We start from the raw sequence: 144,179 nt of genomic DNA, 5'->3' as shown, positions 1-144,179 counted from the left end.
GCAGCACCTCGCTCTCCAGCCGTCTTATCGTCGGTAGTAGAGTAAGGCCTACCTTGATTTTGGGACATTCTCTCTCTCTGTATTGAATTTATCAGCTTAAATTGTAATTATATTGTATTATAGTGTGTTGTTTTGCATTCCGATATTTTATTTAGTAAATTAGTTTGTTTCTCCTCAGATTGTTGCCGCTGTTCTTTGCTCTCAGGGCCATCTCCCTACCCTTTTCCCCTTTCCCCTTTTCCCGGGACGTGGGCCCTTGGGTCCCCTGTCCCCTTTGTCACGGAATCGGGCCTAACGCCCGTAAACCGTCGACATAGTCTTAAAAAACATATATCCTTTGTTTGCAAAATCTTCTGTTATGTCTTCTCTGAGGTCTGAATTTTAATGCGTGTCCTTGGAACAAGGAATTTATTCTTGTGCAGATAGATCATTGTCAGTGTGTACAAATGAACAAGATAAGACTTTTGAAGCTGTTTTGCTTATCTCATGATTGCAGCTAAAGTGAGGGATATCTGTGGTGCCTAATGACTTCATCAACCAGCTTTAAATGAAAGTCCTCAGTGTACTAACAATGAGATAACAGTACGAGCTGTTCAAGAGACTGCAACTTGCACCCAAGAGAGAAAAGCTGTGAGTCCTTAAGCCCTGTAACCCCCTCTAAAGGTTGTCCTTTAGAGAAGTTATCTTACAAAAGAAATCTCTTAACATCTCATTTTTTGCAAAATCATTTGCAAAATCATTGCAATTTTTTTTTTTTTTGTAAAATCACTGAAATCCTTTTGCCTGTTTATATGGGAGTTGTTTGTCTGCAGCATACTTGAGCTGGCTCATACCACAAGAGGTAGTCCTGCAATGTCCATGCTCAGACAGTGGAGTTTAGTGCCTAAACCCTACATGCTAGTTGTACCCTAAACATTACTAGTGTGTGCAGCTGGCCAGTGTAAGTGTTTAACAATAAAATGGCTCTGTGCCTGATTAAAAATCCACCTCTATGAACTCCAGCTGCTTAAAGCTAGGCTGCTGGTCCAACTGGTCACCTGTAGCCATTCTGAAGATGGGAGAAACTGGATGAAGCTGGCCCTCTGATTCCAGAAAGTGTCTGGGGAATATACCATAAGCCGTGGTACCTCATACTGTGGTACCTCATGCTGCGAGGCAACTGCAAATCTATCACACCTCTGAGGTGCTGTTAGTAGGAGTGTGCGGGCTGCGAGCTCTGCTGCTGGATTGCACATCTCAGCTGCAGTTTCTCACCTCCTTGCATTTGCGATTTGCTGTGTTCTTTCCTAGAGACGTGCCAGCAGCAAGCACAGCCTGGGCTGACAGCGCTGGCTGTGCACAGAAGATGATTATTGATGGGCTGATGCAAAATGGCAGCCGCAGGCAGCAGCCGTGGCATGCCCTCACCCATTTTATGTAATACCTCATGCATAGAGCATTGCATAAGAAGACTCTGCCTGCTTAAGTGCTTTGTGTCAAATAATTGTGGCTTTGCTGGGAGCAAGGGCTGTGGCCTTACCAGGGGGTGCCCGCATCAGCCCTGAGCCCTGGTCCTGCTTCCTGCACTGGGCATCATCACCCACCTGGGCACTGGCAGAGCCCTATTCAGCTGCAGAGTACACAAAGGCCAGATTTCCAGCTTTATAGAATAAATGTTTTCAAGGATATATTCTACCCATTCTGCATTCAACCAGCAAGGCAGGTGGAAGTAAGTTTCAAAATGAAATGATATAATCTCATATCCAGGAGTATGGTGATACTATCTCTGGCTTGAGACAAACTCCCATGGCAGTAGTCTTCAGATTCAGTAGAGGAGAGGTCACTGGTCACTGAGCGCTGGCTCTAGTTGGTCTGCTGCAAAATTGTGAAATAGGCAGACAGCTCTACATTTAATTTAAAGCCTTGAAGAGATAACAGGAACTACCTTTGTCTCAGAGAATCCGACTCTAATCTGAAGAAATTCCTCTGAGAGAAGCAATTACTATGGAAAGTGTTCAGCCATCCGTGGGATCTTGTTTCATCGTGGAGACAAAATTATCAGGCCCTTTAAGTTCCTTGTGGGAGACTTTGGAGATCAGCTTCATAATTTTAGATCTGTTTTGAAGTAAGGACATCTACTGTTTCATTGTCAGCTCTGAAGATACAGCAAGACAGTCATACAGAAAGATGTTAACTCAGTTACCCATAAGATTTGTTTTATATAGAACCTTCCATGTCTGAAGCATCAAACGGCTTTGAAAAATATATAATTACCTTTTACATGTAATAAAGTAATGCATTCACGACTCTGGGTCTTGTGACTAGATCTGGCTCAGATTTCACTATTCTCCATATGTATTAGAAAAGCATAAATGAGATTAGGAGAAATGTTTTGCTCTTTGCAGTTGTTTCACCTGTGGTGGAAACCTTTATGAACAAGTTTAGTGGTGAGTACTCAAAAGATCCGTTATCCCAGAGGACAATAACATATTTTAAAACAAAATATTTCTCTAGCAGTTGCATCATTAACCTCTCCCTTTTTCATGCATCCACTCCCCACTTATTTTCATTCCAGAAAGCAGAGATCTTATACTTTTCTTATTCAGGCCATAACAGCGATAAAGAAGTGTATTTTGCCTGAGTGATAATTGTTCTTGGGTGGAGTAAGTTTCTCTAAATGATAACCTCACTTATTACATGTGGCCAATGTTAGGATGTTCCTAGAGTTTGCCACAGCAGAAAATGCAGCATTTCCCTATTCTGGAGCTAGTTTCCCTGTCAGGTTACCTGCTATTTTTTTCATCTCTTCCTTAGATGAGAGGTTATGTTGTAGCCGTGGTGCCCAGCATTGCTGCTATTAGATGAATTAAGTTACAAGTAATGTATCATAGCAATGCAGAATCATAGAATGGCCTGGGTTGAAAAGGACCTCAAAGATCATCTAGTTTCAACCCCCCTGCTGAGTGCAGGGTCACCAACCACTAGACCACGCTTCCCAGAGCCACATCCAGCCTGGCCTTGAATGCCCCCAGGGTGTAAGTATTTTTAAGCCTGCTGATAAAAAGGGTAATTCTCCTCAGGATCAATTTCTTTAACAAATTGGTCTAGTAGACCAGTACTATCTTTGTATCCACTCAGAAAGCTAAGTCTGCTCTGTGAAAAGATGGGCTTGCACACACAAGGACAATGTCAGTGTCATTGCACTGGCTTCTCGTAGTGAACTAAAAAAGAATTCTGACAATATCGGTTCCTAATCTTCATCAGCGTTAATATTCATTTGGGAAATGTTATGTAATAATCTGTATTATGTCTATCCAAAACCAGCAAGGTGGAGGCAGAGGCCTGCATCACAGAACAGCTGGGATGAGAGAGAGCTCTGCTTTCATTTCCCCAACTGATTCCACAACTGAAAGGGCAAAATAACCGAGTTCATTTTGTTGGGAGATAAACTGTGCCTCTATAAATCCACTATTAGGATTGTCATTAATTTTGTCCCGCTGTTCTGTGCACTGGAGTGATTTACCATCCTACATAAGAACACAGACTGGAGCCCTGTAGTGAAGGGAGGTTGACGAACACAGACCACACTGCAGGCGGGGTTGCTCCTGCGCTCATTTTTCCATTTGTTTTGCAACCATCGTGATGACAAAGGATATAATGCCTCCGAATAGCAAATAATCTTTGTCTGGTGATTTTTACTTATAACTCTCTTTAGGGCAATAAATATGTGTTCAGCAAGTAGTATTTGATTAGCCACAAGATCTAGCTGAAAAATACAAGTATACAAAGTAAATTATTTTGAAAATATCTAGAAAATTCATTTAGCAAGTTGTGTGAATTCAGTCCTTTTTTCTTTCTTCCCTGTGCCAATATCCATCTTCCCTCCTACCACCTTCAGCGAATTACATCTTCGCCCCCTCTCCTCCTCCACAAACAGCTTCCCCCTCACTGCTTTCCTAAAGAGTAGAGAGGTGTTTTAGTGTCCTCCTCTCCACTCCTGACTATTGGCCACGATGTCTTAAGGAGCAAGAGAGGACAGTGATAAAACTGCTTCATTTTCACTTTTTTTGCCCCAGAACAGAGCTCAGCGGTGCTGCAGAGGCAGTGGGCTGGGCAGCCCTGTGTGCAGCACGTGCCGTGCGTATCCCCATATGAACTCTGGGCTGGTAGGTACGGATAACAACACACAGGCTTGACTCTGCAAGCGGGGGTGTTTTCTTGGGGATGAAATCAGTAGCGAAGAGAGTGGCATCATGTTCTTACTGCTTTTGTTACCCGTAGTATCTAGGCTAAAGCTAGCATTGGTATGTCCAACTGCACTGCAATTATGTCTTCATTTTTTGCATGGATATAAGAATGCAACTATTCACCATTTTATGCTTCGTTTGTGTTTGCAGGATAATTTTCTTTTCCCTATTTCAAATGTTCCTTCCCCTCTTACATTTTGAAGTACTTTTTGCATTTAATGGGGAAGAATTTCTACTCAAGAATAATTTATCTCCTAAGGAACACCTTCATGTGCAGTGTACATTCACTTTTAACTTTTCATTGAGACTTTTATTAGTGATCCTTTGTAAATGTAAAATAGATTGTGTAGTTCTTGTGATACAAAAGGGGAGCAAATAAAGAGGGCATTAGGGTAAACATATTAAGTTAGCCAGCACAAATATTTCAATACATCAACTGAAAATCAACAATATGATTTTGAAAGACTGGACAGAGCTTTAAATAGATTTCTAAAGCTGTGTCTCATTGATTGCAACACAATAAATAAATAAATGGTACTTCAGTAAAAAAAAAAAAATAGGAGAGGAGAACCTTTGAAGTTTATGCATTCTGAACATTTCATATATATTCATGGCAGGACTTTTCAACAAATGCTATAATTTAGTATAAAAAAAAAAGTGATTAACTGGCTGGAAACAATTTTGACTCATTTTCTCCACATATCAGTCCACATCTTAAATATATTAAATAATGTGTGAGGACACAAATACAGCCAAGCATTTTGCACATCAGGTCTGCTGCTGTCTGAATTACTGTGCCATGTGCATGGTAGTTTGAGAAGAGTAACCTCTTTTTCTGCCTGTCCAAATCATTATAAAATCACATTTACCATGATTTATGCTGCTTCAGCGGCACATGGAAAAGTCTTTGGCATTTGACCAACCAATTTTCTATTTGAGACTCAGTAAGAAAAATCATTCTGCATTAGTCTCTGCAGCTCGGTATCCATCAATTGTCTAACATTCCAGATATTATAATAGTAATAAAACCCAGCCACTGACCACTGAAACTTTTCTTAATGAGGAATTAAATGAATCTTGTTCCACTGGAACACTTATTCTTAAAACTATTTTGATCAATCTTTAATTATTTAAAACATAATGATAAACTTGTACCATAGCAAAGAAAAAAAAGATGCTCTTAGATTGGATCAAATAGTCTGATTCTCAAAAAGGAGGTAGGAGATAAAACCAACAATAATAGCGTTCAAACATCTGAAAGAAAAATACCATTTACTCTTTGAATTAATGTTTTTTTTTTTCTTAAGGAACACTAATAAAGTCAATAATATTGAGCAGAGAACAATATACAAATACAATGTTCTTCAGAATTCAAGAGCTTTATCTCATTTCTGAATGCATCTTACTTGATTTCATTTTCTTCTTTGTCTGAACTGCTTAGAGCTGAGATTTCTGTGAAGGATGTCTGACCCAAAAGAGCTCTAAGTGAATGCTATGTGTTATTAACAAAAACTCTGATAAATCTCTAAAACAAGATACCCTTAAAGCATTTAATACGTAGATTCATGTTAACATTTTATCAGCAAAATCTTACGTAATGTTGTGCTTTTTGAAAAGCATTAATGAAAAGTAAAAATAGAATAGCTGCAGGAAGGAAGGATATGTATGAACACCTGACCTTTCATTACTACAAGCACAATCCCCTAATCCAAAGGGGAAAATACCAGTGCAGTACAGATTATGAATAGCAGCTGTAATGATTTCTGTTGCTTTCATAACACGTGGAAATACAGCCCTGAAAGTTAAAGATTATGGTTAATCTGTCATGTAATAAAAATATATTTGAGATCTTGTCATTTTTTGTGATCTATCCTCCTCTTTAATATCCAAGTCATATAGACCTCTTTTGGATTTGTATTGATACAGGTGTCGTTTCTCTACAGTTTCTGACATCTTCAACTATCTTTTATTTCATTTCCTTATTTCTAAATTATTTATGCAACCTGTTTTAGAGTTCATGATTTCCTTGTTTCTCAGCAAGGATCAACAAGTTTATACCATTGTTTATTTTAATTCATTGCCATAATTTTCATTTGAAGGGTTTGGCATTAGCAAATGCATCTTATTGAATTACTTGATCACATTATCTAGACTGACCAGAACTTCACTATTCAAAAATGCTACATCAGCATATATCGTAAATCTACTTGCTGTCCAATGTCCAATAAAGACAAAGTGAGAGTAGAGGGAGTCTGCTGGAAGAGTAGAAGCAATAGTGAGACAGTATTTGTATGACATTAATATTAGAATATGAGCTGTTTAACAAGATTTTGTTGATGAAAGCACCAGCACTTTGCCTGATGCCAGAAGATGCTGTGACAATTGCAGCAAGTACACCAGTCTGCAAATCCTTCCATGTCGTTGTTGCCATAAGCAGTTACTTGTCAGACTAGCTTCAGTTTTGTGGTTAGTGGTAGCAGAGCTGCATCTCTCTCGTTCGATCACCAGTGCAATTTTAAAATGAGCGTGACCTGTATGTGTAGTAACATTTCTGTGAAATTAGCAATTAGACATGCCATGAAGTTTTTGTTGGCTTCTTTGCTAATTTTATGGTATTTGCTAAGGGGAAGACCATGCATAAAATTTGCTTTATTTAAAGCCTGAACTGTCAGAATTTCTGAGTCTGCTGTAACTGATAGACAGTACTCACGCTGGTCCAGAGCTGTGGAGTAAGTAGCCAGCTTTTTCTGTTTGGCACAAAAAGACTGATCTAGTGTAGTGGCAAACCATGACCATAGCTGTTGGTCTTTTGCTGCTAATTTTTTCCTGATTGTGTGAAACTATTCAGACAATTTTTTTTCATTATTCTTTTTTCCCTATTGTCAAGATGTCCTCATCTTAAGCATGCCACTCTGACATATGTAATGAAGAGAAGTAGCCCAGCATCAATGAAATCAAAACTTTGCCTTCCCATGAGGCGTGAGGGGTCTGCTGCAGTGAAACTAGAGAAAAAAAAATAAATAAAGAGATGATGATTATTACTCTATAGTATATTGTCAAATAAAACAAATTAAAAATAAAACTATTGGAAAAGAGAATTTATTTCCTAACCATAAGTCTATATTGTGTCTCTTTGAAAGAAAAAAGTCTGGAACAAACAAGGCTTCATTATGTGAATTGTTTGAGTTAGGTTTTTTCTCTGAAGCATCACTTTCAATTGCTAGATCAAATTGTTAACCTCTTTTTTTTGCAGTGTGATAAAGGGATGGAATAACACCAATTTTCACGGCATGAAAAGTTACCTCATCATTTCATTTCCTTAAGTTCTTCCATTATTTTGTCTGTTTCCACTATTGTTATAGAAATTCAAACACCTATGTGACTGCATCAGGTCTTATATGCAACTGCTGAAAATTCAGTAAATCACCAGAAAACCCCTCTTAATCTAATTCAGATCATAGAATCACAGAATGGTTTGGGCTGGAAGGGGCCTTTAAGATCATGTAGTTCCAAACCCCATGCTGTAGGCAAGGACACCTCCCTCTAGACCAGGTTGCTCAAAGCCCCATCCAGCCTGGCCTTGAATGCTTCCACAGATGGGGCATCTACTGCCTCTCTGGGCAACCTGTTCCAGTGTCTCATCACCCTCACAGTAAAGAATTTCTTCCTGATATCTAGTCTGTATCTACTCTCTTCCAGTTTAAAGCCACTTCCCCTTCCCCTGTTGCTACATGCCCTTCTAAAAAGCCCCTCCCCATCTTTCCTGTAGGCCCCCTTCAGGTACTGGAAGGCCTCTATAAGCTTCCTCTTCTCCAATCTGGAGAGCCCCAGCTCTCTCAGTTGTCCTCACAGGGGAGGTGTTCCAGCTCTCTGACATCTTCGTGGCCTTCCTTTGGGCCTGCTCCAACAGCTCCATGTCCTTCTTGTGTTGGGAGCTCCGGAACTGGACACAGTACTCCAGGTGGGGTCTCAAGAGAACAAAGTAGAGGGGCAGAATCACCTCCCTCGACCTGCTGGTCACGCTTCTCTTGATGCAACCCAGGATACGGTTGGCCTTCTGGGCTGCAAGCGCACACTGCTGGCTCATGTTGAGTCTTTCATCAACCAGCACTCCTAAATCCTTCTCCCATCTCTGCCCAGCCTGTATTTGTGGTAGAGAAACATCTGGGACACATAAAGAAAAGCACTCTAGGTGTTCCAGCATTTTTATTTCCATCACAGATAAAGGAATTCTGAATCTCATTGGGGCATCCATATGTATTTACAAAAATGTAGAAAATTAGAAGACTATTTTGATTACATTTCACATTTTTTTTTAAATTAGATTTTGCTGTGATCATGTGTGCAAGTGTTACAGATTCATGACGGCTCCAGTTTTGGAAGTTGAATTTAGGAAACGACAGAGTAATTGGGCTGGATTTCATAATCATTGTTAGGTCTCTTGTGGCTGCACTGAAGGATCAGTATGTGAGCTCATGGCCCATGCCACTGCTTCAAGACATCTTTTGCATCAGCATTGGGCTGGATCTTGTAAAATGGTTATAATTCATCATTCTGTGCATTTTGCTCTGCAACCTCACTATTTCAGTAAACTCCAAGTTCCTGGAAGTCCTCAGTAAGTATATTAGTGCAAAGGGTAAGTGTCACCAAGTTATTTGCATTGATTTAACGCACCTAAATGTCAACGCTGTCTGATAGAAACAACATAGTCTGGTGAATAGAGGTGAAGTATTTTCAGGAGAGTGGAGCTACTCTATCTATAGACACCTCCCTGTTCTGTAAATATCCGACTTTGAGAGTATTGTTTAGTAGATCCATAACACCATTCCTAAAGATGTCTCATAAATAGCCATCCTGGGGCTGGTGTATATTGCACTGTGTTTATTGCACTTCGAGCATTAACTTTTCTTCAGAGTTACTGAGGCTTTGGCAGTTAATAGTAGGAAAACCAGCACTGAATTGTTGGTCACTGAAATGTGACCTGAGAGACCAATATTATCTCACTTTATTTGCCTTTGATCCTTTAGAACTAATGTGCAGAAAGTCTAATTAGAAGAGGACAGCTAAGCAATTAATTAATAGGGGAGTAAACTCTATGTTTTTCTCCTTGGGAGTATAACATCTCCATGCAGCGTGAAATGATTTATGCTATGGTAGTGTGGCAGTAACATGCTAACAGCATGACTTGGTGAAAAACTCATTCCATCAAATACACACATATACCCATCTGTCTCTCTCTTTTTACAGTGGCCAAAATAAGCAAATAATGATTCTGTTGCAGTAGAGAACACCAAAGCTATTAACTCCTAATAAGTTTTCTTCTCCCAGTCAAGGCTGGAGCTGAGTGAGGAACATCTTAAATATGTCCAAATAGGAAAATGGTTGCCTAAGGAATGCCCAATCACTGCAGGGTTTTCTGTATATTGCTGATACTCAGAGTTGCACTCCAGAATTAATTGAAAACTGGTGTAATAAGAAGAAGCTAGCAAGGCACTGCCTGTTGAAGGATTGCATGTGGCATTCCTCAGTAGTTAGATAGCACTGTAACACTGCTGTTGATATTCCAAGCAGTCTTACCAAGGCAGTCTTGTACAGTGCACACAGGTATTTACAGTTTGACTAACAATTTGGTAACTCAGTTTTCAAAAATTATAAACTTACAGTTGAGAATATTAGCAGCTGGGCAACTGAGCAACTCTGGGTATTTGTGGACAGAAGGATGTTTTGGCTGGAGGTGAATATATGTCTTTGTGAACCACTGAAATTCAAGAACTTCTGCTTCATAGGCTTTTCCTTGCCACAGTGCTAATAAAGGAGGAAACAGGGTGAATTTGGTGTATGTGAAAGCTTGACACATAGACAGGCTAAGAGAAAAGGAGGGTTTTTTTTATTCTCAAAGCCATTACTGCAGAGGCATCTGAAATGGCATCTCCTGTATGAAAGCCCACCAGTATGCCGCAGCCCTGATCTGAAGGGACCACTTTTATCAGAGGCAGAGCGTAACTCAGCCTGCAGACACACTAACTTCTTTGCCCCTTCTGGAGACTGCCAACCAGGGTTCCAATTAGTGCCAGTTGCAGACTGTGACAATTTTAGAGATTGACTTTCACACCATGCCAGACCTTTAAAAGAAAGTACATTTATATAAAACACAATTTGCTTTGACAGTAATTTTCTGTATGCTATTATTGAAGTTATTTATGTTAGAATCAGGATATCTTTTCTCTCAGCTGAGTTTCTGCTGCTGTTTGATCCTGCAGTGCAATAATAATCCCATGCTTATATCTTTTCTACTTTATAGGACAGTATTCATCTCAGGCATCCATTGCTTGCAGCTTTTAGAGCTCAGACATTTGAACCAGAATCCTGTAAAATTCCCACATTCCTGTGAGGATTGTTTCTGCCACTGAATGTCCTCACATGTTTAATGGCAGACTTAAATTTATAGGATGTTGCAAAGCAGAAGAGCTATTCTAATTAAATTGAGGGCCTCAAGAGTTCACAAGTTGATGTTGCTTGGATATCAAAATGATTTTACTGCATTGACAGTGAGGCTAAGGGCAGTTACATTATCAGTAACAGTGGAAGAAGTAACTGCAAGCTTACCAAATGTGTGATCCTTCTGCCTTCTGAAACCAGGGACTTCAACACACCTTTCCTATCTCCTCTCTCTCTCTATATATATATATATCTATATACCACACAGCATTACCCATTCTCCCCTCACTTGGACTCTACATCTCATCCTTTATGGTAACATGCATTATTTCACAAGCCTCGTGCTACTTTTTTTGCCTGCTGCACTCCTGCACCTCTCCTCTGAGATGGAATTGAGTTCCAATGCCATGTGTGGCATACCCTGCCTTGCCTGCATGATGGCAGCAGTGCCCATTCTAGCTGTGCGCAGGATCTCCAAAGAGACTCCACAGAGGTCAGTGCAGCCAGCTGGACAGGTACACACTGAAATCCCACTGTGAACAGTTATTGCATCATGTACAGGCAGCCTTTTGAGAAAGTATGTTTTCCTTTGTTCTCCTAGAATTTGTCTGGAAAACATCATCTGCCTAGGGTTTGAGACATCAGATTCTTCACCTGCTGCCAAACTGTTCATCTATGGGTGCACGTAATCCAGAGTCCAGAAGCAGTCTGCCCACACTAGCTTGGCTTTTTGTTTCCTTTTAATGTTAATTCTTAATTAGAAGCTACTGCATCATGGAAAAATTGTCTACTGTTTGTGTGCTTTAGTGTTGCCTTCAGAAATTGAGAGAGAAGAGCCCCCATTTTAGCTTGTATGTTTGTGTTTGTGCTGTGCTGCCTCTCCTGTGACAAAAATAGCCTTGGGAAAGTCATAATCTTCTTAAAACCCCTCTTCCTCATCCCCCTACATTGTTTCCTAGGCTTCAATGAGTACAGAATTTGTTCCTGAGCTTGTCACGGTTCCGCTATCCACCCAGGCAGGCTGATAACATTGCATGACCTGGAGGTACACACTGTGGGATTTTGTGTGATAAAAGGCTGCGATAAGTTCACTCTGTCCCACCACGCTCCCTCCCTCCAGTAGTTGTCTCCAGCCTTGGAGATAAACCCAGGTAGATCTCGGACAAACCATTCTTCCCCGCAGGAGCCATCACACATGACAGAAGTTGGAGAAGGAAAATTTGAAGCTCCCTCAGGTGCAGATAACTGCTGTAAAGGGAACGGATTTTATATAAAAATGTATATACAGCTCAAATCAAAATGATCTTTTTGAAATCATTCTTAATGTACGACAATAGAGTGACTTTATCTTTCTCATGCAAACTCTGTTCATTATTACTGCCTTAATCTTCATAATAATGAAAGATATTCAAATGCTGAATGATTTTTCTTTAGCCTAGATGCTAGTTAAAGATGAGTTCTACTTTTCTTACCTTTGAACAATGTATTTGAGGTAACTAGATATATTTTGTAGTTAGTTTTTGACTCACTGAGATCCATTTTCTTACTTGAAAAAGTGTGAAACATACACCAAATCATGGCATCTCACTCTGTAATTGTGAAATCTGGACCTATCTCATAAGACCTAGTGCACAATAGAAAGTCCAGAAATAGAATGAACAAATTATATTAAATTATATACCTCATAAATGTAAATTATATTGTTTATTATATGTCAGTTTCTAATTTCTTCATCTTCAGTGGGAAAGAAACTTAGTACACCTCTAGTATATAAAACTGTTAAAAGCCTATAAATTAGTATAGTTTTCCATTCTGAATTCTTAAGAGTGAATACCTGTAATATATGTCCTTTGTCTTTACTCATGTAACGTATCTGCTACAGGACACATGAAAAGAACAGACACACTTGTTCCATATAATTCAGGTACTGGGAAGCTCCCCACTCCCCCCATCTGTCCCCACATGCCTTTCTCTCTTCCAGCTTGAAGGGAAGCAGAAGAGTAATTTCCAGATGCAAGTTTACAGACAAAGTCAATGGCTGGTATTGTAGCAGAATATTAACATCTTGTGTAGTCTGAGACGCCTTATACTTAGTAATACAACTTTAACCTTTATAATGTGCTGTAATTTGATTCTCACACCATCTATATTCTCTCATTGTTGCAGCCTAAGTAGCTGTAAAGAGTGCCAGAACAGACAAATGCAATCACCATTCAGGGCACTGCAAAGGACAAATAGATGAATCACCAAAATTCCCATTGCAATTTTGAGATTTTCACCCCGTGCTTGCCATTTGATTCTAATGTAAAGAAATGAAAGAAACATTATGAAACTTTTGTTTTTTTTTTTTCTGTAGTCAGCTGGTCAGATGGTAGAGCACCCAAAAACTCCCAAAGTGTCATCAAAGCTTGGAAATGCATATGATTGATCATGAGTTTAGATTCAAAAAGTATATGTAGACAAGTCTAAATTTAAAAGAAAAGAGGCTGTGGTTAAATGAGTATGAAAGTTAATTAAATATCTGCAATATATACATACCTATTTTCTTTTACATTAGTCAGATTATTAAAAGAGGAAAAGACAATTCAGAGGGAAAGTAAGACTATAGTTGTTTCTTTAGCCTTTGCCATTATCTTTCTGAAGTTGTTTAGAAGAAGTAACTTAAGTGTGGTGATGTACCTAATTTATGTAATTTTGTCTAAACTGTTGATACGTTCTACTCTCAAAAGTATATATACACATACATTTAAGCTATAGAATTTGCAGATCACAGTGCACGGTCAGTAGTTTCAATATTTTTCCACTGTTTTGATATATATAATATATGGCACAATTGACAGCCTCCAGCCTATCCTGTAAGAAAGTCTTGTCTCCCAAATAAATCTTAATATGATGACCTTTTGGTTTAAAAATGCTCTTATTAGTCTTGCCTACACTGGCACTTGGACAGATTTGATCCAAGAGTAACGAAGAATTGGAAAACATATTCATGAGAAGCTGATTTTCTTCCATAATGGCAACCCTCTAAGGACAGCATGAGGCAGAGCTGGTTGTAATCTTAGATTTCAGGAGAAACATAAATTAGTGGATTGAAAGTAACTGAAGAGGTCAGTTGGGCATGGAGTACTTACAGGGATGTGGTTTATCCTTTAACTAACAACTCTGGACTTTTCCATCTACGCATATGCCTAGATTAATATAGCAGTGACCAATTGGATAGAAGTAGATAGAACGGATGGGACTGTGAGATTCTTGAAATAAATTATATTTCTTATCATGTATTTTCAGAATATCTAATGTATTGTAGGTAGAATAGAAGAAAGTAGATGGAAACCTATTGTTAACCAAAACAGAATGGCAATTTCTTCTTTTTAGACTATAAGCTATAAAATTTTCAAGAATAACAATGGAGAATGATAAAGAATAATTGCAGAGATTTCCAAAACGGCAATCAGTAGTTTACGGTTCTTAAAAACAGACTGTAAGTTTTCACAAGTATGAACATTGTAAATAAAGACTTTCAGGATTGAATAAATCATTTCTGGAGCTTTGAAAGGTTTTATTAAAATGAAAAATAATTCTGGGAAATTCCTTAAAATATTTATTATTATATCTAAAGGAGAAAAAAAAATCTGCTTTGTGGCAGATTAATAATTTTCACCACATGTAGTATTTTTTTAACTTTCTAGCCTAATTTTATTCCTTTTCTTCTGAGCACAGACAAGCAATGCAAACCTTCAGTTCCTCCTTTTGAAAAGTCTACTTATACACTTTTCATGCAATGATACAAATATTTAATAAGAGGAACAAAAATTGAAGGTTGACAGATTTTACTTCAGTTTGGGGATATTTGGTCAGACCTTGGCCCTTGTGTGACTGCTGGCTTAGACAGAAGTACAATTTACCATCTCAGTTGGCTTTCAGAGATCTGCCAGTTTCGAGTATACCTTGACTTTCAAGACTGGTTTTCTGACTGGGTTTTGGGACTCTCCTCTATTTTCATTGCTTTTTGTCCATGTTGTGAATATGCAGTATAAGGTGACACTAAATAAGACTAATACAGTGTGATTTATTTTAGTTTGTACTGCCAAACAGTTCAGGCATGTTGTACTTCAGTTAGCCAACCAATAAATCACATAAATAAGCAATTAATTGTGTTCAAAAGGTAAAGCAACAGAAAATCAACTCCACCTCAACAAAACAGCAACTGAATTTTTCATAGTTAATATTGTCCTCAGAAGGCCTCTGGCCAACAGGGTAATAAAATATATTGACTCTGATTGACATCTTTTCCTCACTCTTCCACTTCACACTTCTTTTACCGTAGCTATCCATGAGTTCCAGCTACCCACCGGTTTATGATAAAATATGCATTTATTTGTCATTTGTCTACACCACTGGTCTTACCAAGTTTCTTCTCTTTATGTTGTTAATCAGTTTTTGTTTGAGAGCTGCTCATCTATTCTCCATTCACTAGTTTCATCCTAAAGAAGAGCTATTCCATTCCAAAAAAACCCTTTTGTTCAGTGATCTTGTAAAAACTGAACATTCTAACTGGGATATTCACCAAATATTACTCTTCATCTACCAATTTTAAAGGCCAGCTAGAGAAGAATCTGGGGCTAAATTTTGCCTTCATTTTTGTTTTGAAAACACTGCTGTCTTCATATAAATTTTGCATTAAGTGTACAAACGCTGCATGACTTAAAAAGTGACTTTCATTTGTAAAGTAGCCAAAATAAATGCATTATCTATAGATGATGAATTGATAGAGTTAATCGAATATTTTTCCATTCTTACTGGAGAAAGCCATCATTAGAGGATTCAGGTCTCTGCTGAAGCTAAAATTTTGCAGTATGAGCTGCAAAATTAAGTCAATTCAATTTGTTATATTGGAGAAAAAAAATTAACATTCATTGCAATTTTGTCATATTATTAATCGCTGTAATTCTCTGATACGTGATTGTAATAAACATTTGCCATATTAATGCAGTTTTCTGTATGAGAAAGAAAAGCTGGTTATGTGTAGTGTGTAAAACTGTGAATCTTTACTTGATTGTACTTATTTGTCTTTTTACAGAAGCTGCAAAGAATCAATCCTCCTTACTGTTGTTCAACCTTACCCTGTAAGTATCTGCAGTGTTTTCTTCATGTTTCCTAGCAACATAGCAGCTTTTTCTCTGCCTATATTCTATTTCTTCACCTTATCTAGGCAATAAAAAGAACTAAGGAGATAAGGGCTGTGTCTCCTAAAGGTGATGTTTCAGACTGTGTTACTGCATTCTGCACTCAAAGAATGTAATGCAAGTTGAATAGTAACAGCATCTTTAAACTCATGCCAGGAAAATACATAGAGTGGGATGCTGAGTTCTGCTTCCATCATCCTCTGAGGTCTGGGACATGGCCTAGGTCAAGTCCCCACTGCTGCAGTGCCTCTGACTCCGTGAAGCAGGAATAACTCACCCCTCAGAGCCTGAATGGGAAGCGGGGCGTGGGTATGGTGGTGCAGTAAGACTACTAACAGTACGGTCCTGCTAAATAAAGAACCTAAATTCTTTTCAGCTAGCCAAATTGTATATAATACGGGGGACAGGCCCTCACACATTTCCCTTTTTGTACAGATTGTCTTATTTCATCAGCTGACAGGTTTCATCCTTTTCTTTAACTGTCAGATGACAGAAGAGCTCGTGATTTGGTGCTGCTGGTTATGCCTAGTCCTCAGAAGTGGATTGTAAAGTGCAGTACTGTATGCCTTTGAGGTGCTGTGGCTTGTCATTGCTGTGCTGCTGGTATAAGGGCAAGCCATTGTGTAGTGAATGTAAGGGAAACTGAAACCTAAATGAACTGTGCACTCTACATTCAGTGGGAGACCTTTACAGCACAGACACAGTCTTTTTTCAGACTTCGACCTGGAGAAGAAGATACGTCATGACCTTGTATCTTCCCAGGTCTTTGGGTCCAAGCCCTGTTTGCAACAAAGCAGAATCTGTTCCACTCATTGCATAGCACCTAAAGCTAATGAATAACTGAACTACCTTCAGATATTACTGGGCCAGAAATGGCACCAAAGCATTGCATGTGTTTTTTGTCAGCCATGTGGGCTGATGTGTTCAGGTTATTCATGTAGTTATGTTGCCCCTCTCTGGTAGGTCTATTAGAGTCCCCCCAGCTCTACCTCTGCAGATGAGGCACTCATGCTTTTGGGAATTTTGGAAGTTTTATCTCACGTAGGCATGGAGGTTGTCTCCCTAAAAATGTCCACAGAGCAGCCAGTAGATATGATAAATGTACACATATCAGTGCTAGCTTTAATTGGTCCTTTTTTATCCTAAATTTGGGATGTTTCAGTGGCGTGGGCTTAGTGAGTGAGCCTCAGCTTCAGGATAGTTGCGCCTAGCAGATCTCCAGTTGTCCCCCTCCTATTGTATTTCCCTATCTACCCAGTTCAGGGCCAAGCTGGTTCACAGAGTCCTTTCCTCACCACTTTCAAGCCCAAGTGTTCTTGCAGTGGAAACAAGGTATGCATAGGGATGGGAATCAGCTGGGATGTTGCCAGTGTGTGGAGCCAGATTTGTTCCCTGCAGCAGCACAGAGTCCCTCAGTTTATGCAAACCCTGGGCTCTGAAGTCTCCTAGGGGCTCCTGAGTCACTTTGAGCACCTGGCCCATGCTGGACCTCATATTGCCTGTGTTAATAGTGCCTGAGCCTGTTAGGTGACATCCATCTCGGCTTTCCTTCCTGGGTATTGCCATGCTCCATCTGTGTTTTTCCATGCAGGAAGCAGTTTTAATGAACGCAGTGGGTCCTCTGGCAAATACATTTTGTCTCACAGTTTGGAAACAATACGTCTTTAAAAATTATGATACACGTGTTTTCCCCTTTAGTTTTTCTCCCTCCCTTTTTCCTTTTACAATTTTGCCCATAAAACTGGATAGATGAAGCAGAAACCAAAGGAAAAGTAAGAACTTTTAAATAAAGACTGAATCTCTTCCCCATTCTTGTCAGAAAAACATCTCTAGAAATATTTCAACTAGCTGTCTTTGTGATGGTGAACCTTTTTGTTTCTATAATTGCATGAAAAATATCTGCCAAGATGGATTACAGGAGTGCTACTTCTTAATAGTTTTTATTTGTGCTACTTAGAGTGTGTTTTCATCCTTTTAAGTTAACCATTCTTTATGATTGCAGGTGAAGGTAGAAGTAATTTAGATTTATAGTACTCTGTAGCTCACCTAGTAATTTTTAAAGCTTTTGCAAATCATTTTCCTTAAGTACATTCTGTTTTGTTTAATGCTTAAAATCATTAAAATTTAATTTAGTTGTTACCAGCCAAAGCGTAAGGTTTTCTTGTTCTTTCCATCAATCTAAAAGTCTCTCCTGTGTTAGTATCACCACTGCTCATAAGAAGATGACTGAAGCGCTTGAAGCAGTTTAAAGTTTTTATTTTTGCAAGTAACATTTGATTATCATTTCTGAGCATTTTATTCCGTGAGTGGACTATCATTCTTACTGATGCCTTATTAAGTTTTAAGCATTGCTCAAAACAAATAACTTGCCTGTTTTGTTATCTCATCAGATTTTATGCCTAGAGATAATTTGATAAGTTGCTCTCATGATTAATCTCTTAAGTTCCTTGGATACAGTCCAGGCCCAGCTGAGGTCTATAGCATTTTTTCTGTGCATAAGGTTTGTTATGGGAAAAAGCTAACATGTTTTGTGGGTTTTACGTTTGTTTGAAAGAGATGCTTCTTGTTATAATGTAGTTACATGTCTAAGATAAAATGTTTACAGAAAATTATTGATAGATAACACTTATTTCTGACTTGTAATGATGTAGCAACAAATGATCCTGTTGAGACTCACAGTATTTTTCATGCTGCTTTGCCTTATGGAGTCATTTAATAGGAACAACTACAATATCTAGAACCGTGGTTACAAAGATGGGTATAAAAAATAAACAGGTCCATCCCAAAGACTTCAAAAGAAAGAACACCAAGATCATTGTACTCATAATGGCCTTTTTCGCAGCCATCCTTAGTACCTTTGCCTCTGCATATCTTCGTATGAACTTTTTAAGTATGGTCAGTTCCATACAAAACTTTAACTCTGCACTCTTAGAGATCATGGTGTGGTTACTTACAGATGTACCATTACTGTGTTCCTTCTTAGAAATGTAGGCTGGTACAAGGCCTCTTCCCAGCAACTCTTTCTTGTTTGAACCAGACTCCACTCACATCAGACCTGTGTTGCACAGCCTTCATCTTTCACCTTTGTGCAAATGCCAGTGGGTGCTGCTGCTCCTGTCCTTTCTTCCAGAAGGCCTCTTCTTTGGCTGTATGGATTTTTATGGAATATAGATTTATAAAATATGCAGTCTGTTCACCAGTGAACACTGAGAAAATTCTTTGTGAACTTCCATGTTATCAGCGAAATGAAAGCCCTTTCAGCCTGTCCACCCATTCCTTGGTCTAGTTCGTTCTTCAGTCTCTTTCCCCAGCAGTTGCCATTTGGTCTCTTCTCTCTTCATTAGGCCTTTCTCCCATCTCTGATGCATTATCACTCCCATTATCCTTCATTTTTAATGCTTAGTTTTGTATGGATCAAAGGTTTCTTTCATTCCCAAAAGTCCTCATGACAAAGTCAAGTCACGTGTGCGTGAGAAGTAATCATTAATTTAAAGTAGTAATCTGACAATGTAATGAGCTGAACTTCAGAGAAGCAGGAACCCAAAAGGCCAGTGGAGTACATTTTGTAAAGTCCTCCACATTTGATGTCTGCACTTTCCGCCAAGTCCAAAGTAGGTCCGTGGTTTCACCTATAGTATTTGGGACAATAGAAAAAAAAAACAGGCTGTCATTTAATGTAGAGGGAAATGCTTGAGTCTTTGCAATGCCTAGGTTAAAGTAAGGCTTGGCTATTCCCCACCTGGCAGATAGATTAGATATTGATTGCCGTCTAAGAATAGTAAAATATATCTGATGCAAATATGACTGTCCCTGATATATCACATTGTTTAGGAAGACCAAAATAAGAACTTAAGAGAGAACCCAAATCTGGCTGTTATTTCATCAATTCAATTTGTGCCAAGTTTAACAAAGAAATATTCCTGATGATGATCTGTCAGTGCCCTGCGGTGATAAGAAAATACTGCGTGGTGAAATTTCTCGGCATTATTACTTACATGTCCCTACCTGCTCTTCTACAATGCTCTTGTGAGCTGGTGTCGTTTCAGCCTTGCTCACAGCTATGAATAGTGGGTTTTAGTTTGCCTTTGGGCATTATGTACTGTTCCACTTAATAAATTTAATACTTCCTCTTATTCACATTTTATTTGCTTGCTAAATTTTGTTTCACATAATTGCCTTTAGGGATAGACCAAAAAGTCAACACATTTTTGCAGTCATGCAATTATTCTCTATTTCCTAACAAATATAGTATTTCATATTAAACTAATAACTAATTATGGGTAACAAGCTTAAAATTAATTGTATATATACAGTCTGGCTATTTAAAACTAACTTATTTCATCTTATTGGACACTCATTGTCATGAAGAAGGTTTTCCTTTTACCTTTGGGACTGTCCCGTACTGCTGCCTTGTCAGTTTCTTTATGGTAGCTCAGTATTACACTATCCTCTTCTTAATGCTAAGTCCTTTTTCTTGAGCGTGAGTAAAGGTTTTGTTTTTGCAGCATTCTACCAGAAAGAGGTGGCTCGGAGGGGCTTTTGCTGCAAATAAAGACCATTTCACCTGGAATCAACTCCAAATTAGTTTACTTGCATAAGTGGACATAATGCTAGACAGTCTTATTTTCATTGAAAAATGGTTTTCCTCAAAATGAAGGGTACTGTTTCAAACAGCTGTCCAAAAATAACCTACTATAACGCTGCAGTCAAAAATAGGATCTAATTCTGAGAAGTCCATAACATTAGAAAATAATGCTTTCCAGAAAGCGTCTTCTTGTTATGGTAGTCTCTCATGTTTTGACTCAGCTAATGAGATGCCCATGTGTTGCTCTCCCCACTGAGTTGGGTTTAAAAGGGGAGACTCAGTCTTCACTGTCATTTTCTCTAAGCAGATCTCTATGCATTGACTCATCTTACTTGTTAGCAGTTTCTCTAAGTAGTGTTGAAATGATCAGCTGATTTTTTGCTGAGTTCTGTGCAAACAAGTAAAGATTATTTAAATTTCTGTTAAATTTGAGCTCTTAGCAGAAAACGCTGCTTAGGTCACAGTGTGAAATTTGCCTTTGTTGAAGTATTTTGACTCACTGTTAAAATGCCCCCTCATTTTGCAAAAGTCACTCTAATTAAGCTGTTTTTATCTGTGACAATGCAAATACTTTACTTGCACTGATAAATGTTTTGCAGTATTGTAAACACCTCCTGCTTAAGGTCATTAACTGAGGATAATGGCTTCCATTTGGCTAAAAGACAGTATCAGAAACAAATGAAAATGGCACTGAGGGAATCATTAATTAATAGCATTCTTCACCAGCGCATCCAAACACATTAAAATATAGTAGAACGACACATCATTTTGCTAATGTTTTGTTAGACGAGCAAGTTTTTATAATCAAAATCAAATTTTTCATAGATATTTGCCTCATTTTTTAGGTATAGTTCCTTTCTCAAAGGGAAAATGTCAAGTTGATACAGAGATAGAAACAATGAGACTGTGCAATTAAATGCAAAAGCTGGGATACTACACAAACCTCTAAACAACCATTATCCCTCCAAGTAGTTGGTGCAGCTGCTTGAGTTTTCCTTACGCCCATGTTTCACAATCTGAAGCAACCAATGTTCACACTTACTCAGAGTGTCTGTCAAGGGGCCTGAGTTGCAGGCCCTTCACCACATGCAGGGGGAAGTGCCAGCAGAAGTGAAAAGGGAGGGAAGCTGCATATTTCATACCTGAGCACAATATGCTTCTCTGGCTGTGCAGTAATGCACACGTGGGAATAACCCATGACTCAGAGGAGTCCCAGGGAATGTAGATACAATCAAACCTTTCAGTCTTGTTAGGCTCCCCTATCAATAGTCAATTTTCAATCCCTATTTTTTCAATAAGTGTTTGTGCCCTCTGCAAGCAAGTTTTGAGATTGTAGAAGGAAAGAGTGACAACATCACATACCAGATTGCCATATTTTCTCTGAGAATAACTTTGCCAGCATCAAGAAGAAAATTTGGCAGTGTGCCCAAAAGGAGAAGCCAGGCTGGTGACTCACCTGTGATAAGAGCAAACAGCTGTTAAAAAGCCCCTTCTCGCAAGAAGAGCTAGTGAAAGCCACTTGTTTTCCCTTGCCCTTGCAAAGGAGAGCCAGTCAGCCAACTCTGATAGCTGTGCTGACCCATGACAGCAGGAGTGGACAGGGTGCAGTCCATTATTGGATGTTGTATAGGATATCTCCCATATGCACTGCACTAAGGGATTACGTGAGGAGGAGGGAAATTAGACAAGGCATGGGTATGATTATATTTGTCATGGTACTGCTGTAACCTGAGTCTTTCTAGGAATTCATCTCTAGACTCTACTCCAGCATTTTTATGTTGTCTCTTCTTGTTGAGGAAGTGTACTGTTTTTTTTTATTGTCCCCCATCCTGAGACATTGACTCTTCTTAACATTTTTTCCCTCCTTCTCATATTGTTGTTTCTAATCTTCTGCGATCCTTCTACACTTTAGCACTGGTTTTAGAAACTGAGCTCGGTTTGATATTGGGGTTAAACTTTCTGTCATATGTTGGTTAAAAGAGTGTATGGACATTTATTAGAGAAAAGGTAAGAATGAGCTGTAAAAGTGAAGAAGTATTCATTTTTATTTCCTGGTTCTATTTTGCACTCCAGCAATTGTCTGGTAGCTGTGATATTTCTGGGAGATATTAGATGACTGTGGTATTTCCTCGGAGAATGTGGCATCTTTCATTCCTTGTTCACTGCTTGATGCTGAGCCTACAGTAAAAGCTACCATATATTCAATGTGATGATAAATAGGTGGCATTCAGAAATAAGCTAAAGTCTTATTTCTGACGGTATTTGGAAACAAGGCTTCTCCATCACAAAAACAAACAAACCAAAAACTTTTTCACTTATTCAGCTGTCTCTCAACAGAGATCAGTGACGACGAGGACAAGGGGCCTTGAACTACTCCATCACTCCTGCAGATTGTTAGTCAAGTCAAAATTTGAGTGATGATGACAAGACCTTCAGTGTTTATGAGAGCTGCTGTCATGTTGCATTGATAATAGGAAGTTATTCCAGGATCGTCACCACTGATGCCTGCTCTCATTTCTCATATGCAGACCAACATGAGATAGTATTTTCAGTATCCAAAACTAATAAGGCCACTTCTCAGAAGTTCAGATAAGATTTTGAAAGTCCTAACTCACATCTTAATAAAACAAATACACCAAAACCTGGCCTCAAGGAGCACAATGATTTTCAACAAGGCTGGAATTGCTTCCATCAGCCGTTACAATGGTTATAGAGTTGAGCAATGCCAGAAGGTCTGTATCTGTAATTGAGCTGAGAATAAAAAGGAAATCTTTTTTACTGTGAATACCAAAAATTGGTCAGATATCCCAGTTGTTAGTCAAATTCCTCTTATCTGGAGAGGTTTTTTTTTTCTAAGGGCTGAACACTTGGATCTCAGGTGATTTCAATGTAACAGGTCAAAGTCAATTAGTTCTCAGGAGAAAATTTGAAAAGTATCTGATCTTTTAATCGATAAAGTCCCACAGAATGTCTGACCTCTGGTAACAAAGCTGTTTACAAGGTTTGTGTAGGGAAAACTTCCAGGAGAAACCTGCATGTGCCTCTGGGTGGTTCTAATCTGTGCTTTGAAGTGAGTTTATATAATGAGGTGCCACTGTTCTTGCAGAGCTCTCAGACAGTTTTTCTTTTTTTTGTGGAAGTTGTGTTTATATCAGTGTGTAGTGGATGATAGACTTAACAAAAAATTCTCATTCAGTGTTTGAAGCAAAGATTGCTCACTGCTCACTGAACAGCATTCATTCATGTAGACGAGTTTGCTTTACAGTGATCTACAAGGAATTTGTATGCACACCAAGAGCCCCTCTCCTTGTTCCAGTCTGACTGTGGGATAACTTTCAGTACGTGAAGTACTCAGTGACTCCTTGTATGTATGTGCATACATATTATTTCTGGAAGCATTATGCTTTGACTACATTTCTGTTCTTCAGTGAATGATGTGCAAAGTGTTGCTGTATATATGGATTTCCCAGTGTATGAGAAACAGGAAAAAATTTAAAAATTAATGATAGGTGTTAACTTGAATTTATGTGATATGTTTTGTCATCATTTTTCCTTCCAGTCTCCTAAATCAGCTTTTATTAGTGCTGCAAAAAAGGCAAGATTGAAGTCCAATCCTGTCAAAGTGCGATTCTCAGAAGAAGTAATAATCAATGGCCAGGTGTCGGTGAGTATTCAGCTCTTTCAGCTTAGGAAGGACTGAGCATTTCATCCAAAGGTATGCCTCCAGGCTAGAAAATGAGGGCATTATATGGCAGGAACAGGAGTGATAGGCTTACAAAGGGGAGGGGTTTTCTTTTTTTTTTCTTTTTTTTTTTTTTTTGAAGTTTCAAGAAGATCTGTTTTAAAGTCCACTGGGCCTATAATATTGTGAAAAAATTGTCCCTTAAAATAAAATTAAAATGCTAGAGAAAGCATTTTGTGATGATAGCATGTATATGCCTTTCTTTATACTCTTTAATACATAAAGGAAATCATAAACTCAAGGCAAGTAGCATGTAAGCAAAACAGATTAACACTACCTTAGGGACCTCTTTGAAATTTGTTTTACCAACCTGAAGTTGTTTCCAGCAAAGCGAGCACTGTTTTGAGAGGCACTGAGATCCTCCTCAGACATGAACTCCTGACTCATGTTGATAATGGCATAGAACATTTTTCCACACCGATATCTTTATCCAGCTCTCTTCCAAACATAAATTGATACTATGTTTTTTCAAAGCCAATTTTTGCTTTTTTTTTAAAAAAAGGCCTTTTTTCCCTTCCTTTTTCCTGTTTATTTTAATATCCCTTTTACGAATTGTCACTATTAAGTAGCAATATTATATGTTACTCTTCCTATATAAGGACAGAGATTGGCATTTAATACCTTGCTATACAGAGAATGTAAAACATCTTTTTTGTAGTTCTTACTAATAAATCTGCAGCTCCTGTTTTGTAAAGACACTAAAGAGCTCTCTGTATTCAGAAAAACAGGTATATATTTTTCTATTCTATTGAAAATTTTTCATCATCAGAGGTAGCATTTTTGCTGAGATACAGTATCTAGGGAAAGAAAGTATTCCAAGTCAGACATAAAATGTAAGTGAAAGTTTATATTTTTCCAGGAAAGAGACCAATGAAATACTGCTGTAACAAACGTGGTTAGACACTTGCAGGGCTTTGTGAATTCTGCTGTAAGTTTAACCCAACAAACTCGTCTTCAGATGTTACCTTTACATCTGATTGATGTTCTTTGTAGAACAATACTTTGATTTCCCTTGTTACGTGTTATAATATGATTCACTAATTTCCTTGGCAGGAAACAGTTAAGGACAATTCACTTCTTTTCATGCCAAATGTTCTTAAGGTGTATCTTGAAAATGGACAAACCAAATCTTTCCGTTTTGACTGCAGTACTTCAATAAAGGTAAGCTTGGCATGCAATGCTAAGAATGACGGCTAATTGTTTTGCAAGACCTTCAGTAATTATTTTTCACTTTGTATGCTTAAAGAACAAAATCAATAAGGTCTTCAACTGGGGCTGGATTCACAGTTAAGAAATAATGAGATTTTGGTCCATTTTTCTACTGTTTAAAATGTGTTGTATTGTCAATGAAGAAAAAGTAGAGAGATCGTTTTAATGTGACTGGAGTCCAATTAAAATTGCATGGATGTGCCGCTTTGATACACTGCCAAATACTAGTATGATTTGTCACCAAAAGTCAAGATCTTAAAAGATTAAGATGTTAGCTGCTAATTGAATATCATCTAGCTTACTGTCCTGTGAACTTGAGATGGGATACTGTAGGATTATGCTGGTGATAAATTGCTTATCTCAGTGTAATGTCATCTAAGCTTTTCATAACACATTTCAAATACAGAAATAAATTGGTGAAGCCCTGGCATGCAATCCAGGCTACTGGGGAGTGTATGTGACACTCCTTCATGTAGGTTCTTAAACCAGAGTCATCATTGGTGTTTGTGAGTGCTGTGGAGTAGCGCAGTAAACAGCAAGACTAGCACTGTTGTGCATGCTTCTGTTCTCTCAAGGATTTTGTTTGGGTGAGCTAGTTTTAACCCAGATCAGTTACCAAATCTAGGTCACTGCTTAGTAGCATGCATCTTGTGACACTGAGATGAGAGATGTATGGGTGGGAATAAGCAGCAGAGGCTGAGGATGCAATTTTCAGCTGCGGTCCCAGATTTTGGGATTGTAATGTTATGCATGTTTGAAGAAGGTCTGGTTTTCTGCTCACTGTGGTTATGTGGCTTGCTCAATCAATTGGAACAGCAAGGAGAGTGATTTACTGAGGTAAACACAGGGCATTTTACTCCAGTCTTCAGGTGAAAGGGCAAAAAGGTATTGAAGTTCCACATAACTATGCAAGTTCTAATTATAGTTCACACATATACCTAAGGCATATGTTGAATCAAAGGAATGTATAAAAAACCTCCATTTTACAGCTGTGAGACAATGAAGTTCTTCAGTCATACTGAGAATTTGGTTGGGCGAAAAATTAGAAGGCATGCTTCATGTAGATAGTGAGGTCTCCATACACTTCTAAGGCCTGTGAGCGCACTTTCCTGTGAGCCTAAGATGACACATCTAGCTGGCAGATACCCATGTGGGCTCAGTGACTTGGCTGTACTGATGTTGTAGGCTGCTTTGACCTTAGTCATTCTGACTATCTGTAGGAATAATTATTTTTTAATCTAATTACAGTTAGCAGCAAACAATGCACTGTAAGTGCCTTATTACCAGCTCTTAATAGCTTACTTTTAATATTACGTCTCTTTACTGTTACTGTTACACCTCTTGTGTTTAAGCAGTGATCAGGAGCATAAGTAAAAGTAGATTTAATGTATAGGCAGTAAATTCCACTTTAGTAAAAACAGCACAGTATTAACCTCCGTTATTTAGAGTGGTTGCTTGTTATCCATTAAGACTGTCTTTTATTCTTTACAGCATACAGAGTTGGCCCCGTCCTCCTACACACATTTTTCATCCTTCCACCAATGTGGCGTTGATTTTCAATAAACGCACTGTAATTGATCAATTAATCTTCCTAAATTATTTTAAAACACTTGGATTGTGATTCAGCATGATCTCCGTAGTAAATCCTATTCATCTGGATACTTATGCATATCTAAAAATCCCTTAGATAGAAATGCTTTAATCTTTTTATGAGTATAATGTGAAACTATTTTAAAAGATAGGTTATTATATATTTCTTTATGATACTACATTCATTAAAGCAAAAGATACCTTGCCAGATGATGTAATGCTCTAGGTATATTTACAAAACATTATATGAAAGTAAAGTACAGATTGGTTAAATGTTTTTTGAGATTTGTTTAGCTGTTCTTTCAGAAACAGTTGTTTTCAAACTGATTCCCCTTCGATGTAAGCCAGTGTGAAAAAAAAATAATAAAAACTGTTTAGAAATAGGTTTTATACTATGACTTGAGTGATCCCTGAATTTGGAGCTGCTGCTTGGCATGGGTATCACCACAGAGTTTTCCATCAGTGTTTTAAACTCAAGTATGTTCATTAAATACAAGTATTAATAAGTGGGCTTCAAAAGAAAAACAACTTGCTGTAAGAACAACGGAAGGCCATTCATTTAATTTTTTTCTTGGTCTTACAAATTCAATTTGTACTATTTGGTGGTCCTAGCTCAAAAATAAGGGAGGAAACTGGACTTGTTCAGGGTGGAGAAGAAAAGGCTCCTGGGAGACTTCATTGAGGCCCTTAGTATTTAAAGGGAGCTTACAAACAGGAGGGAGACGGACGTTTTGTATGGTCTGATAGTGATAGTACAAGGGGGAACAGTTTTAAAATAAGAGGGGAGATTTAGATTAGATGTTAGGAGGAAATTCTTCACTTAGGGAGTGGTGAGGCCCTGGCACAGGCTGCCCAGAGAAGCTGTGGTGCCCCATCCCTGGAGGCGCTCAAGGCCAGGTTGGATGTGGCCCTGGGCAGCCTGAGCTGGTGGGGGGCAGCCCTGCCCACAGCACGGGCTGGGGCTGGGTGGGCTTTGAGGTGCTTTCCAACACAAACCGTCCTGTGATTCTGTGATAAGTAAAGAGAAGAGTGACAAGACCCTCTCTCATTTTCTGGTGGAGAGGTTCTATCTGCAGAGAGACCAAGAGATACGATTTAAGGGCCACACAAGTATAACGTGCATGTTAAGCTGCACAGAAAGCTGTAATTTCACAGTATGTATGTATTTTTCGCATGCACGTCTGATACTATCTCAGAGATGTTCAAATAAAAAGGCATCAATTTTTCCCATAGTGAATGTGTGTGTTGTCTTATGTGCTCATGGGGAACAAGCATGAAATACAACCATCCTCTCCTGTAATCACTGGGCTTCCACCCTAAACTATGTATATGCAGAGTGTGTGAAGAACTTGGAGCCAAGCTTTTCATGAATTAAAGCATATTTAATAAATCTTTTGTGAATTAGGATGTCATCTTAACGCTGCAAGAAAAGCTTTCCATCAAGTGTATTGAGCACTTTTCACTGATGCTGGAGCAAAGGGTTGAAGGATCTGGAACAAAACTTCTTTTGCTACATGAACAGGAGACTCTAACTCAGGTTTGTGGGATTACATGCAAAATATATTAATGAGACTTGTTAATCAGTAAGTTTTCCATCCTTCTAACTATTCAGGTGAGTTAACTGCAAGATGTTTAGTTTGATACAGTCTGCCAAATAATGGCAGTATTTAGATTAGTGGTTGGTTGATTTACAGATTATTTAGATGTGGTTGTAAGAATCAAGTTGTCACGGCATAATTATTTTTCTGTTACATAGGCATCACATGTCATTGCTTCACTAGGCCATTAAAAAGTACTGAAAAGTTCATCAAAGATCAGACTTAGACCTAGAAGGTATTTATCAAGGCCATTCTTCATATCGTATGTGACTAGGCTAATGAACATTCTCAGTAGCTGGAAAATGCATTGTAATAGTTCTGAGAACCCCAGCCTGCCACAATTCCTTTAAATAAACATTTTGATCTTTGATTCCTGTCTGATTATGCAGATCTGTATCTGGATAACAGGAAACGATACTCTTTCTGATGAAACAAGTTTGGCTTGGTTATGCAATGATACATTATGTCACTTCTGTGATGTTGAACTGTGACTCAAAAAATGCTGCTGTGACTTTCTTTCTTAGATCAGGAAGGCAAATCAGGCTGCTGAAAGGCCAGTTCTGAGTAGAGCTTTTGCCAAGCTGTTTAGTCTGAAATTCTCCATGCCGTTTCTGTGTGTCAGGAGAATGCTTGTATTTTTAACTTTTCACCTAAATTTTCCAAAAAATATAAATGGATTTTTAAAAGAGGAGAACAGTATTTGAATTTAAATGTCAGAATTCCCTTGATCATAAAACTAGAGTCTGTGCAGTGGTATGAAGGAAGTCAGCTCATCCACTCATGGTCTTTCCAGTGTTTTCTAACATAAAAGCATTTAGCTTTGCCATGTTATCATTCTTTTTCTGTGGAACGAGCTACTCAATGAATGCACAATATCCAGGAGTACTGAGTGCTGGCTCTCATGGCCTAGCTGTCTCTCTTTGAAGTAACTGGTAAAATTCCCATTGAAATCAGAAGGATCAGAATAAACCAACACAGAGAGCTTTTGAAAATCCCATCCTGAGCTTTTATTTATACATACAGACTATGTCTGGATACTTGGGAATGAGATCAAAGACAATGTGCAAAAAACTTACATTCTGAAAATTGTTAGTGCAATACTGACTCTCCATTGGCGAATTTTAAAAGTATAGTCTTAACAATTAAAGATGCTGATAGTAAAGTACAGTAACTTTCAAACTACATTAGCCTAACTAAATAAACTACATAAACAACATTAATTTCTTCTTTGAAGTTCCTGTAAAGTCAGCAATACTCTAATTTGCTATTATAGTGTTGCTGCTGACCATGGCTCACAATAGTGTTATTGAACTGTTACTCTTTCATCCAGTTACTTACTAACTCTTTGATGGTGCCCAGTGAATATATCCAGATTACAGTATTATATTCTTAGCAAAGAGTTGTTCCGACCAACAAAAAAAAAGTATTTTTAACTTCTGGGAGAGAGCTGTTTTGGTCAGAATTCTAGGGTAGGTATCTTAATCCAGAACTACTCAGGAAAACTGAAATGACACAATTTCTTGCAAATTTTCTAATGAATTAAAGCAGTTGTGCTCACGGGCTCACATCCTGATGGGGAATTTCAACCACCCACGTATCCACTGGGAAAACAACACAGAAGAGATCATTAAAGAAGTTAAGATCGGTGGCAGCCTGGGCTGCAGTGACCATGTTCTGGTTGAGTTCGTGATCTTGTGGAACACAGGCCTGGCAAAGAGTGAAGTCAGAATCCTGAACTTCAGGAGAGCAAACTTCAGGCTGTTTAAGAAATTGCTGGATGAGATCCCCTGGGGAACTCTCCTTAGGAACAAAGGAACAGAACAGAGCTGGCAGCACTTTAAGGATGCCTTTCTGGGAGCACAAGAGCTCTCCATTCCCCAGAATAAGAAATCAGGCAAATGAGGCATGAAACCAGCATGGCTGAGCAAGGGCTTGCAGGTCAGGCTGAAGGGAAAAAAGGAGAAGTATAAGCAGTGGAAGGGGGTAGGGTGGCCTGGGAAGAATATAGGTATGACCAGATGTGCAGGGATGGGATCAGGAAGCCAAGGTGAAGATCAAATAGAACTTGTCGACGATGTGAAAGACAACCAGAAGGGTTTCTTTAGATACATTGGGCAGAAGAAACGGGCAAAGGAGACTGTACCCCCACTGATAAATGAAAAGGGAGAGCCTCCTCAGACATAGAGAAGGCCGACGTTCTTAACAATCTGCTTCTAAGCAGGATTCAGGGGAGCAAAATCCCTACCAGTATAAGAACAGAGCAAGTCCAAAACCATCTCAAGAGGCTGAATGCGTACACATCTATGGAGTCGGATGACATGTGTCCCAGGGTTCAGAAGGAGCAGGCTTATATGGTTGCCAAGACTCTCTCCGTCATATTTGAAAAATCGTGGCTGTCAGGCAAAGTCCCCAGTGACTAGAAGGGAAACATCACTCTCATTTTCAAGAAAGGAAGAAAGGAAGACCCAGAAAACTACAGGCTGGTGAGTCTCATGTCTGTGCCTGGGAAGATCATAGAGCGGATCCTCCTGGAAGACATGTTAAGCACATACGAGATGAGGAGGTGATCAGAAGCAGCCAGCGCAGCTTCACCAAGGACAGATCGTGTCTGACCAATCTGGTGGACATCTATGATGGGATGACAGCATCAGTGGACAAGGGAAGGGCAGCTGATGTCATCTACTTGGACTTGTGCAAGGCTTTTGACATGGTCCCACACCTTATCTCTAAATTGGAGAGAGATGGATTTGAAGGGTGGATTATTAAGTGGATAAAGAATTAGTTGGATGGTTGTAGCCAGAGGGTTGTTGTTGCTGGCTCTGGGGCCAGGTGGTTGCTGATAACAAGTGGTGTTCCACGGGAGTCTGTCTTGGGACTGGTGCTCTTCAACATCTTTGTCAGTGGCATAGATGGGGGGACTGAGTGTACCCTCAGCAAGCTGAGTGCTGCAGTTGATAAAATAGAAGGGAGAGATACTATCCAGAGGGATCTGAACACACTTGAAAAGCGATTACGTGAGAATATAATGAGATTCAAGAAGGCAAAGTGCAAGGTGTTGCACTTGCTTTGAGGTAATCCCAGGCATAAATGTAGACTGGGAGGAGAACTCATTGAGAGCAGCCCTGTGGAGAAGGACCTGAGGGTCCTGATAGATGGAAAACTGGACATGAGCCAGCAGTGTGCTCCTGCAGTGCAGAAGCCCAACAGTGTCCTGGGCTGCACCAAAAGAGGGGTGGCCAGAAAAGAGAGGGAGTTGATTGTCCCCCTCTACTGTCCCTTGTTAAACCCCATCTGGATTACTGCATCCAGCCCTGGGGCTCCCAGCACAAGAAAGATGTGGATCTGTTGGAGCAGATTCAGAGGAGAGGCACAAAGATGATCAGAGAGCTGGAGCACCTCTCCTATGAAGAAAGGTTGAGAGAGTTGGGCTTGTTTAGCATGGAGAAGAGAAGGAAGGCCTCATTGCAGGAGACCTCATTGCAGTCTTCCAGTAGTTGAAGGGAGTTTATAAGCAGGAGGGGACTGAATTTTAACATGATCTAATAGTGATAGGACAAGGGGAAATGGCTTTAAATCAAAAGAGGGAAGATTTAGATTAGATGATAGGAAGCAATTTTTTACTCTGTGGATGATGAGGTGCTAGAACAAGTTGCCTAGAGCAGTTGTGGATGTTCCATCTCTGGAGGCATTCAAGGCCAGGCTGGGATCCTGGGGAACCTAATCTAGAGGCTGGCAACCCTGCCTATGGCAGGGAGGTTGGAACTAGATGATCTTTATGGTCCTTTCTAACCCAAGCCATTCTATGATTCAATCAAGAGAATGTGGGAATAATAGCTACCGGGCTGTACTTTGCCTACCTATATTGCCAACTGGTCTGAGAAATAACATGTGACCTCTCCCCAAAAGCCATATCACCCTTCTTGTTCACAAGTGTTTTGATCCTGCTGAAGTTCACCTCACTTTGTATTTTACATGGATGGTTATCATTAAGGTCTGTTTTTTTCTCTCTTTTCATTCTGACTTTGAATAAGTAAATTCCACTGCTTTGAGAATTAGTTACATTGGGCAGTAATGCCTATGTAAGTCTAAAATTCTTTCCATGAGATTATATATATATTATATTCTGATATGCAGTACTTAATAAGGAGCCCATGATAAAGCTTCTTGTTGGGCAGAATTATTTTTCATGTTACCACATTTCTTTTGAAGGAGGGTCAGTGCCCATGACTACAGACTCTATCACACAACAAGAATTGACACACTCTGATATGATTATTTTACTATCCTAGGTGACCCAGAGGCCAAGCTCGCATAAGATGAGATGTCTTTTCAGGATTAGCTTTGTCCCAAAGGATCCCATTGATCTTTTAAGAAGAGATCCAGTTGCTTTTGAATATCTTTATGTACAGGTAAGTGAAAGCATGGCCATTGTTAGCAAAAAGAATTAAAAAGATGACTGCACTCAGTATATACATATATATATCTTCATATAGAAAAGTCTGGCTGCAGTAAGCCCTGGATTTTATTTTTGCTGCATAAAGCCAATGCACTTGGGGAATGTGCAAATCTTTATCATCTGCAAAGTTCCCTTCCTTCCTAAGTCCTGCCAAATAGTGATGCTTTGATGCCTTTCCAAAATATATTTGGCTTTTGAAAAGCGTGAAGCCAAAATAATTGCTTATACTTACTTCTGGTATTATAATATCAGACAGAAATAGTGTCTGAAAGGGGACTTCCAGTAAAATAGATGAGAAAATTGATGTATGAGCAATGTGGTTCTTCTCCCGGGCATCTCACCACATAGAGTTCTACTATCCTGAGCCCAGATAGTCTAGCACCCTCCCAACACTCATGAAAGATTACTCAATTCCTCAGGAAGGATGAATTTGTATTCCCCAGAAGTACCTTTATACAGGTGAGCATCTGACATCTCTGAGAGCAGCAGTCCTACTTTCAGCCTGGTCCAGTTTCTGAGTTCAGGGTTTCTCTTCACACAATGCTTATTTTAAGAAAATGGATTATAATTTTATCGCAACATTTTTGAACTTGATGCTCCCTCTACTGGTTCCTTGGCAGAGCTGTAATGATGTGGTTCAGGAAAGATTTGGACCAGAACTGAAATACGACATTGCCCTGCGGTTGGCTGCACTACAAATGTATATTGCAACTGTGACCACCAAGCAAACTCAGAAAATCTCCCTCAAATATATAGAGTAAGTTGAGGATACACTGAGATCTGTAAAAGTGAAACATTTGGAGAAGCTCATAGATTCTTTGTTTGGTTCTTTGATATTGCTATATGTGTGCACCAATTTTAAGTTCATTCTTCGTTACTGAAATTTATTAAGAGCTTTAAGTATGGACAATACCTTTACCATTTGGTTATCTGTTTAGGCATGTGTGATGGGCAGTAAGATTAATAAGATTAATTCGCACGCTTTCAGCGGTCAGATCTAAGTTTACATAGCCTCAGTCCTATAGTAGTTTCAGTTGATTTCCTGGGTCAAAAGACTGTAGGGCCTTAGATTCCTTTTGAAAGATCTCTTAGGTACAGAAGAATCTCGTAAGCATTTGTTTTATGTTATCCTTATGACTTTCTAGAGGAGGTTAGGCATTATGTATATTGAACTACAAGGAAAGAAGAAATCCAAAATGCATATTTGTGTATATCTGCTAGGATAAAAACAAACAACAACTTTTGTTATCTTGTTATATTGTATCCTATTAATGAACTGGCAAAAACTACTGAAGGGTCTGTCAAAAGGGGTACATGAAGTAGAAAAGCAGTCTGAGCAAAAGGAGGGGAACTAGCTGTCAAGTTGGCAGAGTGATAAAAACAATGACTGGCTGGTTTGCATGTTCTAAATAAATCTTAGAAAATAAAATTAAATATGACACTGTTGTTAAGTCTTCTACAACTTTTCTACAGCTTTTTCAACTTTTCATACAACAGTTCCATAATGGCGCTTGCCTGTACAATTACTTGGTATTTAACAAAGTCTAGATGTTAAACATACAAATTTTAAACTTCTTTTCTGCATGGTATGTTGGAAGAGAGAGAAGTGATAGAAAAGAGACTAAATTTCATTTTATAGCATCTTCCTAAGTAACATATAGTTTGAATATAGAAAATAATGTGTTATTGCAAAACTCTGGACTTAACTCTCCTTCTGTTTACAGGAGTTCATTCACTTGTTATCATAGTCACCATTCTTTAGATAAATAATTATCACAGGAATGTGAAATTAAATATATGCCTTTTATTGCAGAAAAGAATGGGGATTAGAGACTTTTCTTCCATCTGCTGTGCTGCAAAGCATGAAAGAAAAGAACATAAAGAAAGCACTTTCACACCTTGTCAAAGCAAATCAAAACCTAGTTCCTCCGGGTAAAAAGGTATTGCATTTGCATCTTAATGGAAAATGTGTTTTTAAAGAACAAAAAGGGTGGCACACATGGGAAACATTTAAAATTAATTCTTTAGAGAAACACCTAGCTATTATATTTTCAGAGAATATAGACAATTTAACTTATGGTGCTCAGTAGAACATAGCCAAGAACAATTAAAAATAATTAATTATACCCCAACTAAACTATCTTTTTAACTGGAGAATGCCAGAAAACTGGTTATTAACACTTCAGATATGATAAAGATATATATTTTTTAATTCATGTAGGGCTTCTTATTAATGGCAGACTTGTTAGAATGTTATTGTTCTCTCTCTGATGCTCTGATCTGAAACACATTAACTTATTGGCCTGGTGTAAATGCTGTTTTTAGGGTCGTTTTCCATTATGCTGTAGAAATGTTTGATGTTCAAGGACTAACGGGATAGATGATGTTCCTTATGGAACTGACCATCCTTGCTATTGTAAAATACGTTTCTTAGCACTAAGCTTTTGTTTCACCTGGAAAGAAGTGTGGAAGCAAATGTCTCTTGAGAAATGCACTCATCGTTGTTGCATGCATAGAGCTGTGTCTGCTTTTAGACACCATAATGAGGTTTCATTATGTAAGTCAACTAGTCTCTCTTTGTAGTCAACAGAGAGAAATAGGCACTTGAGCGAGCAACTCATCCCATCCCACATTAGGCACTAGAAATAGGTCAGGTTACTTGTTCTAGAAATGCCTATTTCTCTCCGTTGACAATAAACAGAACCTAAGAGGGATGAGCTGAGACATAAAATGAGCTGAGTCCCACTCTGTGACACTTTGTTTCTGAACAGGAAAAGCCCCAAACTTAAGGTGCTTGAGCTAAGGTTCACTGTGATCAGCAGAAATCCTGCTTGGAGATCTGTGTGTTTGACATGTAATGCTCAGGGAGAAAAGCCATCTTTTTGAATGAAGCACTGTATGCCTCTAGTACTGCTGAAGCTGAATAATGCCAATTACTTATTGTACTTTTAGTGTACGTTTGGTTTTATTTTGAGAGCCATCACTGCTGCTGGAATCACAGATGATGGCAGTAGCATTCAGTGCTGATTCCTGGTTAGAAAGGAAGTTGCAATAGTGCTTTCCTGCAACAGAGTTTGTTATTTTTGCATTATTCTTTTTGATAATGCTCTTTGGAAATACAATGTGTGCTTACCCACTTCTTTTTTAGCAGGCAGGCTCAGAAACAAAGATCTGAGCTCGTCATCACCTTCTGTCTCACCTGTAGGTACTACAGAGGCTAGGACAAGCCTCAGGTCTTGTTTCCTTTTGCATGAGAGGAAGCCCGTAACTCTTAGGATTCTCCCTATTTTACAAGCCCTGTGTTATTTCTCCATCCAACTGAACACTTACTGAAGGGAAGGGGAACACATTACCCCTTGGCTCTCTGCTTCAGATTCATTTCCTCCTTGGAGTCTATGAAAACCTTACTTTAGGGACTCTTAAAAAGCTGTTTGAGATCAAATAAGCTTTTGAACTAGAAATCTAGTGGCTGATGAGAGAATAGAAAATGAGATGAGCTCAATAAAGTCCACATGTAAAGATTTACACGAGGGATGTGTAAGTTCTGGCTCCAGATTGTTTGAGTGAAATGAACTATTTCTTGGTTCCATTCAGTCTCATAAAATATGTTCCAGCTTGTTCTTTTTAAGTAGGTAGTTCAAACTAAAAGGAGAAAAAGGAGGTAAATTATGGCATGTACTGCATGGTAGGATTGGATGTATTGATGTTCTGTATTTGGCTTGCAGATTTATTGCCTACTAAATATAGTGGAATAATTTTATTTTAAAAAATGGAGATTGCAGTAATGAGGTGGAATAATATGCCATATGCTGCAAGTACCTAACTAGATGTAATACACATAGCTGACAAAATAAAATTCTTTCATCTCTTTCTCTGTATCAGTACATAAATGTTTAAGAACTGGTGGTGATTATGAATTGAAAGCTGTTGACTGGCCTTGAAATCCCTCAATGAGCAGATGTTTAATCTGAGTAGTTTAACACTGTCTCTTCATTGGAGCAGTGACAATGTTCTTGCAGTGCCCTGATGCAGCCTGTACCGAAGTCATCAATGCATTTGAGCTAAACAAGCACAATGTTAATTTCAAGAACGAAACTACTTCCTCATCTTCATTAATACATTTTGATTTTTGTAAACATGGTAATGTGTTGGTTTCCACCATTACGTCTTACTTCTGTTTCTCTTTCCTCAGCTGTCCGCTCTGCAAGCCAAGGTGCATTATCTAAAGTTTCTCAGTGATCTCCGATTATATGGAGGGCGTGTTTTCAAGGCAACGCTAGTGGTAATATTTCTCTTGAAATAGCCTGTCTCTTCTTCTGATTTTTTTTTCCTCTCTTTGCAAAACCTAGAACATAAAATTATCTTTAGAAGTTCCATTCATGCATTTTAAAAAGTAGTTGCTAAATTGAACCGATCGCTTTCATTTTCTCATGTTGAAAATAACATTCCTGGTATAATTTGAGCTTCCACTGAAGCTTTGGAGATAGGTAGCATCCATTTGGCCAATGGTGCCATCCAGTTATCTGAAGAATACTTAAACTGTTACTCTGGAAAACCCTTAATGACAGAAACTTTTGATTAATGGAAGCAAATTCCATCCATCTATCCATCAAACAACCTATCCATCTAAAAACTACAGTACAGTCAATATCTAGGAACAGAGCTTTTTGTAATTAATTATCAACATTGCATGCTCTTTTATGTTTTATCTTCTTGAAAAAAACATGACAATTGTTAATCATGCAAAGGAAGCTTCATGAAAATGAAAGAAGGCAGTGGCTATGCAGTCCCGATCATGTTTTTATTTTATTTTTTCCTTTTTATGCTAAAGCAGGGAGAAAAGCGTTCAGAAGTGACTTTGTTAGTCGGGCCACGGTATGGCATCAGTCATGTGATAAACACCAAAACAAACCTGGTGGCTCTTCTGGCAGACTTCAGTCACGTGAACAGGATTGAGATGTTTACAGAAGACGAAAGCAGTGTTAGAGTTGAGCTGCATGTCTTAGATGTAAAAGTAAGTTTTTTTGTTGATTTCTAATGATACAATGTCTTTAAATAATGTTTTTGCCATTTTTTTTGAATATTTTGATCAAATTATATTAACTGTTCCAAATATTTTCCTGAGAGATATTCTGGAATTATGTTTTTAGCTTTTTTTTTTTTTTGGTCAGAGTGCATGGAGAGCATTCCTTAGGAATTTGAGAGGTCCATGATGTACAAGAGTGGTTTGCAGCACTTACATTCTGTTTCTGATTTTTCTCTTGGCTGGCCCTGGGCAATTTGCTTTGTTGTTGTATTCCTTGATTTCCACAGTGAAAAGAGGTGGTGATGAGATTGGCCTTCTTTTGAAGTTCCTTGATCTCTTAGAAGCTCTTTTTGTCATAATAATGTAATTACTGTTAGAGTATTGCCAGCTGTATCAGACCAGTGTCCCATGTAACCCAGTGTTTTATCTACTAAGGGCACTGCATGTTACCACATAGTGGTTACCAGTGAAATAACCTGTAAAAAGGCAGTTTATTTTTTGCTAGTCCATATAATTCTAATTAAGTTCTTTGCCATTAATAATGCATTATTTGATGCTGTTCTTCTACCTACAGTCTTTGAATTTCTCTTCAGTCCCGCCTAACACTTCACATTTGTGGCATGTAGTGGCAATGATTAGTTTTATATGCTGTATTGTCCTGGACCTTCTTTGTATGTCTCCTATTAGATTGGGAAGTGAAAGTCTTCACAGACTGTGTAGAGCATTAATCACAACGTTAAGAGATTAAAGGAAGAATTCTCATTATACTTGAAACTTAAATATACTATTAAAATAAATAGAGCCTATTAAAGTAAATAGGCCTAAATAGGCCTGTGTAAGCCTTCTTACTTACAGAGATTTACATTAAAAAAAAAAAAAAAACATACACAAGGGATATTTTACTAAGCTTTTGCTTTGAATGCTCTAGGCTTAATGACCTGAAAGTTTTTCCCTGTATTTAAGTCAATGAAAAAACACTACTGTAAATTAATAGATGCCCTTTGACACCAACTTCTCAGAAGTTTATAGGTTGGGGAACACAACATCTCTTTCACTGTATTTAGCAATTTGAGCATCTCGGGCTTCTTTGCTTGTAATACTGTGCTAAATCCATAGCCCATAGCCCTCTTGAGTGGAAGCTGATATCTCCTCTTTCTGATGGAGAAAGTAATGCAGAAATTAAATTCTTCTCATCTACTTGCATGTAAAATGCAGCACTGTATGCCATGGTATTTTATATTAATATTATATATGTATATTTTTTTATATAATACTGTTACCGTCTTATTGCAAACCGTGTATATCCCCCTCTAAATCCCCACCTCCTTGCCTTTCAACACATTCAGTCTTAAATCCAGAGAGATTAATTTAACATTAAAATTACAAAGTTAGGAGGCTCTGGATTGAATTTGACCCCCCCAGAAATGTGTAGGGAACAAGCATGGAACGTAAAAATTTCTTGTGGAGTAGATGTGGACACACACAGGTAGTTACTCTCAACTGATGTTTTCATATCTTGGCATAAGCTAAAGTATCAGGTTCGTATACCCAGATTCCAGTATGCCAATAAATGTCATTTTCGTAATGAATAAGCAGTTGTGTTATTTTACTTTTGATTCTTTGTAGTATCTTCTCAACCATAAATCACTTGGGAGAAGCAGCCAATAAAAATTCAGCTGTCACAAGACTGTTCATCAGATTAACAGCAATGCACAGCTCTGTTTTCAGCAATCTGAGGCTTCTTTGGAGATTGTTTCTGTCAATCATTGCAGAAAAATTTGAGACCGATACTCATAGTGTTTCAAGTAGTCCTTCAAAAGAAAAAGTATTAAGTAGCCTGTTGTAGGTTTGATAATTTCTGATTAATTTTATAGCTGTATTTGAATCCTTTTGAAAGAAACATGTTTTGAATAGAACCCCATACTGTAGGGTTCTGAATACTTTAAAGAAAGCAAAATGTGTTGGTTTTTCCATGTTGCCGAAAACTGTTCACACAGCAGTTTTGAGTTTGGTGGTAAATTGTGAACTTAAATTATGTTTTGGCCATTACCTCCATCGCAGTCAGTTGACTTTGGGTTGCAAATGCCCATACAGCTGTAAGTTACTACAAACTGTGTGATTGTTATAATGGTTTGTCTGCAGTGTAACTTCTATCCATGTGTCTTTGCAATTTTTATTTCCTCTGTGAGTTCAGGAGGATAGCCACCTCAAAATGAATTTGAGAACAGCAGCTTTTGGTGTTAAAGTCTGCTGAGATACGAAGAAAAGTTTTAGGTAAAGAAATATATGCTGTGGCAAAAGGAAAACAAAAGACAGTATGCTTCACTCGGATTTCTTATGCTTAATGCTCTCTAGTCTGTCAAATGCAGTTTTTCAGAACTATGGCATTTTTCTGTGAAATCTGACTGTTTTCTTTAAATGCTTGGAGTTTATTTTCTGTGCTGATCTCCCTTCTAAGGATCTCTCTCTTCTCTGTCTCTGTTTGCTTATTTTTTCATCACTTGTCTTTTTAGTAATGCCACAGGGCCATAAACACTGAAAGTTTTTAAGATCTTATTTCAATGTTCACTGCTGAAGCTGTGTATCAGTAGCTTTAGCCTCACTGCTGTATTTTTTTCAACTTGAATTTTTCTATCTATCTGTTTGCTTCCCATTTTTCTTCTTTGCATGAGCTTAGGGCAGCTGATTTTCTGGCAAGCTGGAATGATTCCCATACTACTGCAAGAACCCAGCCCCTAACATGCCAAGCTTTTAGTCCTTGCATTTTCAAAGTAATAGTAAACAGTGCTTAGGTGAGAAAAATATATCTGTACAAGAGAAAGACGGAACCAGAGTCTTAAAGTAATCAGCTTCATTCAGAAATACAACTGTTAAAATGTCCAGTTGTGCTTCTATCTTATTTCAGTTCCTGTCTTTTCTAAATCACTGAGTTCTTGAGGTAGAACGAGCCCTTTGAGGCCATCAGGGCCAGCCCCTGCCTCAGCAGCACACCCAGAGCAGGGTGCCAGGCCCACATCCAGGCGGCTCTTGGAGATCTCCAAGGAGGAGACTGCACAGCCTCTGGGCAGCCTGGGCCGGTGCTGTGTCACCCACACAAAGTGCTGCCTACTTTTCAAAGGAAACCTCCTCTGTTCCAGTTTGTGCCTGTTGCCGCTTGTCCAGGCACCGAGCACCACTGAAAAGAGCCTGGCTCCATCCTCTTTTCACCCTCCTTTAGAGCATCTATCTATTTTTATATGATCTTCCCTTAAAATATTTGGTATTTCTTGGTGTTAGTAGTGAGGAAAATAAATTATCATGTATTTTTCAATGTGGCATTTGCAGTGCAATTTCCTTTGATTCCACGTAGTAGTATTGTCAGCAGGTAAACAGATGGAAAAGGAACAGCCTTAACCAAGACTTGGTTGCATTCTTCTCAGCCTATTACTCTACTGATGGAGTCATCAGATGCAATGAACCTTGCTTGCCTAACAGCTGGATACTATAGACTGCTGGTTGACTCAAGGCGTTCCATATTCAACATGGCCAACAAGAAAAATGCAGGGAACCGAGAAACAGGTATTTGTTGCACAATATAATGATGATCACAGATGTAAAGCAGAAGTCAGCTTAAGCCAGTGCACTCCAGATAAATACAAATGCCAAATGAGAGGATTGCTGGCTTAGACCTGGCACTGCAGCGTACTGGTTCAGCTTTATGATGTTCTGATACTCAGCCTTTGATAGCATGAATTTCTTTCATAACTGTAGTGGAACAGATGCATACTCCCTATGAGCGTTATTGCGTTACATTTATATATCTTTATAAGAATACACATGGTGTTGGGGAAACCAGCTGGGAATTTGGTTTTGTGTTACTGCTTCTGGAATAGCATTTGTACCTACCTATGGTTTAGTTTTGCACTAAAGTACAAAAGTAATAGTTAAAGTTTAGGTCATTAAATCAACAGCTATTTATCTCAGAGGAAAAGGGAGCTTCAGAATGCTTTTCTGAAGTGTTTGATGGCCCAGCTGTCCTTTTCAGAATGTTCATTGCTCAGTATTAACAAGTTATTGTTTAAAAAACTGCATGAACTTGCTTTGTGATTTCATAGTGTTTCTTTTTTTCCTCCCATGTTGCAGGAATTGAAAATAGAGGGAAGCATAATCTCCTTGCATCTGAGTGGAATTGTGTACCAAAAACTACCACTTTCCTGGCTGAAGGAGATCAAGAGACTCAAATGTCTTTTGGTGATCCAAAACAGAAGACTATAGATGTTTCTGAAAGCCTGTTATGTCAAAAAGAACACAGACATCTGTACATAGAAAATACCTATAATTCAGTTGGATTTGATCAGCATCTGACCAAGCAAAGTGACCCCACTGACGCAGAAGAAAGTAGGAATTATAATCAGCCTTCACTACTGTCACTCTCAGGTTTGGAATCTAGCAAGAAAGCACAGGATTCCCCCAGGGGAGCAAAAGTTTCCTTCATATTTGGAGATCACAACTTTGATGGTATCAATCCCCAGACTCTTGGCTATGAAAGGCTTTTGGATGAAAGTCCAGAAGTACTAGAAAAACAAAGAGCCATTTATATTAGTAATGCCAATGACATTAAAGGTCTGGAGTTGTCACCAGATGCTGAAAGCATTCAGTTTGCTACAAATGCTGTTTATGCAACCATAAATGATGGTAAAATATTTGGAGCTGCGGAAGGGATAGAAGAGCCTTTGCTGCATGATATTTGTTACGCAGAAAACACAGATGATGCCGAAGATGAAGATGAAGTAAGCTGTGAAGAAGACATTATGGTAGGAGAAATCAATAGGCCTGCTCTTCTCAGCCTTTCTGGTTCTAGTGATGACATTATTGATTTGACTTCACTTCCACCTCCAGAAGGTGACGATAATGAAGATGATTTCCTGTTGCATACCTTAAACATGGCCATTGCTGCTCCTCCACCTGGCTTCAGGGACAGTTCAGATGAGGAAGACTCTCAGAATCAAGCAACGCAGCCTAGAGACGACAAGGAGCAAGCCAGTAATCTAGGCAGTGATGACATTCCAGTGTCGCTTATCGATGCTGTCCCTACTAATACAGAGGGCAAGTGTGAAAAGGGGCTAGATGATGCTGTAGTCTCTACACTTCAAGCACTAGAAGCTTTGGCTGCTTCAGAGGAACAGCAGACGAATGACAATTCAGGTTCTTTCACCATAGTTACATTTATTCATTGAAAATCATTCCATCTCATCCAATACTCCATTTTGTGAGGGTTTTTGGTTTTCCTTTTTTTTTTCTTTGGCCATCATTTTCCATACTTCATATTCCATATTATGTAATGGAACTACTGTTATGTTATTAAGCTACCTGTCCTGGGAACTGTGCAATAAAGTCAGAGTATTCTTACAAAGAATATTTTTTGTCTCTAACACACGCCTTTGCTTGTCGCTTGTCCAGGTGCTTCAGCTGCTGTCATTAATTGACTCTTATTTTTTGTGGCTTGCAGGTGTAGCTATCTTGCGAGCATATAGCCCTGAGTCATCTTCAGATTCTGGCAATGAAACAAATTCCTCTGAAATGACTGAAAGTTCTGAATTAGCCGCAGCGCAGAAACACTCAGAAAACACTGCACGTATGTTTTTGACCACAAGTGAAGGCTACCAACCTCTTGTGGAAGAGCAGACTGAATTCCCCATTGCTAAGAGTCAGGCTGGAGGGCCAGGCATGAAATCCTCGCAGCCTTTGGCTGGTCGTCAGGCTGCAGACCTGCAATCAAAAGTTGTGCCTTCAAAGCAGATTCTTCATTCAGATAACATGGAAATGGAGCCAGAGACCATGGAAACAAAATCTGTCACTGATTATTTTAGCAAATTGCACATGGGATCCTTGGTATATTCTTGCACTAGTAAAAGGAAAAATAAGATGACAGAGAGCGAAGTAAAAGCACCCTCTGATGGGAATGCTACTGTGAAAAAGCAACAGGGAACTAAAAAAGCAGAGACTGATGAAGAGCTAAAAGCTAAATTTGGAACTATTTCAGCAAGAGACAGTCAACGCCTAAGCACTTTCAGTGTGGAGAGAACTGCCTTTCGCCAAAGATGGTATGGTGCCGATGATGGGGCAGCAGATAAGCCAAGCCCAGAAACAGCAAACGGAAAGACTTTTCCAAGAGTTCCTGTCCGTGGTAAAGCAGAAACTGACTGTAAGGATGAAGTGGATCCTGAGGTGGATCAGGATGACACCTCAGGGCTTAGCCAAGGTGAAAACTTTTTGTCAGATATGACTCCCGTGTCTTCAGCCAAAGACCTAAATGATGCAGAAGATACTGATTTATCCGCAGATGACCATCCTTCAAAGCTTCCAGAAGCTGAGCAGAGTGTGGCTAGACTTTGTGAATATCACTTGGCTAAGCGCATGTCATCTCTGCAAAGTGAAGGCCATTTCTCGCTCCAAAGCTCTCAGTGCTCTTCGGTGGATGCAGGATGCAGCACAGGCAGTAGCACATGTGCTACCCCCGTTGAATCTCCCCTTTGTACCTCTGACGTTAAGCACATTATCTCTGACCCATCAATGAAGGGCATCGCCTATATTCCAGCAGATGAAAGAGCTGCCATTCTTCCAAACCATGGAACAACATACAAGGACCTGCATCAGCAGCCTGAAGCTGTGTGTCACAGGATGACAGTGCCTGTCGTGCATTCAGCAATTAATGCTGAGCCACTGTTCGGCACTTTGAGGGAAGGATGTCATCGGATCCCCAAGATAAAAGAAACTACAGGTACAGCAGTAATAAAGCGTTTCTTGTGTTTGTTCTTAAGAAGCTACATGTTAAGGTTGAAGACTAGGTGTTATGTTTTATCCTCTTTACCTGAAACTACATCAACAGTCTTTTAGCAGGTGGTGGGATTAGAACTTACTGTATGTATTCACTTTATTTATACACGTAGAGATGTTTTTAAGACCTACTTACAAATACTAATCTTTAAAAAAAATCTCTCATTACTGTTAAGAATAAGTCTCCTACATTTTATATCTAATATTTGGGAGATAGTGATGTAGAGGCCTAGGGGAGAAAGTATTCTGTGGAAGCCTCTCCAAAATCCATATTCATTTGAGCTCTAGGATACTTTTTAGATTGTAAGATGACTTCACAAGGTATATTAATGTAGGAGAGAAAAAACTGCTTCATTTATTATGTTTTTTTTGCTATTTTAGCAGATTGTCAAAAGCATGCCAGTATGAGTAAAAAGCTCTAAATGTAAAGGCGAGAAAATGTCAATATCAAGCATGTATTTACTTCACCATCTGATAGTAGGTGTTAGCTTTAAGAATAATGTACATATTCAATCATTACCACATTTTGAAGTTCCAATTTCAAGCAATTTAATGAACTTATTGTTTAAAAAAATGTACAGCTTTTCAGTGATGGCATTGGAAATGCTTTCTGTTGCGTTTTAAACATTTTCCTCTTCTTGAGTTGCAGCCCACATGTAGCAGTAGTGTGGGAATGCATGAAAATCTGAAAGTGGAGCAGACTAGGAGCAAGAATGAGAAAAGCGAATTCTCTGCCAAAAAACCGCTAACACAACAAACCAAAATTACCATGAATGCATTTTTCTATGTTCTCTTGGGCATAGTTAAAGAACGTTTTTAATCTGAAAATATTCATTTAATTATTTAATAGAAAGCAACAAATTCATGCGTTGGGGAGTATTTAAGAAGTTTTATAGATGATTTTCTATTCCCTTTTTTCAATGTGTGCTATAGTAGAATGAACATTTAACTATTCATAAGTTAAAATTTGTTGATAGATTTTAAAAGGCATTGTAGTGAAATACAAAAGACATAAGGAACTAGCGATGGCTGTTTTTGTGAAATGTTTTGAGAAATTGAGTCTACTGGAAAACACCAGCAATCAATTTGCCCTACTATTAAAGATATTTAAAATCTTCATCTCTGAATATTATCAGGGTGATGCTTAATTATTCTGTCTGCTCTTCTACTACCCCTAGTGTAGCTTTCACAGAGCCTGAAAAGGGAAGACAAGGAGGCATGCCTGCAGCTTTTCCTAGACAGCCTCTAGCTGACTCCATCATGCTATCATCCATGCTATCAGAATCAAAGGTGCCAAGTCAAAATCAAGACTCTTGTGACATTCCCAAAGTAAATCAGGCTTGTGGGGCAACAGTAAGTTTACGGCCATATGACATGATAGGAGGAAGCCTCAGGATGCCACACAACAGGAAAGTGCTGAGACGCAGCAGCAGCATCATTGGAGGATCTGCAGGCATTGAGATGCTGTTTGAAAGTAAGGCAGCCGCAGCCAGCTTGAAAAGCCTGGATACTACCCAAAGGGAAGAATCCAGATCCGAGAGAAAGGTGGAACTCTCTCCAGGTAAAAAGCTGTCAAAAAGTTTCTCGCAGAGCTGTGTATACGTCAGTACTGATAGGAAGGACAGTAAGAGGGGTTCTGGCACAGGCGCCAGTCAGAAGGACTCCAAGCAGTGTCGAGCATTGCCGTTGCGGAAGCTGGACACCAGCACCTGGCGGTGTCGTGGTCCCTTTAGCTACTGCTTCCTGAGCAGAGGAAATGATGACAATGATGATGAAGATGATGGAGACAGCCATCAGCTCTCATGTCTCTTCAAACCAGAGATCCAGTGTGAGCTCGCAGAACCAGCCAGTCAGTCTTTTTCCAGTGAAAAGGAACAGGAAGACTCGGAGTCCTCGAAAGCTGCTGGGTTCCCGCAAGATGAGGCAGTTACTGAACACGAGAAGAGCAGTGCTGACACCCAAGGTGGCCAAATTGATGTGAATCTCAATGATGTGGCCTTCGATGCACGAATCACGCGAATAAATGTGATGAAAGAGAAGGCATATGCAATGCCTGATGGATTTACTGCAGCACAAAAGGATGCCAATGAGCTACTCTCACTGGTCCGAGCAAGCATGGGCAAGAGAGAAGATTTACATCCCGAAACATATGACCTTAAACTTTCTAAATACAAACAACTGTTATCTATGGAATCGAGACAGTTGGGAAGTGCCTGCAGGAAAATGGCCATGGCTGATAAAAGCCCTGAGGAAATGCTTTTAGCTATGACTTCCAGCTTTCAAGTACTCTGTTGCTTAACAGAAGCCTGCATGCGTTTAGTTAAAGTCATGAACTCTGAAACTCAGCAGCAGGAAATTATAGCTAAGATAGATGAGGTTGTACTAAACTACATTTGTCTTCTGAAGGCTGCAGAAGCTGTGTCAGGCAAGACCTCCAGTGATCCTAGCATTAAACTCTTGGCTCGACATTCAACTACCATGGCCGCTATTGTAAGCACACTAACACGTTCTCTTAAAATGCTTTTAAACAAATAAAATACAAAAGTCACTTCATAATCTATCTTTGCAAAGCCATACATAAAAAACTTTTATTTACTCTGTGTGTATGAACTAATGTAACAAACCCAGCTCTCTCTGTATATTTTGTTATTTTATATAAAATAGATAAGAGATTAAAAACAAGACAAAATAGTGAACACTGACAACAGTGCTGAGCAGATCTGTCCTTCCGTTTATACAAAAACAAAAGCCAAAAAATCCCCTCTCCCCAAGACCAGAAAAACAAACAGAAAAAATCCCGTAGAGGAGCAAATTGACTTTTGGCTATTTTTCATATAGTCAAATCTATGGTTGTATGAAGTGAACTTTTAAAGCCTGTTATGTCAATGAAGTTGTTTTCCGTTTCATCCAAGTTTTCACTTGGAGAATGCTCCATGTTTAGAAATGAAAAATGAAATCATAATGTATATAACACAGTATTTAATGTTTTAAAATTATAATTTTTAAGCATTGAATATAGCAAAAAGACATTTAAAATCCAAGAGACTATTATAAGTTACTAGAGAATATATATATAATAAATGACTCTTTTGTTCATATTGCCTGAATTACCTGATTCTTCTTTTCTAGAAAGTTCTATATTAAAAATAAAAGAAAAAAAAGTATTGAATATACCAACTTCAGAGGGTATCTGATGTATTGAACATTAGTGTTGCATTTCAGGCAGTGAATGTAACTGTGGAAGACAGACTGAGGACATAGGAACCAGAATGGTGATGATCTCTGAAATGAGAATTTGATGCCATACTGATCAGATCAGAATGTTTAGGGCAGGTCTGCCCTGGTAAATGAAAGAGACGACTGTCAGGAAATTCCTGTGCTGTTTACTGTTTCATCATAAATCTATGGTGCATCTGAACAACATGAACTGCATTTATTTTGTTAAATATTTTATACTTCATATTTTATGATTCTGAATGTTTAACTGTAAATAAGTTAGAAATAAAATGAAGTTTTCAGAATACAATAAATATCTATGAAATATTTCAAGCCAGAAACAGTCCTTCTCTGAGTGATGACAAAGGCAATTTGTGAATAATCTGTCCCAATCTGGAAAACATTTTATAGTCTTGCATTAGAGAGACAGCCATAAGCTCTCTGTTTCACATAGCAAGTAGGCTTTATCAAGAACACCTGTTTTAATCTTTCCAGCCACTTAGGAGCAGCAGCCCTTGGCAAGAGTGCAAAATACCATTCTCCAAACTGGTATAGGTAGTTTTCATCCATTTTTCATAATGTCATGGGTAAAGAATATGACCAGAATATGTTTTGAAAACCTATCCACTCAACTGAAGCCAGCGTGAAGCTTTCTATGCTAGATGAGAAGGACTAAATGAACAAAATTAAATTTTTGCTAAGGAAGTTTTTTCTTGTATGGAGTGATACATTTCACTATGAAACCCAGACAAGCCTTTTTCCTTTGACTTCAGAGATACATCCCCAGAAACTCAGTATCAGAAACTTAATCTGTTGTCTGTAGAAGAAAAATCTGGTTTCCTAGACCAACTCATTTTAGTATACTACTGTTTGTGCTCTCATTCTGACAGCCACTTTCAAAGTGAGGCTGAGTGTGCTGCTCTTTTGCTGTGGTTGCCAGATAATTTTTTTTTTATGTTTTTTGAGTATTTCATACTAATGAAAAAATGCTGATTTTTTAAGTATACATATTCCTTTACTGCTTTGTGAGTTCATCTAAAAATTTCATCAGTGATTTGGAAATACTGAACTTCAAAATGAGATACAAAGTCATCAGAACTGGGCATCAAGATAGAGCATAGGCATGTGGCTCTTTCAGGGTTGCTAATCCAGCCATTTTCATTCCACTCCTTTTCATAATTTGATCTAATTTTATTTTAAAGGTAACTAGATTTTTGTTGTCCTTACTGTTTAAGAAATGTTCTGATTGGGAGCCTGCTCATTTTTGCTCCCTATAATTATCTATGGTCTTCTTCTTTTTTTTTTTTTTTTCCTTTTTAATGCTTTTTCATAGAATCATAGAATAATTTGGGTTTTATATGCACCTCTGGAGTTAATCTAGTCCAACCCCTGCTCAAAGCAAGTTTAATCAAATCTAGTTGCTGAGGGCCTTGTAAAGTTGAATGTTGGACACTCTCCAAGGATGGAGGTTCCACACCCTCTCTAGGCACATGTTTGAGAATCCTTCTAGTTAAAAAAAATAAAGATCATTTATTTTTAGTTAGTATTTTCTATATTCCAACAAGATCTTTCATTACATCTATCCACACTTTAATGGAGTCAGGCTCTGTTCTCTCTGCTTCTGTCAGGCTGCAAGCAAGTCTACCTTGAGCCTTCTCTGAATAAACCCAGTTCCTCAGGCTTTCTTCATGTATCAGCTGCTCCAGCCCCTGACCAACACAATAACCCCCCACTGGACTCACTGGTGTGAGTTCATAAACCACTGCTGTATTTCTGTCCTAATTTTGATAAATAAGATCATCTATCCAAGCTCTCCAAGACACCTCGTAGAAGGCAGATTAAGCTTCTCTTTTCCCCAGCATTTGTGATAACCCCACCTGGTATAGTGTGAATTTCTCTTTCCTAATCTTTCTGTGCAGAATTGCGTGCAGGCTTTTACATGCTGCCTCATGAGGACTTTGTACAATGGCATAGATACTATCCAATCCCTGCTGGAAATATTTTGTGTGTGGTCTCCTAGAATCACATGTGCTCACAGGCATACTAGATTTGTGGATCACAATCACATTTTATAAGTATTTTCATTTTTCTTCTGCATGTGGTGTTCAGCTAAGGAGACCATCAGATGATGACAGTGATAACTGTTAGTAATTCTGAACTGCCTTGCACATCAGTTGCTGCTAAATTATAACCTGTTTTAGTTAATCTTCAGCATTAAGGTAGCTCTGTCTTCCTGTATGGTTTCCACATTGATTCCTGCAACAAATGTAAGTCTCAACTTCCAAGTTATCAAAAAGTGCCACCAGTTTGGCCTACTTCTTGCATTTAGTTAGTAACGAAATACTAAATAAGGTACTTCAGTCTGGAGTATACTATACTTTTATAAATTTTTAGATACACGCTTCATGTTTAGTGATGTTTAACTTGACAACATTACAAACATCTTTATTTTTACATCCCTGAGTTCAGACTATTTTCTAAAACAGTACTAGAAATTGAGAAACAAAGTTGCATACCTACATTTCTCCTCCTTCTATTTAAGTGAAACTGGATCAATTCGTGATCAGTGGGAGAGCCAAAATGCTGCACGATGTCCTCGCTGCTCACCCAAGACATGAGATACTAATCTCTCTTCCACTAGAATGTTGTCTGAAGCTAAGAAATTGGCCTCTCAGTAGCTTTGTCACTTTGTATCTGAGACACCCTATGATTGCACTGAAATCCAGATAAGTTAGCAGTATTTTATCAGGGATTAATTTTGTGTGGTGGGGTGTTATGCAGAAATGTTGCAGCATATGTTAGAAGCCAGAACCTCGTTGTATGAAGGGCTAAAGTGGTGCAAGCTGAAAATTTGCTTTGTGTGACAACTTGATGGAGAGCATAAGACATTAAGCAGTCTTCATAAGCTGCCATTCAGCAGTTCAGGAGTGGCTGCTTTGCACAGAAAGTAAATGGAACAAAGTGATCCCAGTCTTCACTGCACTACTTACAAAACATCCCTATCCTGTTCTCATAATTAGATTTTGCCAAAGCAGTGGAGACCATGAGGCACTCACCATTAAAAATAATACTAATACATTAAAATTTTTCTTTTTTGTTTGTTTTTTTTTTTTGCTATTTAAATGGCAATTCCATTTTCTTGTTGGTCTTCACCGAGGAAGATGCAAAGTTTTCTGTCAGTGATAGAGGAATTTGGGAGAAGCTGATGTGTGAAACTTTGTGTAACTCAAAACAGTCTTTGAAGTAATGAGTTGTGGGGAGAGCAAATTCAGTCCTGCAAGATCTGAGAGCTGGTCTCTGATTATCTAAGGAAAAAAAAAACTAAAAGCAAATTCGCCTAGCTGCCTGTTTTACTATTGTAAATGTAAACATTTCAGTGTTGATTTTACAGTGGACTTGTATTTTGTGCCATTAATGGCAGGTGTTATAGACTTTATTTAATTTTGAAATCACTTTGCACATATTTGGATAGTAGCTTCATATCATTCTGGAAAAAATAAGAAAAAAATATTGATTCATTCTCAGCCCATAGAGTTATAGAATAGTAAAAAAAGAGTGCATGGCTGTCTCTCCTGCTCCACAAAAAAAAAAAAAAAAAAAAAAAAACAAAAAAAACCTTCTAAATTCTTTTTTATTTTTTTCTAAACCTTTTTTTTGCAATCGCAGCTAGGTTTATGTACACCTTATTGCTCAGCTTTGGGGGATGTTTGCTGTTATGGTACCTGCACTTGCGCCCATCTTCTCTCATTCTTAGCACATTATATATGACAGAAGATACCTACAACTCATTCAATTTTCCTCCGCTGCCAATCAAGCTCTTTCTTGTTCATCAGGGATTTATTATTTCAGGATTACCTTTTTGCCTTGTCCAGTCTGAAAGGTTTGATACTCCATTTGAGAAGCAGGCTCAAACTGGGGCTGGTCCAAAGGACTGGAAGCTTCACATTAGTGTCATGGAGTTCCAGTTCATCTGCATCCCATGGGAGTCAATTTAACATCCATTACAGCCTTGAGCTCTAAGATTATCAAGATGTTTCCCTCTGCCAGGTCAGAGAGCTATTGGAATTTGAATTTGATGTTCCTTGCTATCATGGATTCTCCTTCTGAATAAAGGCAGCTTTCTTTGTTGTCATCTTCTCTGTTAGTAAAATGAAATAAATTCATCCCCCTCTGGTTGCTCCTTCTTTGACCTTATTCTTCAAAGACAGATCATCCCTTAGATGCAGACATCGTTGCTACTGGAGATAGTGTCACTTTGATTTATTTATGTTTCCTTTCACGTTCCTTTCTGCTTCTTAGAAACGTGCATTACTTTGTATTTTTAATAGCAAAAGAACTCTTTATATTTGTAGATCCTGACATTCTCAGAAATCTTATAGACTGTGTGCATCTCTGACAGATCCAGCAGTTACCTAAATGGATGGTTGGGTGCTACACTTTGGAATTGATACTTCCAACTGAGCTTATACAACTTCTGTGAGGCTGTTGACTTTCTAAACTGTAGTATATCTATCATTGTTTCCCCAGGCACTATGCCATCTCTGGTGAACTGCCTCAAGAGCTGCCACAGCACTTTGTAGAGTCAATCTAGAAGTGCTGTTTGAGGGACATCAAGGTCATTTGCTAAATAATTTATGGCAAATAATTGTATAACGTTTCATCATGGGAACAAATATATAGATATTAATTTGAGAATGGAAAAAAAAATAGAAGACAACTTGAATTCTATTAGCAGGATTTCCTTCACTGTTTTAGGCTTTGTCTCTGTGGCTGAGAAGGGATTAAAATTGTTTATGGCACACTTTGTTTTTTATACTGTTGTGCCAAAGGTGGTGACAACAGTGTGACTGCATCCTCCATGGTTACTGCAAAAGGAAAAAGCTCTGCCTGCTGGAGTGATAAGGTGTAGGTGTACCCCTCAGAATGTACTTGTTTATAGACTATGAATCTTAGAGAAGGCTATTTAATAGTAAGTTTTATTTCTTTCTGGAAGTCAGATTCTATTCTGCCTGTGAGCTACGGTTGAAGGATAATAGGACAGCAGTCTTTCAAAAAAGAAGGAATTAAAATAAAAAATAATATTGTTGTTTCTTACTATAAGAGAGAGCAACAAGGAGTTAGCTACCTTTAATATAGAATTTGTGGAGAACAGATAACAACAAATATAAAAGCATGTTTTTGCATTGTGATTTGATACAGGAGACACTGAGATGTTACACAGTGATTTTTAGAGTGATGTTTTTCAATTTGCTCTTCAGAAAGAAAGATGTTTTGTAAATCCTTTTTGGCAGTGCATTCTAAGATTCCACTGCATTGCATATGCCATTAAAACAATGGCATGGGGTGACAGTAAATGTCATCAATGGCTTTATCCTTGAAAGCATGCTTCTCTTTTGTGTGCTAAACTTAAAGTTCGAATGTAGAATAGGTTTGAGGGTGGTGTATTTAAATGCTAATGCTGACAACCTGAAGGCTTCAACTGGTGCTTCAGACTTTGGTTTCAGCAGAAGCACTAAGTTCCTTAATATAAAACAGGGAATTTTCCAGTGTCCGTGGAAGGATGCAGTGTTAGCAAAGCCTCACGGAAATCCTATTTTCCAGTTTTGCTGAAAGAGTTGCCAAAGGATCTAGTTTTCCTCTGAGTCTCTCTCTCATGACCAGACTCCATTGAGGGTCTTGTCTGCCCGAGTCAGCACTGGATGATCATGGATGCCTGAAGATTTTTCCGTAGTTGTGTCAAGGCTGATCATCCTGTTGCTGTGTCTGCCATCTCTGATACCTCTCAAATCTTCGTGGTTGGCACCAAGAACTGACAGCCTTCAGAAGGAACAGCCTCAACGTCAACCTTTTTCTAGTTGTAAGACCAGGCTTATTTCTCCATATTATTTTCAACTGCTTTCTGCATTAAAAGCAGAAAACTGCTTGTATGCTTTCTCTTCATTCTAGTCCAGAGTCAGCATGTTTTGTTGGAAAGCTTTAAAGCTTCCCAGCCCCACTGAATAGTTATTTTGGGGCTTCTGCTACAGGTCACTTCTGCAAGCAAATACATTTATAGCTACAAATAGAGCCAATTGCACTGCTGACATTTTCCTTAATAATGCTGAACCATCACTACCTGAAGCAGGCAGATGTGCCTTATAACTTATTCCAATTCAAAAGATTTAATGTCTCTGAAACATACGCAGGACACTGCTTGGCTTAGACACTTAAATGCAAGCTATTTATCATGCTAACTTTCAGCTTTCTATAACTGTGATTTTCAATTCTTTCACACGTTGTTGATAGTTGTTTTTAATTCTTCTTGCTTTACACCTTTTTTTTTTTTTGCCAGACTTTATTATTTCCTATTTTATCCCTCTCTCATTTCATTTTTGACTTTTTCACATTTAAATGCCATGTCTTAAAAAGAGACATAGTGGATAAGCCTCTCATCAACTATGCTTCACAGCTTTTTGCTTTTAAAGTAGTTCCTGCCTTCTTAAAAAAAAAAAAAAAAGAAAATTTTACTACAGCATCTTCTCTTCAAATTACTGAAACAGAATAGTAAAAAGAAAATCTATTTTAAATACATGGAAGAACAATGAGAGCAAGACATTCTCTGAGAACTGGGAAAGGGTATTTGGCAGTATAAATGAGAGCATGCCTCTCAGTTGCTTCATTTGTATAATGATTGGACTTCAGGTAAAATATGGTACCTAAAGGAAAAATGCAAAAATTCACCTTGGAGATGCTTCTGTGGAGATTCCTACCAGCATGCCCTCCAGAAGGATGAAGTTATGCCTGGTGGAAAGGTTCAAGGACCTCCAGCAAAACTCAGAGAGCATCTTGAGGATTCTTGGGAAGCAGAAACATCCCTGGAGGCAGTCAGCTCAGTCCTCACACCACCACTTGTGACATGAAGGTAAGAATGCAAATGAAACCATTTTTCATGTTTTATAATGTCATTTCCAGTGATATCAGTGATATCTGATTTTTTTCCTTCCCGTCTTACTGATTAAAAAAAAAAAAAAAAGGTATTTCGGATGTCTTTTCTTTCCTCTCTTTCTATATGAAATACCTGTGGATGATAAGAAGAAAACTGATTCAAAGTCTTGTCTTACATTTAAAACAATACATCAGTATGGGTTCAGAGGATTCTATACCAATTATAGTATTATGAGTAAAAGATGTTAAAATAAATTTAATTTTTGTAATTGAGTTACACACTGAGATATTATTTAAACAACGTCTGAAGGTACTGTAGTCTATATTGTTTGGGTTTGCTATTTTTTTTCAGCTACATTTTTCACTTCCTACTTATTCTGAAATTCAGGAAAATGCAGCTTGCTTTGCAAAGTTTGTGAAAGAAGAATCTAATTTAAAATTCTGTTATTCTTTCTGAATGTGCTTATTTGTACTTAACTGGCAAGTTAAACAGGAATATGTTGGGAGTTCTTTTCCTTGAGTAATTTACACAGTTTATATCAGTTATGTCCATAAAATCTTTGGATTGAAAGATGCCATCTTCTCGCTGTATCAAGTTGTGTGTTCTCAGTGCAGGCAGGCAGCACCAAGACCCATCTTGGTATTTTTGATTCTATTTTTGTAGAAAGCTGTACCAGTACATCACTGATGTAAGCTTGAGCGACCTTGGCTTTGAATTGCTAATCAAAGTCTATGATAAAAGGCTAGTTCTAACACTATCTTTCTAATTTAAGTAGGTCTCTCACTGATACTTGTACATCAAATTCCAAATGGGATCTTACTCATTTTTCTATAGGGGTATTATTAATTCTCTGTCCATGGAACATTTGTCTGGCACATCACAGGACCCCATTTGCCTTTCACGCCTGAAGTGTATTAGTGGCTTAGAGTCATTTTGTGAATTATTGGTATGCTCAGTTCTCTCTCCTCAGTCAATTAAAACTGAAGTTAGGTGGACCTTTTTGCTGTTACTCCCCAGGGTAGAATCCATCTTGCTTGACTTTAGTTGTCTAGATGTTGAGAATCAGGTATAAATCTCCTAAACACTCTCTATAATCATTGCAGGAAGAGAAAGAGGCACCTCCAGAGGTGCATTCAAGGATTGCTGGGATAAATCACATTCTGTATGTGCACTTTTCCTGTTGACAATACAGGAAGCCTAGACAACCAGCTTGGTCTCAGTGATTTATATAGGGAGATGAATATTCCCCCATTTGTCTTCGCACTATACTCTTTTGAATTTTAATTCACATCAATTAGTATTCATCAAGGTCTTCACTTTTCTAGTGACAACTGATCATCTCTGAATTGATGAGGTTTCTCATCTTCAAGTCAACAAAGTGCCTTGGAAGGCAGTAGGCACATTGCTTCTCCAGAAGAAATGCATTCAAATCAAGGAATGTATGTTTTTTTCCAGTATCTGTTTGAGGCCAGGTAGGCCACATATCCCATTTTTTCAGTCTTTTTCCTTGGCTAATTTTTTGCCTTATTCATGCTTGGACTTCTTAATGTTTTACTTACAAAGTTTTGATACACTGAACATTCATAGGAAAGCTTTGTCAAAGTTACTGTGACTAGGGAAATTTTTGTGGTCACTTTTCACATTTTTCACTCTGAGTAATTCTGTGATTGGTTTCCTCTGTTTGATCTTTCTACTGATGTAAGACTGAACAGAATACGAATTCCTCTAAAGGTGCTTAAAAATGAAGTTTCAATTCAGTTTAGCTGTGAAGAATAAGCAACAGTTCCAGCCCTCCTAGTAACATGAGAGACTTTATTTGAGCTGCTAGGGCTGAATATCACTTGCTCGAATGCATTGGAGGTTCTTGAATCTCATATATTTCTTTCTCAGGATAGTTAGTTAGTTAGATAGTTAGGATTCACTTAAAAAAAGATAGATATTTCCGTTAGAGATGTTCAGATGTGAGCTAGTCATGCTGGTCTCCCTTCAAACTGGAGAGAATTCGGCACTAGTAGATGCTACTCACCTCATTTGAAATTAGACATCATAAAGAGGTAGACGGTTTCACATCTTGGAAGCACCCATTTCTCTCTGATGAATTATTAAGGGAGCCAGAGGTAAGCAGCTCAGATGTTCATCTTTGCCTTGTAGATATGTAAAGGTCTATGTTCTTAATGGCCGCAAATGAAAGAACTTGGCTGGAAAATTGTAAGGGTATTGCAATGTATGGGTTCTGAAGAAGGTTTTTGCTTTTTAACATCAAGCATTATTTTCATGGTGTTTTCCCTCCCTGCTTTTACATCACAGGATTGCATTAGCCCTTCTGAAAAGAATAATCAAGCCAGTAGGGGTCAGCACAGCTGAGTAACTTCGATAGCACTCCACAACTTGGTAGGCACAATCATGCCTATGCTCATTCAAGATGGAACATCCCAGCCTCTCAGTCTTCCTCAGATGAGGCCAGCACTGTCTCCCGGAGCACCTCGTACATGTGCAATACACTGCCTCCCCACACACCGCATGCCATCAGCTCTGAAAATAAAGCAAAGAACTTTGTAAGCCTCACAGGGAATGTTTGAATCTCAGCCATTTATTTAGCACCAAACCTAAAAAGAAGTATTTAACAGGACTTCATCATTGCTCACAGTTTAACAACAGTTATCACTGAATCCTTATTAGTATAGAAATCACATAAATTGTATTTTGCAAAATTTCAAATGGACACGATACCCAACTACATCTTTCCTCATATTTCTAAAGCCTAGATCAAGTAAATTCAGATCACTATTAGTAAATAATATCAGTAATAAGTGAACCAGTAGAAAAAAGGCAGATGGAAAATGTGAAACATTACTTCAGGAATAATGTCACAGTTCAAAATGAGAAGTCAAAAGACTATTTCTCTTTTCTCAATCAAATGCCATCTTTTTTTTGTAGAACATATGTTGATAGTTTGGCAGAGGTTCCCAGTACCTTCATGTAGTTCTAACATTCTGATTCAAATGCTCAGGTTTTGTACAAATGATTCTCAGTCTCACATGAGCCATTTTATGGGTTTTGTAGCAGCTGTTTGTTTACACATACTGTTTAGGATGCACATCAATTTCCATGAAATTACTCACTCTGCATACTCACAGCTTTTGTTAAATCTCTTTTTCAGCTTAAAATGGGCAACCGTGGTATCTACCCAAAGTTTAATTTTTCAAAAGCCTTCAGTTTGTTGACAGAGAGCAAAGTACATTTTGATGGTTTTAAAATATTCTGCCAGCACTTCAGAAAAGAGCTACATCAGAAGTCATCCAATCACATTCACTCTTTACTGTGAATGTACATCATCAATGATGTCAGTGGGACTCTAGTAAAGCAGTTGTTCATTAACTTATGTTCCTTCTTTGGTACTGCAGAATGAAAGCACAAAATGTTGTAGGAGAAGCCAGAAGAACAAACATTACTTTGTTTGTTTCCTAATTAATAATTTATCTAGTCACGTTAAAAGATATTTTAAAGTTATCAAATTCTCCCAACCTGGGACCAGACCCTAGGAAGCTTGCTCCATCCGGATCATTACAATAAATGAGTTACTATAGGGCTTGCTCCTGCAAACGCTTCTTGACTTAGCACAAGTTCAGTTCTGGCTGGCAGCTGAGAATGATGGGGTCCTTTTGAACACAAACCTGAAATGATATGAACTAGAAGTCTTTAAAGTTGTTTTAGGTGCTCTCCTGCAAGTACAGTATCAGAACATAATGGTGGTTTATATATGAAGATCAGAAAATTACAGACGAGAAAAAAATCACTTATTCTTTTCAAATATGAAAGAAATTTGTACATAAGTAGCACTGAAAAATGGGTATCATTTTAACATCCTTCATTTATTAAGGTCCATTCCTTTCCTTGTGGATAATTGTTCCTTTAATTTAAAACAATTACCACCATTTGCCTGTTAGATGTCCCTATTTGCTCATCTCACTTAGTGGAGAGTCAAAGTTGACTCTGGAAAATCAGGAAAACATAGAGGCTTTTTGGACCTCTGATGTACTTTAAGGGGAAAGCTATAGAGAATGCTGTAAGCCATTCTGAAATAGCAACGTCAAATTTGTGTAGCAGGAGTAGAATCCTATTCTGTAGAGCTGTGTCTGGTTACTGTCTCCTTTGTGTCTCTTTTCTTTCTGCACATCCTGTTTCATACATGGCTGAACATCCCAGTGCCTGTGCACCGAACAAGTGTTCAGTGGAAATGACACAAATGGAAAGGGTAAGATAAATTTTGTGGAGGCAGACTTGTTTACTCTTTAAATTTGCTAACTTTTGAGTTAGGAAAAATTTTAAGTGCTTGATTAGAGACCTGTTCAGATGTCTTTAATTCTTCTTTTTAGTTATTTTCTAGAGTTAAACAAACAAAACAAAACCAGAACAAAAAAAAATTCCATTACATGCAGTGTTGATATTCACTTACGTTTTGTACTACCTCCTCCTGGATAGTTGATCTGCAACCTTACTGCTTCCACCCCTAGAAATTTCATTTTCATTTTCAGATTAAAATACTTGTATTTGTTGTAGCAGTAGCCTTTAAACAGCTCTTGGCCAACCTCTGAAGGCATATCTTTCCACTTTGCATGCAGATAGGTTCCCTCCGTTTTTCTTCAGCTAAATTCAACACCTCTTTTACTGTTTTGATGTAGGAGATCATCAGAATCTACTTAATCAGGCCGTTGGTAGTCATCTGTCTCTACTGACATGTGTGCATAATATGATCTCATTTTCATTTTTAAGTATCAGCATATCAGTAGCTCCTTATCATTCTGGCATTGATTAGTACCAGCAGTTAAGGTTGTTAGCATTCTCTGTTGATGCTGCACATTTATCCCACTTCTATTACTTCTAGTCCTTAAGGACATCTAATTCTCCCTAAGTTTATCCTGGTCTTCCTCTCTAACAATCTAAAAACAAATAGTTATTTTGCTTTGTTTTTGAAAAAGGAACCTTGTTTTAAAAAAAAAAAAAAAGTTGTGGAATCCATATTAAGTACCTCTAGATTGATTTCACTTCATTTTAAGAATTGAGGAGTTAAAATTTCACCTACTGAAAACTTTTGTAAAGTCACTATTGAGATCTATATTATCAGCATGTCTATAACACTGGATTGACAATGTTGTTTAACATACACCAAAACATTTTTACAATTTTCTGGAATTGTTTTGGAAACACCGGGGACTTGCAGTAGTATAAAAGATAGATAGGAAAAAGTAATAGTCAATATAATTTTCTATTGTGAAAATGAGACACAGAATTCCTGCGGTGAAAACAATACTCATAAAAAAGCAATGGATGTCACAGCAGGCTGTCACTTGAAATACGTATGCTACAGACTGACAGCTATTATGCCTCCTATATCCCACGAAGGAAAGAACAGAGCTTAGCTATAGGGCCTTACTCCTGCAATATCTTACATGCAGAGCCATAGAATTACACAGGATGGAAGATCAAGTTGCTCTGGGACCAGTTGAGTTTGGAGTGTTTCAAGGGTGAAGCCTTTTGGGACAGCCTGCACTAGTGTCTGAGAACCCTGTGGTGAAAGGTATTCTGTCTCTATTCAGAATTCCACATGCTCCAGCTTGTATCTTTTACTTCTCATCCTGTCATTATGCAGCTCTGAAAACAATTTGGCTCTGTCATCTCTGTTAACCTCCTTACAGGTAGTTGGAGGCAGCAGCGATATCCCTCTCTGTCTTCCCTTCTTGAGTCTGAACTGCCTCAGCTCCCAGCCTCTCCCTTTCCATCACTTCCTCTAATGATCTTGGTCAGTGTCTTTTCTTTACTGGGGTGCCCCAAAGTGGGCACAGCATCCTTGATGGGGTCCTTTGACCTGCTGACCACCCTCTTGCTAATGCAAGAGTGCTGTTCAAGTCATTGCCTACCAGCACCTCCTTATCTACAAAGCTGCCTGCCAGCCAGTTGTCCCTGCCTGTATTAGTGCCTCCTTTCAGGTACACCTCTCCTTTCAGGTATCCTTGCAGAACAGTTCACAGACTACATGAGCAGCTTTAGTTAACAACCTAGTTAACAACGTGGTTAACATTTGTACTCGATGTTTACAGTTGTCCTGTGAAGCTTTTATTTAAGACTGGGTCTTTAAGGGCTGAACATCCCACCAGACAGTAGTTCTTACTATAAGGCATAAGCATTTGGAGAAAGGCCAGACATCTTGCAATTATCTTAAATTCAGTGTGTCTTTAGCAATTGGCCTGCCAAACAGCTGTGTGAAGTCAAATAAGAAAGTCATATAACTGTAGATTAAAATTCCCATAAGAATGGAATTGGTGGTACTTTTAAGCTGGAGATTTTTTTCTGTTTCACAATGACAAAGAAACAGTACAATGAAGCCTACAAACCAAATATCCATCAGATGCATGAATATTCTCAAGAATCAGCCATCAGGCATCTGGAAATATTTCAAAGGGAAACTAGTGTGCTGGTTTAGGTAGTCCTCAAAGAATTGAACTTTGTGCCACAAGTGTCAGTGCTCACCTGAGCAAGCAGTGTTAGGGGTGAAACAGGGAGGTGGATTAGAATCATAGAATCACCAAGGTTGGAAAAGACCTCCAAGATCGCCCAGTCCAACCGTCCACCTATCACCAACATTTCCCACTAAACCGTGTCCCTCAGTACAACGTCTAAACATTCCTCGAACACATCCTGGGTCGCTGACTCCACTACTTTCCTGGGCAGCCCATTCCAGTGCCTGAGCACTCTTTCAGAAAAGTAGTATTTCCTAACGTCTAGCCTGAATCTCCCCTGGTGCAGCCATTCCCCCTCGTCCTGTCACTAGTTACAAGAGAGAAGAGGCCGACCCCCAGCTCACTACAACCTCCCTTCAGCTGGTTATAGAGAGTGATAAGGTCTCCCCTGAGCCTCCTTTTCTCCAGACTGAACAATCCCAGCTCCCTCAGCTGCTCCCCGTAAGACTTGTGCTCCAGACCCCTCACAGCTTCGTTGCCCTTCTCTGGACACGCTCCAGGGCCTCGATGTCCTTGCAGTGAGGGGATGCCTGAAATCAAGGAATGCATTTCCCAGAGGGGGTGGAAAAATAATCAAGGAAAGCTGTTGTCACTTCTCATTCTTACAAATAGAACAGACTGGGAGCCTCAGTGAATGTGCCAGTTCTTGCAAAGTATGTAGGTTGCTCCAAAAGTAATGCTTCCTATTTATTTCCTTGGAAACTACAGTAGAGAAAGAGAAAAATATTGTAGAGAAAAATAACATTATTTGATAGAGAAAATTTTCAGCTACAAAACATAGTCACCACCATTAGCTATGTATTTTCACCAGCGATGAAAAAGAGCCTGCATGCTGCACTTGTAAACATCTGCATGGCTGTCCAGAATATGGCTTGTCTTCCACATCGCTGTAACAACTGCTGAAATGCACCACCCACCGCCTCACTGTGCTCACATCCATTGTTTGGTCTCTATAACTGTTCAGCAAGCATCAGTGAATGTCAGTGGGTGGCATTTTTTTCCTCATGGACGAATTCAGTGATACATCTTTGCTTCATCCCCACTGCCATGTGGATCAGACCTACCAGTTTCCTAAAAAGGGAAACCATTAAAGATCTGTTGTTGTTATTTTCTCTGTATGCAGCTTATCCTATTGGATTGCTGCAACATCACTCTTGGAGCTCAAAGGAAGATTTCTGAAGGTAAAATCAGTAGAATAATTGTCTAGATCACTAAACACAGCAAAGAAATAGAGATACAGATTAAAAATTCACTAATATAGTTTTGGCAGTAGTTACAGAAGGAAAATTCACTCAAACTCGGAAATAGGTGTCGTCTCTGTCATTTTCAGTTTTTGATAATTAAGTCATTATACAGCTTTTAACATAAAGCATATAGAAACTAAGAAAATTGATTTTTTAAATTATATTGGGTATAATTATGTTAAAAAAAAATTAGAATATTATAGAAGAATACGTTCTTAAAAGAGTCAAAAACCTAAGTTAAGTTGTGACCAACAATCAATTGTCTTTTCTTATTCCACATTGTGTAAATTCACCCAGGAAAAGTAGATGTTGCCCCAATTTGAACAGGTTGTCATGTTAGTAAGTTATCTGGCTGGGTAGATGAGAGGAGAGAAGCGGATGTGTACCTTGACTTCAGCAAGGCTTTTGATGCTGTCTCCTGTAACATCTTCATAGGTAAGTTCAGGAAGCATGGGACAGATGAATGGACAATGAGGTGGATTGAGAACTGGCTGACTGGCAGAGCTCAGGGGGTTGTGATCAGCTGCACAGTCTAGTTGGAGACCTGCTGGAAAGGAGCTCTGCAGAGAAGGACCTGAGTATCCCAATGGACAACAGGGTGACCGTGAGCCAGCAGTGTGGACCAATGTGGTCCAAGAAGGCCAGTGGTATCCTGGGGTGCTTTAGAAAGAGCATGGCTAGCAGGGTGAGGGAGGTGATCTTCCCCCTCTACTCTGCTCTGGTGAGGCCACATCTGCAGTGCTGTGTCCAGTTCTGGGCTTCTCAGTTCAAGAAAGAAAGGGAACTGCTGGAGAGAGCCCAGTGGAGGGGCACAGAGATGATGAGGATCCTGGAGCATCTCCTTATGCGGAAAGGCTGAGAGACCTGGGACTGTTTAGCCTGGACAAGAGAAGGCTGAGGGGGGATCTGATCAATGTTTATCTAAAGGGTGAATGTCAAAAGGATGGGGCCAGGCTCTTTTAGGTGGTGCCTAGCAACAGGACGAAGGGCAAAGAGCACAACCTGAAACACAGGAAGTTCTATCTGAACATGAGGAAAATATTCTTTATTGTGAGGGTGACAGAATGCTGAAACAGTGGGGTTGTGAAGTTTCCTTCTCTGAAGATACTCAAAACCCACCTGGACACTTTCCTGTGCAACCTACAGTAGGGAACATGCTTTAGCAGGGAGTGGACTAGGTAACCTCCAGAGGTCCCTTCCAACCCCTGTGATTGTGTGATTCTGTGAAACAGCTATGTCTGCACTTGTTTTTCTGTTTTTTGTGACTTTACTGAGATTCTCAAGTATTTACTAAGCAAGGGAAAACAATGAATCATTCTGGAATAAATTGTAATTAATTTTGAAATAAATATTCACTTCTGTTTCTTCTGTGCAAACACTAGATCAGTATTTGATAGCCTAATTAGCATCCTGGTGCATTTGGTGGCTTGATTACATTAAAGTAGTCTTGTCTCAGTCTGTCACCTTAAACATTTCAATTATTTTCGTAGTCTCAGATAAGCCTGGTTAAAAGACTTAATCTTTTTGTTCATGTATTCATTAAAGATGGAATTAAAATCAATCCTTAATTAAGATCTGTTGAGCAAGGGCAATGCTGCCAGAGAAATGTAATGCTATATCTCTATATGGTGTGAATCAGAGGCTTAATGGGAATATCTTCCAATTGCTAATGTCTCCTTATTGGCAAAGGTATGAAAAGAAAATTAATCTTTGTAGATCCTTATCAGGTTAAACAAGCAAAGCAGAAGTCCATTATGGGGCATATTTATCTTTCTTCCAAGAACTAGAGCAGCCAAGAGAAAAAGCATAGAGACCAATTAGGGAAAATCCTAGAAATAATATTATGCAAGCAAACTATGAAAGTGATGGGCAATCTGAATTTTCTCAAGGCTCATAGCTGTTCAGATACAGATTTTAGCATTTGTTTTCTATCAGTCTAAATGCATATGGAGTGGAAAGAAAATATTTAATATGTAGCTTTGAATATCACAACAAAAAACAAAATGTTGATAGAGATTATTTTAACTGAATTTACCTTTGAAAATGTGGGATGAACTACACACTACTTATTCATTTTATGGCTTATTCTACTGCCCCTTTGGTAAAAGCTGCATTCTAAATTCCTGGGTACATCTTTTGGCACCGTTAAAAGAAAGCACTGTTGGTTGTTGCATCTGTTTATTTGTGCACAAAACTCTAACTTTTGCATTAAGATTCCGTATGATATTTATCAGACAAATACTAGCAATGCCACCTTGACTTTAGAGTCGAAGGAAAGACAAGGGTCATTTCTGCAGCATTATTCCTAATAAAGATGTCTAAAAGATCAACCTCTGACACTGTGGGCCAACATAATAAAAGGAGGCCTTACTTTAGGAGCAGCACTAGTATATGAAAGAAAGCAATGCTCAATAAAAAGTTCTGCAGACTCTCCATATTCAGCTGTGCTGTATTATTCCCCCATTGTAGAAAGCCAACTTTTTATTACAGAAGTATAACACATAAATGATGTCTCTTTATTTCCTGAAAATTGCCTTCAAAATGCAAGAAAGAAGCACTGTTTTTGTAGTGAAAATGAATGTGGGAAAAATTCTTTATTCTGGAGAGTCATTTTTAGTACTGGGAAGGAAAAAGGGAAGAATGTCATTCAAGAATGATTTTCTTCAACTTGCACTTAATTTCCCACGGAATGCTTTCTAGACAGATGACTGGGGCCATAACCGTAATTGTTCAAAACTATTACGCAAATTAGTCTGTGAACTTATTTAGAAGTACATCAGATTCTCTCTTACAGTACTGGGCTTTGAAACTTCACAGTAGGTTTCACATGAAAACCATGAGGCTGGTGCTGGCAGTCAGTTTATTTGCTTAGGTCGGGGCAGGAGAAAGACGAGAGACAATGCAAATGTTTACAAGAAATAATTTAATTGCATGCATTAAGTCTGTGAGACGGGATCAAATCACAGAAACTCGTAGTGTCAGTGAATTGCTAGCTATTGTCTGCTCAATTATGGGGAAACATTAATGACCGTAACATTTTATTAATGCTTTTAATTTATCAATTTTTTTAAATTAAAGGTCAACAAGAATTACTGCCCAAAACACCTAGAGGGAAATTAGATTCAAACAGCATTGTGTGATTCGTGCTCTTTTCATTGGACTTCTCAAGCTACTGTAAAATCTGTACAGGTATAAAACCTGCAGGTGATCATTTAATTCATCAGCAAAGCATGACAGATAGGATTTTATAGGGTAAAGCCACCTTAGCATGCGTGTCCTGAGATATAGCATTGTCCTCTGAGCCTGGGATGTGCAGTTGGATCAGTAGCAGGCCCCACACCTGTCCAAGAAAGGGGCTTTAGGGCCAAATTCTTGTCCTTGACTGGTTTGTGTTTTAGAACTGTTAGTTACATCATGCCAAATTTTTCTGCCATTGCAATGTCACTCTTAAAAATACTGTTTTGTGAAAACCGTTTGTATCTCATTATCTCATCTTTGAAGTTGTGTATCCTCTCCCTCCTCTGCCTTTTGAGACTGGGCTCTTTTTTTTTTTTTTAAGTGTGGTGTGATTATGAAGCAGAATTACATTTTAAAATCAGAAAGAACGTGACAGATAACATCTTTTCTCCCACTCCCTCATTTTTTTGACTTGGAGGAATAGGAAGAATCAGAAGGACTACATTTCTCTACTGAGATGGGAGGGGTTGAAGGTTTGTTTTGTGATCTCTGAAATTCAAAGGATTTCACATGTTTTCTTTGCTCTAGCAGTAAAAACAAGCAGAGGCATGCATCTGTATGTATAAGGCTCAGATAAAAGTCACACCAAGTACTAAATTCATTGTCTGCTCTATCTCAAAACATTTTCTGAGTAAGGGTCAAATTCTCCAAATAATTCTGCTAAGAAAGCATTCAAGTTTGGAGACACAAAGCACTACTGACTGGGAGGAAAACAGACTTATCCTCATATTTTATAGCTCAGTGGTCAGAGCCATCAGGGGGTGAGATTCAGATTCATCATTTCTCTCGACTTGGATTATTTTGGACCTGCATTCCACACTTGTGCTATAAGCATGACATGTCTCCTGAAGTTGCTCCTGTGACAGCAGTTTTATTTCACACAGCATGCTGGATTAGGAGGCTCTAGCACAGCAGACAAGCCATTACATCAGCTCCATCTGTACGCAACAATTCCATTAACAAAATGAATTTGTAAGTAATTTTTTCCCCTCCTACCCTATAGGATACATCAGTTGGGCAAAACACTCCAGATAAATAACAGTCTGGAATCCAGGTGTTCTCCTCTCACTTACTTAATCAGGGTTGTGAGAGATATCAAAGGAGAGCATCTCCTTTGCAGGTTGGGCCATTTGAAAATGTTATAGGTGTTGATAAAGGCACATAAGAGGGCTTCAGAAACAGTATTACAGAGTTGGAAATAAGACTTTTATCAGCATGCTGTTTTCAGGGAGAGATACAGATGATCCAGAGTTTTATCATCTGAATCCTAAGTATTGCTTCTTTTACAGTAGCACAAACTGCAGTGCCATAACATCAAAGAATGACAATGAGATAAAAAGTAACGGAGCCATTCTAACCTGACTGCGGTACAATTATATATACAAAAATCAAATTTAAATATTTTCATAAAATAATAATAAAAAAAAACAATTAATAACAAAGTCAATTCAGTGCCTGAAACTGCCTTTGGAAAACCACTGAAGAGCTTCTCTGTGCTCCCAATAAACAAAACCAAAGCTACTCCCAGTGGTAAAATTGGTTTGACATTTTTATATCTTAATCTGAGGCTGCATCCAGGTACAAGCCTTAGGCCTGCATGCAAACTAACAAAAAACATTAGTATTTTATTCCTATGTATTCCAGAGGCTCTTGAAGGCCTCATGAATGTTTGTTTGATAGCACTAGAATGTTTATCCATAAGGTAAAAATAGAAATAAAAGTTGCATTCCCCTCTTGGTAGGCCCTCTGCACATCTCTTAGTTCATAGCTAGCCTCTGTATAGTTCACCTCTGTAGAAATGGGACAAGAGGCAACATTTCTAAATACTTTTTGCCCGATGTCCATTTGCCAAGTGGTGACTGGAGGCAGAGTTAGCAGATTGTGCAGGAGAAGGAAGGGAAGGGATGCACCACCTTCCCCTGCTTTTAAGGCTAACAGGGGAAATTGAGCAATGTTTGGAGCAACAACTCTTCTTCAGTGCCTTTAGGACTATTCCACTTTACAGGGACAATACCTTGAAGAAAAGCACGCATATTTATAAAGCTGTGCGGTGGCACTGACCTCCTCCTCGTTCAGTAGCTACAAAAAGCAGGGACCAATTCCTTCTATCGAAAGGCAAGGCAAGTACCAGCCTCAGCTGAAATACTGAAAGAAAGCAGTTGTTTGCTTCTCATGAGAACACAGCACACTCTCCTTAATGAAATAATTGTTCTTGCTATGCTCATTTGTGGCACTGTTGCATTTGATTTTCTTTCTAGGGAGAGGAGTAGTTTAAAGAGCTTAGCTAGACCACAAAAAATTCTGCACAAAATTCCAGTTACTCCAGAAGAAAATAATGGAATCCAGGTGAAAATATCGTCGTCTTATTCTGTGGTTGCTAAAAATGCCTATAGCCTAAGTAAATCTTTTTGACATATTAATGGGTCTCAGAAGTTTGACCATGACACCACATAATTTTTAAATTTATGTTCATAGTTGAACACAGGCACGCTAATATGATTTTATAATTGAATGTCTCTGTATTTAACTGAAAGGTACAAAGACAGACATTAGCAGATAATGTTCATAATGTGCAAACTACATACCATAAATAAGGGAGGAACAGTAGCCCTGTCCCGTAGATCTCACAGTCAAGAATTCAGCTCTGAAATCTACATACTACCAAAGCATTACATCAAGTTGTAACTAATTTATTTAATGAAAAAAGATTGTGCAATGCCTTAGCGAATTCACATGTATACTCACCTTCATCTTCTCTGTTTCTCTTCTGGAGTGCTACTGAAATGGAATTCTATTACTTCAAGTGTTTTCTTTTTCTCCATAGAATAGCATTCACTGTGTTTTCTCTTCAATTACAAGTAGAGGTTAGGTTCTCCCTTTTACAAGGATACTTAATCCTACCAGTGAGAATATTAAGACAGAAAAGTATAGAGTCATCTCACATTGAAGAAAATGAGGTAAAGTTCATTTTTCTTCCAGTTGTTAAAAACAAGACAAAAGATTAAAACTAGCTTTTGGAACAGTGTGAGACCTGGGAGCAGGAAGCAAAGCCTTGTGATACCCAAGCGATGATACCCAAGTCTAGGGGAAAGAAAATCAGTCCTTTTCTCTGTAGTTATTACTGCATGTTTTTAGCACTGGCTGGAATTCAATGCTTTTATACCTACAGAAAACAGATCAGGCTTAGCAGCAGGTTTGTTTTGCCTTTACTGATGGCTGGAGATAAGCATCTGCATTTTTCTTTTTTCACCCTGGGCAAACCTGTTGGGAACAGATAGATAAATATTAAGGAATTATCCCCCCAGTCCCTAGTGTAGCCTTGTGAGTACTCTACTGTTAAAAGGTACTCATTATTCAAGTAATTCTGAAGCACCCATTTCTTACAGTGCTTATATGCAGAACATTAATTCTATAACTGATGGAAAATATAAGTTAATGGACCAATTTTAAGTCCTTAGCAGAGACCGTTTAGATTATCAGGACTATGGGAAATAGGTAAAGAATTTCTAATGAACTGTAAAACAGTGGCAAAAGGTTTCTCTCTGCATTAGCATGGAAACTTCTCAGAATGCTTTTAGACCAGAATAATTTCAAATGGTGGCAATGAGGATCTCTAAATTTCAGGCTGCCGGAAAAACTGATCTTGCTTCTTGTGTGTGTTAGGCTCGCCATGGCTTAAACCTTGTTGCCATTATGTTTTGTCAGGTAGGAGCAGTCAGGTTGTAAGAAGACCACTTGGAAGGAGTATTTTTACATCGTGATTTAGTGTGAAATCTACATTGGGGTTAAAAACAAAAAAAAGACTTTCTAGCACAAACAGGTTAAGTGATAACTATTTCTGAGAAAGAACAGGGATGGCTCCTCTGAGGTATCTAAAAAGCCCAACTCTTGATTGCCTTCAAAAGCAATTAACACTTAATCATAATTATAGATTCAAATAGGTTTTAAGGGTTGTCTGGAGTTCATTTAGTCTAGCCTCCTTTCCAAAGTAGATCCAATTGTATTTGGATGCTCAGGGTCTTGGTGAGTTTAAGGTACCTTCAAGGTTGGAGATTTTACAGCCTTTCTGGGACAGGCAGCCTGCACTAGTGTCTGACCATCCCCAGGTGGAGTAGGTTTTCCTGTCTTTAATCAGAATTCTTCCTGCTCCAACTTGTATCCTTTGCCTCTTGTCCTGAAGTTGCGTATCTTTGGGAAAAGGTCTGTCTCCACCATCTCTGTCTATAACCTCCTGACCTTTAGTAGGTAGCTGGAGGCAGCAACACTATCCCTCTGGCTTTGGGGTGAACATGGATGTCCCTCTGACAATCCTGCTGGCCCACTGCTGGATGCACTCCTGTGCATTCCTGGCTCACATTCAACTTGTCCAACAGGAGCCCCACCTCCTCTTCTGGGCAACTGTTGAGGATGGCCAGCTCCCAGGATGTACTGCTGCCTGGACTGACTGTTCTCTGGGTGCAGGACTTAACATTTTTCTTGTGGAATTATGTGAGGTTCCTGCTGGCCCATTTCCACAGACTATTAAGGTCCCTTTGAACAGCTGGCCTGCCCTGCAGCAGATTGACCACTCTCCCCAGTTCGGTACTGTTCGTAAACTTCCTGAGTGCACACCTTCATGCCATTATTTTTGTTGTTAATTAAGAAATTAAACAGTATTAGCCTTTGTATCAATGCCTTGGGCCTGCAGTTGATAACTAGCTGCCAGATGAATTTTGTACAATCAGCCACCATCCTCTGAACCTGATGAACAAGCCAGTTTTCCACCCACCCTATCATTGACTTCTGCAGCCCACATCTCAGTATTATGATTCTAAGGATACTGTAGAATATTGTGTCAAAAGCATTTTACTTTTTAGGGATGTTTGCAGCAGACTGTTTGAATTTGCTGTTTTAGCCCTCTCCACCTTCTCCATTCATTCTGTGGAGCAGTCCCTGTTAACCACTGAAAATAAACGGTCTCTTAGAGTCCTGACAGTGAAGAAATGCCTGATTTTTTCCCTAGCTTTTAAGAGTCAGCATAGGCTCTTCTGAAAGTAATTTGCCAAAATCTGAATTAACTCCAGAAGAGTACATTTTTCCTGATAAATCATTATTCTGTTTTATTTTGAGCCCCTATTGTGTTCCTTAACCTTACTGAGTTTATCTTTGTGTGATTTGCATGATTTCTCTTTCATTCTTAAAGAAATGATTTGTTATCTTTGCTTTCTGCCTTGCATCAGAGATTTTCTGTTCTCCATCTATTGCCCCTTTCAGTTACTGTTACTTTTTTGGCAGTCTTCTGTCACTTATTTAAGTTTCCATTTCCAGAACATTCCATCTGCCAGATCACTGAGTTTGTTACAGTTTGCTTTACTTTTATTCTAATCCTTTGACTCCTTATTCTCTTTACAATAATGAAGTGTTCTCATTCACTTTCAATAACCTTGACTCTCACCTTCATATTTTCAGTCATTTTCTGGCAAAAACCAAATTGAAAATATCCATTACATCAGTAGCGTCTTCTAGTGTATTTTGGGGGGTTTTGTTAGTTTTATTCGGTTTCTTTTGCTAGTTGGTTGAGTTGGCTTTGGGTGTTGTATATTTTTAGGGGATAAGAGGAGGAGGAAGGACAGGGCAAAAATAATTGCCCTAGGATCTTATTGGACTTCCTGGGCCTGTACTAGGAGATTTCAGCTTGCCTGAGAGTACTGCTGACCTTTATTGCATAATCCTTTATGCTAACAAACTGTTAGAATGTGCCTTGGTGCCCTTCCAGCTAGTGCTCCAGATACTTCTAGGGTGCAGTTCTACAGATCAGCATTCTGGGGCTCATTACCACTAAGCAGCTGCCATGCAGATACTGACTTGGAAGCTAGGAGATTTTATTTAATTTGCACAGTACTTCACCTTAGTGCACAGAAAAAATCTTGTGCATGTTTAACACTCTAGTAAAGAAGATCACTCTGCATCCTGTTTATTTGCTTCTCCCAGAGATTTGAAGACTCTGTATCATTAGATACAGATTTTCGTGGTTAAATAGGCCTGCATCTCATCTCTTCTTGAGCTTCACAGCCTGTATACATTCTTGACATGAGCCTTAGCAGTGTTCCCACTGTCTTGCATTTCTGTTTCTTAGTCAAGAGGACACATCTATGCCTTTCCCAGCCAAAAGGGCCTTTTAACCACAACAGCCTTGGTGTGCCTGTCTGTATTCTTCTCAATGTTAACAGTGGCCATGACTTGACCACCAGTCAAGTCATGATCAGACTTAATGAAGGTTGCCTCTCCCTACTCATAGCTAGGAAGACTTAGCTAACTGATAACCAAAACAGGTTCCAAGACACAGCACTGTAAGCAACCTAAGATATTCTGATGATCATGATACTGGTATCTCAAGAGAGGACTGAGAGTCCAACATGTCTCAAAAGTTAGTTGGACAACACTATTAAAATGATTGATGCTCAAAGTAATTGAAATTATGCATTCTATGCAGTTTTAATATAGATCTTGTTGACTTTTCACTGGGAGAAGAAGGTAAAACATTAAAAATAGTATTTAATACATGTGAAATACTGTAACATTTGTGAACAGAGTTCTACAAAGATACATGCAAGGTTAAGCAGAAGAAAATAAAGATATCTTGCAAACTTTGTCACAGGCATATTTTATAGCACAGTACCAAGTATGGACTGTATTTCACCATGTAGTGAATCAGATCAAGAGCTGACTGACAAAGCTTTGACAGAAAGTAGGTGACATGCAGTTTTGAGAGAGGGGTTAGAGTGCTAAAAGGAATCATAAGGGGAAGGCTGACAAAAGCCAGCAGATGCTGTGAAGCCTAGTAAAATTGGTCACACTAGGGATTTAGGAAGTTTTCAGGAGTTAATGCATTAGGAATTAGAAAGAAGACATGATGCAAGTGAGAATCTATGGGATGTCAGAACATTGTAGAGATGCTTCAGAACGGCTAGCAATAGCAAGGGGGAGAATGTTTCTTCCCCCTCATTTTTAGCTGCTCTCTCACACTTGTCACCCCTTCTTTCTTTCTCAGTCCCCTGCTATAAAAGGTTCATCAGTACCACCGTAACAGCAGGGAAAACAGATGCCTGTGCAAGCAGGAGGTGAGAATTTAGGCTATACATGCTTCTGTAACAGCTTTATCTTTTAGTATAGTTGAAGATTGAAGTCTTCTTCCCTGAAGTCCAAGGACTGTACTGCACTAGGCAGCTGCCTAATTTGTCTATTCCAAGCTCTTCTCAGATACACTGTGAATAGCAGGAAGAGAGTTATGATTCAGGAAGGAACAAAAATGTGTTTTTCAAAAACTTTTTTCCTCCAGTCCAGAACCCACTTCACCACTTTCAGGAACCTTTATACAATTACACATTTTCAGCAACAAATGTCCTTTTGGCTTTTGTAACAAAGCTAAATGCTTAGTCGTTGCCAACAGATTGCCAAGAATACTGATACAGTATATTTGCTCATAGAAATCATTTAATTTTACCTTTAACGATATATTTGCTTGAATATTTGCTTGTGGAAATAACATAGATTCAACTTTCCCTCTGAGAGAGAAAACGTGCCCCTTTGTGAGCACTGAGTACCCACGGACAAAAGCTGTGCTGCAATATGGACATAGGCATTACTGCAGAATTTATGGAGATCTATGGATGTTCCAACATAGCTTCTCAAGAGAAATATAGGTATAAGATAGATAAAAGGGTAGAGCATGGATATATTACTCTTACTTCTTGAAGAACACAGGAAATCTCTGTTACCGGCAAGAGATGGCTTGAGGATTTTCTTTTCAAGCACATACAAACTCTGTAATTTTTTGTTCCTGAGGGAAAATGTCTCCTAAAGATGAACAAGAGAAAACAAGCTGATAGGACTTGCAGAAGGAAAAAGCAGAGATTTGAAAGATTTTTAAAAGATTTAAAGATTTTAAAGAAGATTTGAAAATATAGTTATCTTTCAATATAAATAATACACAAACCCTGAAGAATGATCTGATGAAAATGGACCTTGACCACAAGGCAACAAGTCTATACACAAGCATAGTTTTAACCTTCATCAAAATCATGAAGTTCCTCAATATATTCCTCATATATTTTCTTTATGAGTAATTTTATTCACTTATATGCTTCACAGAATATTAGAGCATAACTTCATAAGTAATTTCATGTCAGCATACAAGACAAGATCAGGAAGCAAACCTACATAGTACTTTTATGATCTGTTGCTACGATACCGTGAGTCTGAACCTAAATTTGAGACACTTATGTCTTAAAATAATTTCAGAAAGAGCTATGCAGACATATTACATGGCTTCAATATTTATTTTTCTCTATGTAGTTTCATAACAGACAATATTAATGCATGGATGATTTGAAGCAGGTTTGGATGTGTATATACATGTATTTTTTTACTTTAGTAAGGGCTTCCATTTTTTTTTTGTTTGTTTGTTTTTACTATAGGAAAGTATCAAAAATCTCATTGTATGTAGAAATGTTTACTGGGCCTGCATGACCAATGCTTCCAGCTTTTGCAAGGTCAATTTTTCATATATTTGCTTGAAAGACTCCAGTTCCTCCTAATGTTGGATGAAATCTTTAGTGTGAAGCAACTGTACTCAGTTGTACAGTTAGTTGCCAAGCTGTGTGGGAATGACTGCTGTATTTTTATGTCTGTTTTAAAAATTCTTTTTTTGTCATTTATTAATTTTTAAACAAACCATAAGTGTCTCAGTGCAATTATAACATTCAAGACTTAAGTAGGTCTACTTAAAATAGAAATGTTCTCTACATATGTTTCATCTTCAGAAGTCAATGACCCTTCTACTAAGGAGAGTAGCAGCCCAACTGGCAGTCTCAGCAAGCCCATGGCAGTTTCTTCTAAATTTACATAACCTGGGAATACATGCACCACAGCAGTCAGTGCTGTGAACAGGTATTGATCCTTTTCACTCTCCTGCCTTCCACCTTGTAATAAGTCTGCACCTGATCATGGGGAATGAAATAATTTATTTTTAATGAGAACAAAGCTTATGAACATAAAGTATTGTAGTTTCTCCTTCGAGTAAGAATAGGATAAAACACGGGGTTCCAGTCCTTGCCAATTCCTTACTTAGAATTTAAATACTAATTCTAAGTACTTATAATTTCGAAAGAGAGTTAAATAAAAACCTACTTTGTTTCATTTGTAAAATATTGCAAAAAGGTTTATAGAAACTTTAACAGAAGTTCGAGTTTAGGGTTTTTTGTTTTTGAAAATCGAAGGAAATCAAGTTAATTTGCTCTATCTCTACTATTTTGTCTGTGTTTACATCAGATATTCTATGGATATTTGGTAATTTCAGATTCAGGAAAAGAATATTTATATTTTCTGCCCTTCTATGTTAATCTTTGTTTATGTTTTTGTCTGCTTTTATATGAAGATTCTATGCCCATTTCTTAAATACCTAACAGCATTTATAGCAACTGCACTGTGGGATCAGGGAAGGGGAAGAGAACGAAAGGAGGTTTGACTTAGGAATATATGGGCTTTTTTGTAGTTCTGATTTCACTTGGGATATTATTCAGATCTCTTTCTTTCTGTGTGCTTTTTTGTTGTTGTTGTTGTTAAACCAGGTAGCTGTTAGTTAATGGCTTACCTGCAGGTATTATTGTCCTGACATGGAACATTCATTCATATGCAGAAGCAAGGAAGTGTTTTTGGGTCTCACTGCATAGCCAACACAGCCAGAGAAACAACAGGACAGCTCCTAGGAGCTTCTCTTAGTGAGTTTTGAATAATACTGATGGAGAGTCTATATAATCCGAATATGTGATTTTCACTTCAACATAGAACCACAATTAAGTTCATAGAAAGAGCACCACAGACATTGCAGCAACCTACCCTGAGATTTTCAATATAGACTTCAGGCTGCCTCACTTCATGGAAACTTTTCTTTAGTTCAACATGACCCCCTGCATTTCCATGCTGTCAGAACATAGGAACATAACAAAACAACGTGAGAAAGCTATACTGGGTCATACAAAATCTGACACAGATATCTGACATTCTGCCTCTGACTAGAGCCAGAAGCAAATGCCTGTGGTTGTGAAAGTATGATGTGGAACCGAGATGATCTTGTTTCTTCTCTTTCCTTATCTTCTTATAGTAAAAAATGTCCGTACAGAATTACTTTCTTTTGGAAAATGTGATTTGACAGAATTGAGACACAGCATGCTGATGTGTTGATTTAGTAGAAGATTAGAGTGGAGAATAAGCAGAAAGGCTTGCAGCCTATGCTGCAGTCCTATGGCTGCCCAGACAGAACCAAGATGCATAAAAGATGAGCTAAAACTTTCTAAATTAGCCTGAAGCAGAATGCACAAGCTTTTGTCTTGCAAAAGAAACTGAACGCTTTGATCTTTTATCTTGAAGGAGGCTATTTTTCTGCAAAAGTTTTAAAGGGGTATAAAATGGTTTTCTGTACAGCTTTGGTCTTTTGCCTCTGTTATCTTGAATAGATGATACATATTGATCTCTCCTTCCACCTTTGTTTGGTGCCAATACTCTTCTTTCTCCCTAAAGCTTGTGTTCTGTGAAGTAACAGCAATCTTCTTTATATACAGACTTACAAAGAAATATTTAATTTCAAGGTTAGTCTGCTGTTTTTTCTGTATATACTCTGGCAAGTGATAACAGAAGATGCTGAACACTGGCTGTTGACTAACTGGGGATTTACAGCTAAAAGTCCTAGTACTTAAGGTAAAATGCAATTTTCAAGGACAAGGATTATGAACTAATGTTCCTTTAGAGCTCAAGTGTGCAAAATCATGGCTGAAACAGTGAAAAGAAATTAAAAAGTAAAAGGTATTATAAAAACTGTAACTTTGGTAAACACTATAGAAATGACTGAAACAAGAAAACAACGTATGTTTGTTTTCCTAGAAGAAGCTGAGAAATGACCACCTAGTAGGAACTAAATCTTTGTGCATAAAATTACAATCTTTCATCATTCACTGGGCAAACCAAAACTGAATGACTTCAGCCTAGACTGTAGGACAGAACAAGGGGAATCAGCTTGCTTCCTACTAAGTAGATGACATCTTTCAACTAGGATTCTCCTAACAGGGAAAGCTACAACAAAAACTTGAAGGACTGAGACTTCATCTTGAGAAGGAAGAAAATGTGTAACAAAAATGGCTGGACAATATGAATTTATTAAATGACAATTCTTCAGGTTTTCAAATTTTCTCTTCTCTCTGAGAACCCACTGCCAGTGCCCCATGAGAAGTCACTTGAAGAGTTAGTTGGGACAAAAAATTACTGTTTACCATTGCGGTAAATAAATGCAAAACAAAACAAAACAAACAAAAAAAAGCAACAACAACAAAAAAAAGCCACCTGTGCTTTAACTTATTTCATCTTCAAAACACTTCCACAATGGACACAAATGCTCATAATTATCATCCAAGAGAAGCATTAAAATAGGAACAAAATGTCATGACTCTACGATATCTTAGTACGGAAAAAGTCTAAATGATCAGGAATTGTATTACTGTGAAACCCATAAGAAACTCCTAACAAAATCTAGAATAATAGTAGCATTACAGGAAACGAGACTCTAAAAGGATTTTAAGAAACCAGCTAGTCTGACTCTTTCCTCCATAACAATATCTACAGTACCTACAAAACTACATTCAGTAGAGATTTTCCCTATCGTTGCATGGTAGACAATTGATGCTCAAGACAATGTGCATATCCCAGACTGTAGCTTTTCAGACATGACAGTCCAGGAAGGCACTTTGAGGAAACTGCAGCATTATAACATGAAATATATGCAAAAGTTTGAGAGCCTGTCATAACTGCAAGAATAATGAAATGATTGCATACTGTAGTTGAAACATAACCATTAGAGCTCAGACTGGAAAAAAACAGTAATAAGTTTTCAAATTTTATCGGCACCAAAGGACATTTCCTATTGCTCAGTTAAAGGCAGTTTAAGAGAAGATCTGTTAGAGAAGAAGAACATCAGAGGTAAGTAGGGGGTCTAAAAACATTCTAGGTTATTAACATGGAAATGTCATAACATACGCAGCAAATAGTGTATAGTTAAGACTATATGTATAGCTTGCAGTTTGAAAATTATTTCCAGTCTCTCCACTGATCGTGCATTGTATAGGTGCCATTTGTTAGAAGATAGATGACCAAAGGTAAGAAACAAGTGTTGTGATCTGCATTAGGAGAACTTTATGAGAGTGTTTTCCCTTAGTGTCTTCCTTCAGACTGCATGTAAGCACAATAAGCTTTTTTTTAAAAAACAGAATAAAGTAGGTGAGAGAGCAGGAGCTGTATCTACTGATAAAGAGAAGCAGAGCTGAATGATCAAAGAGATTCCTCTAGAAGATGAATCACAGAGCGTGGATTGGAAAGAGTAGCAGCAGCTGAAATATTCAGTATTCAGAAAATATCTAGAGGTAACATTAGAAATAATCGGAGAATCACATAGTCATGTAGCTAAACAAGGAAGCAATAGGGAATTGGAGTAAAACAGGGGAGGTGGCTGGAGATAGGTGGAAGCTGGGAACATCTGGGTCATTCTGGGAGCAGTAGGTGGCCAAGATTATGAAGAACAGGTTGAGTTACTGGGGAATATGAATAGGGGTCTTTTGACAAAATGTTATACTTGGTGGCATTATGCATTTAGGAACGTATGTTTTTGCAAGCTCTGGAAGTGTCAGATCGGCATCTGAAGAAAAAAGAACAACAGGTCACACAACACAGTGATAATACATTTAGACATGTGTAATGGCAGCTCCTGCTGCTATTTCAGATCAAAGCCTCTGATATTTGCTGTTTATTAGAATACCTTTAAATTGTGACCCAAATATACACTGTTAAAAATGCACATGACAAATAAAATAACCTGCAACTGTTCATTTTAAATCATAGATTTTCACGATCAGCTCTTTTGAGGCTGGAGCCATGGTTAGTTAACATTTGACATTTAAGTGCTGTAACTAAGGGCAAAAAATGGCCAATGGAATTTCTGTGAATTTCCATCCCGTGAAAGGATGGAAAGGAATAGCTTGATATTCAGATTACAATATTGGAAAACCAATATGGGTTTTGTCTGTTCTTTTAAAACACTGTTATTTTTTCACCAACAGGTTATTTCCCAAGTAAAGATATTTTGTAATTTAGAAGAAGTATGTGGTCAGAAGTCATTGTGATACAAAAAGTACAAAAACCCCAAGTTGCTTCGATAGCCTTTTTTTTTCCAGTTCTAGTGTTTTGATTCTACAGTTAAGGTATTTTGAAGCTAAATCACCCTTTCCTGTCTGGCAGTGCTTTCAGTTCTGATGATTCTGAGGTCATACCAGCCAGTTTTCTTTAGCACGCCATAGAAACCTGCAGCATTCATGAAAGCTGAGATCTCCTGCCACAGAAAATGAATATTTTAGAATAACCAATATTAAAAATCACAATGAAATCAGTCAGGATAGCTGGCAAAAGTCAGAGCAAGTAACTCAGAACAAAATGTAGCTACAGAAGTAGTTGTTGAAGATAAGGGATGAACTGGAAGAAACAAGTTTTCAGATTTTATTATGGATCTATGATGTTAACAATTAAATCCATTTCTTTTTTACTGCATAAAGACGAAACATAGAAGAGGGCAAAAAGGTGATCATTTCAACAGAGGTTTTTGGCAATGTATCAAATACTGAAATGGATTCTGAAGTTACGTTGTGGGAAGTCGATACTTATCCTTCCCATAGCTGTGCCCCCTGTTCATATATGCTGCCTCTGCAATTAAGCAGTACTTAGCAAGAAACATTTGTGATATGTAGAAATACCTGGCCCTGGCTGGATGGCTTAGACCATAGAGAATGGCACTCAAACTATTAACTCCTAGCTCCTTACATCAAACTATTTATTACTCAGCCACTGGTTAAAACATTCACTTTGGGACATATATTCACATTTCTTTTTTTGGGAATTAATTTTTTTTTTTTTTGATGGAGATAGTTCCTTACTAGAAGAAAAAGAAAAGATAAAAAAGAAAGAAAACCTTTTCAGAAATTCAGTTTTGTTGAAAATCCACTAAACAGTTGAAAAATTACTTTGATAGGACCTCTTGACCAGCTCTAAAACTGTCTGTGAAGATGAACTATGCAGTGCTGGGGATTATCTGATGAGTGATCCCAACCACAGAGCATTACTAAGCATTATGTTCATGACTCTGCTCCTCCAAGGAAAGGTTTGCTTAAGTCGGGAAAAATGATGTGGTTAAATCACTTACCCTGTGCGATCCATTTATTTTTCTACATACAAGCAAAATTTCTTCATCTGTAACCTAACACCTTCTTGTCTTTGTTCACTATTCTGACAGCAGTTTGTAGGTAGAGCCTATTTCTAAGCAACAACTGAGAAACACAAACACGCTAGTGGAAAATAAATGGCATATTTATAGCACCAAATTCGGGTTATTCAGGGACATCTCTGGTAGCAAATACTACGTAGGTCGCTCCAAAAATAATGCCTCCTATTTATTTCCATGGAAATGACAAGTCATAAAGAGCACAGTAACATCATTTGATAGAGCAAATTCTCACCTACAGAATGCTATTTTTCGATGTCATCACTACCATTAGCTCTGCATTTTTGACAGCATTGAAGAAGAGACTGCATACCATGCTCATAAAAATCTGCACCAAAGGAGGTGACCTACTGTTGGAGAGTGTTTCACCACCCACCCCTCACTGTGCTCACATCCAGTGGTTGGCCTCTGCCAACATTCAGCAAACGTCAATGAATGTCAGTGGGTGCTATTGTTTCCACACGGAGGAATTAGATTCCACCTCTTTTGCTTCATCTGCCCTTCCATGTCAGATGCCATTGTGTCATTTTGCCCCTCTGCTGCCGTCTGTCACACGGCAACAACATGTAACGGAATATTGGTGGGAAAGTTCAGCTTCTACTGCCATATCACCTACATCGGCCTCAGCATCTGCCCCCGTCTCGCCCCTCCCCGCCCCGCCCCGGCTCTCCCGCTCCCGGCAGGACAGGGGCGGTCCCGCGTCGCCGCTTATTTGACCCCGCTCCGGGGGAGCCTCGCTCTCTTTCTGCCCTGGCCGCAGCTCTGCTCGCTCGCCGTAGTCCTCTGCCATGCCGAACATCGTGCTGTTCAGCGGCAGCTCCCACCACGACCTGTCCCAGCGGGTGGCCGACCGCCTGGGGCTGGAGCTGGGCAAGGTGGTCACCAAGAAGTTCAGCAACCAAGAGACCAGGTGCGTGGCGCGGCGGCGGCCGCTGGGGGCGCGCCGAGCCGCCTCTCCCCGCCCACGGCCCCTGAGCGCCGTCACCTGCCGTTGGCCGCCGGAGCGCTGTGTGGGTGCGGGCAGGGGTTGCGAGCAGGCTTGTTTCCCGTCGGTAGTGCTTGAGGGTCGTTTCTAGCTCCTGTGCGTGACCTGTTCTTGAGTCCCGCATGTGCGTGGTGCAGTCGTTGTGTTGCCTGTTACTGCTGAAGGTGCAAGCGGGTTGGCTTCCTGGCCAGCAGTGTGCCCTTGCTGCTAAGAAGGCTAACGGCATCCCGGGCTGTCTTAGGCAAAGTATTGCCAGCAGGTCAAAAGATGTGATGCTTCCATCCTACTCAGCATTGCTAAGTGCTGGTTGCAGTTTTGGGTTCCCCAGTACAAGAGAGATGGATGTACTGGTGGGAGCCCAACGGAGAGCCACCAACGTGCTGAGGTGCTGGAGTGCCTCTCCTGGGAGGAGAGCTGGAGCTGTTCAGCCTGGAGGAGACTCAGAGCAATCTGTCTTATCAGTGTCTGTAAACACCTGAAGCATTATTTGTAGGTGCATAGAGAGGACACATGCTGCCCAGAGGCTGTGCATTCTCCTCCTTGGAGATCTCCAAGAGCCCCATGGCCATGGGCCTGGCACTCTGCTCTGGTGTCCTGCACGGACAGGGTCTGGAGCTGGAGCAGATGAACCTCAGAGTTCCATTCCAACCTCAAACATTGTCTGATTCTATATACGAGACTAGGCTTTTACCTGCTTCTGAAACACCAGTTTCCAACTCTTAAGTAGCTGGCTAGCCTCTGAGATTTTTGTATATTTATTTTCATCTGTTCTTGTTATGAATTTCCCAAACAAATGTGTTTTTGTTGTTTTCTGTGGAAGATTAATGTGTTGCGTTCTGAAATTGCTCTCACAAAGCTCTTTGTTCTGTTCTGTCTGTGGTGTTTTTTTTTTTTATTACTAGTAACTTGCTCTTGTACTACTTATGCTTACTGGCAGTACTTTAAACCCTCTTCCACCACTGTTTACACCACCTGATGTTTGCACGCTCGTACTCTCTTCATTCCTGATTAAGTGAAGCTTTAAATCTCAACTCTTTCCAACCCCATGATCACTTTATTGCTCTTTCATCTCTTTTCTGCATGATAAAACTTCACTTGTTTATATTTGATTGCGTGATTTTCATGCTAACTTCTTATTTTTTTTGTTTGTTTGTTTCCTCTCCAGAGACTCTTCAGTTCTGCTGCTTGCTATATTTTAGACAGAGATTCTCTGATTTAGATTTCATGCATGGTAGAACTTATCCCCGATGTTTGCCTATCTAGTTTGATGCAAGTGAATTAAATGCCAGGCATCAGGATGGAATAAACTCTTGTCTGCCATTCTGGTTATTTTTCCTGGTGAGCAATATTGGCCTCTGCCATCAAGTGGGTAGGTAGTGGTGGCTGCAAAATGTCAAATGGTTTGGCTAATCTAGCAATGCCAGTTTATTTTTCATGGGCAAGTAGGGACGTATTGTGGTATAGATATGAAGAAAGAATCTAATCTAACAATTATTTCTGGTTGCTTCTGTTGCAACTTTGCTAGGCAGGCATGCTTTTTTGTTGTTTCTTTTTCCCCTCCCTCAAGAACTTAAAACTCTTTAGAGTTTATTTTCTTGTACAGCTTCATGCTTCTCAGATTCTGAAATGAAGGTGATGTCTCCCCTTCAGCAGATACAGTTGTACCTACACTATATGCTATATTGTAAATTTTGAGTGGGTAATCTTTTCAATTTTCTGTAGCAGCTTATTTCAGGATGTTGGCCTTTCAGTTTTGTAGACTTTTCAGAATTCCTGTACAATGTATCTGCAATTAAACTACAGCTAAAATTTATAAAATATTTGCGCTGCAGTGTTCATTTTCTAGTTTATCATACTGTCTCCTTAGCAAAGGTTCTTAGTGTGCATATAAACAGTAATTTTTCTTCCTATATTAAAAACGATTGTTTAAAAAGTTGTATTTGGAGGTTTATGAATAAGTTAATTTCCACTGTTGTGGAATAATATAACCTAATAGTTAAAGAACTTGAAGAACCTTAAACCTTCCGGTGGCTGTAGGGGCAGAACCCTGGGCAAATAGATAAGCCGGGGCCTGAGGGTTAACTAACTCTTGCTTTGTCAGATCTGCTAGCAAGTTTCAGAGAAGATTCACCTTTTGTTAAAAACCTCGGTTTTGCTGTTTGTTGCATTATCTTAAAAGTAACTCTGAATTATGTGTATATTGATAAATGTGTGCAGGCATAGGCTTAAATATGTGCTAAGGGGTCCAAGCTGGAAGCCTTTTGCTTGAAAACTTCATTTAGTCTGGCTTGCAGAATGAAGTGCAGGGAAAGAGTCGTTAAGGATTTTACATTATATTTCAGCTCAGAGATGTTTTATGTCCCAACTCTTGGCAGATGCAAGTGATCTTGAAGAACTAAACCCTGAGGTTAGCCAAGGATAGGGCTGCTATTGACAAATGAGCAGGTGCCTTATCAACTTCAGGAAAACTTAAAATTGGAAATGCTCATCATAATTTATACTGAGACTAGGGTATCTGTCAATATCCCTGTTCTCATGTTCTTCAGTCATTCAATATTCCAGCAGATTTGGAACTAAGAAATGTCATCTCTGTGCTAGAGGAAGTCAAGGAAATCACAGGTGGCATTGATGGATGTCTGTCATCCTCCACTTCTTTTCCTTTTTCTATCTAAACAATATGGAAATACTTTTCTTCAGCTACCAGAGCAGCCAACCTTAAATAAAGCTGGAAGAGAGCTCCTAAGTAATGTCTGGTTGTGGAAGATAATTCTTTTAAATAAAGCTTTTATGTAAACTGTGTGTGCTGGCTACTGTGTTGTCTCCAAAACTTGGTTGGCACCACCTTCTCACTTCCAGTAAAATGCTGGGGCTGCAGTGGGAGCTTAGTTTGTCTTCAGATCCCCACTAGCAACTGCCATCAGTGCAGTTATGGAAGGTTGGAGCAAGAGGGCAGGAATGAAACTGTTAAACGGGCACAACATGAAACTGTGTTTGACAGATATATAACAGAAACATGTAAACACACATGTTGTTTTCACAAAATTGTCTCCAGAGACACTGAGGAGGCACCTGATTGCAATCGATACATAATTAAATGACACTGTACATCACTTAAATACATTGTATGGTGAGGTTCTGGAATCTCCTTCTTTGAGGTATTTAAAACCTACTTGGATGCTTTCCTGTGCAACCCTACTGTGGGGAACCAGTTTTAGTTTGAGGTGGCACTAGATGATTTCCAGAGATTCCTCCCAACCCAGACGGTTCTGTGATTCTGATTCATGTATAACTCTGTATGTTTAGTTTTCTAAAGGCTATTTAATTTAACTCTCTATTTGAAATACTTGTTCTCAAAATGGAGAAATTGGAGTCATAGGTAACATCCTCTCACACACATTTTTCCCAGAGAAGGAGTTACCTGCCACTCGTTCCTATGAGTTTCCTCACTTCCAAACTGAAGTCAGTCCTTCAGGTCTTAGCTGGCTCAGGGGGAAGGGAACTGAAGTGAATTTGGAGGCTATCCGTCTGCAGCTTTTTTGGCTGCTGGAGCTGGGTTATTTTGGAATCATCTACTTAAAGTGTATGTGGTCCAACTTTTACAGAGGAGCATGTATTATCTACAGAGAAACATTGCATGTTGTATGAAAACAGCTCTGCTGTTGATATGAGGGCCATTTGTTTGTGAGTACATTTTAGTCCAAGTTACCAGTTTTAATCATGGAATTGAGGAGAAAATAGCTAATGCTTTCTCAGTCATTTTTTACAAGGATGAATGACCCTGTTTCAGACAAAATAGGATCATGACATCAGTTTGTTACATAAAGTAAATAAATTAAGAACAAACCTCAAAACTTTATTAGTGCTACATTCCATGGATACCCAATTCAAATGGCTGAGATCTTTTTTTTGAGCACAGGCTGTAGCATTTTCTTCCCTTTTCCCCCTTGGTGTACTCCAACTCTTCTCTTGCAGTTACTATATATATCTGGAACACGACTTTGGTATTCTTCCCGTTCCTTTGGGCTCTGCTGTAGATCTCTAGTCATGATGTGAGTTCAAGTGGTAAACAGCCATTCAGTCAGCTGAAGTTGGTAGGATTTGGGGTATTGTGGAACATGTATCTCTCTTTATACAGCCCAAGTACTTAGGAAATGATTCACACCTTGGGTTGTCACACTCTGCTTGGGGTGGCTGAGTCGGATGGGTCTCTCACTCCCACCTCACATTATAGAGAGCACAGTGAGACTGGAGAAATGCTTTTTACTAATGTGGATGGTTAGGGTAAGAATTTTTTCCAGATTACATGTTTTGCTTAGGGAACTCAAGATACAATGAATGTGCTAGCATACTGTATTGCTAGTAGCTCAGAATTACAAAGAGGCCTAAAACTCCTTGAAAGCTCCTGGTTTGAAACTTCTGCATTATTGACCTTGTTGTATATTGTGTGCTTATGGAGGCCAAACGCGTGAAACTGGGGGGGGGGAGAAGAAGAAGAGATTGCTTGTTTGGTTCGTATCCACCATTAGGACAGGGACAGCTGGAAATGAAAATCTATTTGGAGATTGGTCTTGGAACTGTTAATCACAGTGAGAGAGCCAAGAGCTGAAGAGGGAACGTGGGTGCCAGGAGATGTGGGATAATTACAGTAAAAGCACCATAGTTCTTGTTTGTTTGCTGCTCTGATGTTCTGCTTCTTAAATAATTATGCACAGTGCAGAGGATGGGAGTGAGCAGCAAAATAGCTGGAAAGGAGAGACTGGGATTCCCCATCCACTCTCCCAAACGGAATTTAAAAGCATCTACAACTTAAATGACCTGATTTTTTTCATGTGCTATTTTCAAAGGAAGTTCTAGCATCTAGGAATTCAGGATTTTTCCTGAAATCTCAGCTCGTGTACTGTGAGGGAGAAAAATCTCACTGTAGCCTGTCCCCAAACCAGCCAGACTGATGTAACCCCTGTGGAGCTCCACTGTCCTGCAGTTGCTTTCAGCACCCTCTCAGCTGTGTTCTGCAGCACACCGCTGCACTCAGCTGATCAAGCAGCTCTGCATCTCTTCAGGACCTGATAATTGGTGGAGGCAGATCTCATGAATCTGACATTTTTATTTTATACTGGTATCCGTTTCATTATATAACATCATGGCAGTTAAAATATTTGCTCAGTAAATTGGAGGTCTTGCGTTAAAGACTTTGCTCTGCAAATTTGTTCACAAAGGTAAGAGTTCACGCACACCCCTCTGCTTAGCGCTTCCTATTGGATGCTTTCTGATGACTTGCGGATTCAGTATGTGGATTTTTTTGGATTGCTTTTGAGGTATCGATTCTTCTTGCACACTGTGTGAGAACTCTAGACCCTAAATTTTGTTGGTATCCGTGGTTCCTAAAAATGTCTGAAGTACAGAGCTATCTTGTTGCCACCTACATTGGTTGACAAAACTTATTTATTACAAGTATTGCTAGAAAACTCACCTGTTGTTATAGTATTTTTTTCTTTAGGAACTACATGGAGCCCCTTAACTGCACAATATCGATTTTTTGACTGAATCCTAGTCACTGACTCGTATTATTTACCCATTTAGTGTGGCTTTGCATACTTGTTTCCCTGCAACGTCTTTCTGAGTTACAATGCACAAATTTAAAATTCCCATTGCTATTAGTTCAGTTGAGAGCGTGCTGTAGCTCAGCCTGCTGTTACCCCAGTTTTGATTTTTGCTTCGTGAATGTTTCAGCCATTTAAATATTTTTGTATACAAGTCATTCTTGAAGCTTTTCCTTAGCATATGGTTTAAAATATGCCTCAGTTCCTACTTTTTAAATTGAGCTCTGGAATCAGTCTTTGAAAATGGGCATCAGCACTCAAACTTGCTTTTCATTATGTCATGTCTTGCACTCATCTTTCCTGGTTAGCAGCATGTGCTTGTGGATTCCATGCAACTGAGTCAAATCAAGTTAGTCAACTTTGTGGGCTATTAATCTGTGTAGTTTATCCTTTAAAACACAATTAGGTGATATCAGGGCTTTTAATGTACAGGTTCTGTTTACTCTTTTTGAATGAAAAGTTTATGTAAACTGTTGCCAAATAGCTGAATTTGATTTAATTGCATAAAACAAACAAAGCTTGTAATCTTGAGGCAATAGCTTGTTCTTGTGTCCTTCCTCTGTGCCCTCACTATGGGAAATTGTTCAAACAACGGCCCCGAGTGTATTGACAGTTAATTAGGTCATGATACAGATAGCTGAAATGGAATCTAGTAGCGATGCTAATATGATAACAAGCATGAAGATGCCTGCTGCATCTTCTCATTATGGTCTTTAACAGAAATTTAAGATACTTGATAACAATATTTGATACTGTAGTCGATAGTGTCTTACTGTTTGCCTGTTCAGACCTGAGTGTTTAAAAATAAATAATAAAAATTTTAAAATAGTAGAGGTAAGCAGCAGTTGGTTGAGTCTAGGCAATAGCTCTCAATACCTGACTTTAATAAGGTAGGCAGTGAGAGAAACTAATCTGTTGTCATCTCTAGTTGATTGGGAGGAGATTTGTGCAATAATTATATTGTTATTCTCTGGCAGCTATAGTTAGGTTGCTCCTGAGTGCTATATACAAGTATTAATTTAAACTTGGTTTATTTTAATCTGCATATACCTTCTGTGTCCGTGAGGAAAAATATACAGATAGATAGGTAAGTTCACATTTCTGTGCGCTGAGTATGTATGTCATTCCAACCTGAAAAACATAAGCAAAAAATTCAGAAATGCACCAAGAGATGAAGTAACAACACTTTTCTAAGTTGTTTACAAGATGAAAAAGTTATCCCAAGCCCAAGGACATTGAAAAGATAGTGGTTAATGACAGCGGAAGAAGCATCGCTTCAGGGCCGTTCTATCAACCAGATCTATATTTATCTTGAAATATATTCCCTGCCCTTTTGAAACCTGTTATTTCTTAGTGGGGTGCTTAGAAATGACTGTTTTAAAGGAGTAAACATTTCAGTGTGTTATAAATCCAGTGTTCTTTGTGTATATAATGAACATTAAAATCATATATTTTTGCTTTTCAGCAAAGCTTGTTCCTATTACATAGCACATCAATGAAATTAGTGGCTACATTTTTTTCTGCATGTTCTGAAATTGTTTACTGCCATTCTTTGTCATTACAATAATATTCTCCCATAGAACTGGCAGTATTTTCTTTGTTGCTTTCTAGTTACTTCTCCTTTGTAGTGGTTCCTAGGTTAACATCAAGAACAGAAGAGTAACTTCACAGTCTTGAGTTGAAACATCTGTCGTAGAGCTTTTTCTGTATGCTGGTGGTCTTCTTCAAACCTATTCCAAAGATTTGATATGTGACAGCACTTGCTTCTAGCGATTTTGTGCAAGTGCCAAGTCAAGTGATGATTTTGTTTTTTCTTAAGCCTCCTCACAATAATAGCCATAATCACCAATGGTGACTGAAGTTGCATACGCAAGATAATGGGTCGATGCTTTACTCAGAGTTGAATTTCTGAGATCAGAAGAAATGACGGGTGTCTTAATTTTGTTTAATCTGGGAATTGAACGTCTGGTACTCCAACAGATCAATACTGCACAGGGCTTCTAATTAAGGCCAGCAGTTTCTTCTAGTCATGGAACTACATGCTCTAGCATCCGTCTGAACTTAAATAGTGTTGAATAAAAATCAAGCTAGAAAAATATTTAGAATTTCAAAAATATTTTAGACACTTTTCTCTGAATAGCACTATTGTTCAGCAAAAAAAAAAAAAAAAGTGTAACAGTTGTATAACCACAAAGTTTCATCTCTCCACCTTGATGGAAGCCTCAAAAGGTTGGAAAGGTTACCACTGAGCTATCTGAAGATGGCACTGTTACTGACCATCTCTGTCCTCCCGGAGATCCTAATCTTTACTTGATGTTCTGTTTTCATTTGGTCATAAGAAACTGTGTTGGTAACATCCTTAGGTGAAAACTTATTAAATTAAGGAGATGAAGAGAGGATCCTTTTTATAGTTTGTTCTGGGAGTAGGAGAGCTGATGGCATGGAGCCACTCATTCTCTCTTTAGTGATCTTGGTGGCCTTCTTGATGGTACATAGGTAAATAGAAAATGGAAATACATTGATTTGAATAAAAACTGAGAGCAGAAGAAGGTGAGAATTAATGTAATGATGTAAAAACAGGGAGGTGAAAGAGATGCATTAGTGCAATGAGACAGAGACTGAACATTGGGATGAGAGTATGTAATTGGAGTGATAAATAGTTTTATAAAAAGTTTTTATAAATAGTTTAAATTAGGAGAGGGCCACTATTAATACAAGGAGTCAGAGGCTACAGCTGAATGGGTGTAGATAATAGAACAGGCGCAAGTATGGGCATGGATAGTAGAGCAGGCTCAAGTAGCCAGGAGGAAGATGGACAGAAAATTAGATTTAGAGTTATTAAGATTGCAAAATAAAGCACCCAGGTCACATGAGTATGAAGGAAGGTTGCTTGTATATTGCCTTCTGCATCTGATTTACGATACTGTCTTTAATTGCACGATCACATGTATTTTCCACAAGACTCAATCTTTCAGTGCTCAGCATGAAGCTGCACATTGCTCAATGAGGGGGAAACAAAATAATGGCTGCTACTTAAATCAGCACGGTCTGTTCACTGCAGTTTAATTTGATTCTGTTTTGCACACCTTCAAAGGGACAAGCATTCTCTCTCTGACAGGTACTTTGTGGCAGCTTTCAGAATGTGACTAGTCATACTGCTCTCAACTATCATGATGGTAATAAATCAAATGTTTGCATGTCATTAAGATGTTCTTAAGCAGTTAATTCCTTTGTGTTCTGCAGTTACAAAAAGCTAATGGTCTTGCACAGCACCCTGGAAGCTGATAAACTAAAGCTGTTTGGACTATGCTTGACTAGAACAAGCCTCAGTGTTGAAGAATGTGTCAGAGAAACCATTTTCTGCATATCTGGGCCATTTGGATGATTTCCAGCTAGAGCTTTTTGCTTATATCTGTCTTGGTTCAATACTTAACCTTTCAAATAAGGGCCCAAGATATTTCAGCTTTCAATGATTTAGACTAATTTGTGGTAGGATGGGTTTGAAAGACCTGATCACCTCATTTCTGTGTATTTTGATTGGATTCAGAGGAAAACACAGGTTAGTCTGCTACTTTTGTAAGTAATTTTTTTGAGTAACAGGTGTGAAAATTGAGTATGATTCAACAGTAGATTTGTGTTTATTTGATCTAGAATGGAAAAAGAATTCATATTCAGCTGCTCTGTTTGAATTTTCCTCTTAATTTATAAGCTGTATTTTGAGTTTTGTGGCATGAACAATGATCAGTGCCAGAACTTGCCTTGAAATCTATGGAAGAGTAAAGTAACTCCTAGATGCCAGCATAAGTACATGAGCTCAAATAGAACAAACCGAGCAGCTGACAAAATGTGGTAAGTTTGGGGCTGTACTGAGCTGCTGATGAACAGGCATCTTAGCTTTTGGCTAAGGTTTTCTTTTTTTTTCTTCTTTTTTTTTTTTTTAATACCTTGCTTAGATACCATAGTGTGCCTTTTAACTTCTAAATTCTGATATTTTTTTCAAGGAGAATTTGATACTTTTGTCTCCTAAAAAGCAATGATATCTTGAATTTACTTGAGTCTTTATAGTAGAAAATAACGCTCTATTTTTAGGCTGAAGTAAATTTTAGACTGGCTTCTATTGACATAGACTGTATCAAGGGGAAAAATTGTCCAAACCTATGTTTTAAAAAACCAAAATCTTACTCTAAATGGGTATAAACCTACAAATGTTTGTTAAAATAAAGCTATTTGTCTGTTATTTAATAATGCTCTTCCTGTAATTGTAGTGATTAAATGGTCATCTTCTACTCTTTCAGTGTAGAGATTGGTGAAAGTGTGAGAGGAGAAGATGTGTATATTATCCAGAGTGGCTGCGGAGAAATAAATGACAACTTAATGGAACTGCTCATCATGATCAATGCTTGCAAGATTGCATCATCCTCCAGAGTCACTGCAGTAATTCCATGTTTTCCATATGCCAGGCAAGATAAGAAAGACAAGGTAGGTAAGAAATGTGTAATTTCTGAAGTGCTTTCTGAGCTTCTTCCTTCAAAACTATGAGATTAAGCATATTTTCATAAACATTTTAGGGTTTTGTAAGATGTTTTTCCTTTGCTCTTCCTTTATTTTTATCTGTGATATGAAATTATATAGTCTGCAAGTGATTGAAGTGAGACAATACACTTTTTTTTGCCTATGTTTTGCTAACTGATTAGGCCTTCAGTTTGAAAAAGTATATACATCCTATGTGTGTGGTATTGCAGAGTATTCTGCTAGCAAACCTCACCTTGTGGGACTGCTATTCCTGCTTTATTCTAGCTTTCCTTTTTCTCTTTTCTCTCTATATAGGAAGAGAGTACACATATGGTTAATGCAATTGCATGGAATTTAATCTTAAATTTGGAGTGCTGTAAGCATTTTGTAGGTGGGTTTTACTGTATATGGAGCCGAATGGAAGGAACTGATTAAATCTGCAGTACTTAAGAATAATGAATGAAAACAGCTATTTATACTGTACAGCAGATCTGAAAAGAAAAATGTTTCTCTGTATGTAATGATTTGGAATAATTACTTTTAATTGATGAAGGCCAAAAATTGAGTAGAAACCCTTGAAACACTTTCCTCATTTTTAGTGTCCTTTCCCGGAATTTGGTCTACTGTAACTGATGAATAATGTACCAGTTAAACCAAATTAATAAGACACTAACAAGTTTGATTTTAAAAATTTTCTAAAAATCCACAAAATATTTAAAAAAAAATTAACTTTTCTGTCTTCACTACATATACAAAAAACCTGATGTTTCGTGAAAAAAGTTGATGTTACGTGAATGTTACTTTCATCAAAATTCACTTGAAAAGAACTAACAAGTGTAAATTCAGCTTTTAGAGTTGAATTGCAGTACTTGTCTTTTGAAAAAGTTTTCCTCAGCTCATACTTCCTATAAATGGCCTGCCCCTTCCTTTTCACTTTGTACACTGGGCAAAATCTGAAAGTTCTGGTTTTTTCATCTATATAAAATGTAACAAGACTGACAATGAAGAAGATAAAAATACTTGCAGGTATTACAAAATGCAGAATTCTCAGCCTCTAATGGAAAAGGTAAATAAAACAAAAAATTACTTTCTAGTATATTTAGTCTGAAGTGTAGGCTCTCTAACACAGTACTAATATTGTGCTTCTGAAAACTGAATTCAGGAGTTAGGTAGTAGCTCCCTGTTCTTCACATAGATCTTTTGGAACTTCATTTTGCTGTGTTTCTGTGTTGGTTAATACTCTCCTTGACTAGGAGTGCTGAAAGATGCGTGTATTTTTAATCAAATGAGCTTGGAAGGGAAACAAACTCTTCTTTGAAAGGGAAGGAAGTTGGTATGGTTTTGTTTCCAAATTAATACTCAAAGGTTCTGCTCGACCATCATAAAAGCTTTTAGTGTGGAGAAAAGGATGAGCATGTCCCAGCTTCTATGTGCATCTAAGTAATAGCTTGTCAGGGATACCCAAAATCCACATGACAAGCTTTCAAGGGATGGTTAAACCATATGCTGTTGTGGTTCAGTGTTCTTCTTAGGAACATATTGCCTTTTGAAATACCATTGGAGTATCCTGCAGTTCTAGGCAAACTTTTTCTTTTCTTTTCCTTTTTTTTAACCTCTGTTTTGCAATTGAGAAAATGTTTGTAGTCTTGGGAAATTAACCTTGGTAGTTAACCTCCATGTTGCACAGAAAGCTATAATATAGATGTTGACATTAGGCAGCTTATTGACCACGAGATCCTTCCCCTCACTGGTGGATTGCATCACATCACTTGGTCTTTGGCCTGTGTCTAGCTTTGTGTGAGCTGCTTGAAGCATCAGTGCAGTGCCTGCTGTTTCCTTACTATGGTTATAAGTGAATTTTCTTCTCTTTGGCCCAAGGTACTGCTGTTACTTGTCTGAATATGAAGTGAAGCCTTATCTTTGCTATCTGGTTGCTGGATTCTGATTTAAATTGCTGACTTCAATTCACAAAGAACTAAATGGAGTGAGGCCTTGCTGTTTGAAATACCACCTTATTCTTCATGGAGTTAAGATGACTGAAAACATTGCAAGTCTTGATTTATTTGTTTAACTAAAAGGCCTGGTAGTAAAGCACTTAATATTCTGAGCAAGGCCTATGTAATTCACCATGGTGAATATTAAGCCTTGGACTAACTATATATGAGAGTTTGGCTGTCAACAACAGTTCCAGCAATGCAATGTAGTGATCTGTGCAAGTTTTTGCACTTATGTAGCTGAAGAAACAGAGGTTTAAAAAAAAGTGGAAAGAAAGGAAAAAAAGGAAATTAAAAAAAAAAAAAAAAAGCTTGCCCGGAGTCCTAGAGAAGTTGATGACTTGATTTAGACATGATCAAGTGGTGCCATAAACTAGAATACTTCTGATACACAAACTAGCTACTTTAATATTAGCTCAGGTGCTTTGACCATGGTTGCATTTAAGCATCCTCTAATTACGCTAACCTTCAAAGCCATGGGGAAAAACACATCTATGAAGAATGCTTCAGAGATGCCTGTGAGATGTTAGAAGTATAGCGACAGGTGAGTTTGGTGTTCTACAGCTCATGTAACTTTGTTTTTTTGATTTGTAGAAGGGAGCCGTGGAGCGTTGGGTAGGTATCTTTTCTTTTTTATTTTTTTTAAATCTAACTCTGTGCATTTCCATTAATATGGCCTTAAAGGGTGAAACTTACTGGGTTACATTACATATAACTGGAAACATTTTCAGTTTCACTTCTTGATTTCAGTTGTGTTTCGCCTGGGCCATGACATTAATCCTGTGGAATAATTTGCTAATAGAAAAGTCCTAGCTTCGACTTAAAATTTACCTGGATGTTTATTGATGTCAACTTCTGAAGCTTCAAAGCTTACCTCATTTTCAAAATGATAAATTTAGGTAATAAATAAATTAGCGAATGTTCAGTATCCATACATTTCACAACTGGCTTTCTTGGAAGTGAAAGTTCCAGTTATAAATCTTGGGAGTTTCTTGGACTGTTGTTTTTGTTGTTTCCGTTTTGGTTTGTTTTTTTTGTTTGGTTTGCATGTGATGCATTTTGAGCAAGACAATGTAATAAGATGCTTAAAGGCAACAGAGCATTAATCTTGACAGACTCCTTTTACTTTCCTTTGCATAGGTATTCTTGTGAGGTTGTTTTTATTAGCTTTGTGGATTCTTCCTCTGCCCCTGGTAATTTTAAAAATTGCAAATAACTTTGTAACACATCATAAAGGAAGAAATCACTTACATTATTGTCTCTATAAGTGAGTGGGAAATTTGCTTAGGAACTAAAAACTCAGTGATTTATTTTTTTTTTACAATTTAGTTTCTGTACATAATTTAATGTTGTTTCACGCCTATAATTCTGAAACTAATCTCAAACTGTATCAAAAATGAGACAATTAATATAGCGAATCTTTTTGTGTTCTTCTCATCTGAAGCAAACATCACAAATTCTCTAAGATATAAAGAAAATCGTCAGTTCTCATCTAACTTTGTCATCCAAGTTTCTGAATAATGAGGCCAGGTTATCTGAGGTTCTCATGAATATACTTCCTTTGATTTTAAAATGAACTTCAGTTTGGATCATTTTATAATTATAAAAAAAAACTTACTTTCTGGGTAAGCCATTTAAAACAAATTCTTCTGAATATGTCGTCAGATGTGTTGGTTTTGTTTTATTTCTTAATGCACAATTTTGTGTAAACTGTCAGATGGCCACACGCTTCATTTATCTTAACCTCCTGTTAGCCCACCCTTGAGAAACCGGTTTTCTTGATGTCTGGCTGTCTTTCCCTCCAAGACCCTATGTCCAGCGTGTAGGCAATCTGTGATGTGCGTGTCTACTAAAACAAGTTACCTAGTGGTAAAACTTTCAAGTTCTTCCTTCTGGAATTCAGCCTGCAAGGCCAGCAGCTGAAAGAAGTACCAATTGGTAATGTATTCCTTTGTAGTTGGTGTAGGAAATGTGGTGGTTGTTGCTGTGGGTTTTATTTGTGCTGGTGATACTCATGGTATTTACACAAGAGACAAGCTAAGTGGTAATCTCATTCAACAGAAATGGACAAAATAAAAGAAATTCACTGTGCTACCTGGGAGTAGAAATAGCAAACTATTTTTATGGGAATTTGCCTTGAACAACTAGGCTGAAGTAGTTACTGGTTTCTACCAGAAGGACTGGTCCTGGTTAGCTATCTTCCCTTCTGCTTTAGCTTCCTCATCTGGCTGCTCTGGGTTCAGACGAGTACCAATGTGCAACACAGAGAAAGCTTATAGCCTGGGAAGGAGAGGTGGAATAAGCAGGGGGGGCAGACTTCTGCTTTTAGCATTGTCTTTAGTCCACTTCAGCTGTAGCATCAAACCATGCTTTCACAAGGAACTGATAAGAGAACGTGCGGCAATGGAGTCTGAAGAGTAGGTACTAAATCTTTGTTCTGTTAGATGTTGCCAGAGGTTTGAGTATCATGAAGCCCAGCTTTGAAGTGTCAATTTGAGCTGCTACGGTGAACTGAAATGATTAGGAACTTGAATGACATGAACCAGAACACCACTACTAATGGTAGAAATATCCAGAAAGTTTTGGCCAACTCGAATGTAACAGAATCCGTATAGAATTGATCTTAAATGAGGAGCAGAATAGGCCTCACTAAGTAGAAAATCGTGTTTGCTGCAGCTGTAGTGGTTGCAAACTTTTATGGAAGCCATATGCACATGGATTGCAGAGATAAAGGGAAGTGTTAGCTGCTATTCACATCTTCAGTGTTTTTTAGACAAACCAAATGGGGACAATATTTTTGGTCAATACAACATCAAAAGTAGTGTCATTTCCTAAGTGAAGAATTTTCTTAATGGTGATGATAACTTACTTCAAACCATAAAAATGAATGCAGTAACTTGGTCTCTTTCCTGGAAGTATGTTGTCAATCCACACGTTAAAACATGGAAGTGCTGAGTTTCTATCTAAATTAACAAAAGCTCTGAGGAAAATACTGACTCCTTGGTATGACATGGACAAAATAGCATCCACTTTTAATTAGCAGTAGTTCAGATTATTTTTGGTGATGCCCTTGAGCATCAGCGGAAGAAGAGCAGAGATACTCCATAACTGTATGTGGAGGAGGATGGTGTTCCTCAGAGGTTAAATGAGGCTATTTGATAAAGAAATGTAACAGGAGGAAATATCTTGCCATCAAAACCTGAAGTCTGATAGTGAGATGCCACTTCTCAGTTACAACTGTTTTTATCCTAATGATGTTAGTGCTAGCTACCAGCCATATTTAAAGATGGGTAAAAAGAAAAAAAAAGGTTTTGTTTAATGCTTGTGTTACAGACAAAGCTGTTTAAGGCAACATAGCTAAAAAGTCTGAAAGAACTTTAAAGTTGACAAGGAAGGTATCTTCCAGTCATGATTTTCTCTTTTCTTTTTACATTACTGTTTCTTCTGCATCAATGTCAGCTTAAAAAAGCTCTGGAGTTTAATTTTGTTAATTATATTTTTGCTCTTCCTTTTCTCTTTTCACTTCCTTGTTTTGTGTTTTTTTCTTTTTGTAGGCTTTTTCTTCTACCCCTTCCCCTGCCCCTTTTAGTAGTTCTAGATTACTAATCATATCCAACAATTAAGCCTGCATTTGCAAAGAAGAATAAATAAATAGGTGGGGGGCTTGTTCCTCTGCCTACATGGATTGATTATAGGCTTTACTGTATGATGAAGAAATGCTTGATCAAAAGTCCTAGTGACATGAGTAGCTATTGACAGGCTAGTTTGGCTGAAGTTAAGAAGCTCTTCATACCTAGATTCCAGCTATTCTAAAGAAAAAGAAATAAAAGTAGCTCATTATCTGACTCCATGCATTTAGCCCAGATGTTTTTATAATGTAAATATTTGTGCTTTATTTCTCAGAGTCGTGCTCCAATCTCTGCAAAACTTGTTGCCAACATGCTGTCAGTTGCGGGGGCTGACCACATCATCACCATGGACCTGCATGCTTCTCAGATCCAGGTAACTAACTGTAAGTTCTTACTAACTGTGTCTAGAGGCTCAACAGAACTAAGATGAAAGGCTAATATTACTTCTGTTTATTTTTTTCCTCGTTGTTTTGAAAGACTTTATTCAGAAGCACAATTTTCAGGACTCAGAGGAAAGTTTGGATAATCTCAGAACCTGTTTCTAAATTAATCTGCTTTTTGAAGGAGACCGGCTTTTATCTTATGGGGTGATCTTGCGGGCATTTTGAATACCTGGACATTGGAATTTCAGTGGAATTTTTCAAGTTTGGTATAAGAGCTCCTAGAACATACAATGTGCTGCAATGGGAGAAGCTCTCTTAACCTTGCACTGGTTTTGTCAGAGTGCCCAGTACGGAGTTTGGTTGGTACAGCCAAGGGGACAGTATTCACTTAAGAGAAGTGGAGGTGGAGGCTGGAAATTCATTGCTAGCTTTACCGCTGAACCAAAAAATCACAAAACGGTTGCATCAGAAACAGAGCAGACATTGTTTGTCATTGTATCATGTAAAACTTTCCAAGATACCTTTTGATTTATTTTTTTAAGGAAATACTTTGTTTTCCCCTTTTGGCATTCTGCTTAATCAGAGCTTCAGTTATGCTAGGTGGCTGTCATGCAAATAAAAAGCAGCTTTATTTGTGGTTCAATATAGATTTGTTAAAAGCTGCACCAAAAAAAAGCAGTCTTTTCCCGCTGGCCAAGTATTGCTAACTTAAATTCTCCATGTTCAAATACTACTGTTCCTGTCAAGTAGTTGAAATTCATGGAACTTAAATATTCCTCACTGGATATTTGAGAGCTTTTCATATTCACGAGTTTATGTAGGTGCCTAAAGGGGATCTTTTCTAATTTAATATCATTTGATAACGATTGTTCTTCATTTTCTGCTCTTGGGTGAGATTTTTAGAGACTTTAATACTTGTTGAACTTTCACTGAATTTGGTAGAAATAAGAGGACAGAATTAGGCCAATGTAAAACACTAATTAAAGCCTTGCCTTTGCATTTCGTGTACAGTTTGATTCTTTCCCTGTGCCTTCATTCCAAGAAAGGTATAAATGTGTATTCATGAAACCATTTTTCTTTTTGAACTAGGGTTTCTTTGACATTCCAGTAGATAACCTGTATGCAGAACCTGCAGTGCTGCAGTGGATTAAAGAAAACATTTTGGAGTGGAAAAACTGTATCATAGTCTCACCTGATGCAGGTGGTGCGAAAAGGTACTATACGAGACTAAGACTATTAGCATTCCATACAATTAGTGATTAATGAACTAGAAAGCCTAGTCATCTTTTTGGTTATATGACTTGTGTAAGACACAGAGTACATGACTGATGAATCTGACTGCATTGTAAAAACAGATTAACTACTTTTCCAGTGTTTTTCATGCTTGAAAACATTCAGGAGTTTTCTGTACTCTGAAGAATTTTTTTTTTCTCTCTCTCCCTGGATATGACCTTGTTTGCTGAATCCCTGTGCAGAAGGGAAGATATTTCCCTGCTGCTTGCTTGCTTTAGTCCAGTTGCTGTAGCCATTCCTGCTTTATTCTAGAACTGCTTAAGTTTCTCTTCTCTTTTAAAGCATTTGGCTTCTCTTTGCTGTACCTGCTGGCATTTAGGTAATTGCTTGGATCATGTTTCTTTTTTGTATGAGTTATTGCAAGCCTACTAACCCCCAGTTGCATATTGTTTATACTGGAAAAAGGGGATTAACTTTTGGTTTGGCTAAAGTTGAAAACAGAAAAGCTAGTTCACTGGAGTACTTATTCATTTGCAGCATGTGTTATTCATTTAGGAAAACTTTGCTGTTTGTTTTTTAATCTTTTCAATAAAAACTAATGCAGAAGCTCAGGAGCTTGCTATCTGTGGGGTGATAACCATGTTTTACTCTCAAGTTATTGGTCGTAGGGCTGCTAGAAACTGAATGGGAACAAAGGCAAATAAAATAAGGATCCTTTAATCCCAAAATGATTTAGATGTTTGGAGTTTAACTTAGGGGAAATAATGAAGCACTGCCACACTATGATTTTAACTGAAGTCTTTTCATCTGCTGCAAGTGTTCATGTTTAAATAGTTGGGAAGTAAATGGGATTAGAACTACAGAGCTGTTCCTGTTTAGATTCTTCAAGTTAAAGATGTGAAGAATGTAAACTATAGAAAGCATTCTATAAATCAAATGACTACAGTCAATTACATTTCTTTCCTTGTTACTATGTGAATACTGTTGTTTTCAAATAAAAAAGCACAGAATTTATTTATTACAAAATGCAGCCATTATTGAAAATTCAAGTCAGAAACCAGCATTTTTTTCTCATAGCGAATATTTGTATTTTATCAAGTTGATTATATAATTTATTTTTGGTACCGTACTGAAAGGCAATCAAGCAATTGCTACTGAAGCAAGGGAAGATGTTGCTCTCAGTAAACTCAGAGCTTCTCTTTTACATCATTTAGTATGATGCAGGGAAGATGGTGCGGCATTTCCTTTCAAAATATGTTCAAAACTGTTTTCTGTTTAAATGTGCATGTTAACTAACAATAGTTACTTGGCATGTTGCTAACAATAATATCAAAATATTCTTCAAAAGGCAGGCTGCAAAGCTGTGCCACCATGGAACAGTAGCGTTGTTTATTCCTATGTTTATTGTCATGTTGTCATACCTGCTAGCTCTGGTATATTAAAAGGTTTGCACAGAGCAGTCAGAAGTCTATAACAAGTAGTTTGCTATAGAGGAAGTGTCTGGCCATCAGAGGTAACGCTGAAGAATTTTAGAAGGTCTTTGTCAAGGCAATGTATTGTTAGAACTGATGGTGAATAAACAACTTGATTGCTAGTCAAGTACTGCTAAAAGAATTACTAATCACTATCAACTTATTTATCTCTTGTTTTGTTGTTATTTTTTTCCCCATAAGTTTTGTTTCACATTCCAGCAAGGGTATTTTAAGTTAGGATGCTGAAGTGCTTAGAATTAGAGCTATCTTAGACTAGTTATTGCAGCAATTTAATGAAAGCTTGTGAAAAGCTGAAATGTTTTCAAAGCCAAAGTGAATTTAGAAAATACTTGTCTGGGCTAAGCTTAATACACTGGTTGAGTTTATTAACAGTGAATTAAGTTTGTTTCTGATCTGTCTGATTGCTTGCAAAAATTTGCGCAACAGTAACCTAAAAGTAAGAAAACTTGCAAACTGTGCTTTAAGGCATATAAGTATGGTTCTATTCTTTTAAAATAGTTTTCTCAATGTGTTGTATTTCTCTCTGTCACATAGAGTTACTTCAATCGCTGATAGGTTGAATGTGGAATTTGCTCTCATTCACAAGGAAAGAAAGAAGGCAAATGAAGTGGACAGAATGGTCTTGGTGGGAGATGTGAAAGACAGAGTAGCCATTCTTGTCGATGATATGGCTGATACATGTGGCACAATATGTCATGCAGCAGACAAGTAAGTATTATTATATGTCTCGTGCTGTAACCTGCAGATAGGAGGTGAACACAGCTGCTGCATACTTAAAATTCAGTCTGACCTCTGCAGAGTGAAGTCACTATGATTCTTGTCTTGTAATCAAGCTGTGTCCTTCTTTATAACATGGAATTGAGAAGACTTACAGAAATGTAACTGGCTTTAGATAGAGGGCAGAATAAAGGGAAAGTTGTGGAAGGGACTTTAGCCAACTAGTGCATTTTTCAGCTCCAAGGCAAAAATGACAGTTAGAAAATCATCCTTTTCTTTAAAACCTACTTGCTTCACTAGATTTATATTAAAAACTATTTTCTCCCAATGTTCAGTGCAGATTTAATATGAAGTTTTTAACATATATCTTCAGTATAAAGATACTTATCCTCTTCATCCTAGGATATGAGAATAGGTTTTCTCACTTTTTGTCTAAAAGGTAGTTGAAGATTGTTTTCATTCCCCCCCCCCACCCTCCCCCTTCCAGACTAAATAACCTCTATTTCTTTGATCTTTTTGAGGTTTCTAGACCTTTTCTCTGTCGCTGATGCACTCATGGTTCTTCTCAGGTCGTCTAATTCTTGAAGTGAAGTGTGTGAAAGATTCGCTATCTGAACAGAAGTCCTATCACTGCTCAGTAGGAAGGATAACATTATGACTTTCAGACTGGCCTTATAATGGTATATTTAAGGGTAGTAGTAAGTTCTGTGTTTTTTTCTATAGAAGTTGGATTTATTGGCTACACTGAACTTTGGTACTGTTTGTAGCCTTAAACACCTCCTGTAACTCCCACCCCAAAAAAATGAAATCCCTCCAGAAAATAAAAGAACTCCTGATGCATGATAATTCTTATTGCTGTGGCTTTACAACTCAAAAATGCATAATAGTAATTCCAGCTTTAAAGCCATCTTGACAAATTGGAGAAATTGAAATTAATGTTAAGAACAAATGTTAGGCAATAAGAAGTGAGCAGTACTAGACTGAAGTGCTCCAGTTCTTCCACTCATATCTCACCATATGCTGCCAAGTTTGGTTTTGGAGGTCAAGGGCTGCATTCTAAACTTGGCCCAAAGGCCTGAGATTTAAAATCTTTGCTGCAAAGATCTTGTGTCTTGATATAGTTTGTAGCAGAGGCCACCCTCATATGGTTGTACGTAGCTGCATGGTGGAAGTGGGAAGGAACAAAAACATGGGATTATTTTAAATGGCTGCTGTCGAACATTTATTGTAGCATTGCTACTCTTGAATGTAATCCTTTATAAAGCTAATATCTCAGTTAGGAGATATTTGGAATTTATATTCCTGCCTGATATACTTGTAGATTCTGTGATCTTGCATCCAAAGTAGGGTGGTGTGGTACTTCCTGCCTGAGTTTTTCCTGTTCTGTTGAAGTAATAGAGTGAAGCTTAAATGAGCTAGATGTAGGATGGTCTTCACTCCAAACAACTAACAAGTTTGCTGTCTTTAGTTTCAAGCTTGCTGTTTGCTTCTAGATATTAAAAAAAAAAAAAGAGAGAGAGAGATTCATAGAGTCTTGTATTTCTTTTTCACTTAGATGGAAATTTGATGGAATTTTGCAAATACACATCTGCTGTCTTCATACTAATCTTCCTCGAACCCCAAAGTGTGCCTAAGGGCTGTGCCCTTCACAGACAAAACCACAAGTTGCCTAGCCAATAACTTTTAGCAGTTGAATCTTATCAAAAAGGAGACCTTTACTTCTTTTCTGTCATAAATGTAGTGCTTCCTTATTTACCTACAATAGATCTTTGCAGAGCAAATTCTGAAACTACAAGAAATCTTCAATGCAGTGTTTACTAGAAAGGTACTTTATTGAATGAAACTGCCTTATATTACGTTCTTGTCAGGAAGTAGTAATTTTTTCCTTAATGCCAAATCTAGATGAAATGTACATTGTGATTAATAAAACTTGTCTGTCAAAGTACCTTAGACCTTCCTTTATCTCAGTCACATAGATGCATATCCAGCAGATGAACTAAGAAATTTATTTCTAAACGTAGCAGATGAACTTGCTGAAGTGTTCGTATTGCCCTCCTAATACACACTCACTCTGTTGTAGTGCACCCTCCTTGTAGATTGCAACTACCAAATGTAGTGCAAAGAATGATCGGAATTCTTTTATTCTGATGAGTCATTCAAAATGAGATGTTTGTGTTCTTTTTTTTCCAGTCTTACTCTGCTCATGCTACAATTTGATAACTTATCAACTGTTGACGGCCTCCATCTGTCTTAACTGAATTTGTAGTCTTGCATAGCTGTGAATGTCTGGAGGCAGAGAGGCCAATCAAAGCCAAATTAAATGATTCTGACTCATTCACGAGTTTTTCTAGCTCTTCAATCTGTACAGGTTTTCTCCTGTGCTGTATCATTTCACAGTGTGCTTGGATCAGCAGCATGTCTTCCCACAAGCTTTGCAAGAAGCTAGGCTTTTAATCATTAAGTACTTTTCTTCCTCACTAACTTTGTCCAAGCAGAACAGTTTAAACTGCAAATGAAAATAAAGGTGCACAATAATGGAGGCACAGAGTTGTGAATACTACTATCCAAACTCCTTCACTTCTGCCTGATAGAAAAACCATGTTGTGAACCAGTTCTGTGAGTTGTTGATGTGGTCAAAAGTACACCATATTCATTTAGCATCACTGCTACTGATAAGAACTTTGTTAATTAAATAAATTATTTAGCAGTTACTTTTTGTAAGACTTAGTAGTCATATAACCTGAAAAAGTTCGAAGTTGTCAGAATTATTTTGTAGGTATTTATATTCTCCTGTAGCTTTCAGAAGGATTTTATGTATAAAATTGCTCTTAGTGTGGGCAATTTGTGAAATTTTGGTCTTAGGAAGATCTTCCTTGTCTTCATGTATAGCCTTACATTTGAACATGCATTACAGCTTACTTCTCCTTTATATTTTGCAGGTTAGTATCTGCTGGAGCCACCAAAGTTTATGCTATTCTTACTCATGGCATCTTTTCTGGTCCTGCTATTTCTCGGATTAATAATGCAGCATTTGAGGCTGTTGTGGTAACTAATACAATCCCCCAGGAAGAGAAAATGAAACACTGCCCCAAAATTCAGGTACTCTGACGCTTTTGGCATTTGCTTAAACTCTGGATTTGTTTTTTATGATTCTCTGGTGCTCGAGTTTATGCCTTGTGCTGAAAAGAATATTCTCAAATATGCTGTGCAGCTTTTTTGTTTGCAGAACATTCTGCTAAATCATGCTAAAGAAAGGGAGATTGAGGTAGCATAATAAATTATTAAATATGATACTGCAGCAGATCGAGTATGCCTGGCTGAAAGAGTAGCACATGCAAAATTTGCTGTTTTTTTTAATAGATCTTGATCATATAGAATTTGAGTGCAGAAACTCCAGGCTATTGTGATAGGAATCTTAGACTTCTTCATTTTGTTTGAAAATACACTGAAGAAAATGTCCAAGATAACATATGTTTGGCTTCAGAAACCAAACTGAAAATAAAAAGTTAAGTTACCTCAGTAGCTTCTACATGAGGTTATTCTGGAAAGTCATGTCCTCTTCCTTAGTGCAGAGTGGAAGAAAGCCTAAAATAGTGCTTTTTAAATGTTGCACTAAATTACAAAAAAAAAAAATTTTTTTACTTATTGGAACGAGACAAGCGTTTAAAAGATGTATTTCCATTAAACTGTACTTATGTGCACACTGCCATCTGGTGGCTGGTACAGTTTCTGTTTGACTACATGCCCTGTGCTACATGGAAGTCTTCAGCAGTCTGCCTGCACAGAAATCAGTGTTTTTATCTTGTTCAACTTTCTACTTTATATTATTATTCTCATGTAGGTTAATTACCTAATGCTTTAATGCAATTTTTCTACCTAGAAGATGTAAGAGAGCAGAATAGTAAATTGAATTTTTGTGTACGGTTTCTTTATTAACTGTGTAGCTTATTGTTCTTGTTATCCTATAGAAAATTATCATCCTGATTTTTCTTTCTTTCAGTTTATTGACATTTCCATGATCCTGGCTGAGGCCATTCGAAGAACGCACAACGGTGAATCTGTATCTTACCTGTTCAGTCATGTCCCCTTGTAACTGCACGAAGTTACATTGCAGCCTTTCAAAGGTCCTGTCAACTAGCACTGTTGTTTTTAGCAGTGCACCTGAAACACAAGAAATCAGTATATTTGTAAAATTCCAGAGCTTTTATGTTTAATTATTATATTTGTCTTGTAATTAACATTTTTTCTTTGTAAATGGACAATAAATCTGTCTTGCAGAAACTTTTCATGAATTCCCTTCAGAGTTTGGGAGTTTTCTGTGTTGTGCATGTTCTCTTTTATGTCCTCCTCACTGTCTACTGAGCGGCTGCTTCAGATCTTTTTACATACAGAACTACTGAATGTTCACAGAACTCAATGAAATTTATGCATAAGTTTGTCTGCGTTAAGCTAAGTGGTGCAGGGTTGGACATCTTGTATCTATTAATCTTTCAGGCAAGCAGATGTTGATTTTTAACAACCGTGGTAGGCTGCTATTTTGTAAGCCATAAGAGTTTAAACTTCCTTTTAATTTTAAGGAAATGTTGGCACATCATAGTATTAACTGTTTCATACACTTCATGTTTCTTTTCTGCATGATACATAGGGCTGCTGTTTTCTTTTGTTAAGTTCGCAGTGTTTCATTGCATCAAATCATTTTGTTAATGTCTGTTTTTTGCAGTCACTGTCTCTGTAAGATTTATGCTTCAGTATCCTGGGATGATTCATTCTGTGTACTTCAGTAATAAGGACCAATCTTTAATCATGAGCAGTTTGTTTCAAATTTAATTTTTCCCATAGTTATTAAAATTCTTGAGTCTGATTGTACAAGTCATTTCATGGCTGTTTTCCTCTTAGTATTGTAAAGCTTCATTACACACAGTCCAAACAGTAAACTTAAATACACTACATTCATGAATGTTGGTTTCTACCCACATTTACTTGATTGAAAAGAATCAGAAATACTTTTCTTTAACTGCACGGTCAGTAGAGCTTCAGTTGGCTATTATGAAGTACCACAGTACTTAGCTCTGCAGTCAGTGAACTGTGGTAGATGAGGCAGTGTTTTATCCTTTAGCATTAGAGAATTAAAATTGTTATGAAAACAGTTTTGTCTCTTTTAAGCCGTGACAGCCCATGGTTGAGTAGTGGTAATGCAGACAGTAATGGATTATGGGAAGAAAATGTATCTGAGGTGGTACTTCTGGGTCCTCAAATTTCCTGTGGCGTCTTTTCAGTCTTCCTGCTAGATTGTAAGAGTTTGTGTGCATTGAAATTCTGCACCTGTACCTAGATCATGGGAAAAGTTGGATTTCTACCCGGAATTGCAATTGTTAATTGAAAAAGCATAAGATAGGATGAAATAAGGCTACCTTACTTATTTTAGGATGTATTTATAGTGACACAGTGTTATACTGTGAAGTGAATTTTACCCTGTAAGACAGTCTTAAGACAGACAGTATTTCTTTCTCTAAGAAAGTTCCTGGGGAAAAAAAATAATTAATTAAAAGGAAAATATAGACTCAGTCTCTTCTGTGGGTTTCTCTCTTGTATGAATCTCTACTGCCTTTAGTAGAGAATACAGAAATGTGTGTATAAGATACTGTGATGAGAATTCACTTCTTGTAGGAATTCTTCATTTTCTCAATTCTCAATTGAGAAATTGAGAAATTCTCAATTTTTTAATACTTTATAATACATTGAAAATTAACTTATATTATTCTTACTAGTAAAACAATTCTTAAATGTAAGATTATTTTTCCTGCTATCTTGAAAATATTACCTTGCAGTTAAATTCTTCAGTCAAAGTCTGTGGCTGCGTAATTATACCAAAACTTAGACCTTATCACTGTGCATAAGGTATCCGATATATTTAATATATGATGTCACTTGCACTTTTTATAAATCACTTCTTTGTTTATGCTGAACTGTCTGCCCTTATTGAGCACCAGTATTGTAAACAATAACATTAAAATTACTTAAATTACTTGTCCGAAGAGATTGCTTTTATTCTCTAGTTACTTTTCTTTTCTGCACAGGTCAAATGCGGAAGAATGCAGTGATACTCATGCAAACCTTGCTCATAAATCATCCCACAGCTGTCTTGGGCATAAGAATGAATGGTTAATCACATCAGGCTGGTACACAGCTTTATAATAAGATCATCCTTCTCCTTTATACAGTCTGAGAATGACACACTGTTTAAATATCTATGGGAATTTGAATTAATGCTTTATGAGCAGCTGAAGTTTTTGCTTCTCTAATTGTAAGCAAAACCACTCCACTGTATTTAATAAGATTAGATGGGGAGGAAAGAGCAGGAGGAAAACACAGGAATGTTTGCTGTGTCTGCTGCATTTTCCACGTTTGAAGTGATCATGATGTTACAGGTGAATTTTAACAGCTCTGTGAAATATTCCATCTGTTTTGACAGAAGCCATAGAAACTGTCTTTTGTAGATGTAGAAAACTTGAGATGTTTATATATTAATGCTTTTTAATACTGTAAATCTTCCCTGGCCCATTTGGGGATTTTGGTGTGATGATTAGTTAGCAGAGTTCAGATTGGTAGGAATTTTGAGGAGAATTATTTTGAAATAAAAGAAAAAATACTAGACTTCATACCAGAAGTTAGAGGGTTTAGCTGCCATTTACAAACCTTGTTTTGACCAGATGTATTCTGCTGCCCAATGGAGAGTACAAATTTTTGCCTTTCTCAATAGGTCAGTCTTTCTGAAAGCTTTTGCTATAGATTCCAATGTTTTTAACGTCAAAGGGCCAGATCATGTTGTTGAGGCAGTGGGCTGCTGGGAATGTATCTGAGCACAGGTGTAAACGTGCACGTGTGCTGCACAAGTCCCTCTCTGTGAGCCAGTGGGTGGGTTGGTGTTGGCTGGCAGCCTAGCTCACGCCCAGCTGCTTGTTCACTCCGCACTAGCTGGAGGGAGGAGAGATTTGGAAGGGCAGAAATGAAAAAAGATTTGTGAGTGGAGATGATGACAGTTTAATAAGAAAAAGAGGAGGGTGGATGGTGAAACTGCTGCAGAAGCAATCAGTTGCCACCTCCTGCCAGCAGCCTGGTACCCAGTCACACTCTGAGCAATGGCTACTATTTCTTCCAAAACTTCCCCATGTTGTTCTATTCCTGACCACAGTGTCATAGGGTGAGGAGTGTCCCTTTTGAGTAAACTGGGGTCAGCTGTCCCCTCTCCCGGCATCTTGCCTAATCTTGTAGAATGGGGAACAGTGAAATCTTCAATGCTGCAATCGCTGCTTGGCAATAGCAAAATCGCTGGTGTCAACACCGTGTTGGTTACAAACCCAAAACACAGCAGTGTGCAGGCTGCTATTAAAAAGTTAACTCCATCCCTGTCGGATAGTTGTGAGTGCATTCAGACTTCTCTAGGGCTGTGTTGTATTTGCAAGAAAAGGTAAAAGAGGGGAAAGATGTTAAACGTGACTTGAGCTCCCAGGTACTTACTGCAGAAATTGAGTGAACGTCAGTGTGTGTGTGTGTATATACAAATAGATATCTGTTCTTATTTGAGGAGTCTTTAGGGGTGACATACATCAACTCTTCATGTTTTTAAGTTGCTTTTTGGGGTAATGAGGGAGTAAGGCCCTCAGCATGGAAGTCACTGGCCATACAAACACTTCTGTGGACAGGGCCCTGAGTTCAACAGTGGGAGAGTGAGGGGAAATGCTTCCAGGTCAGCCCAGGAGGAATAACAATAGGCTGCGCGTGAGTGCCTGAACAGCTACAAGGCAAAGGCCTTTAGCATTGTGCATTTTCAGGTCCATAGGATGTTGTGCAACTATGTATACATGTATGCAATGTATATGCTGTATAACACATATGTTCATATATAGATGTTAAGTGTACATAAAAATACATATGGAAGGAGAAAGGAGATCAATTTGTTTCAATTGCAGTCCATGAAGTTAGGGTCAAAATAGTGTTTGTTGATAACCTATTAAAAATGTCAAGAATAGTTCTTTAAAAGGCAGTATCAAGCCTCATAATAAACAGGAGTATAAGGTTACATCATCTCTAAAAGCCTGATAATTGGCGTATCTGCATGTCTTACCGTTGTTTGGCCCAATCTTAAGCTATTTTCTTGCTTTTTGGTTTGATTGGGTTTATCAACGTCTGCATTTCAGTTTGTTATGCAGAAACTATTTTAGTGCTCCCTCAGTGCTCTTGCTTAAAAGAAATGTCATATACCATAGCGATGTTATGTAATGGAAGCTTTTCAAATCACCGTGGTCCTGTGGGCTACCATTTCATCAGTAAGAAATAGGATTTGATGTTATCCAAGCCATAAATACCCAAACTCCCCCTGAACGTGCCAGCTGTGCACTTTGCCAGTACTTGTGTGTTTGCGCTCATTGCCTCTTCCAGCATTGCTGCCTTAGCAGAGGAAAGCAGTGATACCTCTGCCTGTGCTATCTACTGACCCCTTAGGGAGAGGGGAACAGGAGGGCTACAGAGGCAGCACTGAGCGTGGAAACTCTTATTTCAGGCATTTTTAGATGCCTGCTCCCTACCTTGTCAGAGACTCAGGAACAGGAATGCCAAGCACCGATGCTTTCAGCAAATGCATAACTCATTCAAAAATACCAGGTAGTCAGTCTTGGCACTGTGGTAGCCTGGGCAATTGATTTTTAGGAATTGGAATTTCTAAAATGATATAGGAATTTATGTGATGCTGAGAGCAACCATTAGCCATTCTCTATCCTTGATGTAGGGCGGTCTTCTCTGCCATTGTCTTTGGTTTACTGTTTTGGTTATTTTTAGTGCCTACAAACACATTTTTACAACTGCTATCAGCTGAGGTTCTATGTTTGTGTGCTCCTTCGGGTTTCTGCAAATGATTTTGTTATCATTTCCTCATTTTTGCTATCCATTTTTCTCTGTGGTTTTCTTTGTACATCTGTCTGCATTGGTTTAAGAAGTCAGCTTATGTATTTCAAAAATTGAGCAATTTCTGTGATAATTTCCTTGGCATATTAGGCAACGCTACACTCAAAGTGGTATTCACCATGAATACTTGGGGTGCTATCATAATGATTGGTGTGAGAGTTATCTCTTTAGAGAAAAGACATTACTGTAAAACTTTACAACTTTAACTACTCTACCCAGCTTTAAAGTAAGCGCAGTAGCATCCTGATTTTGTAAATAAGCTACAGCAATATTATGTAAGTTTTAATTTAGAAGAAAAAAGTATAAAAGTTCTACATTCATCAGTCTGATTTCAATCTCAGTGAAAGGCAAACCAGAGAATGAGGGAGGTTAAAGACTCTTGCTCTGTTTAAGTTGCACTCTCCATTCACAGAGGTGGCAAAATATTGATGTGTCCTTTCCCAACATGTGGTGTAGTAGGAAGGACTTTGTCTGCTTTCAGTTACTTTGTGTTTCCCAGCAGGCCAAAGAGATTTTTCACAAAGTCTGAGGGAAACCTGTGCTTCTAAAATCAATAAATTAGTGACTCCCTCTGCATCAAAAAACCAAATTATAGCTCTGAAGTTTGTGAATACCAAGCTCCCCCTTGCTCATGCCACCCACAGGAAAATATGACTGTGCTTTGCTGCCCGTATTTCTTAGTTTAAGAAAAACAGCATGCACACTTTGCGATTCAGTTAGTGTTCAGGTCAAGTTGCAGTTTCACTCTGCGCGGAATTGAAACCCTCATGCTCTTGGCTGAGTGACAGGCAGTTCATAATATGAAAAAAAATTAAATCAGTCCAAAGGAGATGGCAATGTGATTGTACAGCTATCAAAGTTATCAAAGTTTGAAGCTGTAGATTGCCAGGGAGTTTTCCAACGGCCCTGAGTAACCGTAGACAGTCGCTGGTTTAGGTGACTGTGCAGTGTGCCTAAGAAAACTGACATGCAACTAATTAATGTTAGTGGATGTTAAGCACCTCATGCTTAAGGTCTGTTCTGGTGTAATGCATCAGAGGCATGTTGAGGTGCCTGAAAAAATCAACGGTTGCAATCCAGCCGATGCCCTGCCATTCTCCTACATACTATGACACAATTAAGCACATTTGCTTTACAACAAGGTGAGTAGTTATAGATAAGTTAAAGCTCACTTTCTGCTCTGGCTTTCTGGTATGTTTTGGTTCCCTTCTCCTAAGTCTTGTTCACTTAGTAGACATTCTCCCATGAAGAATTCAGCTTAAGAGATTTATCTGCTTACATCAGGCACAGAAATAGTTCTCAGTTAAAGGCCAGTTCTTGAAGCTGTTAACAGCAGAAATGAACCTCCAGTAATAATTTAAAAAAATGATTAATCTTCCAAATCTAAAATATTGCTAATGTCGGACTCTCTTTGTCTCTTTGTGGTCATAGAACTTGCACTTAAAAGGATAACAAAAGAAGGAACTTGAGCTTCTGCAAATCTGCATTGCCTGAAGTGAATGCTGCCCTTGCATAACACATCTCTCCTGTCTGATTGACCTCACTTTCTCACTCGAAATATTTTGCAGTTGCCCTCCTTTGGGGTTCCCTGTGGCATCTTGGAGACTTTATAGTTCCTTAAGGTCTAACACTGTAGACAGGTAAACCACAGAGTTTAAAATGAAAGGTGTGCTCAAAAGTGGCAGATAACAGAAAGTTTCAACATATGAGACAAAAAGAAAACAACAACAAAAAAAACCCTTTTGTCGCAACAGCACGTGGATTTATGAGTAATGCGAGAATTTGCTTAAAAGGGAAAAAATAGGAGTACTCACTTATTTTTGTGGGGAGTGGAGGAGTAGCTGAGGTATTGCCATTTTAATTTTAAAGTCAGATATTTGAGGAAGTGGATTGCAGCGGTTGTTTCACGTTTAATTATTTCTCAAGTCGCAGTTCAGCTGAAGAGAAGAAAGATAAAGTAGTGGTTGCTGCTGTTGTCTTGAGTGAGTTATGCCACTCCTCTCTGTCGGATCTGAACCAGCGGCGATCTCTTTTACCCTGTTTTCTTCTGCTCTGATTTACAGTTTCTTCTAATGACAAATCTTTCGGAGGTGGCAGTGCACAGAAAATGGTAGGTGAAAATTTCAGTTTAAAATTGTTGGAACTGTTGGGAAAAGACTATATTCTCCTATTCTGCCTTCTAAATGCCCAAATTTGCTGGTGTGGCTATAAGTTGCAATTTTTGTAATGATGGCAAATTGGAGTTTTAAGCTAATTACTACAGGAAGAATATAGTATTTTCTAATAGCTGTAATTTCAGTGGTGTTTGTTGCTCAGTGGCCTTTCGCTCTTTCACCTTTTAAAATGCGTAAGGAACACTTACAGAAAAGCTTCATTAAGAAACACCTAGCCCCGCTGTTTCTCAATATTTGAATAATGCCACAAATCAGATGGAATTCAGTTATGGGTTTGTGCATGTGCTCAGTTACTATTGGAATATAAGTATTTTTGAAATTATAAACACAAACATAGATCACAGAGAAAAGGACAGCTCTCATGCATATCTTAGCTGCACTTTTAAACTACGTTTCTGAACACAAGGACTTTGCACAAGTCAGCTTTTCCTACTGTAGGGAACCAGCATTAGCAGGGGAGTGGACTAGATGATATCCAGAGGTCCCTTCCAACCCCTATGATTCCGTGATTGCTTATTTATTTTAATTTCATCTCTTTTTTTTTTTTTTTCTAGTACAATAATGGGCACAAAGTGTTTCGCATGTGAACAGTTAGACACAGCACCAGACTGCAACAATTTGCATGTAAAATAGCGTATTAAAGGAGCATGGAGACACAAGTTCTGCAGAGAAATGAAATGCGATGAGAGTAAGTGCTAGGCTGGCTCTGCAAAGACACCCACATTCCTAAAAATACAGCAACAGGTGTGAGTTCAAAATCTGAGCATTTTACAAGTCTCGGTAGGCAATTTTTTGACACCTAAAGGAACTTTCAAAGATGTTCCTGAAGGCTTTGATGTCCCAAGTTTATTGCATCTGCTTCCAGGCCTCTAGTAGTGCAGCACCTCTATACCCGGGCAGCTCACTCCATACTGGGAGGGCTGAGCAGCGCTGCAGAGGGGCCCCGCTCTCCTCTCCTGCTTATTCCTGGATGCATTGAGGAACCCAGATAAGTGCCTAGAATCTAGTCCCTGAGTGTAGTATCTGAGTACAAATGCGCAAAGTCTGTGATGACCTAGGCAGCAATGTCACATTGCCCAAGTCCTAATCTAGAGGACGGAGGGGTTTAACTTGGCTTAGCAACTTTAAAACCTTGATTCTGACTAACTTTTCCTCAACAGCAACAAACCTGTGGCTTGCAGCAGTTTTCCTTCCTTATTTTAAAACAGCCATTCAACGCAGATTCCAGTGGTTGGCAAGGCCATTCTTTTTCCCAGGCTTGCTGTCACAGCATGGGCTTGGTTGAATAGCACCAATAAATAAAATGAAATGCACTGTCACTTACCATTTTTGCTAGTCTAGTAAAATGTCATTTACATGAGTAATTCAGTGTGTTTCCTTGTAATGAAGGAAGGCAGAATGTTTACAAGAACATATCCAAATTTTGTCTCTTTTCATTGAAAGACAGACCCTCAGTTTTCTATGTAATTAATTTTAATGGTAGCGGCCCTCCTTTTTCCTCCCACTTTCTTTCCTATTATTTATTTATTAATTATTATTTTTTCAGAAATAAAGAAGTCTTTAAAAAGATGTAGGATAGTCATATGAAATGAACGTATTTTATCTTCTCCATATTAGCTCTCCTCTTGCTCTGATTATTCTTATTCATCGCTTTCATTCAAGTGCTTATCTACGTTAGAAAATCAGAAAAGTTAAGCATCCTCTCAAGTTGATTGGTTAGATTGTACTGAAGACACTTGTGAATGATCTGATCCATGTCTTCAGTCTGGGTGAGTTTCCAAAGTGAATTAGTATATACCAAATGAAGGTTATTTTGATGCAACTAATGATTCACAAGAGTTGAAAATAATGAAATATGACTCATTGCTTTGGAATTCACGATCAGCTTTCCTTGAGTAATTGTATAAATGTTGGATTATGGCTACCAATCTGGCTATTTAACCAAATTTCCATTTTCTGTGGACCCACCGAAAAGAAGAAAGCTCTGTAGCTCTTCCTCAGAATGGGAAGAGAAGTCATGGAAGAGGAAGGGCTTCCAAGTATCAGGAAGATTATATGATTTTCAAATGCCAAAATAGAGAACTCAAGATCTGCACTGGACTTCTGCATTTTTCCATCTATACTGAAACCTTATATTCTAAAGCTGACTGAATGAATCACCAAAGTGATTCCACCTGATTGTTGAATCTAGAGAGCAGAAGTGCAGTGCTGTGAGAGATTTGATCTAGCTTCTCTTCCGTTTGCTGCCTTTCTAGTCACTAGAGCTGCCCTCCAGATACATAGATGAATGGGATATTTAGCATTGTTATCTGAAGTAACAAGTAAACACAGTTATACTTGCATCCTCTGAAAGGCCACTGAGAGGATGCAGTAGTGTAAGTAAACAGACCATAAAACAGGAAGACCCAGTTAATTGATGTCACCTACAAAACATGTGTAAGGGAACTCTCAGTAGTGTTTTCCCATACTGTCTAGGTAGCGAGCAGGTCCTCATATGTACTTGTGTTCAGCTAAAGAGCAAAAACATTTCCGTGTACCTTGAACACGTTAATAATCTGATTTTGAGCTGCTTACCTGGTTATCTGCATTTAGGCTTTATTATTACATGTGTCATCAATTCTGTTTACTGAAGGAGCATTCTAAATTCCATGTGTCTGTCTCCAATCCTTCGAAACTGCGTTCTTCAGGTGAATTTGAATATAGTAGTTTTGATCATCTAGAAATCTCCTGGCCAACACTGAACAGAGGCAGTCAAGAAGCCATGCAAGGCAGCAAAATGGTCAAAGCCCCTCTGCCTGTTCCATGCAAGCCAAGGCTGGCAACATGCCTTCTCGTCTCGCTGCCTCTGGCTGGAAGGCCAGGGTGTCTCTGCCACTGACAGCTGCTGAAGAAGTAACTAGTATACTGTGAAGCACTGAAAGCCCATTGCTCTTCCCATCATATGCGCTACTCTGTAAAATAGACAAGACCAGAAAGATCTGAGAGCATGTTTTGGAAAGTTCCATAAATGCCTATAGAATCTGGGCTCTGATTATTGAATTACTATTATTCTTTTAAGAGACATACTCAATTTTAAATGCCTTTTATTTTTATCTTTAGAGCTACAATTAACGTAGAGCCCTCTGAGCCCTCTCTCTGTACTGGACTGTGAAAATGCAAGCTGCTACTAAAGGATATTGAAGCACATCCATTGACTGGTTTTGGTCAACCCTGCATCTATTCTGGCTCATAACAAATGAAGAATGCTTGCATGAAATTTGAATTAGACATGCAGCTGTTTGTGTGTTTTTGAAATTTCATACTAGATTTTAACTGGCTATAGATTTTCTTTGTTCCAATTGCTTCTAAAAATTTACTTTGCTCATTTATGTGTATTATACAACTGCAGTCTGCTGGATATCTAACACTGCTTACCCTTAAATAAAGAAAATTCACAGAAACAGACTTAATTACATACCTTGTCTTTTTTTTTTAGCAGATTCTTTAATTCCTTTATGATTCACTATTTAGAGTGATATTTGTCTTATCAGTGCAATGTTTAATTATAATAGAGGAAAAAAAGCATTTGAGGAAATGTCAATACATGCCTTCCCCCAGACTTAGAATCTTTCCTACACATCCATTTCTGGCCAGTGTGAGACAGGATCCTAGGTTAGCTATGTGTTTTGTTTACCCTAGTACATGGTAGATTTGGTGTCCTATGACATTTGTTGCCATTGCATTTGATTAATACCTCCCTACTTCCTTATTTTTAGGTACATCATGCAAAGATGTCAAATGCGCTGCTGTTTGTCTTGCTCTTCTTCTTTCCAACGCTGCTGTCAGGAAATTGGTTTCCCAAAACTTTACCCTGTGATGTGGAAGCCTTTGAAGGTACTGTGAGAGTAGACTGCAGCGATCGTCGCCTTACAGAAGTCCCCAAAGGGATCCCTGGAAACGCTACCAACCTGACCCTGACTATTAACCATATCCCCCATATCTCTCCAACATCCTTTGCTCAGCTTGAAAACCTCGTGGAGATCGACTTCAGATGCAACTGTGTGCCTGCCAGACTGGGGCCCAAAGATAATGTGTGCAGCACACCACCATCAATTGAGAATGGCAGTTTTGCTGCTCTGACAAGACTGAAGTCATTGTATTTGGATGCAAACCAACTGTTGGAAATACCCCGGGGTCTTCCTGCTACTTTAAGTCTGCTGAGTCTGGAAGCAAACAGAATTTTTTCTATTAAAAAAAACACTTTTTCAGAGCTAAGGAATATAGAATTACTGTATCTGGGACAGAACTGTTACTACCGTAATCCATGCAATGTTTCATTTGAAATTGAAAAAACAGCCTTTCTGGATCTGAAAAATTTGACAGTACTGTCCCTGAAGTCTAACAACTTAACTTTTATTCCACCCAACTTGTCTTCTACTTTAAAGGAATTGTATATTTACAATAACAGAATTCAAGAGGTTCAGGAACATGATTTAAGTACCCTTCACAACCTAGAAATTCTTGATCTCAGTGGCAATTGCCCACGTTGCTATAATGCCCCATATCCTTGTACTCCCTGCCCTAATATCTCAATTAAGATTCATTCTAAGGCTTTTTATTCCTTGAAAAACTTAAGAATTTTGAGACTTCACAGTAACTCGCTTCGGAGTATACCGAGCAGCTGGTTTAAAAACATCAAGAATCTCAAAGATCTTGACCTCTCCCAAAATTTTCTCATGAATGAGATTGGAGATGCTCAGTTTTTGAAGCTTATCCCCAGCCTTGTAGAGCTGGATCTGTCCTTTAATTTTGAATTGCAGATGTATTCTCCATTCTTGAATCTGTCTAAGACATTTTCCTCCCTCTCTAACCTGGAAACCCTAAGAATCAAGGGTTATGTCTTTAAAGAACTGAGAGAAGGAAATCTAGATCCACTGCTTAGTCTTAGAAATCTAACAGTGTTGGATCTTGGGACTAATTTCATTAAAGTTGCTGACCTAAGAGTATTCAAAAAGTTCCAAGCCCTTAAAATCATAGACCTCTCAGTGAATAAAATTTCTCCTTCTTCAGGTGAAAGTAACTTTTATGGATATTGCTCTGATCCTGGGATTTCAGTAGAGCAATACAGCAGGCAAGTTTTACAAGAGATGCATTACTTCAGGTATGATGAGTATGGTCGAAGTTGCAAGTCCAAAGACAAAGAGGCTGACTCCTACCAACCTTCAGTCAACGTAGATTGCATGAGTTATGGAAAAACTCTAGATTTAAGCAGAAACAATATATTTTTTGTTAACTCCTTAGACTTCCAGGATCTTAATTTCCTCAAATGCCTCAACTTGTCAGGCAATGCAATAAGTCAAACTTTAAATGGAAGTGAATTCTACTACCTGTCTGAATTGAAATATCTGGATTTTTCTAACAACAGAATTGATTTGCTATACTCAACTGCTTTCAAAGAACTGAAATTTTTAGAAATTCTAGACCTGAGCAATAACAAACATTACTTTCTGGCAGAAGGTGTTAGTCATGTGCTTAGTTTTATGAAAAATTTGGCCTATCTGAAGAAGCTGATGATGAATGAGAATGAGATTTCTACCTCTATTAGCAAAGGGATGGAAAGCCAGTCTCTTCAAACTTTAGAATTCAGAGGAAATCGTTTAGATGTTTTTTGGGCAGATGGGAGGAATGAATACCTATCATTCTTCAAGAATCTGACCAATCTGGAACAACTGGATATTTCCTCTAACATGCTCAGTTTTTTACCTCCTGGTGTTTTTGAAGCTATGCCTCCAGAACTCAAGGTACTGAACTTAACCAGTAACCGGTTGAAGACCTTCAACTGGGGAAAACTCCACTTGCTGAACAAACTAGTAACTCTGGACCTCAGCAATAACCTTCTGACTACTGTTCCACGAAAGCTGTCCAATTGCACTTCAACTCTCCAACAACTGATACTCCGAAACAATCGTATTACACGGATAACCAAATATTTTCTCAGAGGTGCCATTACACTGTTATACTTGGACCTCAGTTCAAACAAGATCCAAGTAATTAAGAAATCTAGCTTCCCTGAAAATGTCATTAACAACCTGAAGATGCTGCTTTTGCACAACAATCCTTTCAAGTGCAATTGTGATGCAGTGTGGTTTGTTGGGTGGATCAACGAGACTCAAGTGGCCATTCCCTTTCTCGCCACAGATGTGACCTGTGCTGGCCCAGGGGCACACAAAGGAAGGAGCCTGGTTTTCTTGGATCTGAATACCTGTGAGCTGGACACATCCTATTTGATCATGTATGCTTTATCAATTTCAGCTGTCTTAAGTTTAATGATGTTTGCCATTATGAGTCACCTCTATTTCTGGGATGTGTGGTATAGCTATCATTACTGCACTGCCAAGTTGAAGGGCTATAGACGTATACCTTTACCAGATGCTTGCTATGATGCTTTTATTGCCTATGACAATACAGATCTGGCTGTGAATGAATGGGTGATGACAGAATTGGTTGAAAAGCTGGAAGATCAAAAAGCCAGACAGTTCAATTTATGCTTGGAAGAAAGAGACTGGCTTCCAGGACAGCCAGTCTTTGACAACCTTTCCCAGAGCATTCAACTGAGCAAAAAGACCATATTTGTGCTGACCAACAAGTATATTAAAAGTGGCACTTTCAAGACAACATTTTACATGGCCCACCAACGACTTCTAGACGAAAAAATTGATGTGATTATCTTGATATTTCTTGAAAAGGTATTACAGAAGTCCCGATATGTTCGGCTGAGAAAGAGGCTGTGCAGAAGTTCAGTTCTGGAGTGGCCAACTAATCCTCGATCTCAGCCCTACTTCTGGCAGTGTCTGAAAAATGCCATAGCTATGAACAATACACAGGCTTACAACAAACTTCTCCAGGAAACTGTTTAGCTCTACCATTCCCTGTAAAATGCTGTTACTGTGTGTGGTGAGGAAAAGATACTGACCTTGTTATGGAGAAAATGTGAAAGTGGGAGGACAAATATAATTGTGATATGATACCCAAAAATGAAATGCACAGTCTGTCCCAAAGATAATAACTCACTTGTTTTACTATGACAAGATTAAATATAAACTGTTGCCAGCACAGATGTATAGCTGACACACACCTCATTCAGCATTTGCAGCAAGAGAAGATGCAACAGAGTCACCACTTCACTGGAGTTCAGTGGAGTGTTCACTGGAGTTTCAGTTCACTTTCAGTTTCAGTTCACTGGAGAACTTTTAATGTCACCTGGCAGGGTCAAGTGTGAGTAAGACAATTGCTCCACTCACTCAAGTACCCAAGCTACCAGAAGGAGTTTGGCCATGCTTAAAGTTGCTGCTGTTTGGATCACTGTTGGAGTAAATGTGATTTTAATAGAAAATTATTGTTACCGCATTTGTGTGTTTATGAAAAACAGGAAAAGCACAAAATGTTAATCTCAGAAAATACTTCAAGCAAATTTCAAGTTTAGGAGTTGGGGAAACATATGTACGATTATCTTTTCAACTCAGGCTTCCATCAGCTGAGCCTACCAGTTCTGCTTGACTGGGCAACAGCCCTAGCCACTGGGGAGGTGATATGCTGGTGGGACTTCTGTGACTTCTACCAGGGACTTGGGTGTGGTATGGTAGATCTTCCACTGCTGCATTGTCAAAAAGGCTGTAAATATGTAGAGGTTTTGAAGAACTTGCATGTACTAAAATAGGAAAGTGTGAGTGGGGAGAAACAACTCAGAAGAGCTTGCAAGCTGTGGATCAGGAGGAATTACAAGATAAAGGGAGTCTTTGCATAGAGCTGGTGCATGATAGTGATGAGGGAAAGCAGGACAGCAAGCAGGTAGGCTGAGAGAGATGCAGAAAATCAAGAAAAGCAAAGAAGAAGAGGGAAGAGAAAGAAAGGAAGGTAGGAAAAAAAGAGAAGGTGAGAGAAGGAAAGAATAGAGAAAAATACTGGCTACTTTATAGTATGATAGAAGGATTTACTGAAAATTTCCAAACAATAAGTTCACTTTGCATTTCACTTGCTTCCTTGTTTGCTCTCTGAGCTGTCTGCTTCCTGAAGTTTCAGACTTTCTCTCCAGTCAGCTTTAGGAGTGCAGCTTCCCTGTTTCCACCAAGGTTTTCCTTGTTTATGAACTGGAACAGTGTCAGCAGGCCCAGCCAGTGCTGGGACATGGGACCATGATCAAGTGACTGAATCATTTGCTTCTGCCTGCCCAGACTTTCTCCAGAACAAAACACAATCGAAGTACAAAACATGTAAGACCAGGTCGTAAAAGGATAGCACCCACCTGATTGTTTCTTTAGCCATCTTGTGGTTGCTCCAGAGCATCTTCAAATTTCCTTTGCCTCCTTCTTCTTCACATGAAAAGAACATGAAAAGAACTGTTTCACATGGAAAAAACTGTTCTTCTCTGAAAAGAACTTCACATAATGTTACAGAAAATAAGAGGGTTACTTTTCCCCCAGTTTGTCACAACTGAAGCATGAGAAAGAGGAGTGCCTAGTTAATAGAAAGGGTGTTTTATGGTTATATTTTAAAGAATGCCTTTTAAGGGTTGTGTTTGTAAGCCTAAACAATCTGTGTCTGCAAACAGAATAATGTGAGATCCAATGCAACTCTCTTCATAAGGGAATGCTGAAATAAGAGCCTCTCTTCCTCAGTTACTGCCATGCCATGTCACCCCTTCTCCCCACAGCACTTCTTCTGTCCAGAGTAGTTTTCCCTTTCTCAATCTGAGTGGTTAGTGCTAGGGAATAAAATCACTTGACATACCTGAGGTTGAGAGAAGTATTTTCTACTTTTCTATTGAGAAGTGACCAAAGGATGGGCATCGGATGAGTGGCAATGGGTATATATACAAAATTCTGAGCTGGTGATGTGGCAAGGGACTTACTCACGCTGCAGTGCAAGACCAGACAGGCCAAGGATGCTGCATGAACTGTTTTGGGAGTATGTGAGAGAGATGCTGAACTGTGCTGTGGTCTGCAGTGGAAATCAAGTAATCTACTGTCATGGCACTGCTCAATGTTAGGGCTAGTGCTCTCAGACAGAGCCTTCATCACAGAGAAAAGAGCCCACTCCCACTTTCATGTGTCAAAACACTTGGTAATACTTGTGCTTTTCCCCTGCAAATAAACATGCAGCCAGGGGAATAAGGAGGGGATGAGAAAGACTGCAACACCAACTTCTCTCTCTTTTTATTTCAAGCTAAAAAGGTAATTTCTGCATCCCTCATTCTATTTCTGTGTCCTCTGGCACTTTGGAGAGGATGTATCTGCCCAATTAGCTGAGGCAGGCCTACATCCTTCTCTTTAAATGCTTCCGGGTATATTCAGAGGATGCCCACATATTGTCCAGGACCTTGCATGTATTTCAGTCTAAAGATTACTTCTGTACTCAGAGGACAACTGAGTTTGTTTTAATATTTTTGGTTTTATTGTTGTTTGATTGATTGTTTTTGAAGTTGTTTCATAAATGGTAGCTAGCAGCTTTTCAGACATTTTCCCACCTAGGTGATTCTGTGAGTGAATGTAGGCACAATCTAATCTAAGTCTTCAACTGGAAAAATAATTGAATTTAGTATTAGCTAGGATTTTAGTGAATGCATTTATTAAATAAGCATGTCCCTCATCCCTTCTGGAATCTTTCATTATAATGGAACACCAAGAAATGGAAGTTATTTGACAGATTCAAACTACTAATTTTTGACTTTGGGTATTGCTTGCATGATTGTTGTAGGAGTGTCTGAACTTACCCAGCACTGTAGAGTGAGAGGTTTTCTATTCCAGTTTCATATGGTTTTATAGTGGTATGTCTTGTGAACTGGAGTGAAGTCAATGAGGAGGAAGGGGGTAAGGATATTTGGCTGACCTAAAGGTAGACATCTACAGCTGCATTAACAGGTCTAAGCTTCATTCTCCTCTCAGAGGTGAGAGAGAGACATTTAACAAATATCACTTATCTCATCCTGATGCAGAGGCTTAAGGTGAGTCAAAGAAATTGCACACCAAAAGTAGGACTTCTCCCCATTAGCCATGAAGTGTTCCTGTGGTGACAAGGTCAGATGTAGGTGATTGCACTGCAGATGCCTTCAGTTAGATGAGTCATCATCTTGCTCCAGATTTACATGTGCAGCCAGTGCCAAGCTGGTCCTCAATGTCACGTGCACAGAAAAATATCAGAAATACTATAAACAGCAAATGTGATAACCAAAACTGTTCTTCATCAGTCTCTGTTTCGTGAACAAGATTATACCAGATAATGACTACCCTTGGTATTTAGTCTTACATGGCCTAAAAAAACTACACATGGAATAGGGAGAAGCAGGGAGAAGGGAAGGGGAATGCTGGCAAATTTGTCACATTTTTACAATTCTAGTACGATCAGCAGAAAAAATGCAATGTTTATAGATATGGTAGTATCATTATTGTGACACAAGAAGAATAATGAAAACTGAATGAAACTCAGTGAAAACTGGCAAGTAACACCCCTTCTTGTAGCATAGAGAACGGTGATTAATTGAGTTAAATCCAGCTGGTGACTGGTCATGAGTGTTGTTCTCCAGAGGTTGGTACTGGGACCCATTCTGCTTAAGATCTTTATTGATTATTCGGATGAGAGAATTGAGTGCACTCTCAGTAAATATGCACACAACACCAAATTGAGTGAAAGTATTGATCTGCATGGGGTAGGAAGGCCCTACAGAGCTATCTGGACAGGCTGGATCAATGGGCTGGGGCCAATGGGATGTAGTTCAACAAGACCAAGCATAGGATCTTGCACCACAACCCCAGGCAATGCTACAGGCTTGGGGCATGGTGGCTGGAAAGCTGTGTGGAGGAAAAGAACCCAAGGGTGTTGGTCAACAATCAGCTGAACATGAGCCAGCAGTGTGCCCAAGTGGTCAAGAAGGCCAATGGTATCCTAGCTTGTATCAGAAATAGTGCAGCCAGCAGGAGCTGGGAGGTGATAGTTCCTCTGTATTCAGCTCTGGTGAGGCTGCACCTCATGTACTGCGTTCAGTGTTGGGCTCCTCACTACAAGAAAGATATCGAGGCCCTGAATCATGTTCAGAGAAGGGCAGCAAAGCGGTGAAGATTCTGGAGCACAAGTCTTATGGGGAGTGGCTGAGGGAACTGGGATTGTTCAGTCTGGAGAAGAGGAGACTCAGGGGAAAGCTTATCACTCTATACAACTGCCTGAAAGGAGACTGTGGTGAGGAGAGGGTCAGCCTCTTTTGCCATGTAACTAGCGACTGGACTAGAGGAAATGGCCTCAAGTTGCACCAGGGGAGGTTCAGGTTGGACATTAGGAAAAATTTCTTCTCTGCAAGAGTGGTAATGCACTGAAACAGGCCGCCCCAGGAGGTGGGGGAGTCATCGTCCCTGCAGGTGTTCTAGAAACATTGTACTAAGGGACATGGTTTAGTGGGGAAATACTGGTGGTAGGTGGACGGTTGGACTAGATGACCGTGGTGGTCTTTTCCAACGTTGGTGATCCTCTGATTCTATGATTCTACAGACTTGCACAATTTCTTGTTGCTGCCCGCAGTACAAAACTGTTAGCATCCTGCTTCCTTTTGATGAAGTTATTATTTTGTCAGTTTGCCTTTTAGCTGTATGCCTTTTCAAACCTTGCAGGCTGACTGACTCTCTTACTATGCTCTAACTCAGATCAAGGTACCAAGGATAGCCTTCTTCAACAGAAGAGTCCACAAAAAATCTCTGAAATCCTGTTAAGTCTTATCAACAGAGTTGGCCAGGAATCTCCAGGGGAAACATCAGTGGTTATGCTAAGTCCAAAACTCTGATCATTCATCTTCACAAAAATAAATGCAGTGGAGGTCTCGAGGGAGACCTTATTGCTCTCTACAACTGCCTGAAAGGAGGTTGTAGCAAGATGGGGATTGGCCTCTTCTGCCAGGTAACAGTGATAGGACTAGAGGGAATGGCCTCAAGTTGCACCAGGGAAAGTTCAGATTGGGTATTATAAAGAATTTCTTCTCTGAAAGAGTGGTAATGCATTGGAACAGGCTGCTCAGAGAGGTGGTGGAGTCACTGTCCCTGGAGGTGTTTAAGGAAAGGGTAGAGGAAGTACGTAGGGATATGGTTTATTGGGCAATATTGGTGGTGGGTGGATGGTTGGACTAGATGATGTTAGAGGTCTTTTCCAACTTTAACGGTTCTATGATTCTATTATAGGTTTAAATGAATATATACGTTACTTCACATATGAGGAACTTACAGTTGACTCCCAGTGAGAATAAGTTACATTGAAAAGGACCTCTGGAAGTCAAAACAAGTCTAATTTCCACATAGCTTTATCTTACTTACTTCCTAGTTCAGATATGAAGTTAGTGTACTTTGTAGGAAACATGATATCCTGCAAAGGAGCTTGAGCATCTTTGAAAGACCCTGTAAAGATCAGGAGCCCTTGTTCTGTAGTAGATCTCATATTTGGGTAATGGGTATCAAAAACAGCAAACATTTTTGTCTTCTGAATACTATTTGCCTCTTCTTTTTCTAAGTCTTGATCTGGAGGTACCTAACTATGGAAATAAGCTTTCATTTACTCTGAACAAGATCATTAGGTAATTTAGGTTATAATTCTTCCCAGTTGCCTCTGTAGTAGCTCAACATCATCGATTGTGTATGGAAGTTAGCCTCCTAATTTGGGAAGATCAATTGTGTGTCTAAATGCAAAAGACATACACATTCATCCACCATTATCTCCAGGAGTATAAATGAGAAATGTAAAGTACAGAGAAGTCAAACCATTTCTACATTGTCTATTTGCTGACGGTGAAACTGAAAAAGTGAAGCTAGCCATCTAAGCTGTAAAAGCAACCTGAATGTGCTGCTTGGTTAATAAGCATATTCACATTACTTATATATGGGATTATTTACTTAGAAATATAGCAAAGCTGAGAATGAAACGTATGCACAGAGAGAAACTCTTAATTTGTATGTACAGATTATTGAGGTTGTTTTGAGGTAGTTGAAAGTCCGGCTAAGTTATGTAAAATTGTTTTTTGTTTTCTTTTCGTGGGAGAGTATCTTTGTTCAAGATAAGCAGCTGAAGATGTGGTATTGGAATAACTAATGATATAAAGCTGTGGCCTTATCTATTTGGTCTTTGCTTTCTTTCCTTTGTTGTTACTGAGACATACTGCTAATGGCAGAGTTCTGAGCAAAAGCAGACCTAGATAACTATGTTGTTTTAAAAGAAACACACACAAAATAAAAATCATCTTTGCCAGTGCAAACTCAGGAACATTTAAGGAAATAATGTTTCAGGCTCTTCGTAGCAAAGGTATGATAAAAGGATTAACAATGGATTTATATGATCATAGAAACTGTAGTAAGCTTGCATAACTGACATTTTTAGGTTTCAGTTTTTAATTTTTTTTACTGAACATTTTCTTTCTTTTTACAAGCTATGTACAGTTTCATTGCCTTAGCTTTTGAGTTTATCTATGCTGTACTCCTCATAGTGATATCTGCAAGCCTAACATACTTAATCAATACTTTTTTAATGACTCCACAAAAACAAGAGGTTCTGGAAGTAGGTGTTGCTTAAAAACACATGCCCAATCTTGTATTTTTCCTCATTGTGTTCAACTTTTCAATTAAAGAGGGAGGCTGTCAGTTAGACTTTCTTTGAAATTGCACTCAGTGTACAAAGGAAAAAATCGTGAAAGGTAATGCAAATTAATTTTTACCTTATATTCATCTTTTCTTGTTCACAGATAATTCTGACCCATCTCTTACCCAGAATATTTGAGATCCACAGGTCTATATGGAATAACTATATTCAGACAAGATTATGCTTTTGAACATTGTAGCTGAATGCCACATCCCATTCATAATAAAACCCCATAACTTAATTATCCAATTATTGAACCATATTCTAAGGTCTTGTAGAAACACAGTCACTAAGCTGTGCTCATTCATTTATTCTGAACTCACATTTGTGATGCAAAAGAAGCAACTTCCAAAAAAGGATTTTAGCAACCCTTGCTCCCTTGGACGAAGAAGTTTCAAACACGATCTGAAGACTCCCTCCCTCCCAGCCACTTTACTTCTACTTCCTGTGGCTGAAACTCTGTGAACAAAATACTCTTCTGAGGTGAAATCCAGTCCTTCCAAGATTCTTGCCCTTCAAGCAAAGACACTACTCCCATAGCAGTTAAGTATGTATATGTACACATATATATGTATATATATATGTATGTTCAAAACCCCTTCAGCTATAAGGAAAGTATTTTGATGTCATATAAACTCCATTTGAACTATTTTGAATAATCTGTCAACCTCACAGAAAGAATGTGGTTTATGTATTCAAAGGAAAAATATCCAAAACACAGAACTCATAAAGCACACTAAATGCATAAATGATTCTAAAGAAAGAGGAACCTAAAAGTGCAAAACAAACACATTTTCTCAAAGTAGCATTCTATTCTCAGGAACAAAAATGAACTGATGGTCTAAATCTAGAACAGTTCTCAAGTATTTTCTTATATTAGTAATTTTACATGCAGTGAGTGACATAAATATATACAGAGAATGGAGGTTTTTTGTCATCAGTTTCTTACAGAAATTTATACATCTCTTTTAAATCACTGAGCTTCTTTTGCAACTGTATATTTTAATCAAAACTAATACGACTACTGCATTATCTACTATGGAAATATATAAATTACTTATCAGCATTACTTATCTACTGTTCACTGATTGGCTTCCTGTATTACAGTATATTATCCAAGATGTCCAGAGTATGCTCAAAGATTTCAAATTGTATTTGGTTCTTCCACCATCAATGCCTCCTCATTATTTTTGAAAAAAGAAATACAAGCACTATTTCTCTTTTGTATTTCCCTGGGCTCATCTTTCAGACCCCATTCTATCCCTTTATCTAGTAGACTGGAGAATGCCCTGCTTACTTTCCCCTATTTTTTATCCCTCATTTATGATCAAATCAATTCCTCATTTTCTACCTCTTGAATAAACTAGCCCTTCTTTTCAAAAAAGAAAAATAAAAGCTCCTCTTTTTCAGTCTTTCATGGGAAGACACTTTGAACTATCAGGTGCCACAGTGAGTGGAGATCTGGATATCATGCAAACATCACACTCATTTCCAAATCTTCTGTGTGTTTTTTACTATGATTTATTGTTCACATGCTGCATAATACATGAAATAAATATATATATTTAAGTTTAAAATTATATTAACTACCATTCATAAATTCCCAAATTTCTGATAACTTCATGCACTCTCTCTTCTTCCCTAATGAAGGATCACAGAATGGCTTGGGTTGGAAGTGACCTCAAGGATCATGAAGTTCCAACCCCCCTGCCACAGGCAGGGCCACCAACCTCCAGATCTGGCACTGGAGCTGGTTGCCCAGGTTCCCATCCAAGCCGGCCTTGAACACCTCCAGGGATGGAGCATCCACAGCCTCTCTGGGCAGCCTGCACCAGCACCTCACCGCTCTCTCTGTAAAGAACTTCCCCCTGACATTAAAATTAATCATAATGGATCATAATACACTGCCAAATGAACAGCAGAGCAGAGTAGCTCTTGTGTCTCAGTAATATAGTAGTTATTTTTCATGGACAGAACTGGAAAATTTCTTCTACTATAGCTGAATAGAAACTGTACGGTGACGGAATGAAACAATACAAACTGTAGCATGATCAGAATTTGAATTTGACTTAGTTCTGTTCTTGAGAAAGAGTATCAAGAGATGGTTAGATCTCAGTGAATCCCCACATTCCCCTGCCAGCTGATCATGACAAGCCTGCCCACCCATCAAGTGAACATATTGATTCTATTTCTTATTTTTCTTTATACTTTTTATTGATTTTCTCTCTTATCTTACTTCCACTTCCTGTTTCATGGGGACTCTTTCTGCAGAGGAAATAAATGGACTCAACATTAATCTCAAATACCTATATTCTACATTACGCTTTATCTTCATTTTAGATGATAAAATTTCTCATGACAGCTATTCACTTTGAGATATTTCATACACATCCATATGCCTATGCATTAAATAAAAGCATATCCAGGAAGCAACTTCATATCATTTTACAATGATAGAGAAGATACACGCTTACGTTGCAAATCCACGAGCATTTCTTGTTCATCTTATTGCAGTAAAACCACTACATTTGTTGCCACCATTTATTTATCATTTCTATAGATAAATACTTCTTCAGCATAAATCCATATTTAATTTTTTTTCTGTTCATCATGAAAATGCTTTAAGTTATTTTTAATTTGTGTTATCATGCCTTGCAGTGTAGGGTAGGAAGAGCCATACTAGAAAATTGAACTGTATTTCAAGCTTATTCCTGCATCTGTTGGAAATGTAAACAATTTTTAAATTATGTAGCAACTAGTATAGTAGTTACACTAACATAGTGACTTCATAACATTTTTCATCATAAAAGCTTTTCTTTCAGGCCACTTCTTAACTTAGTGGAGAGTCTTTTGAAGGCTTGCAGTAGCTCATGGAAATGTTCCCTACATGTTTTATTCATGTGAAGGTGTTTGTCCACAAGTCAATGACCAGAATACAATCTATATTCATGTTGGCCATTTTAATACAGATGATGGGCACACTGCTTTGTCTGTGCTACAGTAGTAATTCCTTATTTTAGTATGTGAAAAGAAACATCACTGAGCTTTGAGTTTAAGTAAGGCTTCGGAGAACTAAAGGAATAATGTATCCTAAAATCATGACAATTTAAGAGCACTCAGGGGATTACTCAAAAGCATTTTGACAACTGTTAGAACTTTTAGATTTTTACATTGGACTGGAATTGACACGTTAAGCCTAAAGAATATAACTAAGAAAGGTCTCCAGCTTTTTTGTGCATCAAAGGCAATTTTATCAACTTTAAAAATGTTAAAGAAAGGGTATCTGAAAGTCAGTCATTACTGAGGACACTACCCAGGGGTTCTCCACCTCCTGTTACATGTTTGAGGTTTGTGACAAGCAGTATTGTCGGCATTACAACCGTTTCTCAGCACAAAATTGAAGGAGATGGGTGGGGAAGAGAACTGGTACTATGGTGACCCCTCTGGAAAATTTCTTCCCACAAAATATGGGGCTTTCTCACTCTCACCAACATGACCTTGTAGTCACTGTCCCACTGTAACCTGACATGGGTGCCACACTACTTACCCATTTCTCTACAGCACCTTGATCTAAGTTATAATAAATTAATGCTACTTTTCCATATGAACGTTGCTCTGGAAACCCATTCAAATGCATCCTTAACAAAGTTCAATTTTGACTAGCATTACACTCCCCCAAATACCTGCCATCTGCTTCCAGGATTGGCAGAGCAGTAAATATGTCCTTCCTGTGGGTGATTACTACACATGAGTAATAGCCTCCAAAATGTTCATACAGAGTTCATGCACTCTCGTGGAAGAGGATTTATCTTTTAATTACCAGAAGAAAATATAATACCATTATCTAAAGCTTTCTCAGCACTAGTTAACCCTGATATCATTGCAGCATATGAACTTATGATTGAAGTAATTATGTGTTTAAAGGGCATTTTCAAAGAGCTAAACAAAGCATATGTAAACCTCAATTTACCCTAAGAAAGTAAATATCCTTGATCTTTGTCCAAACTTCATTAGAAAAACTGACAGATTTGTCTACAAGGAATTAAATAATCTTGCAGACCTCTTCTTGAAAGAAAAATTATATATTCCCACAATAAATGGGAAATAATATTTCTCTTAATAGCATGAGAAAAAAAATTAAATTGATTACCCTCAACTGATAGGGAAACTCAAGTTACAAGCATCACTAACATACTCTGATGGAAAACAGAGCAAACGTACTATTCAGATAATCAGCATTGTAAACAATATCAAAGTGTCTTGGATTTGGGTAAAAAAAATATTTTCTTCATTAATATAAATGAGTTTAAATTTCTTAAGGGTATAGCTTGTTTGAATTTTTCTTCAAATGCTGTAGTGAGGCATTCAATAACACTGAATTAATCTTTCACCTAATCTGTAATATTCACATCTCTTAACAAACTGGAACACGCCAGTTATTTTGTATTTAAAGAGTGCATAATCTTGAGGTAACAGACTTCAGCTATAACATTTTTTTTATTTTAGTGTTAGATTTGGCATATTTATTGAAAACATTGCTGATTTAAAGATTTCACCTTTAAACTTGAATGAGATTTCTCCATCATTAACATCTTAACTAGGAAGTTCTTCCCTTCAGAAATGAGGCTTCAGGGAAAGAAATCTTATTATTGTATGACAAGATGGAAACAAATTATATATGATTATATAGGTTAGAATTCTTCTTATAACAATCTTTTATATATCCTTCTAATGGCTTTTGAAAATCCGCCAAAGAGCTTAACTAAACTGTATCTCAGTAACAACAAAGTACACACTCCCATCTGGGAAAAACTTTAGCTACTTTACCATGAAGCTGCTTGAGTTAGAACTGATTAAAGACAGATATGCAATTAAGTCTACTATATAATTTCACACAGCTATTTCATACCCTGATTCTGAGACAGAACAAAACTGATACGATTTCTATTGAGTTGACTAATGGAGTTGCAGATCACTACATCCAAATTTGGGTTGTAAGCAGCTCCAAGGCTCAGGCAAACCAAGATTCCCAGTGGAAATTAAAGACGTTCTTTTAAATGAAAAGGGAACTATTTTCATCACACTTGTTCATTTCAGAAAAGACAAAATTCCTGTCTTGCAACTGTACATAGCTCGCTCTGAAAGTAAAGCTTCCTATTTATTTCCATGGAAACTACAACAGATATAAAGAGCACAATAACGCTGTTTGATAGAGCAAATTCTCAGCAAGGAAACACTCTTTTTTGACATATTCATGACCATGAGCTATGCATTTTCACCAGTGAAGAACAAGAACCTGCACGTCATGCTCATAACAACCTGCACCATTGGAAGTGATCCACTGTTGCTGTCTCCTCTGGTGAAATGCACCACCTGCTTCACTGTGCTCACATCCACTGTTTGGTCTCCATAAAAGCTCAGCAAGTGTCGATGAATGTCACTGGGTGCCATTTTTTCTGCATGGAGGAATTCAGTGGCACACCTTTGCTTCATACTTATTACCATGACAGACGCCATTTTGTCAGACTGCCCCTCTGCTGCCATCTGTCACACAGCAACAACATGTAACAGGATACTGGTGGGAAGATTCAGCCTCTACTGCCATACCACCAACATCCACCTCTGATGGAGTGGGCCAACATAATAGCACAGGGGGCATTACCTTTGGAGCAGCCCTCACATCATCCACATGAATTCAGTCAACCAAACATATTGCGTAGGACATCTGAGAAGCAGCATGACTGGCCAGAAAGTGCTGAGCTTCCATTTGGCCTGGAGGAAAGGGGGACAAATAGGTCCTGATGTGCCCAGAAAAAGGACCTGGGAGATGGGCATAGCTGTGGCCAGCAGATGGGTGCAGAGTGGCTGGTGGCAGAAATGCAGTGTCTGTCCCCATGAGAAGTGTAAGAAAGTGTCAGTGGAGGTGCTGTGAACATGGAACTGTGACAGCTGCCAAAGGGAGGGCAGACTTATTGAAGAATTTTTAATTGGTGACTCTCAATCCTATAGATTGCTATTAAAAACAAACAGAAATGTCATAAATTTCCATTTTGTTGGAGTTTTGTGCTGGCATTTTCCTACCTGTTGACCTTCTGTAAGCATTGTAACAACTGTAGTCATCTTACCTTGCTGCAGTGCTTGCATAAGGAGGAGACTGTTTACGCTTTGGAGATGCTCTTTTCTCCCCACCAGTTACAAAGGAACTCATGAAGGCCCTAGAGTGTATTCAGAGAAGGGCAACAAAGCTATGGGGGGTCTGGAACACAGCTCTTATGGGGAGCATCTGAGGGAACTGGGATTGTTTAGTCTGGAGAAGAGGAAGCTCAGGGGAGACCTCATCACTTTCTACGGTGACCTGAAAGGAGATTGTGGCAAGGTGGGTTTTGGCCTCTTCTCCCAGGTAACAGTAATAGGATGAGAGGAAATGGCCTCAAGTTGTGCCAGAGGAGGTTCAGGTTGGATATTAGGAAACATTTCTTCTCCGAAAGAGTAGTCGGGCACTGGAACGGTCTGCCCAGGGAGGTGGTGGAGTCACTGTCCCTGGAGGTGTTTAAGAACTGTGTAGATGAGGCACTGAGGGACATAGTCAGTGGACATGATGATGATGGGCTGACAGTTGGACTAGAATGATATGGTAGGTCTTGCCTAACCTTAATGATTTTATAATTGTATGAAAAGGTCAAATTTGTGACATTTGTTTTTTAACAAATGAATCCTACATCAGCTGTAAACATGTCTCACATGGGCAGCCAAGGCTAGCTGCTAAGCTTGCTTACAACCCACAGCTGGCAAACATCTGTAATGTAAATACTCACCCTGCCTCTGGCTGTGAAGCTGATCATGTTGTGGGTGTTGCAAACAAATATAGAGTGTGTGTCATTGGTAATACTTGTGTGGGTCAGACTTAATGCTTGTGAGCAAACGAGCTACTGAGGTTTTTTTGCAGGACATCTGGTGTTTCCCAGCAATGTTGAAGCTGTTGCACAGTTGTCATATTCATGCTGTCTGCATGTTCTTAGCTGATTGCACTGCACCACTTCACATGTGCAGACAGGATTGATTGGTTAGTGCTAATACACATCCAGAAGGCCCTCATTCCTACAGAAAATCCTTAGTGTCAGTATATTCAAAACTGAGGAGGCAGACCAAAGAGAACAAGCCTATCTGTCTGACTCACAGCCGCACTTCTGTGGGGTCCCTCCCCCACTTGTGTCCAGTTTCTGCTTTCCTTACACTGTGCTGGAACATTCTCACAAAAAGCAGTTCTCCATTCATGAGATCAGCCTTTCTGCAGCCAATTCCTCTTCATTCTCAGCAAGCAGAGCTGGTGCTGCAAATAGTTCTTCTGTCAGGCATTGCCCTGTGGGTAAGAGCCCTTGGCTGCAAGCTTGGTACTGACAATGAGTTTGATGCAGAGCAGTTCTGCCTGCAGTATTTTTCTCTAATGAACAGATTTAAGCTCTTTTGAATTCAAAATTGTCTCATTTATGCTGCAGACTAATTGTATGCCACTATTCTCATGTTTTCACTTTATCTTCCTTCTCCTTTCACCAACAATAAAAAATTAAAAAGCACCTGGTTCCTGTTTTATAGTTTTTGATTCCATCAGAAGTTTCAGACTTCCCTTTAATCCTTCTTTCACTTCTTGATTTGAAGACATCCAATTACATACTCTAAAAAAAAAATTATTCCTGTATTTATTCTGCAGGTAGATGGATACTGTTCCCATTTTAGTTAATATTTTTGCTTTGGTGCTTGAGCCTGCTTGAGGAGATTTTGATATTAATGTCCTGTCACTAGACATTCTTCCCAGAATATGTCTAATGACATATTCTGGGAAGGATTTACCAGAGACAGAGTTATATACTCTGCAGTGATGTAGAAGTGAAACCCTTGCACCCGGTTTCCAAGGACATGATGTTTACTGCAGGAACGGGAGAGTTTTTCAGCAAACTTACTCCATTTAGTGAGGTATCACAACTTTTGCAAGTAAGTGGCAAACACTCTTATTTTTATTCAAAGAAGTTGGAATATTTCAGTTTTGATTTAAACAAACTTTTAAAGACTCACCAATCTTTAAAAAATTTCAACATAACCATTCTGTAAAGGTTTAAATCCGTTTTTGTGTTGAACAGACACTCAAAATGAGAAAGACTAATACTTAATTTCTGATGCACTGCTGCTAACATTTCTGTCTTTTTTGCAATGCCATAAGGGGACAATTCAAGTCACAGGATGGAGACAACAAAGGGCAGAAAAGGAGAATGCAGCATTGATCTAAACTGAATCCCAATGAAGCCAGTGATGATTTTTCCATGACTGCGAGGGCTTTGAATTATGCCTTGAGGAGCAGATTTGTAAAGTAATGTAGTCACCAGCATTTTTGTAAATCCCACGTGGTACCTCTCTGTATGTTCAGGCAGCTGAATAGCAGTGAGTTTCTGCACTGTCAGATACCCTATGTCTCAGATGAAGTTATATGTTTCTGCTGTTGCAGATTGAGTTACACCTTGCTAATATTCTTTATACAGTCAGTCTGTCTAATCTCCAGATCTCTTCCCAAAGTATTTACTTTCAAGGTCATTTAGCCACTTGCTTCTATCGTTGTTGCTCCCAACAGGTGCACTCAAGCAGGGCGCATGTCCTGTAGCATGCCCCATCATCTAGACGTTGGCCATATCTTGACTTCTCAGGTGGAGAAAAGGTTTGGACAAACAAAGCATCTGCACACATCTGAGTTCCTACTCAGAGAAACCCCAGAACTGCAGCCAGAAAGGGATGTGCAGTGCCTTCTAACAAGTCTCTAGGCCAAGAGGCAGAAGGTACATGATACACTATGGAGCACACCTGGCCCCGGGCTTAGGTAGGGGCAACTTGGGCTTGTTGAGACTACTGATGATAAAATTTTATTGGAAGTGGGTGAAGACTATGCCACTCTGGTACCTGATTATATTCTTTTCTTCAAGAGACTGCCCTTGGCTAGTACTCTCCCGTGAACTAGAAATGACTCATATTTGTCATGGCATTGTCTCTTACTGCAGTACTTGAGGTAGGAGCAGCTCGGTTCCTCAGTATGTCCATTTTTTAGGGCTTTTTCCCTTGACTGATAAGTATGCTTGTGTGTTTGTGAGCAGTGACAGTACTTAAGGCCTTTGTTTGTATATTTAGAAGGGCTGAGCCAACAGCATCATTATGCTATTCTAATATTGTGCTTTTTTGTTTTACCTATTTTTTCTTTTTTTGTAATCAAGTCAGTGTCAGGTTTGACAGGCAAGTTTGATTAACCCATTTGTGCAAGATCCCATTTTACCTTAACTGTTCAAGCAGAACCTTGGCACAAGACTTTGATGAGGTTCATGATTTTTATTGGCATGCAATAGACCTTCAAGATGTTCTGGTGTGAATTGCACTGGCAGCTGTCAAAAGCTTCCATAAGCCCAGATAAATTTAAGTCTCTAAATACTTTTAGAAATATGCCTCTAATTGAACTAGGTTCCATAACTTTTGGATTTAAAACCTTCTGTCACTATTCTTGGATTTAAAATCTGCCCTATTTAGGGCATATGATGACTGCACTGGTTGGATCAACTTTTCAACTTTCGTCCTATAGCTCATGCCTGGGAAAGCTACAATCATCTATAAATTGCAGGTGCATGGATCACAAGATCTCACAGGCATTTCCTGCTTTAGCCTTGCACAAAACTTTCACAAATCAAATTATGAATACCTATCTGTATAGGAAAAAAAAAAGCTCTAGCTAAAAATCTTTTACATTCCTTTTTTCTCCTTGGCTAGAGCACTGCTACTGATAAGCTCTTATTGTCATACACCTTCCCCTCACACTCAGGACACACACTGAAACACAACTCTGTACTCTAATTTCCTCAAACCTTTCTCCATGTGTCAACGGTTTACGGGCATTAGGCCCGATTCTGTGACGAAGAGGACGGGGGACCCACGGGCCCATGTCCCGGGAAAAAGGGGAAAGGGGAGAAGGGTAGGGAGATGGCCCTGAGAGCAAAGAACAGCGGCAACAATCTGAGGAGAAACAAACTAATTTACTAAATAAAATATCGGAATGCAAAACAACACACTATAATACAATATAATTACAATTTAAGCTGATAAATCCAATACAGAGAGAGAGAATGTCCCAAAATCAAGATAGGCCTTACTCTACTACCGACGATAAGACGGCTGAAGAGCGAGGTGCTGCCAAGACAAGAGACGGCGGAAAAAGGGACGAGGTCTCGTGGTTTGCAAGCTTTTATACTGCGAGCTTTTATCTTTTCCCTCCAGCTGGAAATGGTAACAGAGGAGCAAAGTGCCGTGGGGAATGTAGTAGTCCTTCTCTTCTGAGAACCAGGTACATCCACAACATGATGTTATGATGTGGAATACCAATAACCGAAAATCATAAAACCATGACATCCATGTTCAAACCTGTGTGATGACATCAGCAATGCAGGACATTTTCTGATGGTATGAAAATACTACTCTGTGCCCACAGAAAGCAGATAAGTGCTAACACTCCTCTTGATGGAACGCTAATCTGTTGTAGATGCTTGACTGTCTGCATCAGTTCATAATAGTTCACAATCAGAAGAACGAATTTCCTACCGTCTTCTGAACTGAAAAGGTAAAGGAGTGAGCCTGACTACTCTATCAGCTGAACATTTGTTTTAGTATTCAAAATACCTACCTTGTTCAATAGGATTAAAAATGTTGAAGGTGAAAATTGAAATGAATGAAAATTCTTATTTTTTCTTTTTAAAAAAGTCTGCATAGGAGAGTAAACAACCCCAAAACTGCAGTTACCGTTCCACTAATTACTGAAATTTGATTACTCAGTGCAAAGGAGAACCGAATAAGCTATTCAGAAATAATTTAGAATATCCTGTAGTCTTCCACTTATGAGAGCTGTAGGCTGACATATTCATATGAAGAGGGAGGAACAATGCAACTACCCAATCACCTCCGTTACCAACTTTAAACACTGAGCATGGACAGGAATAAGGGGAAGTGAATCTAAACCAAGTAGCAAAGGCAATCACAATGCATTTTTGATGAAATATCATAGAATCCTAGAATCTTTTGAGTTGGAAGGGACCCTTACAGGCCATCTAGTCCAACTCCCCTACAATGAACAGGGACGCCTACAGCTACATGAAGTTGCTCAGAGCCCTGTCCAGCCTGACCTTGAGTGTATTCTGGGATGGTTTTCATTATGTCTCTAGGCAGCCTGTTCCAGTGCCTCACCACACTTACTGTAAAAAAATTCTTCCTTATATCTGATCCAAATCTCCCCCTCTTTTAGTTTAAAACCATTTCCACTCGTCCTATCACAACAGACCCTGCTAAAAAGTCTGTTCCCTTTTTTCTTACAGCCCCTCCTTAGATACTGAAAGGCCACTATCAGGTCTCCCTGAAGCCTTCTCTTCTCCATGCTGAACAGCCCCAGCTCTCTCAGCCTGTCCTCGCAGGAGGGGTGTTCCACCTCTTGGATCATTTTTGTAGTCCTCCTCTGGACACTCTCCAACTTGCCATTGTCTGTCCTGTAACTGAGGACTCCACATCTGGACACAGTACTCAAGAGCTCAAATAATTAAGCTTGGCCCTCTACAGGAAAATTTGAAAAGGGACATGGCTTTATTTGTGTTAAAGAATGAGTTTTCTAGGTTTCTGTTTTGTCTGCCATCCCATGAAGACTGGCACTGCTTACCTTCCACCATTGTCATGGGTTTTGTATTCAAAGTGCACCAAGTGAACAAAAGCAGAGATTAAAGCATGAAAGTGCTGAGATTCTGGCTTCCCAGGAGCCTGAGAGGAGTCAGGCAAAGAAATGGTCCATACAGTCAATGCAATGTGCCTTGGTGCATTACTTGCTGCTGTGGCCAATTGGGCAGTTGGTATAAGCAATGTAAAATACTGCTCAGCAAAAAAGCCCAAGATAATATTTATTTTCTCAATGCAATCTTTTCCACCATGGGGAGGAAAAAAATATTAAAACCATAAACAATGAGAATACATGGTATTTATAAAATAGCTAGCATTTTTTCTTAAAATCTTCGCATTCTTTCTGCTTTCTATATTAAAAATTATCTAGAATGTGATTATCAGAATCACGGAGAAGAATTATCACATCACTGCTTTTATTAATGGGCCATCCATCCAGCTACTCTCTCTTGAGAAAACCTCTTAAGGTTGTTTTATCTAGTGTCTCTTGAAAAGAAATAACTGCATTCAATTAATGCTTTGCTCCCTCTTTATGATTCTCATAGACTCGGAAATCTTCTATTACTCTAGAAACTACCATATACTGTAGAAGCAGCAATCATCAATTTCTTCACAGTCCTTACTGAAGCCTGAAAGCTTTAACAATAAAAGGAAATAAATGATAATGCTGTCATTTTAATACCTGTTGATATCCATATCAAAGCAATTTCCGGTGGCATCTTCAAGAAGTTCATGCCAAAGAATAACCTTAATATGAAAGGTCATTCCCATCCTATTCCATGTTGTTGTTTTTTTTTATTCTTGGAATTTAACAGAACTAGGATTATTATATTTCAGTAGCAATCCACTTCAAGTATCCCAGGACTTTTCACCTCTCATTGCAGCAGGAGGACTAAATGTCAGCGGTGCTGTTTGCACTTTCAGGAGTTGCTCTGGGAAGGCTATTTACAGAAGTTCTGTATGAGCAAGAACTACTGCTACAGAAATCCCCATGGAAAGATTTTGATAGAGGAGATGAGGCTTTTGCAGGTCTCGCTGATTAACCATTCTCTCTTCTTCAGCGGCTTTACCAGTGTACCTCTACATCTGTTCTCCTTAGGAGCCGCTTTTTACCTTTACTTGACTAAATAAAGAGGGTCTACTGGTGGGATTTAAATACACTGTTCAATATGAAAGGTATTGATCTAAGCATGTTTTGTCTGAAGTGCCGTAACAATCAGTTTATATGTGAATCCTGCATAGGAAACTGTCCCACTCAAAGGCTTGCTGGCTTTGCAAACCCTTCAATAAATCAAACACTTGAGTTCTTACCAGCCCTTCTCTAACTGTTGTACCTGCCATCTGGCTTCATGTCATGCCCCAGTGAACTGGTTTATGCCTTGTATTTAATTATTTAAGGAAAAAAATCTTCCATGCACTTTCTAGGACAAAACCAGGGATAATTTATGCTATCTGCTCTCAGACCACAGCACATCCAACCTTGAAAAGCGCTGGGTCTCAGCTTAAAAAGCCTCACATTCATTAACTTGGATCAGTTTAAGCTCAGATCAGTTAGTAAGCTTTAGGGAAATGGCCCAATTGAATTTGTCTGCAAATTGCATTATTCAAGCATTCAGTGGCATTGAATTCAATCAACGTGGCTTCAAATATTTAAATCTGTCTATCAAACAATATATTGGATTTTACTTGTGGTTTTGCATTACAAGAAATTAGAAATCTAGAAGCATTAGACTTGAGCCACAATAGGCATAAGTAACATCTCAGCTGGCACCTACTGAAAACCTCCATTGCCTGAAGGTTTTTAGCTGGTGGTACATTCTCTGCAGATAGAGACAAAGCAGCAGTTCCCCTCAGGAATCAGCTTTCAAAGGAAACCACTTCAAAGTTTCATGGGGAAACAGATACAGGGAAGACATACAATTTTAAAGAACCTCAGCAACAAAACACATCATGATATATCCCACATTAAACAGCTAACAATCCCCACAGAAACATACTTACTATACCGGCTCTGAAAAGCAGCAAGCTGAAAGCCTCTAACTTTACACCCTCCACTGCATTTATTTTTGTGAAGATGAATGATCAGAGTTTTGGACGTAGCATAACCACTGATGTTTCCCCTGGAGATTCCTGGCCAACTCTGTTGATAAGACTTAACAGGATTTCAGAGATTTTTTGTGGACTCTTCTGTTGAAGAAGGCTATCCTTGGTACCTTGATCTGAGTTAGAGCATAGTAAGAGAGTCAGTCAGCCTGCAAGGTTTGAAAAGGCATACAGCTAAAAGGCAAACTGACAAAATAATAACTTCATCAAAAGGAAGCAGGATGCTAACAGTTTTGTACTGCGGGCAGCAACAAGAAATTGTGCAAGTCTGTAGAATCATAGAATCAGAGGATCACCAACGTTGGAAAAGACCACCACGGTCATCTAGTCCAACCGTCCACCTACCACCAGTATTTCCCCACTAAACCATGTCCCTTAGTACAACGTTTCTAGAACACCTGCAGGGACGATGACTCCCCCACCTCCTGGGGCGGCCTGTTTCAGTGCATTACCACTCTTGCAGAGAAGAAATTTTTCCTAATGTCCAACCTGAACCTCCCCTGGTGCAACTTGAGGCCATTTCCTCTAGTCCAGTCGCTAGTTACATGGCAAAAGAGGCTGACCCTCTCCTCACCACAATCTCCTTTCAGGCAGTTGTATAGAGTGATAAGCTTTCCCCTGAGTCTCCTCTTCTCCAGACTGAACAATCCCAGTTCCCTCAGCCACTCCCCATAAGACTTGTGCTCCAGAATCTTCATCGCTTTGCTGCCCTTCTCTGAACATGATTCAGGGCCTCAATATCTTTCTTGTAGTGAGGAGCCCAACACTGAATGCAGTACATGAGGTGCAGCCTCACCAGAGCTGAATACAGAGGAACTATCACCTCCCAGCTTACAATTTACAATCCTGTTTTACAATCCTTATTTACAATCCTGTCCAATTTCTGGGATTTATGCATCTGAACTCTAGTCTGAGTATATGTTGGTGTGTGTACATCTGTGGAGCTGAATACAAAAGGGCCAGGATTGATCCCTGACCTCATGCCAAGTAACATTGGTGGGTGGCTTTCACACTACTTAAAGTCAGACTCTTGTTTTGAAGCTTTGGGAGTGTGGTTAGAGCAGTCCAAAACAGGGGATGAATTAAGCACCAAGGAAGGTATATGGCTAGCTTCATTCACTCCCAGTGTGGATCCTTATGGTGAGGATGAAATTCAGTAGGATTTCTTGTGCTTAGATGAGGTGTAAGAACATGGAATGGGTAACGATAATGCTGAAACTCTCTACGCTAGCCCAGTGGTTATAGTGCTCTCACAGGACAATCGGCAACTGGTTTCAGGGCTCTTTACCTGAAGAGGCTGAAATGAGGTTTTACCCTCCCAGGATAAGGGAGAGTTGTGAGAAAGGTTTCTGCAGGAGGTTATCTGCAGATGGCTGCAGCCTCTTTAGGCATGTAGATCTTAGGTATGTGCATACTCTAGGTATTCTTCCCGTGCCTTATCTGTGTAAAAATGAGCATTGATGAAATCTAGGGCAGTTGAACATACAAGGGGGATTTGTGGAAAAAACAAAATCAAAATCCCCTAAAGTATAGAGCTAGACTCCTTCCTTAACTTCACTGAATGTGCAGTCAACTTGAACATATGATATATTTTGTGCAGCAAGGTGGACTTATCACACAATGACATGTTGAGATGTGGAACCAAGCTGTCTCCTCGTGAAAGATGGATCAAGAAGGTTATCCTCTGAATGGTTTGTTTGAAGATAAGATAGCAGAAGTCATGTCAGTGGCAAAAAACAATGTAAAAATAAGTGTTTTATTTCTTTTCTGATTAGAGAGTGAGACTGTGCAACTTAGTGAATTGCAATCAGTCATTTTAGAGCGATTTTTTTCTTTTCGTCCTTGGTTCTCTGCCTTCTTTCTCTAAGTGAAATTTGTTGCAAATCCTATCACCTGTGAATTTCGTTAAATTGAAAGTGGTCAGTTATGGCTTGTACATACTCTGATATTTCCAATTTATGTCTGTGCCCAAGTATCCAAAACTGCCACAGAATATTGCAATAAGGAATTCCTCTGTCATTTGTGGATGTAGTGTGCATCGCCTGACATGAGGGCATGGCAATGCAACTGAACTGAAACTCCCAAATAACTGAAAGAAGAAAGTTTTAGAAAATTCTTTCAGGGCCTGAATAAGCTGATAAAAAAAAAATAAACAGGAATCACTACCCAAAGGCAATAGAAACATCTAATGAATTTTGCAAGAAAGGGGTAGAAATGAATATGCAACATTTGCTAGCTGAGCAAATTCTAAGGAATTGCTGTCTGATGAAAACCATTTATGTAAAACACCTTTAACCACTCTGAGCTTTAGAAATAAATAATTGCATATTTTCCATCAGCACTATTTCTTTCAGTACTTGCATAGTGGAAGAACTCTACTTGAACACAAATTGTCTTTACAATAACCCCTGTAGGAAAAAAAGTTTTTGTGCTGAACCCTGTTTCTTCCACCACCACCCTCTAGGGCCAAGAGGCCAAGATGATTGAGGCCTAAGGACACTGGAAGCTGTCCAAAGTATTTCTTGGGTGCTAGGACACAACTGCGCCCTCCACTAACTAGCACCTGAGACACTGGTGTCATTTAAGCCTTCCTCCTATTATAATTCCCAGCTGGCTGCATGGCAAAAAAAAAAAAATTATTCCTCTTGAATTCAGCTGCTCAAAAAAGGATACAGCCTCAGGTGAGTTTTCACTCTGCCTCATTTTGTAGCTTTTAAATTCATATTTTAATTATGGGGAAAGAAGAACAGCCCCAGATACATAGGCATATCTAACGAGTCCTGTAACCTACTTTCTTTCAGCAGCTATATTTAAGAGATCTGATGTTCAAGGACTTCATTATAAACAGCAAAGCCCTTTAGAAATCTTAAAATCTTTTTACCTGCAGTTTTGGAGTACTACTTATCAAGCAAGTTGATCTCAGACTTTCACTGAGCTAAGTACACTGAGCTGTCTGGAAGCAGAATATCACCTTCATCACAGGGTAGCAACAACGGTACTATTAGTAGGAAATCAGTCAAAGACAGGTATATACCTGGAGGAAATAATATGCCCTTGCCAGAAGATAAGCCCAGGAATTGATACATCTTTGCTCAAAGCTCAGTGCAGCAGGTTTGATAAATACTTCAAAGTTCAAACAGTGATTTTCTTCACTGACAAAAAGCAATTTGAAGGTATTCAGTGGGTATTTTGTTTGAATTTGTCTTTTAATATCATTAGCCATGGTCTGAATAGTATCTATTCTGTGTTCCAATATTATCTGAAATACTTAGGTCTGACTAGTAATAAATTGGACTTATTTTCTCATTATGTTTTTTTTGAACTGCTCTCCTTAGAGGTGATAGATTTTGGTGAAAATAAGCACTACTTCACCATGGCAGGGATGATACATAAGCTGAGTTTTAATCCTTTTTTTTTTTTTTTTTTTTTGCAACCTTGAAAACAATTAAATAGAGCTTAAGGGGGCCTGCTTCGTGTGTATACACATGAATAAAGAAATCCTGAGAGAAGAAGATGACGGTAAAAGCATTCATACTTTGGGAAATCATACACACATAGAATCATAGAATCACAGAATCAGTAAGGTTCGAAAAGATATAAGATCATCTAGACCAACCACCAACCCTTCATACCATGCCCAATAACCATGTCCCACAGTGCCACATCTACACAGTTCTTGAACACGCCCAGAGACGGTGACTTAACCACCTCCTTGGGCAGCCTGTCCCAGTGCCTCACCACTCTTTTGGAGAAAAAAATTTCCTAATATACAACCAGATTTGAGAGGTTGCTCTGCATACCTCCTGCATACATTGTTAACAGCCCATGTCCAAACACGAGAGCACTGCAGGATTAAAATAAAATTTAAGATTGTTGGTGGGGAAAGCTGAGCTCCTCTGACACTCACACAGAGGTATCACTGAGAAGTTCCATAAGCCCTTACATATACCAAGAGTCACGTGACCCCAGACAAGTATTCTAATCCTTATGTGACCGCCTCCAGACAAGCTGATCCCATCCTCAAACCCCCTTCAGCTCTCCTGAGTAGTACAGCCACTCCCCAAGGCAGGACACGCATGTGGATGTCTTCCTATATGTTAATGCCTGCAACCTGGAAAATAGACAGGAGGAATTAGAGTTCTGTGTGTAGCTGCCAGGCTATGATCTCATCAAAATCACTGAGATGTGGAGGGATAGTTCACACAACTGGAGTGCTGCAATCGTGGATACACACTTTCTGAAAAGCACATTCCAGGATGGTGAGGAGATGATGTTATTCTCTATGCGAGAAAGAGTAATGAGCTCATTGAGAGCGTGGGGATTGAGATTAGTACATAGATCAACATAAATTATACAGTTGTGTGTGTTTGCTATGGACTACTGGATCAGGAAGAAGAAAAGGACTTTTTCAAACAATTGGAGAACTCTCATGTTTACACAATATTCTCCTCAGGAGACTTCAACCACCCCAGTATCTGTGGAAGGAACAAAACAATAGGACATAAGCAATCCAAGATGTTTCTGAAGAAGAAACAGATGTGAACATCTTCAGAAAAGTGGAAGAATTCTCATGTTGGCACACTGGTCTCCATGGTAGACTTCGACCATCCCAATATCTGCAGATGGAATAAAGTAATAGGACACAAGCAATCCAGAATG

General features: G+C 38.6%; 3 protein-coding genes and 1 long non-coding RNA gene across 11 annotated transcripts in view; 3 read left to right on the top strand and 1 right to left on the bottom strand.

The window, feature by feature from the left end:
• Positions 1-48,402, top strand: part of FRMPD4 (FERM and PDZ domain containing 4) — a 407,308-nt gene extending 358,906 nt beyond the window's left edge. For 2 of the 5 annotated variants that reach the window (XM_021410555.1, XM_021410562.1), the window contains exons 5-17: positions 15,745-15,790; positions 23,995-24,099; positions 25,231-25,338; positions 28,382-28,513; positions 32,864-32,983; positions 33,651-33,787; positions 34,844-34,970; positions 37,223-37,312; positions 37,862-38,044; positions 41,476-41,614; positions 42,179-43,240; positions 43,545-44,816; positions 46,056-48,402. In XM_021410555.1, the coding sequence (XP_021266230.1) occupies positions 15,745-15,790; positions 23,995-24,099; positions 25,231-25,338; positions 28,382-28,513; positions 32,864-32,983; positions 33,651-33,787; positions 34,844-34,970; positions 37,223-37,312; positions 37,862-38,044; positions 41,476-41,614; positions 42,179-43,240; positions 43,545-44,816; positions 46,056-47,407 (4,873 nt within the window). In that variant the 3' untranslated portion in view covers positions 47,408-48,402. Of the gene's footprint in view, positions 1-15,744; positions 15,791-20,786; positions 22,131-23,994; positions 24,100-25,230; positions 25,339-28,381; positions 28,514-32,863; positions 32,984-33,650; positions 33,788-34,843; positions 34,971-37,222; positions 37,313-37,861; positions 38,045-41,475; positions 41,615-42,178; positions 43,241-43,544; positions 44,817-46,050 lie in introns of those variants that run through there. The other 3 variants (XM_021410557.1, XM_021410581.1, XM_021410572.1) reach the window with 3 other exon arrangements.
• Positions 80,552-105,200, top strand: PRPS2 (phosphoribosyl pyrophosphate synthetase 2). 3 transcript variants are annotated; one of them, XM_021410517.1, is made up of 8 exons: positions 80,552-81,272; positions 91,243-91,426; positions 94,048-94,068; positions 97,357-97,455; positions 98,555-98,679; positions 100,726-100,899; positions 103,848-104,007; positions 104,909-105,200. In XM_021410517.1, the coding sequence occupies exons 1-8, from the start codon at positions 81,151-81,153 to the stop codon at positions 104,999-105,001; spliced, it is 978 nt and encodes a 325-aa protein (XP_021266192.1). In that variant the 5' UTR covers positions 80,552-81,150; the 3' UTR covers positions 105,002-105,200. The 3 variants fall into 3 exon arrangements, with proteins under 3 accessions (XP_021266192.1, XP_021266202.1, XP_021266210.1); XM_021410535.1 differs by lacking the exon at positions 80,552-81,272 and adding an exon at positions 90,247-90,506; XM_021410527.1 differs by lacking the exon at positions 94,048-94,068 and having other exon boundaries at positions 80,887-81,272.
• On the bottom strand, positions 86,554-111,751 carry LOC110405327. Its single transcript, XR_002442807.1, has 3 exons — positions 111,684-111,751; positions 104,978-105,069; positions 86,554-88,078 (listed from the first exon to the last, which is right to left on the bottom strand). It is a non-coding gene; the product is annotated as an uncharacterized LOC110405327 (long non-coding RNA).
• TLR7 (toll like receptor 7) lies at positions 111,778-120,813 on the top strand. 2 transcript variants are annotated; one of them, XM_021410496.1, is made up of 3 exons: positions 111,778-111,979; positions 112,598-112,731; positions 115,799-120,813. In XM_021410496.1, exons 2-3 carry the CDS (start codon positions 112,726-112,728, stop codon positions 118,937-118,939), a joined length of 3,147 nt encoding a protein of 1,048 aa, XP_021266171.1. In that variant the 5' UTR covers positions 111,778-111,979; positions 112,598-112,725; the 3' UTR covers positions 118,940-120,813. The 2 variants fall into 2 exon arrangements, with proteins under 2 accessions (XP_021266171.1, XP_021266180.1); XM_021410505.1 differs by lacking the exon at positions 112,598-112,731 and having other exon boundaries at positions 111,780-111,979.

This window comes from Numida meleagris, chromosome 1, assembly GCF_002078875.1.
Source record: "Numida meleagris isolate 19003 breed g44 Domestic line chromosome 1, NumMel1.0, whole genome shotgun sequence".
Lineage (NCBI taxonomy): Eukaryota > Metazoa > Chordata > Aves > Galliformes > Numididae > Numida > Numida meleagris.
This window is presented reverse-complemented; position numbering and strand designations above follow the sequence as displayed.

Excerpts from the sequence above, each read along its gene's own strand:
- PRPS2 (XM_021410517.1), top strand. The coding sequence starts at position 81,151 with ATGCCGAACATCGTGCTGTTCAGCGGCAGCTCCCACCACGACCTGTCC. Across the intron at positions 100,900-103,847 it reads ATATGTCATGCAGCAGACAA|GTTAGTATCTGCTGGAGCCA; the intron begins GTAAGTATTATT and ends TATATTTTGCAG. Across the intron at positions 104,008-104,908 it reads AACACTGCCCCAAAATTCAG|TTTATTGACATTTCCATGAT; the intron begins GTACTCTGACGC and ends TCTTTCTTTCAG.